This window comes from Strongylocentrotus purpuratus, unplaced genomic scaffold, assembly GCF_000002235.5.
Source record: "Strongylocentrotus purpuratus isolate Spur 01 unplaced genomic scaffold, Spur_5.0 spur5_scaffold_5, whole genome shotgun sequence".
NCBI lineage: Eukaryota > Metazoa > Echinodermata > Echinoidea > Camarodonta > Strongylocentrotidae > Strongylocentrotus > Strongylocentrotus purpuratus.
In genome coordinates this window covers 3099267-3243445 of record NW_022145611.1, presented here as the reverse complement: position 1 = coordinate 3243445, position 144179 = coordinate 3099267, and the positions used below count along the sequence as shown (strand labels likewise).

The following is a 144179-nucleotide window of genomic DNA, read 5'->3' as shown; positions in this document are numbered from 1 at the left end:
CAATACACTAGTCTTGTGCTACAACAGCATCAAACTAAACTAAGATTGGGAGATTGAACATTTGCATGCAGAGGCCCAAAACTATGGAATAACTTTAATACCATTAGAAATTAGGAAATTATCATTGTTGAGTACTTTACTTTGAACTATCATGCACACTACTGGAAACGCCCATAAAACACTGTCTGTGTTTGAGATAGCACGGGAGTGCATGAGGAGAGTCACCTCACCAAAAACCACAATAATTCACTAATATTTTGAAGTGGGATTTTAGAATCTGTTTTTTCATTGTGTTTATGGATAGTTGCTAAACAAAAAAACTCCAGCATATGTAGAAGAAAAAACCTGTCAAATTCAATTTCTATTTGCAAATAAAAACTGTTCTCTGGTCCTTGAATGGGCTGGTCTGACATCCAGACTAGTCTTCCAACCTTCCTCCTCCCACTCTATCAGACAACACATCAGCTCAATCTGTGACCATTAGATAACCCATCCATCAGCTCTCCTATCTGCAAAAGATCTCACTCATGATGTGTATCAACTCGACTCTATCTTGACATTCATTTCCCGATGACAATTAAAGATGTTTCATTTTATACCAGCCCCCTTTTTCCTTCCTCTCCGTTTCAAGTGCAGGCTTTGGTTATGATGAATGTGTCAAATTAAGAACAGTGTTTGGTGAACTTTGAAGTATTTCTCCTATTGACTCTTGCATGATATTCATTTCTCAATGACAATCAAAGATGTATCTAATTCCTTCTATTATGTAGAATTGAAGAATGACAAACCTGCCATACTGAGAGGCATGAGACATTCTAAAGTAAATTTTCAATTTTTTTTCTGATATTGGTATTCTGGTCTTATCATTAAAAGTTAAAATGAGGATGTCAGATCTACCATTTATCACCAAATTTACATTTTTTTTTATTGTTCGTCTCATGAAAAATAATGAGCCTGATGACATCACTTGACCTTGAAATGACCTCTAGACCTAATTGGCTTTAAGTTTGTTCATTGACCTTTATGATGATATATGATACATATCATACCTTTCCAAACTAACTCATCACTGGGTAGAACACTGGGTAGAAACAAAACATGCAAAATTGCCTCAAGATGCAAGTTCGAATTAGGGTTAATTTAAGCTGATATTACCCGTCAGGCCTCAATTAATTATTATGATTTTTTTTAATTAGGCAAGTCACATATCTATCACATAACTTTAAGGTTTTAGAAAACAAAGGTTCATATTCCGTGAATTTCATGAATAACAGTTTTGCTGAAGGCACTACTTCAGAAGAGCTTTTCCTAAAAGACTTTCTAATGTGAGTGCATCTTTCAATCTTTCACCTAAACAACAACTTTTCACTTACCAATTTTCAAGACCATCACTACAACTAAACTATTAATAAGATTACCAAATAAACATTTAAGTTTAATAACTGAAAAGAGAAACTGGACAAAATATGAACATTTTGACAAATATTTACTCTGACTCTCTATGGAAACAACCTTCCTAATACTACACGAGAGAGAGAGAGAGAGAGAGAGAGAGAGAGAGAGAGAGAGAGAGAGAGAGAGAGAGTGGGAGGGAGGGAGGGAGAGAGAGAGAAGCATAAGTTCACACAGAAGGAAGATTTGGAGACAGCTAGCTGAAAACCGTCTGTGGAGAGAGAAAGGGAAAAGCATGTGCCCAACAGGCTATACCCTTGAACCCTCACACACATCATCTCAAGTATTTCTGGTATAAAGGTTGGACTAAGAATATATCTGTGCCGATGGCATGTCAGATATGACTGGGGTTAGCACAATGTTGTTGATCTGCTGTAACAGGGTTTGCTTGAGGACAAAGGCTATAGGAAAGAGGATGTCTCAGGCATCCTGGGTTGGTTGACATCTGGTGACCTATGTCTGTAACGAATATCATTGCATTTGGTATGCTAGAAACAGCAGATGAGGAGGAGGAGGAGGATGTTACTCCTATTGATAATGCAGATGATGAAGATGATGAGCAAGATTATGATCATATTGAAGAAGGTGGTGGTGGTGTCGGTTATGAATAATGATGATATTAAGGATGCTCCAGATCAAAGATGATCAACAATGTTTTTGTCATAGTGATGTCTTTTCTTTAATATCTAATTCACACCAATTAGGTTTTTTTCCTTTGTTTTGATTTTATTCAATTGTTTTTTCATAAGTTTCTGTTTTTTTTTCTTTTTTCTGTATTATAATTTGTATAATTGTATTTCAGTCCACATACTCTCTGAGAAACAGGGCATTTAGGCTGAAGCAAGTTACCAAGATAAACTAAACAGAAAATGTTAATGATGACAATGATGGCATAGAGAGGAAATGATTATGATTACAGGATGCAACACAAACACTTTTGTTGGCATTGGTAGAACTAGAATTTGTAATGCCCATGCCCTGAGGACAGATGACGAATCAGGAATCTTATAAAGTTGGATTAAGAATTCAAAATACAAATGTGCTTTGAATTGAATTGAATTGAAAATGTTATTGTCCCTTTCGGGAAATTCTTTTTTCACTGGTTTTACAAGTCTTTGTACATATATATATAATACAAGAATAATACATAATACAATAATATCGAATATACATTGTTACAAACGTAGTTACATTCTGAAAAAGATTGTTGCATTGGAAACGGAATCCTGGATGGTCATAATCCAGACAACACATATTCCACTATGTTTGATGGTAAACTATGAACTTTGAGATATCCCACCACTGTTATCTAAATTGTGAAGATGCGAGTATCCTTCAAAGTCATATTGTTTGAACCATTCATTGAGTAAGTAGTTAAGGATTGTAAGACATAGGGATGATGACGTGACATATCCCTGCAAGACACAATCACAGAGCATGAGAATGCACCTGCAATCCTGTATATCAACTAAAATAACACCTGCCAAAAATAATTACCTACTTGCTAGCCTTGGTAAACACCAATTTTCTTCAATTGGGATGAACTTGAGGAGAGGTTTATTAGATTATTTTATAACCATGATTTGGTTATGACCTACCTCATGTCTTGACAAGCTACTGCAATCAACTAAAGGTCCTACAATCTTGTGTAGGGGGGGGGGGGGTAAGTATGATACTCTGATTGAAGAGTTGGTGGCATCATTAGGAAGGGTTAATAGCGGTTGAACAGGTGATGACAGAGACAGCATTGACTGACAGCACCTTCTTTATTTTGATCCATTTACCATTTGAACTTATCATATAAATTGAGCTATATAAGAAAACATGAATTCCATAAACATTCAATAGACTCATAAATTGCTTTCTAACTTAGCATCCAATCATTTTATCATTTACTTCAAAACAGAATTTGGATTACATTATAGTTGTTAGGAAACTGACTTTGTGTTCTACTTTTCAAAAGGAGATCACAATTTTTTAGGTGAAACTCAATATGGGTATAAAAGAATGATTCCATTAAACTTTCTTATGATTTGAGGGATGGTTCTGTGTTGTGTTCTGGTAATCCCAGAGAGGAGAAGACTTCTTCCGTCACTCTAAATACCACTGCTCAAAAGACTACAAGTAAAGCATAGAGATATGAAAAGAGAGTACTGCTAGGACCTTGAAGTGTTTTGTTGTTACCTGGTTGTTGGGTCGGATTCAATAAGAGAAATCAGCACAAAGTGGTAAGCACAATGTGATGAGCTGTTTGGGTGTACGCCTCATTACTTGCTTTCTGCTGGCTGCGTGGGAGAAAAGACGGGTTGAAGGGTAAGTGAGCCTCATCCAACAACCTACGTCTCTAGACAAAACACAGACAGGATTGCCATGGCTTAGGACAATGTCAAAGAGATTCAAGAGAAAAATAGCCTTTTGAAAGGATTACTTTGTAACTTATTTTGCTATAGATTTATTTTTCACTCTAGACTCCCTCAGGGTACATTGTATTGACTTAGTTTGAACTCCAAATTCAAAAGCTATTTGTTTATTCTTTTCCTTTCTTTGAATATTTCATTCTATGGCAAAGTGCAAATTTGTAGGGTCACAAGGAAACAAATGATTTGTGGGGAGGAGGGGTTGGGGGGGGGGGGGTGAGATGAGAGCATTCAGTCCTACCACACCTTCCTTGTATTGACCCGATAACTAGAGGAGATGGCACAATAAATATCAAATCAATCTAGGGTAATTATTACACTCCCAGATATAAAATTATCCTGAGGTATTTTAATGACTTTTCACATCAATAGCTTCAAGACCCATCCCATTACCATGTCTCATCATTATTTCTCTCTTTGCTTCCATTTATGTGAATAACCAAGGTCATCATTTTGAATGATAAATGGTAAAAAAAGGAATTGTAAAGAAATGTTATAGATGTGACAAGAGGCAGTGCAACCTGAAAAGAACATTAAGGACTGCTAATACAAGGTAAATAGTGTGGCCATGTAGAGGTTTTTTTCTCTCATTTTGTTTTCCCTTGGAAGAAATCCATCATGGTCAGCTGTGATGCAATGTATTGGCCTAAAAGTAATTTGTGTGTACCTAGAAATGTATGTATGTATGATTTCATCGGACTCTCTGTTACCTTTTAAAACCATTAGAACCTGAATGTATTCAAACAATCATTATCATCGTTCCAAAGATGGAAGATTTTTAAAGTAGTTCATGTAATTACACAATGAATTATGTTGCCAATACAAAAATTCTTATTCTATCTTTATGGACCTTGTGGCAGATAAGCATTGTGCTAAACAAGTTATCCAATTAAATTATCCAATACTACTCCTACCTACAATTTTTTTCTGTTCAACTACTACCCCCTCTATTTTTCTATCTCAACCCCCCCCCCCCTTTTTTTTTTTTTTTATATCTCTCTCCCTCTTCTCTCCCCCTTTCTATGTTGTTAAATTCCTTACTTTTCATTCTTTCCATTTTTCAGATTTCATGCAAGCAAAATGCATATCAAGACACTTAAAGGCATCGTTTAACAATGTTAAATCTGAGATGCATGGCCCTATCTGTGATCAGTGTTTGTGATATGGTGTAATATCAAAGCCCTAACAAAATTGCGCTTCAAAATGATCATGAAGTTCCTCAAAAAAGTAAAAATCTTTGAGTGACCGGATTTACCATACTCATTTTCCCCAATAGACTGCGTGTTGTGAAAACCGTTAGGAAAATGCAACATTTTATTTCGATTTCCAATTATAAATATCTTGATAATCGGACAGGCGATCGGCTTGTAAATGTCATGGGATTCATGTATGCCCTTAAGGTTTATAATTATGATTGCAGCATGAGCTAAATCAAGAATTTTTTTAAAGGATCTGAGACAAATTTACTGAGTCTCTTAAAAAGCTACTTAAGTCTGAAGGGTCATCTTTTGATAGGTAGTCCTAAATTGCCTATGGGCACTTAACTTTACTGACATTTTAGATGACAAATCATATATCTCTGTAGTTTACTCTAAATCATTGTGACAGCAAACTTAATAACATATTTATTTTGACAACTTTAGAGTTGGCAAAGCTTTAAAAAAAAAAATCAATTATGTCCATATGTATACTTATAGCCCCAAGAAAATAAAGCATTCAGATGGCTTTGAAAAGAAACACAAATACAAGAAATGCATGGATGAATTGGAATTGATTAGCTAGAAAATGATGAAAGCATAATTTCAATGGTTTCCTTGAGCAGTGTTTGATAATGGCAGAGTATGATTTCAATTTTCCATTCATACTTTGTTAAGGCAAAATTGATTTATGGCTTCTGGAGCACCCTATGAAGTGAGAAAGGCAGAGAAATATTTCAGTATTCTATTAAGGGTCATTTTTCATTCAGCTTGCAGGCACTAATAGTAATAATGAAGTACTTTATGTTCATTTGGTTATTGCGGGAGCTTGCAATAAAGGAGTTGACTTTGCTTAGCTTCCGTAGTTTCATATTCATAATTGGTTGGATTTGATTTAAATCAACAAAGCTAAATCCTACTACACTCAACTTGAGTCTATTCATTATTTTACCTTTGAACTTTTACTGGTCCCAAATAAATTCCTTTCTGTGAAAAGCAAGTGTTGGATTGGTTTGTTATACCACTTGGTGATAACAATACTAAAAACATCTACCGCTAAAGCAAGCCTGACTACACAAAACATCATCATTATAACACTGAAGTACATTAATATTCAGAGTTTATACTTCCTGATCAGAGTTCATTATGCCTGGTGTCAATCTTTAGTCACTTTACATTTGAGTGGCTCTACATTGACCAATGTTTCCTGCCTACTTTGTTCAAACATAATTCATTTTTATGACTAAAATGATAGCATGACATCTATGTGTAGATGGTGGAAGAGCACTCCATAATCAGTTGACAAGATTCATGTCAATCTCTTGACTCAGTCATCAGAGGCTATAACAATGCTAACTATGTCAACTTTGCAGCCAACTTGGGCAGACCAGTATTGGTTACAGACACATCACTAGGGAGCTGATCTCTATCAGACCTATGTCACATGACATACATGCTTCAGTCTGAGAAGGGTCACATGACATAAGGGTCACATGTCAAAGAAGTTTCAATCAGAAGCCTATGGTTGATCTCACTACCTGTATCATAATGCTCTCATCAATAAGGTCACTATAATATTTATTCTTGAGTTCTGGTCAGCATCTCAAACTAAACTGGCATACAGTCTTGCTGAATTCTTATTGTGCAGTACATGGGATGTATTTCGTGGACCAGAAAACTTACCAAAACGTGTCCCCGAAAATCAAGACATATTCCTACAGTAAAAATATAAATATTACATTAATCTGCAATTCTGCATTGATAATATATTAAATTGTAAGTAGTAGATCAAATGATATTGGACTAAGGAATTTATAAACTAAATGAACACTTGACAAAGGAAATATTTGACTATCAAACTATTAGACTGTATTTAAATAGACTACTATTCATATATTTCACAGTACATTACATTAAATGATTAATAGACTAATTGGACCAAATGATGAACAGGCCTTTCAGGAAAAAAAATAGACTAAGTGATATTAGATCACATGAATAATCTATAATAGTTACATTGAATTTAGCCTAAATGGCTGTAAGACGTTATTATCATTGGACACATTAAATATTAGACAAGAGTAGATTAGGGGGGGGGGGGGGAAATGGGTATAGACTAATTGGTAACAACCCGGTAGACAAAATACTTGATGGATGAACTGTTATATAGACTGATTGTTCTTTTAAAAGAATAAAGAGTATTGGACAAAATGATGTGAACCAAAAATGTGAAACCATTTTGGCATAAAACCAAATGGGAATCCATCAGATAAACCGTAACTTTACAAAGAATTAGAAAATGGAAGCTGGGGAGTGATCACTGGGGCACTGTACACAAGACCTGTATGAAATATAATATGTAGGTAAACAATCCTCAGCCCCAAATTGATTAGCACATCTTGAATTGCATGAGGGGACAAATAACCTCCAAACACAGTAATAGAGCTCTTCATGATGGGGGTCATAAGATTGCACCACTGTTGGTTTTCTCTGAAGGACTAAGGTATTTCCACTCCTCAGAAAGGCAATAAGTACATACCAGGAATTTTTCCAATCAAGTCAATGTACCAAAGAGCTCAACAATTTCTATTCCCAAATTAAATATGCTTTTGTCATTAAATCAATCAGAATTTTTGGTCCATTTTGGGGTAGGCTTCCCAGGCTTTGGCCTTACGGCTTTGTGTATTTGCCCATGCTGATGAAATCGCTGTTGGGCGTCTGGGAGAATATGATGGCTAAAATTAACTGCAAACATCAAGATGAACATGGGAGAAAAGTAAAGAAGTCTCCAACCAAGCACGATGGGACAAAACAAAGAAAAGCAAGAGAAAAACAACCATGCATGTCACATACATTTCAGTTCTGCTTTTAAAGATGAAGTTGAGTTCTGGTCATGCGATTGCATTGTGAAAGAAACGGTGTGGAACCGACCAGAAAAGGTTGATCATCTAGCATATAAGAATTTGTGTGTATTGCAAGGTTCTGGAATCATCAAAATGATAAGAAATTTGGCCAAGTCTTGGTAAAGTTACAAACACTTGCACAGAAAGATGTATATGGGACTACACGAACATGTGGCGTAAAAAGCCGGCCCCCCGATTTTTACGATGTTACATGCATATTTAGAATATGAAGGCATTTGAAGAGCCATGCTTTTCAGGGAACATGTCTTAACTGATATTCTTCCACACTTGCATAATAAGAATGAGTAATGCTCACAAATTATTGTTCACCTCTTCCCAGAACTCAACTATCTCTTTAAGCGAATAACATGTCTGCGATAAATGGTGTTTCTCTGAATTCCACTGCCTCCTTTGCTGTAATTGCTTGATATCTGAATATTGGCAAACATATTGACAGTTGAAACCCTAGCCAAACAACTCCCACTCAGGTCCCTTATTGACTTTGAAGTTGGTGTTACATAAGACAACTCAAAGGTGCTCAAAACAAGCCCAGCTTTTAAGCAGCATCTCAATGTCTAAGCTGTAAGCGATACATAGGGTCACTTAACTTCAAACTTGCAAAAGGATCCTTTCAAAGTCTGAAAAAAAAATGTTAATGTTATTTTCAAAGACAAAGCTTCGATGAAATAATTAAGTCTTTTCTGAATGTTAGATATCTTTATTTTTTAAATCTCTACATAAATGAAAAGAGTCCTTAAGGTTTAACAGAAATTTCTATTTGTTTTGGGCAACCCTGGGCATGGGTTGTTGATCTTGTTATCATTCACCAGTACCGTACTGTAAGGGGAACTTGGTTCATCAAGCCAGATACAACATCAACATTCTACTTATCCAATCACATATCAACTTCCACTCAAAATCAGAACAATCAGAATTTCAACTTTAATCAGAATTGCTTACATTGGCAAATGCTGGTGGAAAGAACATATATTTTTTGGGAGGGGGCACAAATTGACAATTGGCAGGTCTTATAAATCACATCCCACAAAAATAAAAATTACTTTGTTGACTAAACATTACCCAACAATAATTTACAGCAATTTCAATAGACATGAATTTAAAAAAATCTTCAGGGGACTTCTTTTTTTATGTGTGTGTGTGTGTGTGTGTATGTGTGTGTGCATGTACCATGAGCTAACATGAAAGATTCATAGAAAAACTGGCATTCAACTCTGTTTTGTAACAGTGATAAATAATGGCCTGAACCTTTGACACTGTAAAATCATGCAAGCTCATTTGATATATGTATGGGATCATCAATAATAAACGCCACAAGCTGAGCAAAGGAAATGACCCCATTTCTTGCCATATTTCTCCACAACAATAGTACCACCAGATCACAAGTAAATCAGCTTAGGATAGTATGAATGAAACTTTGGAATGCCATGTAAACTGTTGAGAAATTATAACGAAAAGGCCTAGGCTGCTAATATTGGCAGGCTAATCATCGGTGACTAACTAGTGAATGAAAGGGATGAATGAAATGAGCTAGGGTTCACTTCCAGTTCAATCCCTTAACGGTTCCCAACCGCAGGATAGAAAACATAAAGATGAAAGACATCATAAAGACACACAAAATATAGCCATTTAACACATTATAACTTCCTCTATGGCTGCCTGCATCTAGGGTTGGTTCACAACAAATGCCAATAAACACCAACTCTTTCTTCAAGCTCTTTGTTACCTGCTAACAAAATACAAAAATAAAACTTCTCATATTTCCCAAAAGGGTCAATACTGACACCTTCCCATTCAGGGCTTTGTGTGGCTGTAAACACCATTACGTCTGCATTGAATGCCTCCATCTGCTAACTCCACGCCCCATTCACGTCCCATTCCAAAAGTCCCCTATTTCAAACCTAGTTCAATCCTCACCTCCATTGTATAACTGTTTTCATCTTGAGAAACAACACATGTTCAACAACATAACAAGTCAAGAAGTTTGAGCCAAAATACTCTTTCTTTCCTTGTTGCCTAGCAATCTTGAGCAGTGTTAATGGGGAATTAAGTCCACCCTGATATTAAATGGGAGAGGAGCTCTCATCACAGAGTTTCCAATTTGTCTTTGATCACAATTTCAAAAAGTCATACGGTAACTATCTTATTTTTAAGCTGTTTTTGCTCATACTTTTACTGACCTATTTTTTTTTTTTTTTTTTTTTTTTTAAACCAACTTGATATTATGCTGGACTTCCCCTTTAAATAAAAAGCAAGGTCATAGGTCTGTTTGCTACTCTGTTTTGGATCCAGAAGGGGGTTAACTCATATACACAGAATTAATGCCGTTCTGCCTCTGAACAGACAATGATGATTTACTTTCCTCAAAGCCAAGGAGCCATCTTGAAGACTATAACTAATTATTCCATTCCTAAATCAAAAGGCTTGCTTTGAAGAACACTGGGTATCATCATCATCACAGTTGAGCACCGGGAGCACCAATAAATTTTGATATTCAGTTTTCTCGAAAGGAAGAAGTGTTTTAGGGGATACATTTTCCAGTGCTTATAACACATCAATAGGGGCATCCAAATATATAAAAACTGTGAAGAACCACTATCCAGCCAATTTTTAAAATTTCGCAAAACTTTGTATAACCTTTAATATCCTGCATTCCTATTGAAAGTGAAGAGTTTACATTAGCATCTCTGTCTGCCTCTAGCTGATGTGGGTCTGTATAAATGGAATTTAAATGCTGACCCCCTTGATCTTCAAGCAACAGGTGACACGGAGTAATAGGCAACCATTCAAAACAAAAAGTCACTCAGCTATACAACACAATCATAAATCATACAACCCTTTCCCACTGCTGGTAGGAGGCATCTCTTCCTGCATCATGCAGCATGTCTGGCCAATACAAGAATGAGATCAAGTCTTCAATATTTCAGCAGTGAGCATATCTCAGCTATAGATAAGATCCCTTTTTAAATTTTGATGCCAGTAAAGTATGGAATCTCAAGTATTTATGAGAAGTTCCTGGTGTTTTTTTCTCAGATCTTAGAAGGAAAGAGCAAGATCATAAAGCAAAGAATCGAAAGATATCACAGTTTAGTATTTGAATTTCTTGACAACTTATAGGTTATTCAAAAACAAACATTTTACCAACTGGGAGATTTTGATAATCTCTGAGTTATGAAAGCTATATTTGATGGTCTAGAAAATATGATAGACAAACAAAAGGCAATATGGGCTATACTTGGAGAGGGTGACATTTATGAATTTGTTATGTTTTATTTCAGTTACTTGCCTTTGTCTCTACTCAACCTTTTCTCCATCTCGTTCTCCTCTTATTTATCTTTGTATTTAGAGTTATCCATCTCTCTTTCTCTTCCTATCAGATTGCCCTTCAAAGGGATCGTTTAACAATGTTAAATCTGAGATACACGGCCCTAAGTGTTATCAGTGTCTGTGATATGGTGTAATATTGAAGCCCTAAAAAGAATTGCGCTTCAAAATGATCAAGAAGTGCCTCAAAAAAGTAAAAATCTTTTGAGTGACCAGTTTTACCATACTTGTTTTCCCCAATAGACTGTAGTGTTATGAAAACCGTCAGGCGAACGGTTTTCAAAATTTGTAATTCCAATCATAAATATCTTGATAATCAGACAGGCGATCGGCTTGTAAAAGTCATGGGGCTCCTGACTGACCTAAAGGTTTATAATTATCATTGCATCATGAGCTAAATCCAGAATTTTGTTTCAGAATCTGAGACAAAGTTACCGGATCCCTTTAACACGTATATACCGGTAAGCTAAAGTTTGCTCTTACCTCGTTCCTTCTCAACCTCTCCCACTCTAGTACATGAAGAGCTAGATCTAGGCTAAGAGTAATGGTGAGGGTTTGCTCAGGCAATCAGAGCAAACAATATCAGTTTCAAGCTCTACTCCTCGGGATTTCAACTTACTCCAATTCTCTCTACTTCTTTCAGTCACGTGACCTAACATCGCGATGTTTCAGCTGCGAGCGTTTATACTCGCCAAACACGCCAAAAAAAATCACACTTCGCTTCAGAATATGTCGGGCTTGGCATTTTTGCTGGTAAAGCGTAGTTGCCTTGGTAACATCACTGAAACATCGCGGTCAGGCTTCGGTTTGGCATTTTTGGGCATGTTTGGATACAAGTGTAAATGGCCTTAGTGTGGGAGAATCGTATTTATTTCTTCTTCATTCCATAAAAGAACTAAATATATTGAGACTTCTTTTTGTTGATATAGTATAAATAAACATTATAATCTACATCACTGAAGATATGTTGGACATAACATGTATAGTGAGTGCTGTCTGTCTGTCTGTCTGTCTGAGGCCTACAGTAGTTGTAGTTACCAATTCAAGACATGCATGCTCTAGCAATTTGATCTACATGTAATAATAGCAAGTCCTTACCTGAACACAAATGCCATACCTCAATGGTAATATTGACTCAGCAAATACACATGCTGCCCATGTTTTCATTGGGTCCTGCCTGCCTGCCTGCCTGCCTGTGTGTAGGTGGCTGGATTGGGAGAAGACGAGGGACTGGCTGGCCAACAGGCCCTATGGTATGGGGCAAGCAGTCAGGCAGGCAGGTAGATGGGAGAACTACACAGACCCAGCCAAATCACACAAAGCAATGTTGACATTTTACAGGCAAACAATTTGCTAAGTTCTACCAGGGTCTTTTCTTTGCAGTGCATTTGACTGATTTCTATAGGTCTGTGTTTGGTTCTCATCCTCCTGATTGCTCTCTCTCTCTCTCTCTCCCACACTCTCTCTCTCTCTCTCTCTCTCTCTCTCTCTCTCTCTCTCTCTCTCTTTCAATGCATTGTAATTCTTATTCATCCATGACAAGCAAGGACATGTACGATGTAGATGGAGTTTTAAATATCAAACCATTATCACCACTCTATTGAGAAATCAGATTGAAAATCCTGCCTGTTAATACTATTACATACATGTACCATTGCTGCAATTCTAACTCAACATCAGATAAGAAATTGGCTTCCAAATATTCAAAGAAGTTTCAATTGCAAAAAAATAAACCTGCATTCCTGTTTTTTTAAATGTCTTTTTACTGTATTTACAACAATAAATGTTTATTGAAAGTCGCAGCACTGTATCTTTCTTCAAATTAAACTGATTAGTACAATGAGAGAAATTACATTGGGTGACTCACTGCAATTATGTTTCAGATGGCCTTGGAGGCAAAGATAGAATCAGAGGCAACATGAAGAATGGAATATCAGGCACCTTAAAATGAACTCATGAACTTTGCAGAAAAATGTTTTTGTTGTAAAACAGCAATACACTTGAAAGAATCTTGAGAGTGTAAGATGAATGTGAGTTCTTCAGAGTAGGCTTGTATGACCACACCTTCTCAATAATAGTATTACTCATTACTCAAACATTCTCTACCATACATCTCTTAGGATTCAAATATACCAAGACTGAAACATTACAGAAGGTCATTAGCTCATATTCCTCAATATGATTTGTCCTTCTGGCTCTCAGCAATTGATACCATTGTCAATTCAGACCTTGGTTATCTATCCATCCCACAATGCACCTGTGATCTCTGTCCTCCCTTTTCTCTTACTCCTACCCTACTCAATTCTTGGTTGTCAAGGTAACAAGATTAACAGAGGAAACGTGTAGGTGATATGAGCTGTCATAGCAGTGGCTTAGCCCCATGCTCAGCCCCATGCTCAGCCAGCAGGCCAGGCCAGGGCTGGTCTTGATGACTAGGGTCTCAAGATCTATTCCAGTTGGGAATGTTAATTGAAAGCTGCACAATACCAATCAGCAAGACGGGATGATTAATTTGCAAAGTCCCCACAGAGAAGCTAGGATTAGATTCTCATTACTGACAATACCAAATACATGAATCATTGTAAATATCTGTCATATCTGTCTTCCATCATTTATCTTGACGTTGCTTTCAAATCGTAGTTCCATCTATCTCCTATACTTCCATACATATCTTTGGTTTACTAAGGACTGTCAAACTATGGAGAAACATCAATCCAAAGTTCATCTATAAACAAAAGAAATAACAGAATAGTTTCAATATTGTCCTTTCCGTTGCCTATGACCCTCTCCAACACCCTCCCTCTCCCTCCCTTTTGCCCCCCTCTCCCCATCTCTCTCTCTCCCCTCTCTCTCTTTCTCTCTCTCTCTCTCTCGCTCTCTCTCTCTCAATCTCTCTCTCCCCCTCTCTCTCTCTCTCTCTCTCTCTCTCTCTCTCTCTCTCTTCTCTCCCCCCCCCCCCCCTCTACGCTTTGCCTTATTAACTGAAAGGTTGCATGACTGCACTGGAATGAAAATGAAGGGGGGAAATGGGCCATTTAAATTAGCTCTATCACCTGGCTGTAACCTTTACCATCAATCATCCAATACCCACAACACCTGGGCTGTCACAATGACCCTTACATCCTTCGTTCTTACCTTGGTGTTCACCTTCTCTCTATATATCACTATCTTCACCATTCATTTCAAACACAAACAGAAGTCAGATTTATCACCTAACCAAATATAAATGATCACATTAAAGCTCACATGGTCAACCTTTTTTTTTATAGATATTTTATTGACAATAACAAAAACAATAACATCAACAACATATGAATAACATCAACAATAACTTCAGTATTGTGTGTAACAATCTGAGCAAATAGTGTTTTTAACTTGGTCACATACTGCCTGCCATAACATCAAATTTCTTTTTAAATATTATTTATCTGAGTAAACTTTCCTTAAAATGTTTTTAAATTCAATCACCTTCAATTCCAGTTTGCTTTAAGGTCCATTTCAATTTTAAGAGGATCAAGTAGCCTTACTCCTATTCCTTGGATTAATCTTTTCAATAGAAGGCCGTTTAATTCTGGATCAGGCTCTAACTGTCGATCAATACCTGGTCTAGTGAGAGTTAGTCAAGCAGAAAAGCAGCTCAGGGATAAGGACCAGGACAAATTCTTGCCAAGCCACTGGTATCATGGAATCTTTTTTGATGACCAAATGTACTAATTAGCATAGCTAACAGTCCGCTAATGATATCTGCACTGAGGAGCAGGAGTCTCCTACTTTAGGTTGACGGAACGTCCAGTACATGCACACACTGAAGCCCAAACAGAGTAATTTATGTGGTCTCCTCCTTGGGGAAAGGACAGTGCATACTTTAATTATGGAATTGTGATTGAAGAAAATGACCAGGGTAATGACATATTTGATAAGTAATTAAAACGAACTGTTCTTTTCCAGTGCTATATAAAAATTAAATATTATTATTATTATTGCATAATCAAATGAATAATGCGGAACTATCAAAACTTTCATGATATACTGTAACTCAAATCAGATCAGGGAATTCTATTTTTAAACAAAATCAATTTAACCTATAAAGAAAATTAACCTGCTGAAATCGCATACTTTAATTCTCGGAAATTACCCAATTTCCCAAACAACTTAACAAAGAATTGAAGGGTTTTCACAATGAATAAAAACTGTGATGAAAATCACTTGGTCTTACTAATGACTTTAACACAGGTGTCAGGTGCAGGCAAATGACCTGAAAACCAATCAGTGTATTATTAAATAATCTCAACTACTGCCTAATGTGTCAGACATGTGTAACCATGACAGTGGTTCTGTGGTTGTTCAAATGAAACTAATTCACATCTGGTCTATCCCTGCTTCAGAACAGCAACAATGTCAGTGACTTTTGAGAATCTGGTGTTCAACGTGAAAGCATGTTTGGTCAGTTATCAAGAGCAAGAAATCAATGACGTAAAGATTTGAACTCAAAAGAACAGTTGAATCGTATAAAATACAGGACACTAATATTGAAGATGAACTTGAATATGAACTTTGTTAACCTGGAAGAAAAATTGTAACTGCTCTCATAATGACATCATAATAATTGCCCTATTGTAACTTCATTGTAATAATGGCATTAAGACAAACCCTTGTAATAAAATCATTTTTTATTCAATTCCGAATGGTTTCTAAGCTTCACACCTTAATGGCTTAGAGCGCAGGGCCGGTATTCAATTCAATATTTGGCATAAGTAAGAAATTTACTAAGTAAATGGCTAAGCTAAGTAATCTACTTATCTCGTCTTCAAATCGCATTTTAGACTTATACTTAAGTACATAAGACAAAATCTAAGTAAAATACTAACTGATAGGCATTGTGACATCACACGGTCAATCAATAGTAATGCGCAAATAATGTGTTGCAATGAATGTGCGCTGATATAATTGTGCGCAGGCTATAATACTGCGTAAGAAACCCATTTGCCTGCCAATCAAGGCCTCCAAATAATTGGTTTAAGTCTGGTAGGGAGCTGTCTTAAATTTAGGGTAAAATACTTAGCCAAAAGTTTGAACTGAATACCAAAATTGGCCAAGTATTTTTTCTAAGACAAATACCAAGTAAAAATCTTAAATTTTGTATTTAAGTATTGAATTGAATACAGGCCCTGGTTCTTAAATAGTGGCCTACAAAATGAGTTTATGTGGCCAGCCAAAAATACCAAGAAAAATAAATAAAAAAGCAATTTTTTTGTTCCCTTATGATGCTATAGGCCAAATAAAATTAATTCCTAGTTTCTTGTCCCCTCCTCCCAATTTTTTCTTTTGGCCCGCATCAATAATTTAGTTTTTGTTTGTTTTTATTCTGGAATCATAAATTAAATAATCTCAGAACATCAAACAATAAGGGAAGGAAAATCAGAAATGTAATGCACTTTAATGTTTTAGAGTTTCTTAATTAGTGCATTTACAATTTATATTAAAATAATGAAAGATTACCAACAGTCCTCTTCAGGACTCCCCAATCCTCCCCCTCTCTCATGGTTGACTTCACCGTCAGACACTACTGAGTGACTAACTGGCTTCTTTTCTTTGTTAATAACGTACATAAAATGAGTTGTAACAGGTACATATTAAAGGGATCGTTTAACAATGTTAAATCTGAGATACACGGCCCTACGTGTATATCAGTGTCTGTGATATGGTGTAATATTGAAGCCCTAAAAAAAGCGGCTTCAAAATGACCAAAAAGTGCCTCAAAAAAGTAAAAATCTTTGAGTGACCGGTTTTACCATACTTGTTTTCCCCTATAGACTGTAGTGTTGTGAAAACCGTCAGGCGAACGGTTTTCAAAATTTGTAATTACAATCATAAATATCTTGATAATCAGACGGGCGATCGGCTTGTAAAAATCATGGGGTTCCTGACTGACCTAAAGGTTTGTAATTATGATTGCAGCATGAGCTAAATCCAGAATTTTGTTTCAGAATCTGAGACAAAATTACCGGATCCCTCTAAGCATTTGTCTACATCAATATCCCACTACTCGTAATGGCCAAAATTAAACTGATCAAATCTTTGTGCAGTACAAAACGTACAACCATTCAGTAAAAGGGTCTGAAAAGCAGACATCCAAAAGCAGCTCAGAAAACAGTGGTTATGGAAGGAGTTTACATACTTGTACATATTTTGTTTTTCAATTTGTTGAAATAAGAAGTGACCTGACATGACCTTTAGTGGATGAAGCCAGGAGGGCCAGATGGCAAACCCCAGCAGGGGTTCTGGCTATCCAATCTATGCTCCTCCCACCCAATACCACCTCCATAGTTACCATGGCATAAGCTAGATCCCATTACACATATGGACACAATCATACATGCTTATTACTGGCTAAGGAAGGGAATGCTTTTTGAGGATCATAATAAAAATTGTGCTACCTATTCATCTGTAATAAAATCATTTGCATGAAAGCAGAAAGGTAATAGATACCGATTACCGGTAAGCATGGCAAAAGTTTGAAACCAATAAGAGTTAGATATGTTTGAAATATAAGATCACTAAATCTGTGGGAATCTCAAATTTGCAATTTGGTAAATGGAATGTGATGTAGACACAGAATTTTCTCCTGTTTGTCATGCACAAAATATCATTGATTGCTGAACGGCACAAATCATAAAGTATGTCTTCATCAACTCGAGATTGCCAAATAGCCCGCTATTTCTGATTTGGGAAATAAGCCTGAAGTTACAAATCGCTTCTCCATCAGCTCAAGTGTATAGAGCAAGTCTTCAGGTTGGCAAACTAGCCCAAAATATCTTGGGATGATTATCTTGTCCAAATATCCCGCTAATTGCAACTGCAGGCTGATTAAGACGCAAATTAGCTGGATAATTTGCGATCAGGATAATTAAAATAGAGTGTTATTTGGCAATCTCGAGCTGATGAAGACAGGCGTATAGTGACATTACCGACTCGGCCAATTTGAGTGCCCCTATGTATACTTAAGTAATTACAACTTTCAAAACTTCATTACTTTTTTTTCTTCTTCTTCAAATTTCATTCAAACTTTCACCAGTCTGGTTCTTGGATTTTCCTGCTTTCTTAATGTAGAGTGGTTGTCTATTACAGTTGCATTTTCCTGATAAGTTTTAAATCTCACTAGTCAATACTGCATGTACCAGTGCATTTTACTTCTGTTTTTAACACTCACAGCAATCATTATTCTATTCACAATATATATCTGATCTAAATTTATCCAGGGTCTCTCCAAGAGTGCGTTTATGCTTGATTTTGAAGGTAGATTGAGCGATCTGAAACGCTAATCGTAAACGCTCATCGTAATCGCAGTTCCACGGTGTACTGTTTATGCTCATTTCTCTGGCTCCTCCAGGCAAATCTGGCTGGGTGGCCTTGCAGCTGGATTTGCAAACCTGCACTGCGCATGCTACGTAGACCCACTAGAGGTCGGTGCGTTGACCCCATTTAAACGCTTTTACAAATGATTGTGCGTTTATGCTTCCCAGAATCGCTGATTTTGCAGCATCGCTGATCATAAACGCACCTTTTTGTGAGTTTATACGATCTGCGATCGTGATCGCTGTTTTTCGGTGATTCTACAAAAATGAGAAAGGACGCAACCGTGTTTTGAACTAAAAACAGAAAAAGTTGAGCATAAACATACCCCAAGAGAGAAATGGGGTTCATGATTTGAGCAAACAGGTGAAAGGGATTAATTTGAGATTAGTCAGTCAGTGATACCTCTAGTCAAGAGGGCTTTACAGAGGAACATGGATCAAGAATGAGTTAAGGGGATTATCTTGATCTTTGAACTTGGACCTGGAATAGACCAAGACCTCCCAAAGTGTTAGATCTTTGTTTGGTCCTCCCACTGTAAGTGGGCTAGGAGAAGCCTTCAAAGACCTTGTTATTTCATTGTCTATTCCCTGAATAGAGCTATGTAACACCTTTCATCAATAGGATTGGGTTTCTAGAGTGTTGGTCACTTCAATGTAGCACCTCTCTGTCAAAAAACCTTGGTTCTTAACAAAAACCCTCATGTGACAATGCAAGTCTAGGCTTTTCAACATTGAAATATACAAAGCTAAAAAAAAAAAAAAAAATTTTAATAAAAATTTATTAGAGATTATCTATTCAATACTTTCCTTTTCCATTGTACAATTTTTCTTAAAATTATGTTATAAATGCTTTTTGTTTAAACACTACCAGTACTCTGATTTCCCTTTTATTGTAATTTGTATATTGACTTTTGGCCCTTTCAAAAAATCAAACACTGTTGCTCAATTATCTCCCACTTACCATTAACTTGTCATTTTAAAGACAATCAAGTGTTGAGTAAAAGTGAAAGGAATCTGAACAAACAGAGCCAATAGTTTCCCTTTCTCTTGACCTGAACAATACAAAGGAATGTCATTGATTGGTTACCATCCGAAAAAGCCTTTGTCTTCTTTTATTTCATTTTCTTTCTCCCTCTTTCTTTTTATCCTACAGATTTCAGAAAACTTGAATTTAAAGCTCCTTAAAATGTCAACTGGCTCATGCCAATGGATGCAATGAATGATTGCCATGAAATACTTGCCTATTCCATAATTTTTGTTATATAATCATTGTAAAGAATGACTTGGTGTCCCACAAAACCATTTTATCTTGTAAATGGGGCCTTTAAGAATGAAAAGGACCATTGTCAAAAATAGTGGGTTTGTTATGTTGACTTCTTGGTTAGTACTTTACTAAATGTTGCTTCTGAATGAATGTGCATGGCTGTTTAACAATGAGCACATACAGGTGTAAGTTATATGCAAATTAGGAGTGCTGCATACTTCAGCTCATAACATTACAACCATAAAACACCTATTTATTGCCCCTGTTCTTGTTTCACTATAATTGTACTTTCTTCTTTTTTTTTAATTGGAATTTCTATTGAAATCAATGTAAAAAACATGTCATTCATAGGAGCTTTTTAAAGATTTTCTGTAGTTCATGTAAGGTTTCCCCTTGCCTATGCTCATGTGTGTTTGAAGTTTTTTCAGAGGTTTTCAAAACTTGATAACTCATGGCTAGAGTACATGTATAGTATGTTCTTGAAAAGACTTAAGTCGATTTTAGTCTATGTGAAACACCCCCTGTTCTTCTCTCTCTTTCTCTCTCTTTCACCCTCATTTTGAACAGGTCGCCACTCTGCCTGCTACATCATCAGTTTATTGTTGCACTGCTCCTCCCATCTTGAAAATAAAATACAGATGTCCTGATGATAATGGATATCCGTAGCAACCGATGATGACAGGACCGGAGAGAAATGTCATCTCCTGAAACACAACCAAGTGTGCATATGGTCCCCAAAGCTTGAAATTATATACACACAAATAAATGAAGGAAATATCAAAAAATTATCTCTCATATTTAAGTCATAAACAATATGGATGCAACTGTTAGTGACAGGGCAGTAGTGAGCAATATATGGTGCCCTCCCCTGTGGCTTGAGTTCTTCCTTTATCAAAATGACAGAAAACCACTACAGTTGGGAAATACAGTTTAGGAAGCCGATATTTCTTATTGATGCTTACTTCTCTCTTTATTGGCAATGGCACAAAATAATGACCTAAATTTGTTCAACAATTTCCTGTCCGCAAGGATTACAGAAATATTTGTTGTGGTTTTATGGACTTTTTCCAAATAAGTGAATTAAGTTTTATGGATATGGAGTGTCAAGGGGAATGTATACCATTGAACTGTGAGCAGTCTTGTCTTTGGCCCGTCAACCTGAAAGGACCTTTTTCTGCTTTCAAGAAAGGTGGTGAAGCTATGGGTTGATTGAGCAGAACTAATGCGCGGTGTACGCTTTTCTTGCGTCTTCTTGGGCAGTTATTAATTGAGGGATTGTGTTTCATCAATGAGCCTTGTGAAGTTGTTATAGCCACAGTATACCCAACAATTGTGAAATAATGGGTGCATTCCAAGGATCTTTTCATCCACCATTGATCTTCTATTGATGTAGTCCATGAGCATGAGTGCAGCTCAATGAAAATGTATTGAGAGATAAGCATCATGGATGCATCCACTTCCTGTCAAGAGCATCCTCATTAGGCCTGTCTTCACTATCTCGAGATTGCCAAATATCCCACGATTTCCCAACTAACGGGATAGTTTGCGATCGTCTTCATTAGACCGAAGTACGGAGTCAAATATCCCGATCCCATCATGTACAACGATTTCCGGTTTTCCGTGTTTACTAGTTGTACTAGCGCGCTGAGCGGTATAGATTGCATGTGTGCCGGAAATCGTTGTGCATGATGGGATCAAGATATTTGACTCCGTACTTCGGTCTAATGAAGACAGTCGCAAACTATCCCGCTAGTTGGGAAATAGTGGGATATTTTGCAAACTAGACCGAGATATCTTGGGATATTATCCCGACCAACTATCCAGCTAATTTGCTACTTCGGTCTAATGAAGACGCAAATTAGCTGGATAGCTTTGATCGGGATAGTTCAAATAGCTGGATATTTGGCAATCTCGAGATAGTGAGGACAGGCCTAATGTGGACTGGGTATCTAATGTTAACTTAACCTCTACCTTCCCAACTCAGTTCATAACCACCTGCAATGTTCATTCAACATACAATCATTGAAGAAGATAACTGAAAGGGTTAGCACTTCGAGTACTTAAGACATGCTATACATCGCTCAAATTTGTTTACACTAATATTGCAGTGAAGCAATACCGGAAAATTGTTCCAAGCCGATTAAAAGGCTAAAAGGGGCTTTACGTCACGTTGTAAATTCTTGTCACACAGCAAACAAAAGGTCAGTACGGATAATGATTTCTGAAAGAAAATATAGTAACCAATGTAATTGTTTGCGATAATCATTTATTATGAATAGAAAAATCCTCCTGTAGTTTTGGAGAGAGTCTTTCCTCAATCTGACAAACACTCACTCTGACCTCTTGGTCTTTCTTTTTACTTTCTGTCACACTTACATGTACCCTCCCAAGAAACTATGACATTAGATAGAAATGTCTTGCAACACTATTAACTACCAGCTCACTGTTCTTTACTCATCCATACTGATGTAAACGTTTCAGAGAATGGAATAGTTGGCCGACTTGACACATTTATTGAGGATTACATTTAAATGTAGCTCTTCAGAGAATCTATAACATTCACACATCCAACGACTGGAAGAACATCTCAATTTTAAACAGGTCTATCATCTCTGTATTACAAATGAATGACAGCACCTAAATTAGCTTGTTATGTACAGCATGAATATTTTAATTTTTTCACTTCACACTTAAATACTTGACCAACATATCACCTCATCTAATAGATGTTATCAATGCTACATCATTCTAACGATCAGTATTAACAAGCTCCAGGAGTCTAGGTCTAGAGCCGGCTCACGATCAATTGGGCAAAAAGAATTTCCATTTTCAGTTTAATAAAATTTTGAGTGGACTTTAAAGGTACTATGTCCCTTTTGCAGCCAACCTCAAATTCTGTAGAACTTTGCAGGAATTATGAATATGTCATGTACATGTCATATTTGTGAAATTTAAACGTTAGCAGTGTCCTCATATTCAAATTATGCAAGGAAACCCGTTTACTTGCTAGACTTCACTGTCAGACACTATTGAGTGACTGACTGGCTTTTTTTCTTCTTTGGTAATAACATACATGAAAAGAGTTGTAAAGGGTACATGAGCATTTATCAATAACCCACTTCTTGTTATGGCCAAGATTAAACTGATTGAATCTTTGTGCAGCATAAAACGTATGACCATTCGGTACAATTGTCTTAAAATCAAGACTATTATTTTTGGGCTCTATAGCCCTAAAGTCGATTTGACAACTAATAGTTGTTATTTTCCCACTTGAAGACATTTTCAAGCCCCACCTTTTTTAGGGAAGTTCTAAATTAGTATTATCTTTCAAATGCAGTTGGAATTTAACTTTTTCATTTTTTTGGCCTGCAAATGGGACATTGTACCTTTAAAAGATTATTATTATTATTATTATTATTATTATTACATTCAACAAACATGCCGAAGTATACCAGCAAACACACACAAGACTCGTAAGCAATCATTGTCAATCAACAATTCGTCTTTGCCTACATAGTACATGTACTACCTGCATGTCTGATGTATGAGGATATATGATGATGTATGGACAGAACTATAATGCACATATACTGTACTACACAGGACATCCCACTCATAGCAAAGCACTTCACATACATTGTGTTGTTCCACTTGTTTGGCCCTCAGAATGTTCTAACCACCAGTGATCATCAGGGAAAAAATAACTTGAAAAATTTTGGGGGCTACTTTTCAAGCTTGCTTGCATGAAAATAAGACTTGTTAATTTTTTTTGCGTTGAACTCTATGCAAAATTTGGGGGCTCTTTTATGACTTTTTGGGGCTCGTTCGCCCTGAGCCCCAATGTATTTTTTCCCTGGTGATGATCAGCACAACATCCAACATTGATTCACCTGTAGACAATCACTTTAAAGTCACATTGTAGGGATTCATACATGCCCCCCCCCCCCCCAATCACAACCAAACACCTACTCACACTGACTCAAGCACTCTTGAGCAATGCCTGAATCTTACCTGCAGGAGTGATGGATCCATTCTGGACACGCACGACTTGACGACACTCATCCAGTCCGGCAAACTGGAAGGGATTGATGCAGGTTCGGACATCCTCACTGCAGGCACACTTTTCAGTGACTAAGTTGCAACCTGAGAAGGACTTGATTTCACATTCCAGGATGTAAATCGAGTCCTGACTGTCTTGAGAGGACTCAGCGAATGAGCCGATTGCATCAGAGTCTCTCTTCTCTACATCTGGATTATAAGAGATATAAACAATGAAACAAGACATCAAACCAGTGATAACATAAAAAAGACAAGAAAACCACTGATTGTGACTGTGAGTAGTGGCCCTTCATGATAAAATAAATAAGTTTAACTGTGAATGAACAGTACAGGTGGGGGGGGGGGGGTCACCATAACCACCAAAGATATAACAGTAATTTTCTTTATGTTCATAACAATTCCACTTGAAAGGAAGGTTACAATTCAATAATATATCGAAAAAGTTTTGTTGACTGACATACAAATTCAAATTTCTCCCATTTGTTGTGCACAAAGATTTATAGTCAACATTCATGTACACCTTTGTTTAATCTCATTTTCTTTTCTCATAGTGATAATGAACTAGTCTGAAAGCAGCCTCTTTGATGACACCTCTCACTAGTCTCATCTGCATCAGTGAAGCCTATTACTGTTTACACACTGGCAATATTTTGCTTAACCACGTAGTATAGGTGGGGTTAAGGGAGGGGGGGGGGTCTTAGCCCCACCTATAGTACGGGGTTAAGCCTATTCCACTTTCTGTTGAGACTGGCTTTTACCAAAGTGGGTTAAAGTTGGCTAACCCCACCTATAGTACGGGGTTAACTAACCCTGCAAAATAGCAGGGCTAACTCCGCAATTGTGGTTCTAACTCCTGCTAACCCCGCAATTGCGGTGCCAAGCAAATGAATGAGAACAGAAGCAAAAAATAGTCCGGTACTACGCAATGGAGCGTATCGCAGCTGGCCAGATGCGAAGTATGTCCAATCATAACATTCATGATTACTATTCACGATATCTGGGGTTAACGAATTGCAGTGAGAACAGCGTGAATTTTCCCATTTCAGGAATAGGCGCTAGTACGGGACTAAAAACAGCGTGTGTGAAAAGCCAAAAAAAATAGTCTGGGGTTAAGGATAGTACGGGGCTAAGCAAAGTATGGGGTTAAGCAAAACTAGTGTGAAAAGAGTATAACTCGGCCTATTCTCAATCATGCAGCTACAGGGACTGTGCAACTACATACTGTACATGTGCATGAGTACAGCTTTATTGTTATGAACCACAACTGTTTGACAGGGGGTTGTACAAGGTCTGTTATCCAATAACAGACATTGTACTGAACAAATTGTATCACTTGGGCACAACTCTACTCTGTCATCAATTTGTCAGGTTTACAAACAGGCAAATGAGCAGTCTATTGAAGATGAGGCACTCTTTATAGGAGGTAAGATCAATAGATCGCATCAATAACAACCTTTAATCAATAAATTGAAATAGATAATCAAGGTTATTTCTGTCTTTTTCAATGAATAGTTCTGCACTTAAAATTCAAGCCCCACCTCACATTCATCACATTGTGGAGAGGTTCTATTTCCATTTTCTCAGGTCTCAATACAGATCAGAACCTCCTTTAAACTAATTATTGATCCATGTGCTGAAAGAAATTCACAACCAACATGTAATAAAAGACTATGAATAAATACAAAGATAACTCAGGATACACCCTGTTAGAAGAACAGATTAACTTAAAACTATATAATCTAAAATATGTTAAAAGAACTGCATCTACATTATCTAATATCAAGACTACATGAATGTACTTTCTAAAGAACAACCTTTTCAAGAAAAATATGTAGACTCCGGGTGAGCTGAATGTACATGACATCATCATACAAAGATGGCAGGCCTACATTAAGTACATTTACATGTATGTACCGTAATTAACCGTGTATAAACCGCCCTCGTGTATTAACAGCACCACTCTTAAATGCCCGGCAGCATGCCAGGTCCATGTTAAAAAACCCACACGGGAAGGCCTTTCATTTAACTGTGAGGTGCAGCTGAATGTGTAAGATCATTAATATAAATAAAAAAAACAGTAGAGGACCTACTGTAGGATAGAACCTTATGGTACGCCGCGTAATAGAAGAAAAATTTGAGGAATTATTATTATAAACTACATATTGAGATCTATCAGAAAGATTACTTTCAAACCAAGATGACAGACAAATTTGAATGTTGTTCTAGTTTCCGAGTGGTGAGTCAACACACCGATTACTGAGCTGGGAGACATTGCCAGGCATAGCGCCAGGTGGAGGGGAATAAATAAAAACTTTAAAAAAAACTTTTAAAAATTGGTGTACCGTGTATAAGCCGCACTCCTGATTTTGAATTTTATTCGTCGGCAAAAAGGTGCGGTTAATACACCGTTAATTACAGTATGTACACCTGTATGATAGCACTGCAATTCAATGTCTCAATCTCAAGTAATCGATAGCTGAATTTCTTGCATTGTGCCTCTTTCTATCATTTACTGAAACATGCAAATGTGCCAATTGACATGTACCAATTTTGTTTCTGCTTTGTTATGTTACGACTCTAATTTACCAGGCCCATTTATCTGCTACACAATGTAAAACCTTTAGCAGTTGATGTGTATCGATCCATTCATGTGGCTCCCAGAATAACACATTCAAATGTGATTCATTGTGACCGATATATACTATGACACTTTCCCCTAATTACAGTCACAAAAATCAATACTTACGCCCCATAATTTAAACTATTTGTCTATTCATTGAGAGACAGTGTATCCCTAGGCTATAGACCCACAAGAACCAACCAAAGACTTGAAAGTCTTATGAGGCCGTGATCCTTTTCCAGTCTAACCGCTCATTATTACCTCTCTAATTGATTTATTTACTATTATTATCATTGCTATTTATTATTGTTTGAATTGTTGTAATTTGAGTTTAATTGTATCTTTTTCAACAAAGAAATAAAACCGAACAAACGAACAAACAAATAAAGTAAACAGTATTCTTAACCCTCAACGAAAACTGAGGTCTACATGTATTTGGCTGTGGATAGAATGTTTAATGTGCAATTTTGTGATGAACATAAAGAACATGTACAAATGTATAAATGTACTCTGAGTTGCATTTTCAAACCTTGCTAGGTCATACTGAGACCTGAGTCCAAACCTATCTTGTGCTGTTCAAAGAAACGTACTGGTTGTAAGAAATGCAAGATGATCATCCTCTTTGAATAACCCACACCCTGGGACTTTTCATCAAATGAATTAGAGTAAGAATTTATACATTCATACACTGTATTTCTGACAAAAGGTCTTTGGTAATTAATACATACATGTACATGTCATGTTGTACTTTAATAAATAGTAAACTACTCTTAATATTACTTTGCATAATGTAATGTGATAGTAAACAAAAATAATAATAACAAAAAAAAAATGACAATAATTAATAGTAACAATGATAATTATATTAAAGAACACTTATTTAAAAAAATAATAATAATAATTATCAACAATAATTAATAAGAGTGCTGAAACTACATGTAGTAGAAAATAACAATACTGGTGAAAATGTCATGGTTGTTATAAATCATTTACAAAATGATTGAGTATTGAAAGGCTTTTTTCTTTTAAAGATTCACAGTGTAAAACATACAGTGTGTGTTTGGTATTAGGTACATGTAACATTTCATTTCAATAACTTTTCAATATGAATGACTGATCACTACAATTGATGTGTAGAATCAATATGTCATCCAATATTGCACTGCACATATGCTGGCTTCTCATATGATCTTCGGCTTGGTTGCACAGGTGTACACAGGTGTACACAGGTATAGATTCAATATCAAATGAATGCGTATTGCATAGAAGGAGTTAGATTTGAAATGTTTGAGTTTGAACGGTTCTGATGATTTTCCTCTTATTCATCAACTTGTGTAATTGTCACAAGGAAGAAGCCACACACCCACTTTGTCAATAATTTTCTACCTTTACAACAGACTGCCCATTATGTATAGGTGTAGAGGTGTTGTGGTCTAGTGGATAAGTCGTCGGACGGTGGATTACAGGTTCCTGCCGCAGCACTTTTGGCAAGACATTAATCTACATTTGCCACTCTCCACCCAGGTGATGGGTACCGGTAGGAAGGAATTTCTTGAATGCTGTGAGCACCGAAATCAGTAGTGTAGTGTAGCCTAGCAGAGCCGTGTAATATTGGAGCGTTTTAAGCACCCAGCAGGGTGGATATGTGCACTACAGAATATAGATATACATGTAAATATCCAATATTATTATTATTATACGCAAATCAGTTTTGTAAGGTGAAGAAATAACAAGTAATTATAAAATGGGTTCTAGAATGTAGGCAATCTAATTGGTCTAATGACACCATGTGACCATGCATCATTCTTTCCTATCTTGCCAATGATGCAAAAAAATAATAGTAGTTGATTGAAACGTATGGTAGGCTATTATATTTTTTCCACTGGATACAGAGTGCTTAAAATCTGGATTTTTAAAATTGTATGCCTTTTTGAATACCACAAAGACAGCCATCATTAAACAATTTCACAATTACAGTAAAACTCCTTCATTAGATTACAATGAAACAGTTTACATGGCTTTCTTTAATAAGCCACATTAAACTTACGTGTACCAGCATGTAAACACCAATTTGTTCATGCTATAGGCCTACCGGTATACAAATATGTAGATCTTTATTTTGTACTGTACATGTACATGTACAACACATACAGTAGACCCTAATTTAAGTTTCATTTCTCATTAAGTAATATCCAGCCTAAATATATTGTACATCAAAGATTTTCCATGAGAGAGAAAAGATCCTGACATGACAAGCCTGTGACGTGATGAATAATAGATGGGGTCGACTAGACTCATTAACTCTGTCCTCGTTACCAAGGGCTTCAAACACGCTTGTCTTACACCCTTTCTGGGTCAGCTAGGCAAGGAGTTCCTTCAATTATCTTGTTTCACATCCGCTCCCAGGTTCTACCGCTGTATCCTTGTCATAATTAATAACTTCTCACCAAACTTCTTACATCTAGGAGCACAAGGTTTGTTTTAACACCTGATCTTATTAAAAAAAAGTTCTTCATGTTTTTTAATTAAAGCCACATTGTAAATGCTGCCTGATATAACAACACCACACGTGATAGGCCTTCAACGTAAAATTTGCCTTTACATGCTATAAAACAGGTCTATAATGATCTCAGTCAAACCTGTCTATTGAAAGGTACTCAACTGAAACAGAAAAAGCAACTACTGTGGAGTGTAGAAAGGTGGCCTTTCCAGAGAGGTGAAAACTAAGACAGGTTTGACTGAATTTAATAAAAATTATGGAATGCACAATGTGGCTTTTTGTCATAATTCCAGACTTGAAAATACTAAAGTTATTGATGTCCTTTGATGATAACAATCAAATTTCTAATTTCATAATCTATCATTTTGTAATGAACTGCTTCAAAGATTGCTGTCAATTCTCTTTATGACCTTGTATCCCTCTTACATGTATAAGTGTACCCAGTCAATTCCAACTAGTGTAACATTCCAAGCCCATTTCCCCACTGTGCAATATATCCACCAGCATGTTTGCAGTATCACATATTTGCATCATATTTATTAGACATACAGGTTGTACATCTGTACATGCATTTTGTTTGAACAGTGCTGTCACATCAAAAGTTATACTGCTACATGAATATAATCCATTAATTTTCGTCTGGAAATCATTATTATACTAGCAGTCTGATTTTTTAACAGATATCTACAATATCTTGAAGAAAGAAGATCAGGAACATAAATCCCTTTATTCTGTGAATATGTGTCTACTGCTTAAAGTAAAAACAGAAAATGAAGTCCCATGAACATGTATGTCTACATGTACATACAATCGAATGCATTCCTCTGGGCTTAACACGAGAAGATGTTCATTAATGCATCTTATATTCATGCACCTACATGTAGAGCTTGTGCCAATAGTCAGTCACTGGTATTACAGATTGACAATACTTCTACATACATCGTAGTGAAACCAACCAGATTGCCTAACAATTACTTTGAAGGCATTCCTCAATCTTAAATTGATTGCTAGCCTACAATGCACATGTGAGCACTCTGGCTTCACCCATGTCAAACTAAGCCAACAGGCAAGCATGTAAATGGAGTAAATGCCCTTTGCCCTGTCTGATTATCAACGTTCTATTCACAACTAGTAGGTAGTCCATGCCTCTATTCACTCACTCACTCATATTCACATCTTTGTGTTAAGTACATGCTGTGCTCCAAAGTGAATTCACCCCTCTCAAACTTCCAAGGCAAGCCAATTGAAAGGAAACATAAACCTGGAGACGCATGCATTCCAATAGATTCACAGACTACCAGCTGAAATTACTACAATCCAAGAGTATTATTGATACAAAATATTTGTGTTTTAAAGTACAGCATACCGGTACATGTACCTCAGATGCAACTTTACAATGTAAAATGCAGAAAAGAGAGATTAAATACATACTCTGTAGCATCAACATACATGTAACAAGTATCTAAATAGAAACACATATTGTGGAAGGGCCTATACCATTCCATTCACATCAAGTACACTGAATTGTAAAACATCATGTCAAATATGTCACATTTTGACCTCTAACTTCTAAAGGTTGCTATTTCCTTTGAAGTTTGAAGCCAGCCAACAGTGACAATTGATACATTTCTCCTAACACTGTTTCTAGTTTATTACCTTTCAATACCCTTGTTATCTGTAGTACATGTAGCTGGGTGAAAATGTTTGTTGTCTTCTTTATTTATTTAGATGTTAGCAGATTATCTGTACTTTTTGTATATATTTTTTTTACTTCCTTCACTCCTTTTGAAACTTGCCCAATACTAATTTACTTCTAGTTCTCATGTTCACATTTAAAGCATGCTTTATACAGAGAATATGCTAGGCCTGTATCCAATATATGTACATTCCATACCTCCGAGCAACAACTTATAAAGCCAGACTGAACCTGAGTGAGTTACTCTGTAGATTTACTGCAAGAAGAGCTAAATGTACTGCAGAAAAATTGTAATAAGTTATTTAAATCAATCAAGTACTGTTAAATGTAGATGTGAAAGCTAAAGCAAATAAAACATGGATACAATACATGCAAAAGATAACTATAATGATATCAATCAGCATATGCTACATGTACTAGTACAGGTATGTATATTATTAGGTCAAATGTAAAAAGAATATGAGGTGAAAACAAATGAAACTGAAAACAAATAGATCTACTAGATATTAACTTATTTTTTGTGATATTTATTCTACATCTAGATTGGATAATTGGACAAGATTTCATTGTTTTTACTAGTAAAGCAAAGAATTGTTTAAGTTGTCTAATTAGTCTAACTGTGAATATATACAAAAGGCATTAATGTTTGGTCACATTTTGATGGATGAAATGAAACATTACAGGATAACATTGTTGAAATTTAAATGCAAAAAAAAAGGAGGTGAAAAAAGTTTTCTTTACTAAATTACCTCGACATATTCCTTGAGCATCAGAGCTCAATGAATCTCCAACTGCTACAATGAGTTCACATACTAATCCATTATCACACTGCCCATATTTATTGAACCGTCCTCCACAAGATTGTCCATCCAGTTTGGCACATTCCTTGCAGCAAACACAGACATCATCCACTACACCACCTTGGCAGGACAGAGTCGGGCACTTCTCCCGTTCGCAGGTGCCACACGACAGGGCTGTCGCCGTCGCGACCAGAGAAAGAAATATTATTGTTTTCATCTTCACTGCTGATGGTTCATCGGAGTTATGTTGCAAAAGATATAAAACTTATCCAAAATGATTCCACAAGAATGTATGCCAGGAGTATCCAATAAGTTAGCCGTAAGTTCAGGTCCTTATTTCAAGAAGTAGGGTCTATATCGAATCCTCATCTCACTCTCATCAGCTCGTCAATATACCGTATAGCAGCACCTGCTAGCTCTAGCTCTGTATACCAGCGCGTCAGCTCAGAGGAGCTAGCCGAGGAGATCAAGAGAAGAATGCATCCCGAGCCTGACTAAAGCTACCCATCTACTCCTCTCCTCCAGCCTCCATATCCCAGTCTCGCTGAGCCTGAGCTGAGAGGTTGACATCGACTTTCTTCAGAAAGCAGACGAAAATAGTTGACGGATCTGAATAGTAAGGAGCCAAATTCGATCAGTGCGCCTATAGTAAACTGATAAACAATAGTCCTTGTTCTTGAGCTGCGTACGATCGGAGATGGTTGCAGGATGGACTATATTGATGCAAAGCTGAGAAGTGCTTTGATTCTGATTTCACGGTGTGTGCATGCAAGCTGCACGTAAGGCGCGCGCGTTCGCTATATATAAGCCTAAAGTGCATTTGCGGATTTCATCGCGCGCACCATCGCGATCCATCGCTAGTTCAAACAGGTGCAATTCGCAGAATGATGGCGCATGTATGTATTTCAAGAACCGCACGACGTAAAAATATCTGCGCCTTGTTTCACCACGGGTTTGAAGTAGTTTGAAGGAATAGGGTCAAGTTGGCTGTCCGTGCTTCTTAAAGATTAGTATTCCTTCGTGAACAAGTCTCTCGAAGAGTCTTTTACTTTTTGACAAAGTATGAATACCCGATCAGCCCGGCCCCCCACTCAGTGTTATTTGGGGTACGCATATGCTCGTACCCTCTTTTTGAAAGCACCCCCTATCTGAGGACTGCCAACATTTCCGAACCCCCCTTTCGCGGGCTTTTCGCGGGCTTTTCCTGCCTTGGAGACCCCCCTAAATCAGGTAAAATGCTCAATGTACCCCCTTAAATTCGGAATAATTTCTCAGGAATCCAAAGAGATGAGAGAAAAAAGGAAAAACACCCCCTTTTTAAAGAAATCTCCGGGTGAAAAGTCAAATACACCCCTTTTTTTACAATTCTCGGGCCGGACTTTGTAGCACGAAAAGTACCCCTTTATCGGACATTTTGGCAACACGCATGCGGTCATTCCGACCTCTGAGTGGGGGGGGGGGGGGCCGGGCCGATCAGCTGGTGATATGCTAGGCGTTTCAATTTCGGAAACTGAAAAAAATAATGTGATCCATGCCATGGTCAAGGTAAACTCATTATCCCTGATCTGACAGACCTGTGACCAGAATTTAGCAGGCCGGGGGAGGGGGGGGGGGGGGGGGGGCTGTCTTTCAAATTCAAGTGAGTGTGATCTAAAACCGGTAACTAAATCATGGGGTGCCATAAAGAATCGGTAAAGAATAAAGACGAAACTGAGGGTGCTCCATCCCCATCCTGTCCATCTCTTAGCTTCTCCCTTCATAACATTCATGTTGCATTTTCTGAGCAAACATGCTGGGTTGACGGATCTTGGAAAAGGTGTGTCACTCCAGTGGCGGATCCAGGGGGGCGGAGGGCCGGCCCCCTCCACCGGGAAAAAAGGTAAAATCACATTAATTTTACCTTTATTTGGAGACGGGCCTCCTCCTGCTCATGGGGGAGGGGGGGGGGGCGATTTTCACATGTTCAAGCAGTGGCGGATCCAGGGGGGCCGACACGGCCGCGCCCCCCCCCCCCCCCCTATTGGCGGCGCAAAAAAAAGGAAGGAAAAAAGAGGAAGAAAAGAAGAGAAAAAAGAAAGGGGAAGAGAAGAAAAAAAGGAGAAGAGAAAAGAAACAGAGAGAGAGAGATTTTTAAAAAGGGAAAAGAAAAAGAAGAACGCCCCCCCCCCCCCTCCCCTCCCTCGGAGGGACCGATTTTGTGTTCCCAAAATCCCCGATAAAGGGTTACTTTTCACTGAAAAAAGTCCGGCCCGTAATACAAAAATTCAAAAAAGGAATACGAGTCGAGAACGGTACAACGAATAGTCTTCTTTCTCTAATAATTTAATGAAACGTAAAGCGGGAGGGGGGAGGAACTGAATTCAGACAAGGATTTAGAATCGAGAATGGAACAACGAATCATCTTCTTTCTCTAATAATTTCATCAAACTATGAAAGGTCAAAGCTTCCGCGCTACGCGCGGGAGAGGGAAGCTGAGTTCAGACAAGGAATACGAGTCGAGAATGGTACAACAAATCGTCTTCTTTCTCTTATAATTTATAAAGGTCAAAGCTTCCGTGCTTCGCGCGGGAGGGGGGAGGAACTGAATTCAGACAAGGATTAAGTGTCGAGAATAGTACAACGAATCCTCTTCTTTCTCTAATAATTTCATTAAACTATGAAAGGTCAAAGCTTCCGCGCTTCGCGCGGGAGGGGGGGGGGGGGAACTGAATTCAAAGAAGGATTAAGAGTCCGGAATGGAAAAAAAAATCATCTTCTTTCTCTAATAATTTCATCAAACTATGAAAGGTCAAAGCTTCCTCGCTACGCGCGGAGGAGGGAAGCTGAATTCAGACAAGGAATACGAATCGAGAATGGTACAACAAATCGTCTTCTTTCTCTTATAGTTTATTAAGGTCAAAGCTTCCGCGCTTCGCGCGGGAGGGGGGGGGGGAGGAACTGAATTCAGACAAGGATTTAGAGTCGAGAATGGAACAACGAATCATCTTCTTTCTCTAATAATTTCATTAAACTATGAAAGGTCAAAGCTTCCGCGCTTCACGCGAGAGGGGGGGTGTGAACTGAATTCAAAAGAAGGATTAAGAGTTCAGCATGGAACAACGAATCATCTTCTTTCTCTAATAATTTCATCAAACTATGAAAGGTCAAAGCTTCCGCGCTACGCGCGGGAGAGGAAAGCTGAATTCAGACAAGGAATACGAGTCGAGAATGGTACAACAAATCGTCTTCTTTCTCTTATAATTTATTAAGGTCAAAGCTTCCGTGCTTCGCGCGGGAGGGGGGAGGAACTGAATTCAGACAAGGATTAAGTGTCGAGAATAGTACAACGAATCCTCTTCTTTCTCTAATAATTTCATTAAACTATGAGAGGTCAAAGCTTCCGCGCTTTGCGCGGGAGGGGGGGGGGAACTGAATTCAAAGAAGGATTAAGAGTCCGGAATGGAAAAACGAATCATCTTCTTTCTCTAATAATCTCATCAAACTATGAAAGGTAAAAGCTTCCGCGCTACGCGCGGGAGAGGGAAGCTGAATGCAGACAAGGAATACGTGTCGAGAATGGTACAACGAATCCTCTTCTTTCTCTAATAATTTCATGAAACATCAAAGCTTCTGCGCTTCGCGCTTGATGGGGGGGGGGGGGAGGGGACAGCGAGCTGCCCGAATGAGATTTGTTGATATCTTTTCTAGTTTATTTTGGTAATAAATAACACAAATTGCTCGCTCACTTCGCTCACTAGCCGAATTGTGAAGCCAGAAAATTACTTTTTTTTCGGTCTGCGCAATTTTCAAATTCCCGGCCCCCCCCCCCCCCCCCTATTGGAAAATCCTGGATCCGCGCCTGGTTCAAGGGCAAAAAGGGTATTTAAAAAATTACCTCCGTAATCATAATCTCCTGAATTAGATTTTTCATTTTAAATCAACACTTTCTCACAATACAAGAGGAACTCTTTTACAATAGACTTATACCATACATGCATGTGACATGACAAAATTATTCAACAGCTGAGGGAAGACATTTGAAATATATTGCTGGAGGAGGCAAAGGCGGCAAATTGGTGCGAAACACATTCACTGGAAGTATTTGAAGGGGGTCATCCCACCTGCACCTTTGAAGAAAAGAAAAAAAAATGGTATTGTAAAATGTGAATTAAGGATGTACTGATACTGAGATGGTCTGGAACAAAGGGCTTCATTTTTCAAATTGGACAATCTTCTCGCACGATCGCTCCATGCGCGCACTCTCGCATAATAAAGAAGATTGTTAAACCATTGCTATAACTATAATGCGTTAAAAAAAGATGTTGTATTACCCTTTGCACTGACGTGCTGATGGGGGGGGGGGGGGTTTGGGGTGCAGTTGATTCCCCAAATAAAATTCAAATGTGGTTTATTTGCAAGTCGATACCAATGATTTACAAATGTTCCTGAAATGACATGATTTTTCCGTTTTTTCCCTCACTTTTTCCCATTATGCCAGAGGCGGAATTCCCGGTGAGGGGGGGGGGGGGGGGGGGGGGGGAGGGGGGGGGGGGGGAGGGGGGGGGGGCTTTTTCAGGTAACCCTAAAATTTATTTTGACACGTGCCCCTTTTCCTTTCTAAAAGTACCATATGAGTGCCCCTTTTCCTTTTATTTTTATATGAGACTCTCCCCCTTTCGAAAAATGCCCCTTTTAACATCTGATAAAGGCACCTATCAAAATCTTATAGGTGCCCTTTTCCTTCAACATATTCCCCATTTCCATTCTCATAAGTGCTTTTTTTTCCATCTCTGTCGAGTGTCCTTTTTCAGGTGCACTGAAGGGCCATTTTCACCTTGATAATAACGCTTTTATTTTGACACGAGCACCTTTTCTTTTCTAACAATTGTCATTTTCCCTTTTGATAAGTGCCTATCTTTCCTTTTCCGTAACATGCACCCCTTCTTCAAGGCGACTTAGAGCCCCTTTTTATTTGATGTTTCTTAGTGCCGGTTTTTATCGGTGCAACCCCCCCCCCCCCCCCCCCCCCCATTTTGGAAGACGCTCCGCCACCCCTGCATTATGCTACTTGGCGGTGATGCGGATTTTGTTCTGACCCCAAAAAAGTTACTTCACTGGTCCTTTGCGACCGACCCAGAAATTTTGAACCCTACGGTCGGCTTTTTTACCATTTTGTAGAGAAAAAAAATGAGAAATATCAGAAGAGGGAGGACAAAAAAAAAGAAGGAAAAAAAATCCGACCTAAAGGGCAATACTAAGAGCAGGAAATGTTCCCTAGAAAGTAGAAAGTCGCCCAAAATTATTTGAAAAGTATTAAACACTACGTACCCCCTTTTATAAAAAGGAGGTGGGTACTATTCCCTACTCTGATTTACCTGTATGATCAAATATCTTCTTCAGAAAATGTAAAATTCTAGAGTAAATTTCAATGCGACATGTTTAAACAACATTGAAATGCACTCCAGTCTCCTTATTTCAGGATAGGGGCCGGGGCGGGATGTTGCACTACCCCCCCCCCCTCCACCTCCCCCGAGCCCCGCCAACAAATTGATTTATATTTAAAGGAATCCTTTTTAGCACAGCACCCTCAAAAAATTGGCTCATATTTTAGGCCTACCATTGTAAGAACATATCCCCAACATGTTCATACATCAAGCCCCTTACATTTAAAGTAACCGTCTAATTTATTGACAACAATTTTGCCAGCTAATTGACCGTTTAAAGGGAAAATCTGTATGGTTTATATACAAAAGTTTTAAGCTCCAAAAAGGTCTTCAGGATTCATAAAACGTGTCGTGGTATAGTTAGTTTTACAAAAAAGTGAGAAAAACCTTTGGAAAATTATGTCGTTTCAGCAACACTTGCAAATCACTGGTATCAAATTAGAAAGAAACCACGTATGGATTTTTATTTAGAAGGATACTACCCCCCCCCTCCAGCCCCACCATCAGTACGCCGGTGGGTACAGTGCATATGTCACTGGATTGTAAATAACATGGATAATATGACAATTTGAATAATGATAATTCTCCTTCGGAAAGATGCTTCAGGACCATCAAGCACTTTAGCCACACACTGCCCCCCCCCTCAAACAAAAATAATGAATTAGAATAAAAGAAACAAGAAACGGAATGGAAAAATAGCAAGCAGGATTCAGGTGCCCCATGTGTTAACATTTTTTTAAACAAATATTTTGCAGTATGAATTACAGGTTTGCATTTATAGTGCCAGATATATGAATACAAAATACATAGTCTATTCTTTTTTAATGAAAAAGAGCATTTTAGTATATTTTTTTACTAAATGAACCACATTTGATGACCCAATTTGGCTCTCGATTTATAAATTGTATACGATTTTCTTATTCCAGTAATAACAAAAAACGAACATCAACTTTTGAAATCACTTCTGGCAAAACCTGACAACCTTAATAAATAGTAATAATAATAATAATGATAATAATAGCCTAGGCTTCTATGGCGCATTTCATCTTCAGAGAAAATAACAATGCGCTTTACAATAATAAAACAACATAATTACACATAACTACTAATTCAACTTAAGATATATCAAAATAAGGACAAGATTAATAACCTTGTTTAGCACTTGACTCCACAACAAAACAAAGCAAACCAAATCCAACCAAATCCAACCCATCCCAACCAAACCACATCATAAATAGTTACGAAAATCAAGAGAACATCAATGTCATGTAATAATAGGAGGAATCTTAACAATAGATGGCGTACAACAGATATCACTTTTGCTGTAGTGTAGGCCTAGGTAAAGGTTACCGTACTGACAGGACCCTGGACTGGAGAATATTACCTGATCTTTGGCACTGAATTACACAGTGTAACTACAATAATTGGTAATATAGTTCTTGCTTTGTATATTATATATGTATTTAGGCTCTGTAAAGCTTAGTTTGTAGCTCTAAATTGTAGCATTTCAAGCCACAAAAAAGTTATATATTATATTCAGTCCCATATGCTCATATTCGTGTTAATCTTGGCGTCACATACTTATAATAAACATAGCCATAGGGAGGCAAATTCTCACTCGTAGCACACTGCATTACTATCCTAGCTGTGTATTAAAAGCTGTTATATTGATTCTCAACATTTCAAACATCACTGTACAAAACTCAACTAATTTCACTAAAAATCGGTACTTTAGATCTAGAGACAATTGATGACACCTTAATAAAATAGCAGTAAAGTAGAGTAAAGGAGCCGGTAATCGGCCAGCTCCAGTTTTCGGCCGATTTGTTGGATGCAAGGTAAAATCACTCTAAAATACATCGCATAATAGCACAACACATATCCCACACATACCATACCATGCCAGTGTCACTGAAGAACCACATTTGCAATGGAAAATATATCCTAAAATATCACATTTTAGCGATGTAATCGCCGGTCCCGCTACCCAAATTTGAAAAATCGAGTATCTTACGCGTGTCTGTAAGAAATATGGGTACCATAAAATGAGCTTTATTTCAAGTATTTTTCAGATTTAGAGCCCGATTTTGTGCTGGTCGCAAGCTCAAAAGTATCTCATCGCATGTATTAAATCAATGCAGCCGCACACCGCGACGCACACACGATATCTCTGTCTAATTCAGATTCCAACTTCCGATCACCGCTGTGCCTGTCTTCGGCCAGGCGAGCACTAGGGAGCTCCGGTGTGGGATACCTGCTCCGCCCGCTTGTGCTGTACTTCAGCGCGGAAACGCACGGCGCGCGCGAGCGCTTCCTATTGACTTTGTACATGCGGCCGCAAACTGAAACGCTCGGCCGATAACTGGCTCCAAAACAGTGAAAATTGAAATGAATATTGTCATGGCAATTCGTGATTTTTTTCTGGGATTCTTTTTTTGTTTAAATAATAATAATATTTGCTTCATGATTTGAACAAAAAATGATAATAAATAGGAAGTAAAGAGTCCTAAAAATAGGATTTTGTCTTAAGTGGCCGAAAACGGGCTCCTTTACTCTAGACCTAGGTCTACATTTTTTTCAACTAGATCTAGAGTAAAGGAGCCGGTAATCGGCCAGCTCCAGTTTTCGGCCGATTGGTTGGATGCAAGGTAAAATCACTCTAAAATACATCGCATAATAGCATAACACATATCCCACTCATACCATACCATGCCAGTGTCACTGAAGAACCACATTTGCAATGAAAAATATATCCTAAAATATCACATTTTAGCGATGTAATCGGCGGTCCCGCTACCCGAATCTGAAAAATCGAGTATTTTACGTGTGTCTGCAAGAAATATGGGTACCATAAAATGAGCTTTATTTCAAGTATTTTTCAGATTTAGAGTCCGATTTTGTGCTAGTCGCAAGCTCAAAAGTATCTCATCGCATGTATTAAATCAATGCAGCCGCACACCGCAACGCACACACGGTATCTCTGTCTAATTCAGATTCCAACTTCTGATCACCGCTGTGCCTGTCTTCGGCCAGGCGAGCACTCGGGAGCTCCGGCGTGGGATACCTGCTCCACCCGCTTGAGCTGTACATCAGCGCGGAAACGCACGGCGCGCGCGAGCGCTTCCTATTGACTTGTACATGCGGCCGTAAACTGAAACGCTCGGCCGATAACTGGCTCCAAAACAGTGAAAATTGAAATGAATATTGTCATGGCAATTCGTGATTTTTTTCTGGGATTCTTTTTTTGTTTAAATAATAATAATATTTGCTTCATGATTTGAACAAAAAATGATAATAAATAGGAAGTAAAGGGTCCTAAAAAAAGGATTTTGTCTTAAGTGGCCGAAAACGGGCTCCTTTACTCTAGATCTAGTCTAACTCAGTAATTTACTAGTGTAGTCTAGTCTAGTGTCAAATTTGCCTATCAGCCACATCGGTTCTATTGTGTGCAGTCTATGCAATAGTGTGTGGTGTGTGTATTTCTGTATTATACCTGCCTCTCAGCAAGTATGCAGTGCTAGAGGTCAATAGGCATTAGCATTGACTCTATGCTTCGCTGGAGTGTGTAATACAAAGTTTGCCGCTAATTCAGAATCATATCCGTACTCTGGCTTGGAGATACCCTACTATAACATACCAAAAATCAACTCAATCTTCATCAATCAGTAGGGGCGCTGCTTCGAGAATAAAGATTGTCTGCTTAAACGAGGATCGTCTTCGTAAACGCGGACAGATGCGTCCGCAAAAATAAGGATCTTCTGCATTTTCGCAGACGTTTTATATTTCCGATCGGCGCTTTGAGCGATGTGAAAAAACGGATTCCGCAATGATTTTACATGGACTTTGTACACAGACTTTCAGTTTATGAGCGATAAATCATTGGGAAAACGGACAACCCATAAAAGGAGACGGTTAACTAGGCTTATTTTCACCCGCAGAGCGCTGATGAAAAAAAAAAAGGTCTGCGAAAATGCAGAGGATCCTTATTTTTGAGGACGCATTTTGTCTGCGTTTACAAGAATATCCTCATTCATGAGGACGATCCTCATTCTCGGACCAGCCCCCTACTGTCAATTGTTCAAATAATGGTCAAGATTAAAAATTTGTTATGTTTCTTTCTTGTTTCGTGTAAATTTTCTTATCTTTTTTAGAGTATTTTTCCTTAAAAAAAGAAGACTTATGATGTTCACTTTCTCACAGGATTCACGGCAAACTGCTGCACAATACAATTGCAAACCATACCGATGGTTGGGTGCAGGCGCGCGCGCTCTATATAAAGTTAACGACCGTAATGATGAATTGCTCACATGAATTTAATGAGGATCTGAGATTACATTCGGTAACTTCAGTCCCGCCCCCCCACTCAGTGTTATTTAGGGTACGCGTATGCATGTTCCCTCCCTTTGAAAGCACTCTCCTAAGTCCGGTGTATAAGGTCAATACGGGCCAATTTTTTTTGTGTATTACGAGCCTGACTTTGTTGCATGAAAAATACCCCTTTACCAGAGATTTTGGGAACATGAATGCAGTCCCTTCGTTTCTGTAGTGGTGGGGGGGGGGTGGGCCTATAGTCCTTTACAAATTTTTAGGTTGCCAAATGACAGTTTAGGTGGTTACAGTGAATATGTGAAAAGATATCTTATGCGCGAGGACTTACGTAAGTATTATATTATTAGGTATCTACCACAATCTAAGCTTTGATTTCATACATGTACCTCCATTCACAAAATTGAAATTATACAATAGGCTTGCCGGTGCAGCATGTGTGAGAGAGAGAGAGAGAGAGGATTGAGGAGTCCTGAATAGGACTCTTGGTAATCTTCTCCTGACGACGGATAGTCAACCTGTTCAAAACGTCAAGCCACTCCCACCACTCATCATCTTCAAGCACTATAGTTCTCCTGAGAACTATAAGCTATGAAAGATAACCAACAGTCTTTTTCAAGACTACACAAACGGTCCATTTCAGGACTACACACCCTCAAGAAAGATTACAGAGAATCCTTTTCAAGACTCCTCAATCCTCTCTCTCTCTCACACATGGTGCACCCGCAAGCCTATTGTATATCTACATGTACATCACCATGCAAGTCGATACTTGCAAGCAGCATCTATATTGAAATTGCGGCAATAATGATGTAAACAGCTGGCAATTTCAAAGTTTTGTGAGGCGGCTGGATGCAAATTTCTATGGCTCTGCAGCTACCCTAGCTCAGCTACTGCATGCTGGAGTGGATTCCACTTAGAGTCAAGTCTCTTTGACTCTCTAGGTTTCGGCTGACAGCAGTGGCACTGCTAGCTAGTGCTGTGCGTTTTCTACAGGCAGTGTGCAACTAAGCTGTCACATTGATTTTCTCTGATTTTCTTGTGAAAACTTTACTTTTAAAAAAGATTATAAAAATTCAGTAAAAATGGTCAGAATTTCAAGATCTAAGCATTGATTTCACACCTCTATTCACTAAAACTGTATAAGAATTGTGGCAATCATGATGGAATTAGATTGCAATTTTGAGTTCCATGATTGCCTACAATCTAACAGTTTTACAAATCGTCTAGTTTCGACTAATGATCCATCAAAAGTCAAATGAAATCGACCACCAAAAATTTGGTCCCTATGCTCCGTTTTGCATCTGCTTTTACATATGCATAACATGGTAAAGTATGGATCAAGTTTTATTATTTAGAACCAAATTTGTGTACCCAGTATACAATATTAAGCGGTTTATGATTTATATAGGTGTTTTTTTTTTTTTGAGGGGGGGGGGGGGGGGTGGCAGGTTGCCACCTGGGCACCCAAGACTGGACTTTGAGGTTGCCCGGTGGCGTTTTAGGTGTTCAATGGAACCTGGGCAATTGCTAATTTTGAGCCTTGATATATGCCATCCTACAACTTAAACAAATTCAACTACAATATTCAATGGTCATTGTCGCGGTTGAAATTGAGTCTAAAGAGTAATTTAAAGTGATGAAATTGTGAAAAATAAACGCTTATCATTTTTATGTTGTATAGATCTAGCTCCTTCTCAAGATTGATATTACTGTAGTTTCAAAACAATGTTTCTTGCCTCAAACCAACTGATTTTCTTTTCCTGTTTGGAAATTTTATATCAAAAGTGCATATTCAGAGATTTTCATGGTCGTAGCTACCATTGTATGGCTGTACATGTGTAGGTACTATTTGAAATTTATCAGGAGCACCAATGAATTATATATTTTTCAATTTCTCAAAATTCCTAGGGCTTTAGAGCCAAATTTTTCAAATTTGCTTATTCTAATGAAACAGGACTTTACCATTGAGAGGGCTGGTGGCCGCTGGTCGCCTCGCCCCAGGCTCGCCCCAAGAAGATGCAAACGATGAATGAAGATTCAGACAAAACAAAAATGGCAGCAACTAAAACTGTCAATTGAAGAACTGCAAAAAAAGAACTGCTGACCAGTACAAGACCCTATCATTTTTATACCTTCCAAACAAAGAAACCCACGTGGCCAAAAGCCCCGTCTCTCAAAAAGCTCTCCCTGGCTCGGATAAGCGTTGGCCTAGACAGTGCCAGGTGACCAGGAATTTTTTTTTTTGTGGCCGAATATTCGAGTACGAGAAATTGTACTTGAGTAGTTGTCAACAGTGCGGGTACTCGAGCATTCGACTACTCGTCGCAGCCCTACTCTTTATCACCATTTCTCTCTCTCTGCTGATCTAATACCTCAACCTCCTCCCTCGCAACCCAAACTACTCCCTCGCATAACTCACACTCTCACCTGCTCTAGCTCTTTCAAAACAACAATATCTGGTTTTGTATGAATACAAAATAGATCCCCTACTTAAATATGAGCATGACAGAACTAGAATGCTGTAAATACATGTATGCTCAAAAGTATTCATTTTACTTCTACCGGTAATTAACATTCAGTGTGTATTATTACAAGAAATGTCTTTTTGATTTCTTTGATCAGATCCAGTTTGATGAGATGAAGATAGCAGCATGAATTGGCTACAAAGGAACGTGACTGTTGAGCCAGTCTTATTCTTCTATATGCTGGGATCCTTCATGCAATACCTGGCCTTGCAACAGCTCCTCATAGAAAAGGTGTGCTTCCAAGAAATCAATGACACTGTCATCTGTGCCAACTTATCAGCATACACAGATGAGAACAAGATTGTTCAGACAAGGACGTCCTACTGGCTGATAGTGCTCAATTTGGCTTTAACTGTGCCTTCTGTGCTTTCCACTCTAGTGATTGGAGCCTGGACGGACAAAGTCGGAAGGAGAGTAGCCATGGTGTTACCTTCTTTTGGAGCAGCTTTGAATGGTGTTTGCTTGATTTTGAGTACCATCTACCTGGAGCTTTCCATAGGAATCATGGTCTTAGGGTCAGTGCTACTGGGTCTACTTGGAGCGTATGCAACGGTCCTAGCAGCAGTGTTTAGTTACCTAGGTGATATTACCAAAGAGAGAACACGCACTAGAAGGTTTGGATTCCTAGAGGCAATGACCTTCGCAGGTAGTTTTGTTGGATTGCTGACATGTGGCCTAATCATTGACAACCTTGGCTATGTGGCAGTATTCATCGTCTACATCTCCTGCAACGCTGTGGTAGTCCTCTATGTGCTGCTGTGGTTAATAGAATCTAGCAGTTATGTCGCAAGCCAGGGTTCCTATACCACCCCCAAGGCAACCAATGATGCGCTCCGATCAGGAGAAACAGAACCTAGTGGAACCGATGAAGTTGTTCCCAAGTTAGAAGAGGAAAGAAGATGGTCCTGCAAGAGATCATGTGTACAGCTATGTCAGTTACAAAGTATAGGCAAGTCTTTTCTGACTGTGGGTAGACAGCGACCAAACAAACAAAGAGTACAGCTCCTCCTACTGCTCTGCTGCCTATTCACTTTCCAGCTTGTCGGCACAGGTAGGAAACATCAAGAGTTTTCTTTAATGTTGTGTTATGTGTGAATATATTGTAGACTACTCTATACATGTACATGTAGGTGATTGAAAATGTGGCGCATTATCTGTATAGTGTCGAGCATTATATCACCTGTATCTCCATTTGCATTTAAATGACGCAACACCCTTTGTTATTTGCCAAGCTCAAAGTCAAAATATATATGATTTTTTTTTATTATTAGGAACTCACATAAAAAGTGGTGAGAAATCGGTGAGAAATTTCATTCTGTCAGGTTAACAGCATTATTGTTTATTGGATTGTGTGCAATACTAGATTCAAGGAAAATAAAATAAAAACATGTCTTGATTTGTCAGGCTGTGTAAGAGGTCACTTGCTAAGTTTGTATCCTGTCTTGAAACACACTGTGCCACTAATTGACCACTGACCAGCCATATCTCCCTGGCTTCAAACAGACTTCTTGAATGTCATCTTGTTTATGGCCTTGAAACGGTCAAGTTAAGAGTTGTTTTTAGCAGAGGTCAGTTCTTGAAACAGAATACTCCGGTCTCTCTCTACCCTCTGTGACACTCCTTTTCTTTTATCATTTTAATGCTGACCAAAGCATTGACTAGTGGGTGTCCGATTATGAAACGTGATCATCCTACAATAATAATTTTAGACAATTGTTATGCACCTTTATGCAGGTTGTTCACACACAGAGCAAGGCATTGTTATTGTTTTAACACAGATCCACACAAAGGAATAATAGTCCATAGAAATCTTCATTTCCTCCAACACTTTACATTATTTATTTCAGAATTCAAAGTTGAAATAATTTAGAGATGTTATCCTTTTAGCCGTCCCCGCTCCCTCATTGCATCATATTTTTGTAATGTTCCTGAGAGACCTATATCTTAGAAGTAGTGACTGCTTTATTTTAGCTCCTACTTTACTTTAATAATATACAAACAAACATGTAATACTTCATGAATGTTATGATTAATACCAGTATTATCAGATTCTAATATTTAGGGTTTCCTTGATCCATATATATGGATTCTAATCAAAATGTGTGAGATGACATGGGACATCGTCTGCTTGTGCAAATCATGCCCCAACCTGTGATGTCACACATCTTAGCAGTGTTCAGAGAGCTCTTCAGGTGCTATTCCGGGGCTGTATTTAAGCATTTTGTAATTGATAATAATCATTACTTCATATGTTTCCAAGTATTCAATTTTGATAAAATTGTCAATTCAAAGTTTTACCTGCACAATAATGACAATAAGGTTAGTTTTTAATATCTTCGCACAGCTCTCCTAGGGACTTGGTAATGAGGATTATTGCCTTCTCAAAGGGCACTAAGCACATTGATTTGGTTTTGAACCTGGGACCTCCAGGTTTCCAGGCCACTGAGCCATTGTGCCTCCGGCAAAATGAGACAAAAGAATTTATAAAAACTATAATTTACTGTTCATCTGAAATGTTGAAAGTCGCAATCACTGATGGTATCTCTTGCCAATGCTAGCTGCCATGATGGCTGATGAACTAATGGAAAAACACAACTCAAATAAGACTTTTTTCACAATTATTATGGTGGAAAAGATGGTGGACAAGTAAAAGTATTATTTACCACTCCTAATTCATTGAAAATATTCTGTTGAATTACTAAAATGGGAAAAAGGAGATACTTGTATTTTTTAATACTTGGTGTAGAATTTCGCATTTTAAAGCACGCTACTGTACTATAACTTCGCAGAATTTCTTTTCATCATTTTGGAGTAGAAGAATGTGGCTATTTTAGCAACAAGATGAGACTTGTAATAGTTTGAATATTGCCATATCTGCCACGAAATAAAACATCAAAAATATAGAATAGCTCACACATGCATAGAATGTATATTGGTGGAGGTTTTGAGAAGAACATTTGAGAGCAATGAACCTTGTATGATCACACATGAGGTCAAAGCTGTCATTGTTTTCTTATGCTACTTAGTTTTGATTACCATCCATTTCACCATTTCACCCAGACTCTCTCTCTCCCTCTCTCTCTCTCTGTGGCTTTCTTTCAACAGGTGAAAACGATACAACAGTCCTGTATCTGAAGAAAGCTCCGCTATCATTTACATCTTCCCAAATCTGTGAGTATTACACCAAATCAAAAGTGAAATATAATCCTGGCATGCAATGGCAAGGACCCAGGCTTTGTAACTATTTGTTTTGCGAGCTAAATCAAGAGGTCATGATCAAGTTGAATGAATGAATGAAAGAGGAATGAAAGAGGAATGAGTGCAGGAGACAGCTCTTCTCATTTACTTTGCTCAAGTTCACAAGTTATTTTGGAACAGCTGCTCAGTGAAAAGAAGATATCCTTGAGTTGAGGGTCTAGTTGCATTCTGATGTGCAGGCCGGGAGCATGCATACACTCTATGATAAATCATCCCAGCCATATGCATTACCTGGTTTTCTTTGAATGTTATTTGATTACGGTAAAACGTTCATGTAGTTTGACCTTGCATGACTATTACTTCCATGTTAAATGCTTTAAAAAGAAAGTTATTACCAGAATTTTGACTTTGATGTAATCAGTGCTACCAGGTTTTGTGGATTAATGGCTCTTTAACTTAGTGAGTGGATATAATGTACATGTACATGTATCGGTATGCAAAAAATAATTGGAAATCATGATTTTTCACACAAAAAATATAATGGATAATTTTTTAAGGCACCATCATTTTGATACAAGTGAACTATTATGTCACGACTTCATGTTCTTGCATAAACTCATGGCCAAAGAAGTTGTTTTTCTCGGAATGCCTGCAATAGAAATATTGCGTTTTGTGACGAAACTCTTCAAATGATCTTGTAAATTGAAGTTCTAAGAACGTTAAATGCATGCATGCAGGCACTATATGTATGGAGGAAATTTAATATTAAACAATATTTTGGACGATCCGTCATCAAGTAGCAAAAGTCTGAAATGTTTTTCTTGGATATTCAGTTGTTATACTGAGGACTTATAGATTTGCACGTTCATTAGTAGACTGCTACGTATGCGGCCATTTTTTAAGCAGAGTTGATGATGCATGCTGACTGTTGTTTGTTACCTTTTTCATTTCACACAATGACGACGATCAGTGACGTCATGCATATGTTCGCGCTCGCACGATATTTGATCGAAAAGCTAAAGATCTAACACCAAATTCGGTGCACGGGACTGTACTTGATAATTGTGCTGCAGCAACTTGGTGATGCATAAATAAAATGTGTTCATTTTATGGATTAATCTGCAACGCATTTAATTTGAGGAAAATTACAGACAAGAGAATGCGTTTTTAGAGAATGTTAGAGAGCTTACTGTTCCGCAATTCTCCGTTTGCAGAATTAGGTCAATTTGGTCCATTTTGTGACTTCAATGTGCTGTTTCATATCTACAGAATATTGCTTACGAACTGTACCGTCACAGATTTAGAACGACGGCAAAACAAGGGTGAACGCTTTCGAGAATTCTGCTACGAACGATGAGCTCATCGATGCGCAGGCCCACTGCTTAAAAAATGACCGCATACATCGCAGTCCACTAGTGAACGTGCAAATTGAAAAGTGCCGAATGTTTGGTTTGGGCAGGTGTTGATTTCATCATTGTGGTTGTGGTAGAAGGCTCGGTGATACCTTCATTGAGATGAGGTCAAGATGTTGAAATGATGAGGTTATGTTCATTAATAAGTATAGGACGAGCATCCGTAGCAAAGTAAGCATACTATGCCAAAGCTAGGGTAATAGTTTCCAAACTTCCTTTAAAGGACTTTATCACTGTCTGACAGGGAACAAAATACTTAACAAATTTCGGGGGCTACTTTTCAAGCTTGCATGAAAAATTGAAAATAACACTCTTTAATTTGTTTTGCATTGAACTCTATGCAAATTTTGGGGCGCTCTTTAATGACTTTTAGGGGCTCTTTTTGGCATTTCGGGGGCTAATTCGCCCTGAGCCCCATGTATTTTTTTCACACTGTTTTCACATAATGTGATCAGTGCTATGAACGGTTTATTACTTTTATTGTTATTTGCTAGCTCTCATATTTTTAGATGCAAAACCTGTAATACCGGTAGTGTAGTGTGATAATATGATAGTATTACGTACAAGTACATGTATGTAACAACTTTGGCTGACATTCTAATTCAAAGTAGTTAATTGCATAAATTGTGATTTTGCCTGTCTTTCCTTTGTAGCATACTACTCTGGTTGTAAGAGTGGTCTTCAGAGTCTGATGCTGTTGACAGCCATGCCTCTCCTGCATCTATGCGGTGTCCATGATTGCTTCATAGCATTAGGTGCCCTGTGCTTCAGGATGAGTGGTTATGTGGTCTTTGGTCTTGCAAGGACACTCTGGCAAGTTTTTACAGGTAAGCTAATGCACCTCAATCAATAGGCACGTCTTCATCATCTCGAGATTGCCAAATAGCCCGCTATTTCTGATTTGGGAAATAATCCTGAAGTTACAAATCACGCCTTCATCAGCTCAAGATTCAACCTCGAAACTCGACCTTGAGAAATTAGCTCGAGATATTTTGCTCAGCGTTCGCGCATAGTGCGAGTCTTTGGTCTGGTGAGGATGCACCGGACAAATAGCTGGATATTTTGCAAACTATCCCAAGATATCTTGGGATGACAATCCCGACCAAATATCCCGCTAATTGCAACCTTGGGCTAATGAAGACGCAAATTAACTGGATAGTTTGCGATCGGGATAGTTCAAATAGCGGGATATTTGGCAAAAGTGAAGACAGGCCTATTGTTACCTCTGTTAGTTTGTTTGGGGGCCATTATCTTGTATAATTGTCTCTTCTCAGAAGGTAGGTTAATAATTTCCTTTGAAGAATTGCTGGGCCTGATTATGTGTGTTGAAAGAGACTTCATAGAGTACACAGTGTTCTTCTGTTTATGATGTTGTTTGATATAAAAAAATTAAAGATATTGCTAGTCCTCATTGGTAAGGAAACATACTAGACAGTGCCATTTGAATGATGGTATTGTGATATTTAAAAGGCCTTTTTTGTTGGTATGGATAGGATAAGAACATGAATAAACTCAACCATTATTATTTCAACATTTTCAGGTTAAAACGAAAGTTAAAAAACGAAAGTTAAAAAAGGAAAGTAAAGCTATCAGGTATGAGGTTTGATTTTGTCAATGTCCTCTTAATCATAGAATTGTTTCAAAATGAGATTAGCCTGATTAATAATTTTTTGTGAATCAACTAATATTGGTGGAGAATAGAGACCACCTAGTCAGAAAGCAGGCCTCACCCATGGCGCATCACTATCAAGCTTTCTCTACCAGTGAATACCTGCTGTAATTAGGATGATAACATAAGCCAAACATTGGTCTCTATTACACCTTGGTGTCATAGAGTGCGTGGCAAGGAGGTCAAAGGTCAACCAACACATATTTATTCAGGTTTTTCATGATGTTGATGCCACACCTACCGGTATGTTGCTATGTTATGATTGGCATTCTTGTTTCCTCCTGAGGAATAGAATCTACGAAGAACATGTATTCAGGAGGAGAAGGGGTAATAAAGGATTAAAACATTGGGAGGGAGATGTATTGAGGGCAAGAAGGGATAATAAAGGATTAAAACATTAGGAGCAAGATTTATTCAGGAGGAGAAGGGGTAATAAAGGATTAAAACATTAGGAGCAAGATTTATTCAGGAGGAGAAGGGGTAATAAAGGATTAAAACATTAGGAGCAAGATTTATTCAGGAGGAGAAGGGGTAATAAAGGATTAAAACATTAGGAGCGAGATTTATTCAGGAGGAGAAGGGGTAATAAAGGATTAAAACATTAGGAGCAAGATTTATTCAGGAGGAGAAGGGGTAATAAAGGATTAAAACATTAGGAGCAAGATTTATTCAGGAGGAGAAGGGGTAATAAAGGATTAAAACATTAGGAGCAAGATTTATTCAGGAGGAGAAGGGGTAATAAAGGATTAAAACATTAGGAGCAAGATTTATTCAGGAGGAAAAGGGGTAATAAAGGATTAAAACATTAGGAGCGAGATTTATTCAGGAGGAGAAGGGGTAATAAAGGATTAAAACATTAGGAGCAAGATTTATTCAGGAGGAGAAGGGGTAATAAAGGATTAAAACATTAGGAGCAAGATTTATTCAGGAGGAGAAGGGGTAATAAAGGATTAAAACATTAGGAGCAAGATTTATTCAGGAGGAGAAGGGGTAATAAAGGATTAAAACATTAGGAGCAAGATTTATTCAGGAGGAGAAGGGGTAATAAAGGATTAAAACATTAGGAGCAAGATTTATTCAGGAGGAAAAGGGGTAATAAAGGATTAAAACATTAGGAGCGAGATTTATTCAGGAGGAGAAGGGGTAATAAAGGATTAAAACATTAGGAGCAAGATTTATTCAGGAGGAGAAGGGGTAATAAAGGATTAAAACATTAGGAGCAAGATTTATTCAGGAGGAGAAGGGGTAATAAAGGATTAAAACATTAGGAGCAAGATTTATTCAGGAGGAGAAGGGGTAATAAAGGATTAAAACATTAGGAGCAAGATTTATTCAGGAGGAGAAGGGGGTAATAAAGGATTAAAACATTAGGAGCAAGATTTATTCAGGAGGAGAAGGGGTAATAAAGGATTAAAACATTAGGAGCAAGATTTATTCAGGAGGAGAAGGGGTAATAAAGGATTAAAACATTGGGAGGGAGATGTGAATAGAGGAGGTCAATGCCTAGAGTAAGTCTAATGTGCGCAGATGAAGATTTTTTTTGTCAAGGAAAAAAAAAATCACAAACTGTAAATATGAGGATATACATGTACACGTACTACTGCAGCCTTAACAGGCATAGTCAAAGGAGGAAGAATTATCAATTCTAAAGGAGAGGAGCCAAACAGAGAGAGAGAGAGAGAGAGAGAGAGAGAGAGAGAGGGAGATGGAGCGAGGGAGGTTGATTCACACAAATAATGTTTATTTCTTTTTTTTAAATAGTTGGTCAAAATCATTTTTCCATAAGTTTGATATATTCTTTTGTGTTTGTCTACCTTATTTAATTAATCCTAATTATTTATTTATTATCTTAATTATTGATTCAATACTTTTTCCTCTTTGAAGGTTATTGCACCTTAAATAAGTTCCACATTTATTGCATCATGTACATGTACAGTGTAGGTGTATTTTCATAGCAAGGGTATTCACAAAATGATGTGGTTGTGTAATCATCTACTGAATGGTACTTATGGCATGATTATACAATAAAGGAAATATTAGAGTGCATATACTCGATTGTACAAACTGTACGTGGAATGCTGGTAACAAACCAGACAAATTTTGCTACAATTACACCTGGGAGATGTTTCACAAAGACTAAGATTGACTTTGAGTTGGACTTAACTATGACAGGCCATTCATGCCACTGGTTGCTCTCACCATTGTTATCTTTAGAAAATATTTTTCCTTCAATAATGAATCATCAAAAAATGTAAATTCTGCAGATTTGTGACCATCATTGTACATTGTACGTCCCTTAAGAGACCATGGTGGGAGCAAACAGTGGCATGAATGGCCTACCATAGTTAAGTCCAACTTAAAGTCAATCTTAGTCTGTGTGAAACACCCTCAGTAATGCTATACATGATACATGAATAAGGATCTTTGTAAAATTTTCTAAAATAGGATGATTAATTTTTCAGTGCCACTAATTTTTGCTGATGTTATTTTGCAGAACAAACTACCTTCTTTTTACCACTTTCCATTTACTGTTGGTGAACCCACACGTGACTTATTTTGTAGACTTTAGTACTGCCTTTAATTTGTTGTGAAACTATTTTATTTTTGTTTTAGTTGCATTTCTGTTGTCTCCATCTGGTATGCCTGCTGCTACTACCCGCTCTATGATGTCAAAGATAGTGGTCCCATCTGAACAAGGTAAGAAGCTCTATTCCCACCAACAACAAAAAATATTCTCTCTTGAAAAGAATATAAGATAGAACCTCGTAGCAAATTATTAACAAATCATAAGCTATAACTACAATTACAGTTACCTTATTTCTTTATTGTCTTAGGGTTTAATTTCCTTTTACAAACAGTATTGGAGAAAAGTATTGGGTAGGGGGGGGGGGAAGTATTGGGGAATAGTATTGGAGAGGGGGGGGGGGATAGTATTTGGGAGGGGGTGGGTAGTATTGGGGAATAGTTTTGGGGAGGGGTAGGTAGTATTGGGAATAGTTTTGGGGAGGGGGTGGGTAGTATTGAGGAATAGTTTTTTGGGAGGGGGTGGGTAGTATTGGGGAATAGTTTTTGGGAGGGGGTGGGTAGTATTGGGGAATAGTTTTTGGGAGGGGGTGGGTAGTATTGGGGAATAGTTTTTGGGAGGGGGTGGGTAGTATTATAGTATTAATGACTGCTTTGAGAGAAATGGTTGTTTTTATACGCTCAAGGGAAGGTTAGCCGAGGGCAATAGCCCAATTGTAACCTTCCCGAGAGCGTATAAAAACAACTATTTCTCGAATATTAAAGCAGTCATTAATACTTTTATATGCCGAAAACAAAAGAGTCAACTAATGACACCACCTTGGCCTTTCTCTAGTTTATCTGCACGGTTGTTTTTTATGAGTGTATCTTTGAGAGTAGACTAGATCTAGATTCTAGTCTAAGCAAGATATTTTTACAATTTTGGGGGTGGGCCGGCCCTGTGGGGAATATGGAGAAGAACCTGCGCTTTCATATGACACCTCACTTATTGAGTATCACCTTCAGGATCACAACAGATAAAGGTTTGAATCTCGAATTGAAAAAAAAAACTTGACTTTTTTTGCATGGTCGCGCAATGCACGTAGACTGCATAGAGACTGCATTGCGTGCAATCTCTATGGGAAGAATTTTTGTACACAACATCGGGTGCGCGATCAGACACCCTGACTACTAGATCTATTTTCGTCTACGTCTATGCTGGTACTCCATTTTCAGCAACTAAACGAACATGTTTATGGATAATTTCACGTACCCTTTTTGTTGTTCTTGCTGTCAGTGAGTCTTGCAGTTGAAATCTTGGGAGAGTTTCTTTAGTCATTTTTGTCTTGTTTTGAATTGTCTTGTCTTGTATGAAAATACCGACCAATTCTTCGCACACGTACGGTATCCTCGATCGCTCAAACCATTTTTTAACACGTAAAACTTTGGGTAACCATGGTTACTGGGATTTTAGAACTATTTTTACATGGGTTTGGAATTTTACCGGGAATTTTACAGGAATAGTTAAAGTTTATGAATGCAATTTCGACCAATCAGATGGCTAGATTTCTTAAGTGAGGTATATAATGGGGAATAGTTTTTGGGAGGGGGTGGGTAGTATTGGGGAATAGTTTTGGGGAGGGGGTAGGTAGTATTGGGGAATAGTTTTGGGGAGGGGGTGGGTAGTATTGGGGAATAGTTTTGGGGAGGGGGTGGTTAGTATTGGGGAATAGTTTTGGGGAGGGGGTGGGTAGTATTGGGGAATAGTTTTTGGGGAGGAGGTGGGTAGTATTGGGGAATAGTTTTTGGGAGGGGGTGGGTAGTATTGGGGAATAGTTTTTGGGAGGGGGTGGGTAGTATTGGGGAATACTTTTGGGGAGGGGGTGGGTAGTATTGGGGAATAGTTTTGGGGAGGGGGTGGGTAGTATTGGGGAATAGTTTTTGGGGAGGGGGTGGGTAGTATTGGGGAATAGTTTTTGGGAGGGGGTGGGTAGTATTGGGGAATAGTTTTTGGGAGGGGGTGGGTAGGATTGGGGAATAGTTTTTGGGAGGGGGTGGGTAGTATTGGGGAATAGTTTTTGGGAGGGAGGGGGTGGGTAGTATTGGGGAATAGTTTTTGGGGAGGGGGTGGGTAGTATTGGGGAATAGTTTTTGGGAGGGGGTGGGTAGTATTGGGGAATAGTTTTTGGGAGGGGGTGGGTAGTATTGGGGAATAGTTTTTGGGAGGGGGTGGGTAGTATTGGGGAATAGTTTTTGGGAAAAGTATTATGGAAGATTAGGGTCAATGTGAACACTGCCATCAGATGATCTCTGATGTTCAGTCAATGTCCTAGCCTCTTATCATAACCTACACATATTGTGACATCTGTACAGTTCTGTTTTGACATAAAACATTCCCAGCAGTGGGGGTAGTACCTTGGTAGTACCCATTGAAAGTGAAAATAAACACTTTTATGAGATGACAAACACCTGAATAGCTCTAATACATTAACCATGGTCATTGATGACGGTCTTGATGAATGGGTATGGTCAGGAGGACAATGAGATTGTTTTCTTGTATCTTCTGCCCACACATTGTGATGTATTTTATTGCACAATCTGGTGAGAACTGTCATGTTTGTGGTGATAGATGAAACACTACCAAACATTCAAACTGCCATCACCAGTAAATCACTTTATGTCTAAAAATATAGTGAACAAGAATGCTTTTCTTTTACTTTTATTTTTTCTTTCTCTCTTTGCATTCCAAGGGGGGGGGGGCGGGCAAAGAAATTGATATGTAGAAAGTATTTGTTGAAAAAAAGAATAAAAGTCTGATTACCTAACAGCATTGCTCAGAGTGAATTTAACACCTCTATATTGCAATAATTTTGATTAGTATGAAACTTGAATTACCTAAAAAGAATATGACAAAGGATGTATGATGAGCCATTCAATTTATTAGATCACACATGTATTCCTTGCTGAATGAAAAGATTTAAGAGTGTACTATAGTAGTGTACCAGAATGAAATAAACCTTTTTAACTTCCAAAGAGTAAGAGAGTGCCCTTTTTTCATTTTGAAGACAATAATTATGCAATGTTATGTATGTTAGGTGTACATTGAAGTATCAAACATCTTAAGCAGTACGTGTACTCATCTTGATTTGTAGAAGGATATTACTTTGTGTTCAGAGCTTTTGGTATTTATAAGATTCATAATGTTTGAGATAATTAGCGTATTTCACCATTAACCAAGCTTTATGTCTTAATTTGTTTTAATGACAGGAAGTTTGTTTGCCCTGACTGCAGCCCTTGAAACGATCACTGGAGTATTAGCATCTCTTATCTTCAATGCCCTCTATCCAGCTACTCTAGATATTATGGGAGGTGGACTCGTCTTTATTATCATGGCAGCTTGTCTCATTCTACCTGCCTTGCTACTCATGTAAGTCTATCACATTTATTTGATGAATCTTTGTAGTCCTATGCCCTCTTGCACAGATATTGTGTGCATTTTGATATTTGAATAGAAAAATTATTAGGAGTTAATAATCTAAGCACAATGCCACATACAATGAGTCAGTTTCTGTAGGTTTCAACTTATGATTTTTGATTTCTTTCATTTGCTTTTGAGCTTTATGCAGTGGTTTGAAATTCAGGTAAAGGTTACCTTTATTACACTTTATTATTTTGTGTGTGCACAATTTCAAATGTAAAAAAATGATTTAATTTGTGGAGTGCCAAGGGTCATACTCCTCATCCAGTAAAAATTATCTTAGTTATGTGACTCAATGAACAAACATAAATCATGTCAACATGAAATCAATTTCTCATTTTATGTTATAAATAGATTCATTTTTCTTCATTCTTCATTAAAAGAACTTGACCCTTGGCACTCCATAGATTTCTTGACTAAGTTTAAAAAAGTTTTTGCGTGTGTGGGCTTCTGTGTGTGTGCGTATGTGTGTGTGGGTGGGTGTCTGTGGGTGTGCGTGTGTGCTTGACATTGATGGGATGGTGGATACCAGATGATGACTAGTATCGCATTCCAAAGAAAAGATGATGGTGGTGGAGCGAGCCTTGAGGGATGACATGTGTGTTGGTAGAGAGCAGATAGAAGTGACAGGATGAATGCAGAGAGCCTCTGGCTACATCTCCAATACTCTTCCTAGATGAAGATGACAAAGGGAATGACATGGGAGTGAAGGTCTAGTTTGAAGTGACGATGGGAGATGAAGGCTTTGTTGAGTAATTTAGATGACATTTAGCCAAGTGCAGTAACCTTTAAGCAGGTTCCTATTCTATCCTGGATGAAGAATGACAAATGTAGATTAATGCCTTGATAAAAGACATGGCTGGTATTCAAACTCTAGAACCATCAGGTGATCCACCACACTCGGTCTGTTGACTTGTTCACTAAATCACACCCTTTGAAATTGCAATGTTTAGAATGCTGCTCAGTGGCTGCCGGGCTCACGATCAATTGGGCAAAAAGAATTTCCGTTTCGGTTTAATAAAATTTGGAGTGGACTATTAGGCTATTATTATTATTATTATTATTGTTAGTTATTTGTATTATTCTTTTGAGCCCAGCATCTTGTATAGTGAACTCCTTTATACATGTACATCCTTCTACCTGGTGGTTACAAAGTACATGTTATAATTGTGTTTTGTCATATTCTTGTTTGCTTCTTTGCTTTTCTTGTGTTGTTATTTTGTCATACTCAATTTGAAATATTTATCATTTATCTTAATTTAACATTTTTTAAATAAAGGGTTGTTATTGCTGTTGTTTATTTATTTTTGCTCAAAATGAAAGAGCAAATACCTGTACCTATTTCAATTAATTCTTCTGTCAAATTGAAACCTTTAAAATTTTAGATTTCTTTTTCCCCACAAAGATCATGATAAATTTCATATCATGTTCAGATACTCTCCCTTCCACTTTACACGTAGGTATGAATTTTTTCTCTTTCTTTTCTCACTCTTTTTTAATATACTTGAAACTCACTGGTATAGAGAAAATATTTGGGTCTATCTCTATTGCTCTCTGTGTCTTTCTGTGTGTGACTCTTTGTTACTATCTACATGTAGAGTTCTAGACCTGTTTCATGTGTGTATCTTAATCTACATGTATCTCGGGGGGGGGGGGGGGGGGGGAATACATGGGGGCTCGGGGCAAAGTAGCCCCCGAAATGCCCAAAAGAGCCTGAAAGTCATAAAAGAGCCCCCCCCCCCCCACCCCCAATTTTGCATAGAGTGTTCAATGCAAAACAAATCAAAGAGTGTTATTTCATGCAAGCAAGCTTGAAAAGTAGCTCCTGTAATTTTATAAATATTTATTTCCCTGATGTATTTTAGATGACTTTAACTTAAGCATTTACCTTGATCTTGTTTGATCATATTTATTTTTCATCACAATTTTCCTTTCACATTCCAATAACTGAATTGATCCTTATCACTTTCAAATTCTCCACATTGTCTCCTCTCAGTCTGTAGGAAGCATAAGTCCATGTCTGCATGAAGGTTCCATACTTCTCCTTCCCTCCAGCGTTCTTGGAGTTATTCATAACATTTGTTTGTGGAATGTTGTTCTTTCTTTCACAGACCCAACTTCAAAGTTTTTACACCTACATGTATGAAGGGGGAACAAACCGGACTGCTTTTCCCTTCGTCAATGAATACCCCAAAGCTGAATTTACCTACTTAGTAGGTCCATGATTTAACCATTGCAACACATACAAGCTATTAAACACCCCATCTCCAGTCTCCTATGTCCATTCAAGCTTCATCTGTTTTCTTTCTTTCACTCTGTTTCTCAGTAGTCGGAAGGGTTAGATTAATATCCGTTTTCTAAGTACATGTATGCTGGCGGCGGAGGATGAATTCTTCTGGTGGCAAATTGAGTCCTTGTTGAGTGGGGGCTGGTATCAGACACAGAGCGCTCTAAAATTACATTTTCATGATGATAGAAACCCGGTAAAGTTAACCATCTCAGCTTATTCAGCAGACTGACTCTCTCTTCTCTTCTCTCTTAATTTCTCTCTTTCTATGTCTCTCTTTCTATGTCTCTTCTCTCTTTCTGTCTCTCTCTGTCTCTCTCCCTGTCTCTCTCTCTGTCTCTCTGTCTCTATGTCTCTCTCTTTCTCTCTGTCTCTCTCTGTCTCTCTCTTTCCTGAGTAGGATCCTTGTTAGGTTTTCTCTTTGAAAGTAAAGTATAACAAGGCCAATAGAGTTGACTGTAATGCTGCCATTTTAATAGCAGGGACTATATTAAACGGAAAAGAGTGACTGGATTACGATGCATTTAAAGGTTAATAATGATAGACTAACAGCATGAGTATCAAGAAAGTATTTGTAAAGATTTGAACAGATTTTGAAAGAATCAGCAATGACTTGCAATGTTTACCTCAAATTTATGTTATAACAAATAATGGACATTAACCACAGTCTTGTTAGTTTATGATTACTTATTAGAAAAATTGATTTCTTGTTGTGTTGATTCTAAGGTGGAGCCAAAATTTGAATTTGAAGTGAATACAAATCAAATATACTTTATCAAACACGCTGAAAATTTGTTCCTCATACACAAGAGATGCAGGTGTAAAGAACCACACAACAATATGGTTCTTGATCATTTTGATAATGATGATAATGAAGTCATATACACCTGTCATGCATTCAGGTTCCTGAAGAATAATTAAAGACATACAGTAAACAACTAGATTATTTATACCCGGGTAAATGTGATGCTTATTGTGTTTTCGGTAACACAAGAAGGAAAGGTGGACTGGGTGTATTAAAGCTTTAACATGCCACATTCTCGACAAACATATTTCGGGACAAATCATCGTTTCACATACTTTCAAAATTACAACACTTGGTAAGGGTATGAATAATTTAGGTGTTAAAGGTACTATGTCCCATTTGCAGGCCAAAAAAAATGAAAAAGTTAACTTCCAACTGCATTTGAAAGATAATACTAATTTAGAACTTCCCTAAAAAAGATAGGGCTTGAAAATGTGTTCAAGTGGGAAAATAATGACTATTAGTTGTCAAATCGACTTTAGGGCTATAGAGCCCAAAAGTAATAGTCTTGATTTTCAGACAATTGTACCTAATGGTCATACGTTTTATGCTGCGCAAAGATTCAATCAGTTTAATCTTGGCCATCACAAGAAGTGGGTTATTGATGTAGACAAATGCTCATGTACCCTTTACAACTTTTTTCATGTATGTTATTACCAAAGAAGAAAAAAGGCCAGTCAGTCACTCAATAGTGTATGACAGTGAAGTCTAGCAAGTAAACGGGTTTCCTTGCATAATTTGAATATGAGGACACTGCTAACGTTTAAATTTCACAGATAGGACATACATGACATATTCATAATTCCTGCAAAGTTCTACAGCATTTGTGGTTGGCTGCAAAAGGGAATAGTACCTTTAACTGTAGGTAAAAATGTTTCAGTGTCGTAGTCGAGTGGTTTAAGCACTTGACTTGAAATTCAAAGGTTGTGGTTCGATCCCCGATATGGCACTAATGACATTTGGCAAGGCATTAATCTTCATTTGCCACACTCGACCCAGGTGAGGTACGTGGTAACCTGGCAGGAATTAATTCCTTGAAATGCTGGAGTGCTGTAATGGCAGCTAGGCTAGCTAAAGCCGGGGTAATAATTAATGCACCTCAGAATAGAATTTCTAAATAGATGGCGCTGTAGAAATGCCTATAATTATTATTTTTTATTAAGCTTCAATTTTGGCTTCGTTTTTTCTAGAGTAGAATTGTGAAATATGAAAACATGAATTCTCCTTCAAAATGTATGTAGAGAGCATAGTCTTATATGGATCTTCCTTATTCATGTTTGACACATGGAAGCTATTTTCAAAATGTTGCTGTGGGGCTGACAGGTCAAAGGTCATTGTCACGGTTAATGTCATTGGCATCTATTGGGGATGGAGTCCCGATGCCCCCTAGGTACCCCATCTCATCATCAGCAGCACTCCCCCCCCCCTACCCCTAGGGTCTGATCCCTCCCCAATCATACCACAGTAACAAATTGAAGGTACACGCACCCCTAGGGGTTAACGAAGAGCACCCCAGTGGAACATGGGGTTAAAAGTTCATGACCAGCATTAGGTCTGTTTAAAGTTCAAGTGGAATGGTCCTTCTTATGATGTAGGATGTAGAAGGATGTACGTGAGGAGGAAATATTCAAGAGTGTTTAGATACATGTATGAATAAATTCCCAGCAATAATGCGATTTCTAGAGATCTGTGCAGGTCTTTTCTAGCATTCAAAATGACAAAGTAGGTTCATAGCATTATATACATCACCCCCTCTTGAAAATATTGATCTAGTGACATACTCCACCAAACTCAGTCTATGTTATTTAGGATTTTAGATGAGTTAGATACATTACACACAGAAGATCAAATCATCATGATTGAGAATGACAGTATGAGGAACTCATAAATATCGTCGCTGTTTTCACGAAGTGACGGTAGTGAAAAAAAATTGCATTCACTTTGCGTTATGATTTTCCTCACTACCGTCACTTCGTGAAAACAAGGACGATATTGTTATTATTTGGAGAGTATGGAATGCTTTCTAATTTAGAAGCATGTTGGAGGGGTATACACAATTGTGATCTTGTTATTTGTGTTTCTCAAACAAATTTGTTTGTTTTGATAGTAGAGGATTGATTGACTAGGTCCCCTGGATAGGATAATTGGATGGGTCCCCTCTGTTATATTGGTCTGAAAGTCATAGCCTCCCTCCTGGAAGATCAAATTTGATGTGTCAGGTGGGACTATCTGGGAGTCCATTGCCAGAGGTACCCTGCTGTGCAGTGAGACCGACCCAAGACCAAGCAATTGATTAATCTCCAAAGACAAAGTCAGTCTCTCTTTGTCAGCTAATATATTATTCATGGACACATTGTTGTTGTAATGTTTAAGTTTCTAATTTGTTATCTTATGATGTAATGTTAATATTTGAAGTTATGTTATTAATATAATATTATAGTACCATATCTTTTTATTCATTTTATATAGGAATTAATCTGTAGACATTTGTAAGCATGAAATTGTATTTTGTTTTAGATGTATTGTTAAGTGTGTTAAAGGACCTCCCTGTCTATTTTGTGCTTTTAAAGTCCAACTTTAGTGTCATTATTATTAGTAGTAGTATTATCAAACTACCTGCAAATTAGTACCATAATACTTTAGTTCCGTTAGAATTTGCTTATCCGATTAAATAAAACAAATTGTTGATATACATGTATTCTTTAATATGTAATTGCTGTTTTCTAAATGCTGCAAATTAAACTGTCACTGTCAAAGAATTTGTGTCACATGCATGTACAGTCTTTATCAAATGTTGTCTTTATTGGAGGAAGAGTAAAAGTCTAGCCATTTCATTGTCTCATTTCTGTATTTACAGTAAATCATTGTACGTGTGTAAAACAGTAAATAATGACATCTGTTGTAAGTATATCATCTGCCGGGAGCCATTGATTCACACTCGTTATCACAGAGTTAATGCCCTTCTGGATCTCATTTGTATGATGTGGGTTTGTTGTCCTTCATGTGATATTACTTAGAAGACAAAGAATTAGATAAAAGTGAAATTTATCTATCAAACAATTACCTTTCAGTGAATTCAGGCAAATCTTCCAATGTTTTAGAAAATGTAGATCTGTGCCGGATTTCCAACTATTTAATCTCTAAGTGAAACAAGTTAAGTGGAAGGTCTTCACTATATTTAAAGGCAGGATATTTTACCGACATCTCTACCACTGCTGTAATGTATTTTCAAGCAATTTCCAGTTCCTGTACCCAAGCTTCATCACATTGGCGTCATGCAGTTGGTGATGCATTGTGGGACATTGCTGTCAACATATCAGGACATTGTGAGCAGCAGATGGCAGTATACAACAATATAAAATGGTGTCAGTAGAATAACTGCCTTTAAAAGTACTGTTTGAGGAAGTTGAGAGTTTAAGCTTGAAATCTTGATATGAATAGGATATTGCTTGTTTGTCTAAGGTTGACCATTGCAGGGGATCAACACTGTTGTAAAGGAGTGATTAGTAAAGATTGTGTGATAATGAGATTGGCCTGAAACTGATTTGTTGAGGACTAAATCAAGCTGGCATTTGGACCAATCTGGGAGTCCACTCCCTGCTGATTCCTGGTCTATCGATGAGAACAGAGAGGTGAACCAAGGGAAATTAGATTACAGTAAAAACACTTTCCATACACCATCTTTCAACTTACCTAGGAAATGGGGGTGATGACCTTCAAAAGATGTTTAATTCCCTTTTTTCTTTGTGTTTTGTTTTCACGTTTTTTAAATTTTCACCTTAAAATATCCATTTAATGCCACACAGCCAGCAAATTTTAGACTTTCTGCTTTCAGCTTTTTGTCAACTTGGGGAGGAGGTCGAGTTCTGGGAAAGATGATTAATAATTTGTGAGCTATTTCATTCTTTTGATGTTAAAGTGGAAGAGTATCATAGAACAGTGTTTCCTAGAAAGGATAGCTCTTCAAATGCCCTCACATTAAAATGTATGAAACATAAGAGCTAATGGCTATGGACCACATTTTCACATTGACACATGTTTGTGCAGTCTGTTATACACATACACCAGTTAGTTATTTCCTCTCATTTGTGTGACATTCCACTTGAGGAGAAAAGCATCTTACTATTGGTTGTATATTGTTATTTATTCTTTAAAAGCAGATAAAAATGGCAAAGATATGTGGCAAAATGTTTTTGAGAGCTTACTGAAACTGCACATGACTTTAAAGAGAGACAACTGCAAATTAAATGTTGTCTCGAGACACACATCATTGGTAGGTAGAGGTGTTGTGGTTGAGTGGTTACGTCCCCGAACTGGCAATCAGTAGGTGAGCGGTTTGAGTCCCGCCGCGGCACTTACGTCTTTTGGCAAGACATTGATCTACATTTGCCACACTCAACCCAGGTGATGTAAATGGGTACCTGGCAGGAATTAATTCCTTGAAATGCTAGAGCGCCGTAATGGCAGCACAGCTAAAGCCGGGGTAATAATCTCCAAGTTTGGAAGCGCTTAGAGACTTAATTGTAATTCATGCTATATAAAAGCTGAGTATTATTATTAATTATTATTAGGTATGTCAAACCCTAAGCTTTGAACTCAAGGTATCACATCAGCCTCTAAACCACTGCAGTGCTAGCTCCCACATATAAGGTTGAATGGTATATGATTATAAATTCAATAATTCACTTTCATATCTTTTGTTTTTTCTGCAGAGTGATTTGGCGCATTCAGAAGCTGACGATAGCTTATGTGGAATACACTGAAGGTAACCCAACCAGCCTTTATGGAGACACATAAATCAACCCTTTAAATCAATCTCATCCATAATGTGAGTTCCTAATTTGCAGAATGCACCCTCCTTGTTGAATGTATAAATACATTTCATCTCTTCCTATATTTCACTATTCGTAATTTTGTCAGTCCTTTTTCTCTGTTCCTCATAAATAGCCATCTTTCATCGCTTTTAAATCAAAACATAACATTTTTAAAAATCTAATAAATGTGTAAAATATTACCCAGTTGTTATAATCTTATGTATTTCTAACTATCTCACTCACAATCTCTTGTTTGTTTGTGTGCATCTTTCATCTCACTCTTTCTCAATGATATCATCTTCAACATCTACTCTCAATCAGCTATCAACATTTCTCAAAACATGTTTTATTCTACCTCTTCTCTTTGTCTGAATTTGTTTGCCCCTATTTGAGACCCTCTCTCTTCACCCTTCACTGTGCTAAGTTTCAGGTATGTAATACTAAATGATTGATGCATTGAGCTCTACTAATAAACATTAATACTCATCCCTCAGGAAATGACTCCGACTGCTTTTATGCTGGAAACAAAGCAAAACTGACTTATTTTTATGGAAAGAACATATGATTTTCAGACTTCCTGAATGTTTGTTATTATATTTGTGTTTTGTTAGACATGGTGAAAACTTTTTATTTATTTTCCTTTTGCATGAGAAGTATGATTCCATTCATTACAAGTTGAGATATCTTCCTAAATAATACATTCTTTAAAAGTATACTTGAAAATGCAATGATTTTATTCCCCTTTGTTTTGCTGATAGTTTCCCAAGATCAAATAAATGTAGTCAATTTGATGGATAGTTTATTAATATGTTTTTTAAAATTAATATTTTTAGCCAATGCACACTGTTTCTGTCACTTTTGTTTTAATTGATGTTATGCTTTTAATCCATGCTTTTTCAAACCAATTGACATTTTGGTATAGTACTGATAATTCATTCATCCATTACAAACTACAGTTCATACTTCAAGCGTGTTTTCATAAATCAAACTTGTTATCATAAATCATTATCATTTTTACAATTGCACCAACGTAGTATAATATGAGCAAAGCCAAGCTACATTTATTTTTAAACCAAAGCAAACATTTTCACATTTGCAATGTATTTCTGAAATGTAATATGGTTTCTAGCTTACAGAATGCAAAGAAGCCAATTATGCTGTGATAAATTCTATTCAATTAATTGAATTTCACCAGCATACCATAGTGTAATAAAATCCATCTCATATTTTAACATTGGATTTCTAATGTTAATAACATGCATGTTAGTCGTTCATTTTCTGCAAAGTGCAGTCACTTAGCCTAGTCTGAATACAAACATGTACATATTGCAATTTACAGATCTAGTAAAATAGAAACTGTTATTCTTTCCTGATGTTGCAATATTCTTTTGTAATGTATCTACACTCTACAGTTATCTAAAAAAGATTGTTTGTCATATAAGATAAAGAGCCCAAATAGACATAGAAGAGTTCTTGGATTTCTTTCAAATGAGTTCAAAGTGTATGTGGAAACGAGGCATAAAAAGAACCCTGCTCTGGAGTGAGACTAGGTCAGCTAGTAGACTGTGATGGTAATTGGTCTTGTCATAGACGACCAATTTTATGGCAAATTAACATCAGTTTGTCCACTCACATTAACACATCTCATGGGCTAAACTCCTCCTAACTGCCAGTAAGCTTTATCAAAATTGATTTCAAATGTTGATAGAAATATACCCTTGCCCATAACCAGTTAGAGGCATGGTATTAATTTTCTTGACAAATGCCCCTGAAAGTCAGTTAGAGGTCACTTTTATCCTCAAGCTTTTCATTTTTCAAATACTTGTTTTCCCTTCCTAGATGCAAAGTTTAATTGAGAACAGATGATGTGTCCGTAGCCTGTAGCAGCATTAAATGCCGTTTGCAAGCAACTGATAATAAAGCAGCATGGGCAGGGAACTTTCCTTGATATGTAGCCTTCACTTTCAAAGGCATTTTTCAAAATTATTTTCTCTCTTATTGATTTTTGGGTATTTTGTACTTACCGTGTAGTTCTTAATTTATATTTCTTTCTTCATGCATTTATGTTTCTAAAATTGCTAAAATTCATATGTATTTACTGAGTTGTACTTATACTTTCTTTTAAAAGTTTATTTGTATTTTGTTCATGTATTTACATTTATTGCCTTTAAATGGGTTCATATGTATTAGTGTTTTTACTTTCATTTCATTGAAAATATGTTTTCTATTATATGCATTTGATCTTTGCCGATGCTGAGTATGATTAATTCGCATGTACTTGATCTTTTGTGATACCAACATTCGTAAAGTATAGGATTTCTGTAATTTATTCTAGATCTGAAACAACACAACACCCTTTGTTTGAATATGTTGAGATTTATTCATACCTACTACCATCTTTATCTCCTTATGACTTGCGTCCATCACTTCCAATCCAAGAGCCACCTGCCTTTGCCCATCTTTTCAAAACTTTAACAAAATATCAACAATTCCATCTCAATTATCCATTTTCTTTCCTTTCTTGTCCCCAATAAACTGAAACCTGAAGAGTTTCTAGTGGATGACCCTGTGAACATTGGACCTGGACAGCTTCGACTCAGTGAAACAGACTGTTGATGAGAAGTGCTTGTTGATATCACCTGAGACCTTTTGAGGGTTGAGGAAACTCTGGAGAATGTGAGATATATTTCACCCTCACTCCAGGAAATGATAGTCCTTAGACGAAGATACTCTTTCAGAGGATAATGACCACCTGTCTACAAAGACCAATTTTTCTGTTTCCCTTGAAAATGGTTTCTCATTGAAACATGTACTAAAGGAATCTGTACATAAAGACCACCTGCCTATAAAGACCACTTTTCCTGTCTCCCTTGGGTGGTCTTTATAGACAGGTTTCACTGTATATATGTATTAACTTTCAAGGTTTGGGAGAGAGCTGTTAAGGAATTATGAAAAGATCTTAAATGTGAATTGGATATGAACAACTGTGGCAATGAAGTCTTTGATTTGTTATCTTTACTTGCTTCATTAATGTGTCATATAGTAAATTCATATTAAAAATATCATACTCCTTTTGGTGAAATCAGTTGCAAGGTTTGAGAAAGGACAGATCAATGAATGAATGAAAGAACACTTGGCAAACTACCACAGTATTAGATTACTTGAAGAGTTTAAAAAATGACTGTCAATGGATGATAACTTTTAAGACAGCTTTCTCTGTTTATTCAAAAAAATGAATAAAGGACTAGCACCTAAAAAATGGTAAAATCTAACAGTTTTAGTTTAACTTTAAGTTGCGATGCGAGGTTTATGAAATAATGTCTTTGCATAAAATGCTGATGTAGACTGATTGGGAAGAGAACTGCTTCATTCTTATCCAATATCATCATCATAATTTTTATTTTATTTATTTATTTTATTTATTTATTTATTTATTTTTTTTCTGGGGGGGGGGGGGGGGTGGTTGTTGTCGTCTTCCAGTCGATATAACAGATTTATATTCTATGAAAAGATGAAACTTTAAAACTATTTAGTTCAACTTTATACACAATGCATGTACATGATCAAATTTTGTTCATGAATTTATCTCATTTGTTAGCATAGTCAAACAGTAAATAACATTTAACTTTGAAGATGGATACATGCATTTAGATATTTTCATTCGTATTTGATCAGTACTTTTTCATTGTTTGGTCCGTCATCGCAAAATCCATGTCATTTCTTGCATTTATGAATTCTTCTTCTTCCTTTTGAGTACAGACCTCTTTACAGAGTATTATCGTACTATACTGGGGTGTGTGCAGGTGGACCACTACACCCTACTCTTATACGAATAGTGCAGTGGGTTCTTAACGTGCAAAGGTAGTGACTCTTCTCTACACGGGGCCTCCATTTAACGTCCTATCCAAGGGATGGAGTGTTTTCCACTTAACATAGCCTGCGTCTATGAACAAGGGAAGGGGCACATTAACACACAACGCAGGCTTCAGTCATCCGTCTGGGTGGGAGTCGAACCCGGGATCTTTGGTTCGACAGACGGACGCTTTACCGACTGAGCCAACTCGCCTCCTTCTGAATTGTGTGCTAGTCTACACTACCAGTATATATGGCACTTAGAGAGAGAGAAAGGTGTCTTAGATGAGTGGCATGTCACTAATGTCCCTCACTGACCCAGGCGTTGCTCCTCTCCACCCAGGTGTTGAATGGGAGCATTACTGTGTTGGATAAACATGTGCGCACCCGTAAAAAGACGACTTTCTGGAATGCTCCCTAGGGAGTGGAGAACGTGCACTGTAATGTGCAGAACAGTAATTGAATCCAGTGACTGGGATAATTATAAATACTGCAAGTGCTTTGATCAGTTAATGGTAAAGTGCTATAAGTGCTTTATAAGAAACCACTATTAGTATTATTCTTATCTTGATTCTTTGATTTACCTCTATACTTTCAAGTTTTGAATTATATATATATATATATGTGTGTGTGTGTGTTTTTTGTATTTGAATTGTCACATTTTATGTAAATCAATTATATTATACACTGTTATTGTTAATTGAATATTTTGTATATGATTTTCACTAAATGCAGAAACATTTGCTAAAAAAATAGGTAGGAATAATAGTAATAATACCACTTTCATAATAGAACCTTTACCTACAGTCACTATTGTTTAAGCAGTCTTTAATCAACGGGTTACTAGACTTGTGTGTAACATGAGTCATTCTGATTTTTTGTAATGAAAATATACATCATCCTAAATTGAGAACAAAATAATTGGGGAAAAAGCACTTTGTTATGTGGTTGTTACACAAACCACTAGCTCAATGTATGTGTATAGCTAATAGAAACTACCTGATTGTGTTATATAGAACAAGATTTATCAAATATGTGCATCTCATTTTATATTCAATAAAAAAGGGCTACTTTGAGTCTTTTTGTACTAATGGAAATAATGGAACCTATTTAGTCAAATCTACATGGACTTTGGTTGTGCTGTTTTGTGTTGTATTGTCCTGTGTTGTACCGTGTTCTGTATAAATCCATTTACTTTATTGATATGTTATTACTGTATGCGATGTTGTTGAGTTTTATTTTCAATTATTAAAAAAATATAAAAAAATATAAAAAATTGTACTTTGGTTTTTCATAATACCGTACTGAAATGTGAGAATTAATGAAGTAAGAAGAGGTTCTAATGTTAAGTTCAGACTAAAATTAGTAGAAAATAATGAAGAAATGTCAATTTGATAAGAACTTTTTAAAACAAATCTACTTATCTTGATCGCTGCCATGAGAAGTTTAATTAAATTGAAATGAATTTCATTATACATGCTTGTATGCCTGTCCTGTTAATATCTTTGAGAAAGAAAACTGATGTGGTGTGTTTAGAGGTGACATTGAGAGAGAAACATAGTAGAGACATAGATTATTGGGGAGGAGGAGGGGGGGGGGGGGGTGGATAAAGAGATGTAGAAATTAAGTGAGTAGGTAGATTGAAAGATGGGATTTAGAGACATGGGGAAAGGGAGGGGGAAAGGAAAATGCAGAGAGAATGACAGAGGATTGAGAGGCGGAAAGAAAAGCAAATGAGCAATGGTGCACAAAAAAAATGAGGGAAGGATTTGAGAATGGTAGGCAATAGTTTGTATCATGAATTAAATGCAGAGAAATAGTACAAATTCAACCAAAGAGTCAAAATTGGGGGTGAAATAAAACCTTCCTCTCCCAACATTTGTATAGATTGTTTTGAGACGGTGAGATGTCTTCAGAATTTGCCCCAAACATACCCTTTCAACATTTCTGATATTCCTTAATAGAGGTTATTTTCTCCAATTATTACTTTGCCTGTAGGATATAACCTGTTAATATAGCAAGGTTGTAATTATTAAACTTACATGGTTTTGGGGGCATGTCAAGAAAACAAAATATAGCTGGAGCCAGCTCTGTTTTTCATCACTCAATTTCTAATTAGCCATTAACATTTTATGGAGACTTTTGAATAACAAGTCCACATCAATAGATTGAAGTGATTTTGACTTCTCCTCTGGGGCCATTATGCTGCAGATATTGTGCATGTTGGCCTGGTGTTCATCAAACATCTAATTACTTTACAAATTACCTCCATTTCAGCTGCTTTTTTATAAATCAATTTGCTGTTGGCTGTTTGGTGATAATGTATTGAGGAATAAGAAGAAAAATAGAGCTTATAAACATTTTCAGCTCATTCCAGATTAATTGTAATTGACATGAAGAATTTTAAGGAAATTGAAATAATTGTTGAAGAATAACATTTATTTTAAGTTTTCTTTTGTACAGGATCCCTTTCTAATTTGTATCAAGTTCTCTCTTTCCGTATTACTAATGTTTGAAATACATGTATAGGGTGTTCTTGAAAAGAAAACAGAATTTCAAAGTTCAACAACATAATTTCATATCTAAAATGTTAAAGATAAACTTTAGTACTGGTAATGCGATTGCATTGTGAAAGAAAAGGTGTGGAAAGGATCAGAAACAGGATCATGTAGCATGTAAGTATTGGTGTGCACTGCAAGGTTCTGGAGTCATCAAAATCATAATAAATTTGACCGACTCTTGGTAAAGTAACAAGCACTGTACACAGAAAGCTATATATGGGACAACACACATGGTGTCGGGGCTAGTACTAACTTGACTTCCTTATCTTTCTATGCTCATTACTCCGCCAGTATACATTTTCTTCCAAAATTGTTTGACACATGTCATTTATTTGTAATCTTGAACATTCAGTGTAAGTTTTGTTTGATTCTGTGAGAATTAGTTTTCTTTTTTTTTTACCAGAACTGGAGTTTATCTTTAAACTGAGGTGAAGAGCAACTCTTGAGTTTTTATTGACACCTGGTTTGCATTATCAGTGCCATGCATCACTGTGTAGAGTGCTCTTCATGCAAAATAACAATAACTCAATTTTCTCAAGCTTTTGGAAAATCAAAAGTTGGGGCCCAATCTAACTTGGCCTAATTATGGTTCATCATCATCACCATTATTACTACCATCATCACCATGATTATTAATTTATTTATTCATTTCCAATATTTAGACAGGGTGACTCATTATCATCAATAATGGTGGTCTTCCATGAGGCCCTGTTGAACATAATAAGAAACCATAGTTTCAACAAAACAAAAAATAATAACAAAAGCATTAACATAAAGTAAGAACATGTACACTGTATAAAGTATTTGGTGTCCTCATAATGAAACAATGGTTTGTTTTGGTTTGCTTTGCTTTTTTGTTCAAGAAAACATTGTTGCATATTTATAATTTCTTAATATAACGTAGTATAGAAGGTAATTAGTTACCTTCATCTAATATTACCAACATCATCATCATCACTATCACCATCATCATCACTATCACCATCATGATCACCATTAGCACCAACATCACCACCACCACCACCATCACCATCACCAACACCAACACCACCACCTCCATCACCATTACCACCATCACCACCACCATCACCACCACCATCATCATCACCACCACCATCACCATCACCAACACCAACACCACCACCTCCATCACCATTACCACCATCACCACCACCATCACCACCCACTTTCATCATCACCCACTATCATCACCACCCACTATCATCACCACCATCATGATCATCATCAACAGCATAGCCATTGAATGCTGATCCAATGTATACTCCTGGGCCCTGGTTCATAAAACTTGTTATCAATAATATATGCTTGTTTTATGCTATCTTTTGTTTGCTATCAGCCAATCAAATACCAAACTTACATTACCTTATAATAGTTATAGTAACATGTTATATGAGACAGGGCCCTAGAGTCATTTCATCCAAGATATAGTTTGGTGTGCACTTGGGTTTTAGTTAAAGATGAAGTTAAGTTCTGGTCATGCGATTGCATTGTGAAAGAAACGGTGTGGAATCGACCAGATAAGGTTGATCATCTAGTATATAAGAATTTGTGTGTATTGCAAGGTTCTGGAATCATCAAAATGATAAGAAATTTGGCAAAGCCTTGGTAAAGTTACAAACACTGTACACAGAAAGATGTATATGGGACTACACGAACACGTGGCGTAAAAATCCTACCTGGATTTTTACGATGTTACATGACATATTTAGAATATGAAGGCATTTGAAGAGCCATGCTTTTCAGGGAACTTGTCTTATTTGATGCTCTTCCACACTTGCATAATAAGAATGATAACGCTCACAAATTATTTTTCACCTCTTCCCAGAACTCAACTTTCTCTTTAAGATATATATTTATACATATAAGGGTTGGTTGGGTATGGTATTATGGTTCAGGGTAAAAAAAAATAAAATTGTTTAGTGTTAGAAATAGACCACTTCCACTTAGAGTGAGGAATGCCCTGTCACTGCAATAATCATTCACATACACAATCAGACACTGTTGTATCACAATCTTGCATTTTATTCATATTAACGTATACTGTAATGGATAAAGATATTGGTTTAAATCATTACCCTAATACAACATTATAGAAAAGGAAATTATTATTTTCATACCATCTGATGTTAACACAATTCTGTTTGCATCAAACTTCATCATTTTAATAGTTTAAACATATTTGTGGCTTACACCCAGTAAATAAGATCGACTGATTGATCTGTAATTGAAAAACAAGTCGGAAAAAATCTTGGAACCGGCGGGATTTGATCATTTTAGCAAAGAAAAATGATACATATCTCTCAGTTCATATCTGTATTATTGCTCACAGCTCACAGTCAAAATGTGTTACCGGTAATGACCCCCAAAAAAATCAATTTGAAGAAAGAAAAAAGATGATTTAGGTCAATACTCAATACAACTCTATAAATGATAAAACCCTGGGCCCCGTTTTATAAAAACTTACCATCAATAACAACTGTCTTATTACAAATTTGATCTCAGCCAATCAAATGCAATGATTTGAGTATGAGTAGCTTATAACAGTTTTTGTAACTTGTTCTTGATAACAAGTTTAATGAAACAGGGCCCTGACCTGTTTGCATTGGAAGAAGACCTTAGACACATCTGTAGGTGGATGGATGCATGGAACCTTGTATCCTTGACTGTATTTGTACATCAGTTAAATGAGGAAGCCACCATGACAACCAATATCTCTATCGAAGCAATGCCAATAATGTACATGACGCACATGTATTTATCACTGTACTTAAGATGAACTATACATCATATTAGATGCACAGGGACTTACATGTATAACTGCATTGAATACATGTAGTGCTTACAACCTTTTTGTAATTGAACATCCCATGTAGAGAGACCACCTTAGATCCCTATGAATGTGGTTATCATTCATCTATCAAGAACACTGCACTCTAGCAAGTAGGTGCAATTCGCAGCATTCAAACGATGTCATCAAAATTACCAAGTCTAAATAGCTTTTTTCTTTCTTTCCTGGACAAAATCACTGCAGCTAAATAACATCTTAAAGTACAGCTATACAGTGTTGGTAAAAAAACACTCTGATAATGGAAGTGACCATAGACCTGACCAGCAAACATACAACCTCTTTTATACATGGTATTTCAACCTACTTCAATCATAGGACTAAACTTGATTCTCCTCTTCTGTGAATAGTCAATGGTAATAGCCCTGGGACTCGACCAAGCTGGGTGTTAATGATCGGTAGATTTCAGGGTGTTGACAAGAATCAAACTTCAGTCTCCCGTGTCCTGAAGAGCCTTTCTTGATGGTAAGGATCTAGACCTAGCCTGGTTTTCATGATTGGTAGGTTCTTAGTATTAGCTTGGATGTACTGTCAAGGGCTAAACTTCTGTCTCCTGAGTCCTGAAGAGCCTTTCTTGATGGTAAGGATCTAGACCTAGCTGGGTTTTCATGATTGGTAGGTTCTTGGTAAGCTTGGGTGTGCTGTAGCTGTACAGGTAATGTAGCAACCTCTGCTCTAGAAGATTGACCGCATCGAGGGTGAGTACCAGTGTCTTGTGCTTCAACATACTGTAAACATTCAGACCTATAAACAAAGAAGAAATGAGAACACAATAAAACCTTCATTACATTGTCCAAGTGTCTCAAAAGACAAATCAGTCAGCAATTGATATTGAGGACTTCTGTTCTTCATGGATGAAGTACTGTCATCTACATAGGATGAAGATTTTCCTATTATATAATCCTCAAAGTTTGGCTAGGAATTTTTAAAACAAATGCACTTCTTAAAATGGGAGTTACTATAACTGTAATAAATAAATGATTTGGTTCTTTCTTATCTATCTCATTCCTTCATCAATAGTTTCCATACTTTGTTGAAGATAACAGTGAGACAATCGGCACATTCCAAAGTGTTTTATGTGAGATAAGTCCACTTCCCCGTAGAGTGATAAGGAAATCATTTATTCTCTTGATGTCACATGCTTGGAAAGCCTCTATCACCGATTGATGGATTGTTTGGTGTTAAGATTCCCTCATGCAGGGTTGATAGCCTAGTATGTGCCCCCTTCAGACCAAAGCAAATATAAATGGAACTCAAACAAAGAAACTTATAAAGAATCATGTAGCCAAAACAGACTAACAAACAACATTATATAAAGAAATGTATCAAGAAACAATTTTTTTTTTAAAGAGAGCAATTGACCTGACAGCTGGCCAATCATTAATGTGTGGTCAAGATAAATCCCAACCAGTTCGGTGGTCAAGATAAGTCCCGCCCAGTTCGGTGGTCAAGATAAGTCCCGCCCAGTACGAAGATTTTTTTTATAAAATACAACGTTCAGCTTACATGTAGAGCGGAATCCTTATCAAGTTTTCATTCAAAATGATGCTCAAACATGCATTTTGCTATCCAACATTTGTTAATCAACATTTCTATAAATGACGTTCAATTACTTATCATATTCTACTACAGTCAAACCTGCTTAGTGACCACCTGTCTACAAAGTCAAAGACCACTTTTTGTGCTTTCTTTGGGCGGTCACTATAGACAGGTTTGACTGTATAGCTATACATGAATTCTTGTATTCTGAATGAGTGGTTAGTGCCAGCAGTATGAGCAGGCCTTCTAACAATGATAATCCTTGAGCAGTGGTTTAAAGGCATAATGCAGCATCTGGGTCTGCCCTCATGCATCATTTTCTTTTATCAATTACAACTAACACAGATATCTGATAAATCTACTCAGAGCCAATCAAATGCAAGGATCTCAGTACCTTATTCATATCATACCTTGTTATTGATAACATGTTTTATGTAACAGAGCCATTACTTTTTAAATTTCAGAGTGTATTTTTTTGTTGATGATGGAAAGGATTCTTAATAATCAGACTTATTTTAGGAACGATGAAAAATAATGCTTTAATAAAATGTACATGTAATATTTAATTTTTCACAGATCTTTAAGAAAAAGTCTCAATACGAAAATACCTGAATTACTTCAGACACAGCTGATCAAGCTGATATTTCTCCTGTACAAAATTTTATTTTTCTACAAATTGTTTCAGCACGGAATACTGATATACATACCATAACCCGGAAATAAGAATAAACATTGGGGATTCCAGCTGTTTTAAACTGTTTCATTCAAAGATCATTCATACAAAATTGAAAGTAGGTACAGCAGAGGGTCATGCAAACTTTGAGTTGACATCAGATATTTTTTTATCTATTACAGAATTAGTATTTCATGTAATCTCTCAAACAACATAGAATGCCTTTGGAATACCTTTCCTCTTCAGTGTGATAGATAGCGCCACATAGCACTAATACATTGCTAGAACATCATACAGATAAAGAAATCTTAATAAACACTCATGCCAGTTATCATTTTGAAGAATTGATGAGGGTTCCATTACCTATATTCTACAGATAATGCTAATTGATCATGGAAGTTTATGTCTATTCTATGACATTCTGTATATTGTCAGATTCAAATATATGTGACACGCTACGGCTAAAACGATGCTTTTCGGCAATCCCATTGTGTTGTAGGAGTCTCCAAATATGAAATTTTGTCTTCAGAGACCAACATAACAAAATTTATTAGTTGAATAGTGAAAACTAGTAGTACATTTATTCAAAATTGTTTTGGAGAAGAAATCAAGTCAAAAGATGATCTAAAAATCTTTTTGTATCATTTTTTAAAACTATGATAATTCCTGAATTCCTTTGAATAAGGTATCATATTAAAGGTAATTTCTTACTTTTTCCAGTGATATCATGGACTCAATTTTCATTTTCACCATGAAGTGTTGGGATTTGCCATAGCAGGTCACATATAGTTTCCCATATAATCTTTCCTTAAATTATCAAGTAACACAGTGTAAACTGCCTCGTTAAAAAGTGTACCGATAGCGTGAATTCACGTTTGGAACAGAAACCAACTGTTGAGTGGCGTCTTACTCTCCAATGACCAATTCTGATAGTCTGTTCACACTGAAAGTCGTATGAAGAAACGTTGTATAAAAAATGTTTATCTTCTGATTCTTTCAAAACTCATCTCTAAACATTCCTTTTCAAGTCTTGATCGTTTTTCCTGTTTACACGCGCCTTGAGCACTCCACAGAGTGGATTTGGCGCGATATAAGTTACATTATTATTATTATTATTATTAATCATCAAAATATAAGTAGTGGAAGTAGCTGTACAGACTAGACACAGCATTGTATAAAGAAACAACTGTTGTCATGAAAGCTGGCCGATCATCAATGTGTTCATAAGCCCTGTCTACTTTGTATATCAGACTAGCTCAGATTCTAAATCCAGTTTTCAATCGAAACGATGCTCAAACATGCGTTTCGTTATACATTTTCTTTATATTAAGTTCAGACTAGAAAAATAAAATTACAATGAAATTCAATAGTCTGAATGCAGGAATATTCCCTGATGATCAATTCTAAGTAATACTTCTTCTACTAATCCTCATTTTGTCACGTTTTCTAAGCAGCAGCTTAGTGTTGATGGATGTCTCTCTATACACAGTAGGATAATCAGATTTATTGATGGGTGCTTTGAAAGAAACCATCTGCTCAAAACACTCAAATCTTCGCTAACGACTTCATTTTTTTAAAAACTGCCGCTGGTTTTTAAACTTCTTTTCTGCTTCAATTTTTTTCTTTCTTCTTTTTAATGTGCTAAATATCTAAAAAAAATAATGCCTTAAATTGCATTTAATATTTGTGAAGCAGATTCAGAAGTAATCATTGAATTAGGAATAATGGTTTAAACAGATTTGGAGGGCAAACAACCCTAAAATATTTCAACAGTTATAGGAGGATCTCTGTTTACTATTTATAATCATTTGTCTTTCGTTTTTGTTAAAGGGGAGGAGGGTGTCAAAATCTGTAAAATCAGTGTAATATATCGCATTAATATGACTGCATACAGCCCTAATATTATTCAAACTAACTTTAGATGTATGTGATTCATCATCCCGCCCCCCCCCCCCCCCCCACAATAGAAAAGGAATGAAATGCTCACAGGTACATTTCTTGGGGATTAAAAGAAAAAAAAGTCAATAGATGTATGTGTATGACTTTGAAATTATTTCTAGGAATAAGGTACACGTGCTGGGACCTCATGCTCAACTGGAATGCCATTACTCAACAGATTGAGAGGAAATCTGGAAAACAATGATTTGCGCACATCTGTAGCTCCTGGAATTCCTTGGAGTAAAATGCTTCTATCATTATGGACATCACTACTCACTCCTCTTAAAACATTCTGATATGACATTCATTTCAATTATATTATGTATTCTTAAAATTCATCAAAATATAACTTTGATGACTATTTCTGAAGGCTATTTCAATAAAAGTATCAAATTTAACACATTCGCTTCCTTCCGCCAGATGGAGGTGCAATAAACAGGGAAACTAGAGCCACATGTTTATAAGATGCAACCCAAGCGATGATTGGATGATGAGTGCTTAGAAAGTGGCATAAAACCAGGCCCAGCTGATAAGCAAGGACATCATTTTGTGTGAAAGGGACCAAGACCAGCATGACTACCTTTAAAAGTCTATGATGACAGACACAATGATATTTCCTATGAATATGAACCTTTTTCTGAGTTCATATCGTAGGATGGGAACAGGGAAGAGTGTCCCAACATGAGACAGGATGAGATGCTCTTCAGCTGTGATGGAAAGCATCTCATATCCCAAGTACAAGAATGAGATGAAGAAACTATGCAAGGAATACTCCTGGGTCTGGGAGAGTCAAGATGGTACACACTTGATCACAGGCAGGATTGAAATCCAGAGACCAGGGTAACATTGTAAAGTGCCTTCATGTATTCATGTACTGTAATATTTCAATGCAAATTATTACTACCAGTGTGATTTCATTGTTTAGAACACCATTTCACAACTTTTTCTAGTCACGCCACCCTTTTAATAAATAAAAAGCAGATGATTTCATCAACGTGTTCTCTGACTCTGAATCCTATATACTGGATTGTATAACTGCACCTGAGCACTGTACAGCAGAGGTAAATTTCCATTTTGCTTTAAAATGACTCAAAATTGCAGTCTATAAGAGCTCTATATTAATATTTCTGTGGAGATGAAATCAAATAAAAGTCAATTGAATGTCAACATGCAGCCAGCAATATCTAAATCCCCAATTTTTCAACATCTTTACTTAATTCTTACAATTTTCAAATAGTCAAATTATGAAATTTTATGAGCTAAAAATCCCACCATCAAAAAGAATAAAAAATTAACTATGTAGACCCTAGTGATTTTTCAATCTCCAAACACCACAATTTGTTCCCATAGATTTTCAAACGTTCCGACATTCCGCAATGTTCCCTAAGTTGTGATTCTTACAAATTGTAGTTGATGCAATTTACTACTGCCATGACACTGGAGAATCTGGGTTAATTTAACAGAGGGAGACTCTAACTTGGGGGTTGCACAAAAACTGATTTACTCCATACTCAGGGGAAATAATATGCAATTGGGAAAGGATAACTTGATTTGTGTGGGCACATGTACAGAGCTTCAATATCTTAAAGGCAGCGTCAAGTACCGATCCATGTAAATTATAATTTGTGAGCTATCTTGTACTTCCATGTGAAAGATTATCACAGTAACAATGTAACATGTGTTTTGCTCTACAATAACTCACCTTCTTCTAATATAACAGCAAATATTAAGTCATTTCTAGACTCTAGGGACATATTAATTAGTAATCTTGTGTACGATTAAGTGCTTCTGTTGAAGCTTAAATATTTTAAACAGTAAACATGTAACGATGAACAAATTTTCTTATTTCCTGGATAACCCACCTTCCATCATTTCTTTGAGAGGGTTGATTACAAAGTATGATTTTAACAAGAACAGAACATAACCTTTAAAGTGGACAAGGCTGTTATTGAATTAGAAACATCAAGTTCATCCATTTGGACAATATTTCCATATGGGAACATGTGATGATATTGGTATACCGTGTATTATGATCCATTATGTTTGCAAGTAAAATATGGTGCAACTTTATTGGTGACAACATCATGGCAAAATATTTTGATCCCTCTAGTTACATACCTTGGTAAATATTACCCGATTACGGTTTCGCAATCATGATGCAAGTGATATGGGGTTTCTTTAAGAATGAGTATGTGTAGTCTTTGAATCTGGGCATATTTTAGACCTAAATATTGTTTTTTTTAAAGGAAGATAAAACACTTTCTAAAACTTAATATCCATATACTTGGTGAATTAATTGCATTGTTTTTATATAACTTTCAACAATGAAACAATCATGTAATCTTTGTTTGTATCAGTGTTTGGACTGTTTTTACAAGGATTTTTTTCTTCAATAAACCCAAATGATTTTGTTTCTAGTCAAAAAGTGTAATAGTTATTTAATAACTTAAAATAATTTCTAAACGATTTTTAATATGGACTGAAATTCTTTTACAAAGTAACTAAATAATACAAGGTTAAATTTATAACACCCTTAAGTCAAAAAATGATCATTGTTTTCTCTTGATAATCACAGTGAAACAAATACCTAATAAGTTAAAGCAATTACAAAGGATTTAATTGTCATCTAAACAAATAGGATAATTGTGTTTACCTTCAGCTGATAGCACATTAAAAGTCTTGATTCCATTCACCGCTTCTAAAAAGTTGAGCGGCATCTCTTCAACATCTTGGCTGTGAAATTAAACAAAATATATAAATGTAATAAGAAATATATAAATGTAATAAGAAAAGTTAAAGTCAAGTCTGTTTTGTCTTAAGTGAAAATAAGGGTTTTTATAGAGATTTTGCCAAATCAGATCATCAAATGATCATGAGTTTTTTCATATAATTCTTGTAAATTCCCATTCATATGCAAGAGATCCGTTCCTTTAAACATAATAATTATTTCTTACTGCTCACTCATACGGTTTAAAATTGTACATACACTTCAGTGATTCTTACCAAAAAAATAAAAACATGACATTATTCACAACTGAATGATACATGCCATTAAAAATAAAACAACAACATCAACAACAAAAACCTATCATATGCTAAGAGAGAAAGAGAGAGAGAGAGAGAGAGAGAATAGGCCTGTCTTCATCAGCTCGAGATGGCCAAATAGCCTGCTATTTCGGATTCGAGAAATTGGCCCGATCATTAAATAGCGGGCTATTTGGCAGGTGAAGCTCGCGAAACTTTCCCGAAATAACTAGGGCTAGTTTGCAAAATAGCCAGAAGACTCGCACTAAAAAAATAAATAAAATAAATAAATAAATAAATTAAATAATAAATTAAATATTATTATTTATGAGTGAACACTGAGCAAATTTCTCGAGCTCGAGTTTCGAACTGATGAAAACATGATTTTTAACTTTGGGCTAATTTCCCAAATCAGAAATAAAGCGGGCTATTTGGCCAACCCGAGCTGATGAAGACAGGCCTAATGAGAGAGAGAAAGAGAGAAAGAGAGAAAGAGAGAGAGAGAGAGAGAGAGAGAGAGAGAGAGACTGCCTCCTCTCCTCCTGTATAATAGGTGTCATATGATATGAAAGATAATGTCTATAGCTAGCAGCACATCAAGCTATGGTTGCGTTTATCTAGCAAATTTTTGGCTAGAATCAGGTTTCTCAAACGTCTTTCAGGCAAATTTAGAAGTAGATAAACGCAAAGCCTTTTTCAAACGTCTTTAGATATGGGCATATCTAAAGACGCAAAAAGGTGCGTTTTGAATGTGACATACAGCCAGAATCACGTTTCTGAGAGATCGATAAACGCAAAGCTGTTTTGAACCTCACATACAAATATGACCACCCAGGTGTTGTGTACAAGCATACGTGTGAAGTTGACCTCCGAGAAACTGTCTGCTTCCCGGGTCAAAACAGCTGGGCAGACACAAGGCCTTTATTTTGAATCGTGAAGGGTCGATAAACGCGACATCCCGCAAATCACGATCGTATAGTGGGGTACGATAGTGGGGTACGATAGTGGGGTTCGATAGTGGGGTACGATATGTACATATCTAGTGGCAAGCCTAGATAAAGGGGCTCTTACTCTCATACTAAGGACAATGAGAGTAGAGCTTGTTTATCCAGTCATAGTAACTCATCATCACTCAATATACCATGACACATTTAGGCAAAGGCAATTTACCACTTACAGAGAGAGGAATTTTTCTGCTTTTCATCAAATAGGCATACTGGCTCTCTTCTGTTGAGAGATGAGGTAACCAAAGTACCAAACACATTTGATTTTCATGAAGAAAACAACTCTTTGTATGGCAAATCTGCTTTCAAGGGCAATACTCTATAAAATGCAAGTAATATAACACATACTGGTTATAGTTTTTAAAGAATACTGTAAATACTCCCAAGTTTCTGAACATCTAAACTATTTGTTGACACAATGATAATGACATATTGCCTATTTCATTATGTAATACAATATTGTATCATAAAACTGCAGTTATCAAGACCACTGTGATAATTAGCAATAAATATATTTCTTGACTACTTGGCAGATATTGTATGCTGGGACCAAAAATGGATGTAATAACAATGTAAAAAAAAGGGGTCTACGAGTTTGGCCTAAACAGACAATATGACACTGTAGTACAGGTACAGCATCTAAATCACAAGAATACTATAAATACTCTCTTGAGAGAGTTTGAAATGAGAGTTCATGTCAATATCGATTAACAAGAAAGGTATATACATACTGCACTGTGCTTCAAAACCTTAGATGCAGTAAACAACCACAACAGAAAACAAAATAAACAAACAACAATAAAAACACAAAACTCAAAACTAACAAAATTCTCTAAAATAAACTGTATTTAAATGTGAAATCAGAGTGCACTGATGCCTAGTTTCTTCCTCATATTCAATTACTGCAATTCACAATAAAAAGAGTCCTTGAAGTTATTGAATTTGAAATACATTTATATGTTTCCATTATCTTCTAGTGAGAGATTTTTTTTTCTTAAAGTCAATTTTTCTCAAACTGCAAAAAATTGTGATATCTTGTGGTATCTTAACATTATTAAGTCATGCTTGCAGATATGTCAAGTTCTGTTGTTGGAATCTTGGCTGCAAAGATGCCTTCTTTATCCCTCTCCCATATTACTGAACAATAATAGATGTATCTGCTTCATCAGATTTCAATCATACAGAAAGTTGCCAGTTCCAGAATCTGTCTTGCCTATATTTGGCATAATGGAAACACACCTACTTGTTCTGTCATAAACATCATCTACAGAAAGTGAAACCAAAATATATTTAACCTTCCAATCGAAGATAGACCAAAATTATTGCATTTTTGGACAAAAATTGATTTTTATTATTAATCTTTTTCTTGAAATACAATACTGTAGTGACAATTGGTAAAGTCTCCGGGGACACTTCTAAAAATAAGTCCGCCCTTTTTGCATCCCCTTTTCCAGAAATTTGCTCCTAAACTGCAGAACTTTTGAACTGAGCAAAGTTAAGTGTGAACTGAAAGTCCTATTTTTCAAGGTGGTTCATGTCAAAATGGGAGCAAACATTAATGGACCAAATATTGGCCAGACACAGTTTGTTATTGACTGGTAGACATACAGGCACAGTCAGTAGACATTTCAAAAGTAATAAAAAGGACAAATAAAACCATCTTTGAGGAAGGAACCATTCTTATTCAATCCCATTTTTGTTACTATTTAATTGAAACACTCAGACCAGTTTAGATTGAGTTGAACTTAAGTCCTGTGACCTATGATATCTGAAACAGTAAAGTGTAAGGATATCACAGGGCATGCATTATTGCTTTAGGTCATTCTTCACATGTGAATGTAATATCTAAAAAAAAAGGGGGGGGGGGGGGCATGTTGGTAAATTAAATACAAAACACCCCTGCATGAGAAACTGAAAAATAGAAATAACGTTAAATGAAAGAAGGGCCCCAATGTAAATTAGTATTTATCTGCTGATTGGGCTACCCTTCTTTTTAAAGATATGTAATCAATAATTGAATTAAAAAAAGCTACACAAGAATATTGATAAGAATGTACTGTCATTATCAAAAGAAGAATTACTTTCAGATCTATTAACTATGTCATGAAGATTTGATGTGTTTTTGTTAAAATAATAAAAAGGAGATGTATAAGATGGGGAGGCCTGGCCAATGTGATGGTGTCTCAAGAGGTCTGTAGCTCTTTCTTTCTGATCTCACTATGGGGTCCCTAGCTACACGTCCCCATTGCACCTGACTCTAGACATCAACCCAAACATTGCCCGCCCTCCAATGGATACAATCAATCCTAGTAGTGTCCCTCATGACATGGGATAATTGCTTGCTACACACAAGGATATACCTGACATCAAGGATCAATCAGGATCTTCATCATCAAAAAGATTTGATATTGGCCCTAAACTTATCCTTTAAACTGATCCATATCAAACATATGTTCGAATAATAAGGGGGGATGGGGTTCTACATAAAAATTCATTTCTAAATAATTTGATATTGATAAATTATGATTTTCGTAGAAAAATAGGGTTTCAAAGTTGTTTATATGTGCATTACAATACTTTCTGTACAACATACTTTAAGTTGACTACAGAGGTGTCTTGGTCTAGTGGTTATGTCACAAGACTATGGATCACAAGGTTTGCGGTTCAAGTCTAGCAGCATCACTAATGTCCTTTAGCAAGACATTTCAAATCTACATTTACCGCTCTTCATCCATGTGTTAAATAGGTACACGGTAGTTTGCTCAGCTTTGTGAGCATCTTTTATTGAAATGGATCCTGGATGAAATGCTCCCCAGGGAGTGGATAACGTGCATACATTGTATGCGGCAAGCCTGAATCCAATGACCAGGGTCAAAATATTTCTGTAAAGTGCTTAGAGACATCGGCATTGTATAAGCACTCTAAAAACCAAGAATATTATTACCATTAATTACATAAGTGAGTTGCAATAAGTCTAGTTGCAATTACTCCCATTGCCTGCACAACGGAGCTTAAGGGGTTTGGGCAACACAATTTAGCAATTGGGATATGTAATATTACTCTATAAATCCTTAAAAATAATTTCAGAAGCTTAAGCCAGCTTGAAGTCACGTTCAAAATGCATTTCCAATTCTGAAAGAAAAATCATTACCGTTAACATTTTAGCCTCATCAATCTTTCACTATTATTTTGAAGTGATTGTTTGAGTTGAATTGCAGTTCATTTGAACTTGTAGACTAAGAGTAGACAGCTCTATTACCCCTCCTGTATAAGGTCTGTCTATACCTCCTACGTGTAAACATTTGGCAGACCTTTCATTCAGTCAGTCAGTCAGAGGGGTTGGTCTGATGATATTTGTTCATGTTCTACCATTCTCTTGTTTCTTTCATATTCCAGAAGGCCAGCTGGCAGGCAGGCAGGGCAAAGCTGAGGAAGGAAACGTGATTCTGAGCATTGTTAAGGATACCAAACACCGATCCTATTAAGAGACTCCGAGACTTTGTTTGATTGGATCCTGCCCTCACACTGATCATTGTTAGACTGGGTATGCTTAGCAAGTGCAATTTCCAAGTGGCATTCCATGGTTTTACATACAATGCATGCAAAGAGATTTGGGATTAAACGAGGCCATACTACTCCATGTAAATATGTATACTATGGACTTGAGTTAAAGGTAAAGACCAGTATTGGAAACGCCCCAATTTCAAAAAATGAAATGGAAGCTCTTATTACCAATCATGTGAAAGAATATGTTTTGACTAATACATGATGATAAAAATTTTGCCGGGAAACCGCCTACTAATTGATATATTTGGTAAATTAGTTTATCTATTGGTGTGTGAGAGATAAACGCACATGTCGCGCATGTGTGCGTAGTCCCATATACATCTTTCCGTGTACAGTGCTCGTAACTTTACGAAGACTGGGCCAAATTTCTTATCATTTTGATGATTCCAGAACCTTGCAGTACACACTAATACTTATATGCTAGATGATCAACCTTTTCTGATCGATTCCACAACGTTTCTTTTAACAATGCAATCGCATGACCATAACTGGTCTTTATCTTTAAACTTATCAGTCCTGTAAATGCTGCTCCCCCACCTCTTTTCTCTCTCTCTCTCTCTTTCTACTTTTTTTTTTATTAACATCTTTTCAAGGACAAGTTCTAAATTTGTACTTTTTTCTTTCAGAGCTACTTCTCTAAACATGTAGTAAACTCCTGTGAAACCAATTCTCTCTCATCGTTCTCTATTCTGATATTTCTTCAGGTATTCAACATATAAATAAATGTGTTTCTTACTTTCTGTCCACTTATCTTTCTTAGTTTAAAAAAAAAAAAAATTCCTCCGTCTGTGTGTTTCAGCAAGTTGCTTTATCTGCCCTCTCTCTCTCTCTTCCTCACTCTGTATAGTCATTATATTATATTATATTTTCAACCATCTCTCCTAGCATCACCCCCTGCCCTTACTGATACCCCTTCCTCTTTCAACTCATACTTCTGCATTTTGATTTGCTCTCTCTCTTTAACAAAACATATTCTTGTAATATTTTATCTACCCTGAAAAAAAATCAATTTATTTCTTTGTTTCTTGCAAAAGCATCAAAGGAAAAAAGGAAAAGAAAAAAACTAAAATCACAAGTCAATCCTTCAGAAGTTTATATTCTCTTTTGCACAGGCAGCAAGCAATAATCATGTTTCCCTTCTTACACATTTTTGCAGAATTCCTTTAAACGCATGCACTGCTACCACCACAACCACTAATAATTCATAGTAAAAAGAATCTCAATACTATTTGTCTTCTTGCTTAAAACTACAAACAATGATTCTTGTGCATAGGAGTTACTTTAGCAACCATTTGACCTTGATGCTGACCTTGACAGCAAACATTCTCTGAATGTAAGTCAAGGGCACATAGATCAAGGTAAAGCCATCCAAAATGACAAGAAATATGAGATTTTCTCGTGAAACAGGTTCTCCGGGAACTGGGTTAAACCTGCTGTTCACTATTATTCTCATTTGAAAAGCCTTCAATTCAAACCCTCTAAAACATGTGGCCTATTTTTTTTTTCTCTCTCTGTCTCTCTTATTTCTGATAACCACGCAAAATCATTCAAATTTCCTTGAGAATTATTGAAGTCTCAAGGGTTTTTATTAAACTGTTTAAATGTTTATTATTATTTACACACACACACACACATACACACACATATACATATATATATATATATATATATAGAGAGAGAGAGAGAGAGAGAGAGAGAGAGAGAGAGAGAGAGAGAGAGAGATCAATGTAAACAGATTTGGATGAACAGTACAAGTATGACAGTGACAAAAAAAAAAGATGGAGAAGAGGAGACTGGAACATATATATCTCACATTCAAAGATTTATATTAGGATAACATCTTGAAACACAAACGTCATTTCCACCGAAAAGAAATAAATCATGGTTATTTTGGAGAGCCAATCACAATAAATCGAGAGTGTGAGAGGGAGCCATTGTAGGAGTTATAGGCTGTACTCTCTGTCATCCATAGCTATGCTTCATTGCAAGTCAAATAAATTCTTAATCCTTGGAATGTTATTTTCTCTATTCCTGTTGTTGCTCACTTTTCTTGATTTATTTTCATTGCTAAGACCTAGCGATGAGAAACATCTCTTGCCAAATATGGACAGGTGTTGCCAAAAACATGAAGCAAAATATTGGAAGCGTAGAGTAGCGATAAAGTGCAAACACATTTTGGTATTGACTTGAACAAAACAATATGATATGATATGAAGAAATTGTTTGAGAGGGTAATTCACATTTCACAGCTAACATGATTATAAATTTCTGATATGGGCATTAGTTCTTAAGCAATAGTTGACCCTACTTTAATGTTTTGTTAGTCATATTTTATTGTCTAAAAGCTTCAAGTACTGCATATACTGTGTGAGTCAAAAAAAGTTTACACCTAGAAAATTGCTAATTATTTTAAAAATCATCTATGAACAGTAAATTATTATACATCTTATAAAAGAGTGTTTTATCCCAAATCATTTGGTATCATTTTTGTGTGGTATGTGTTCACGCTTGGATGAACAAGAGGCATTGTTTGCGAGAGTGCAAAAATCGACTTGCGCCAAAGTGATGCCCACAGCATGTTCTATTTTGGGATTAGCGGAGTGAGAAAATGAATTGAATGTATCAAATGAAATGCATTGCATATACTTTTTGCAGAAGCAAAGTCACACACGCACACACATGCGCGCACAAATTTCATTGATATTTGATATATGTGGCATGATTAATATTGTTACGGATGTTATTTGGATCTGCAAAAGACGATTTAATACCCAAATCCCAATTGTTTTATTTAAACATCAGATAAGCAACTTTGGCGCAAGTCGATTTTGCACTCTCGCAAACAATGCCTCCTGTTCATTCAAGCGTGAACACATACCACACAAAAATGATACCAAATGATTTGGGATAAAACACTCTTTCACAAGATGTATAATAATTTACTGTTCATAGATGATTTTTAAAATAATTAGCACTTTTCTAGGTGTAAACTTTTTTTTGCCTTACACTGTATACTGTATGTACTTTTTTTCTTTGTCTTTTTTTTTTTGGGGGGGGGGGGGAGGGGGGATCAATTAATGAAGCTTCTTAATTGCATAAGTCATATTGGCTGTTCGTAGAGGCAAGATAGACTAATGTGATATCAGTAGTACATGTATACATGTGCACAGCTTGAATACCTAATGAATCCTGAAAGAAAAAACCTTATAGTACATGAATGTAGATTTATTTTGCCATTTGTTAAAGGTAAAGACCAGTATTGGAAACGCCCCAATTTCAAAAAATGAAATGGAAGCTCTTATTACCAATCATGTGAAAGAATATGTTTTGACTGTTTTGATTGTGTCGCGCACGTGTGCGTAGTCCCATATAAATCTTTCTGTGTACAGTGCTTGAAACTTTACGAAGACTGGGCCATATTTCTTATCATTTTGATGATTCCAGAACCTTGTAGTACACACCAATACTTATATGCTAGATGATCAACCTTTTCTGATCAATTCCACAACGTTTCTTTCACAATGCAATCGCATGACCACAACTGGTCTTTATAATAACTCAACAAATTATATCAAACAATCTAAGACAAACAAATGAACATAACTCAACAGCCTGCCATTTGGTTCTGTAGAAAAAAATGAATTGTTATTAAAATGAAGACAAAAGCTTATTCATTATCACCATACTATTCAATACTATGACATGAATACCAATCGGATACATACTCCAAACAACACAAACATTCTTATCATCATCACTTCCTCCTCTGTCACCATGGCAATGATAACAAGACCCTTCAGCATCCATGGCAGCTTGAAAGGTTCTGTCTTATCAATAATTCTGGAGGTGGATCATGACAAATTACAAGATTAAATGAAATCCAGGTCTGAGATACGCATGATACTAGTCACATCAATAATCCATGGATGATGAGAAACAGACATAGGTTGCCTTTAGAGATTGGTCTGGGGAGTGGATGTCATGAACATGAGGTAGGTAGCAGGCACATACCCTTATCAGTTATAATGTTTAACAGTGGGTTTGAACAAGGAGACTATACAGAGACCACAGTCAATAGGACTTGTACTGAAGCTGCTACAGAGACCACAGTCAATAGGACTAGTACTGAAGCTGCCACAGAGACCACAGTCAATAGGACTTGTACTGAAGCTGGCCAAGAGACCACAGTCAATAGGACTTGAACTGAAGCTGCCACAGAGACCACAGTCAATAGGACTTGTACTGAAGCTGCCACAGAGACCACAGTCAATAGGACTTGAACTGAAGCTGCCACAGAGACCACAGTCAATAGGACTTGAACTGAAGCTGCCACAGAGACCACAGTCAATAGGACTTGTACTGAAGCTGCCACAGAGACCACAGTCAATAGGACTTGTACTGAAGCTGCCACAGAGACCACAGTCAATATGACTTGAACTGAAGCTGCCACAGAGACCACAGTCAATATGACTTGTACTGAAGCTGCCACAGAGACCACAGTCAATAGGACTTGTACTGAAGCTGCTACAGAGACCACAGTCAATAGGACTAGTACTGAAGCTGCCACAGAGACCACAGTCAATAGGACTTGTACTGAAGCTGGCCAAGAGACCACAGTCAATATGACTTGAACTGAAGCTGGCCAAGAGACCACAGTCAATAGGACTTGAACTGAAGCTGCCACAGAGACCACAGTCAATAGGACTTGAACTGAAGCTGCCACAGAGATCACAGTCAATAGGACTTGAACTGAAGCTGCCACAGAGACCACAGTCAATAGGACTTGAACTGAAGCTGCCACAGAGACCACAGTCAATAGGACTTGTACTGAAGCTGCCACAGAGACCACAGTCAATAGGACTTGTATTGAAGCTGCCCCAGAAACCACAGTCAATAGGACTTGTACTGAAGCTGCCACAGAGACCACAGTCAATAGGACTTGTACTGAAGCTGCCACAGAGACCAGTCAATAGGACTTGTACCGAAGCTGCCCAAGAGACCACAGTCAAAAGGACTTGTACTGAAGCCGTCCCAGAGACAGACAAAGTTAGGCTCTGCTCAGTGCTCAAGACTGTATGGAAGTGCCTTGAAATATCCAATTAGAGACTGTACCTGCAGACTTTAATAGCATGAGGCAAGATATTGAAGGTACACTTATTAAGATATTTGAAAGGGGGTACTTAGTCCATAATCTGGACAATTAACTTTTAAAAACTTGTCACTATATTAAGTACTTTACATTGAAGAAAGTTCTTAAAAGTAAACTGCTTGATCCTCTATTTGAGAGGGTTAATTGATTTCTGACATTAAATCCTCTGAAAATTGAATTGGAAGTAACAATCACAAACTGGCATTTTCTTTACTAACAATAACCTAAAATAATAAGAACAAGTTTTTTTCAAAAAAGACAAGGGTGCTGTAAGGTATTAACTAATTGATTAATCATTTCATGAAAGATTTAAACACAGTCACACGATTTTATAAAAATTAGATTTTCACAGGAACTTGAAATCTATCTTCAGAGACATTTGGTATTTAAAAGAGGGGGGGGGGGGGGACATGAGAATGGAATACATCTATAGATTCTCCATGAAAATTGACACGATACTAAATTTTGAAGTTGAATGTGATGTGTAGCAGGTGGAGTGAAATGATGACTTACGAGAGTCATTCTCCCTCGCCAAACTCCGCTAATCCTCTCAATGAGTGATGCCTCATACCAATGCTTCTTCATTTCAAGGCATGGAAACATCCTCTACAAAATATTTACCAGTATTTATAGCTACACCAACTTGTACATGCTACTCATCTCATCGTCACATAACTTTTAGAAGAATAGAGAGAAAAAGAGAAGACCACGCCCCCCCCTCCCCCCTGGGAGATAGAAAGAGAGAGAGAGAGAGAGAGAGGGAGAGAGAGAGGGAGAGAGAGGGAGAGAGAGGGGGAGGAAGAGAGAGAGAGAGAGAGGAGAGAGAGAGAGAGAGAGAGAGGGAGAGAGAGAGAGAGAGGGAGAGAGAGAGGGAGAGAGAGGGAGAGAGAGGGGGAGGAAGAGAGAGAGAGAGAGGGAGAGAGAGAGAGAGAGAGAGAGAGAAAGAGAGTCAGAGAGCTCTAGACCCAGAAATAGTCTAGAGTCTCTGATTAATAGCTATTCAATTAGAATTCTTTAGCTAAGATGGTAAAAGGGATGTTGGTCATTCATCTGTCAATTTAACATCATTATAATATTTGTTATCTATCAGTCAATAACTTTTAACCTATAGCCTTTAAATTGGCTATACACAAATTGTTTAGCATGCTTTTTGTATATATTGTTGAAATTTATTTAATATTTATTCTCAATTTCTCATTTGGCAAAAGTATAGTGGTATTTCTTATATTTTGTTTCAGTAACAGAGTAACATAAGAAAAATATATTGGAAAGACTGCTCACTTTAAAATGCAAAACTGAGAGCAAAAATAGCCTGTTTACTTTAATACCTATTATAATCAAATATCTCTCCTTATGTTTGCCTATGTCGCTTCTTTGCTATGGGATTTTGATATATTAAAAATAAATTCGAAATGGATTAGACACTATAATATTTAGCTTTATATAGTGCTTAACAAATATGCTATTACCCCGGTCATTGGATTCAGTGCTTGCCCGCACACATTGTGTGCACAATCTCCACTCCCTGGGGAGCATTCCAACCAGGCGTTACTTGTTTGACCAACAATGATGGTCGCATCCTACTGGGTACCCATTTAACACATGGGTGGAGAGTAGCAAGTGCAGGTTAATATCTTGTCAAAGGATATTCGTACCGTGTCGGGATTCGAACCCTATCAATGAGTATCATGCCACCATAGTGTAATTGAAATTCTCAGGGCCGAGTTATTGACATCATTTATTCCTAATATTTGGGTTCTCTCACATTACTAATACGAACTTAATGACATTGATATATCTATATGGTAAATAGTATTAAATACTTTGCACATTTCCAATATTATGGATTCAAAAATGAATTATTTCCAACTGATTATTAAATTGAATTTTCAAAATGTTTTCATTGTAACATATACATTAAACATACACCTGCAATCTTCTCTTTTCTTTAATTTCAAATTCTCTTTTCAATTTCAACTCCATATATTTCTTATTCTTATTTATTCTTCTTCTCCTACCTATCATCCCCCTTCTGTTCCTTATCTTTCTCCATCAAGACTCTTCCTCCCCAAAATCCCTACGTAACTAGTTATTATTTCACTCATCTGCCGTTTCCTCCTGCTCCAACTTCATGGTATCCATCTTATTTTTGTTCCATCCCTTTTCCCACCATACCCTCTCCAAGCCCTCCATTTCCTGACAAGCATCGTGATGTTGACAGAGCGAGACATGATTTGAGTCAATATTAGTTTAGGTGAGAATGGTTGGAGATAGGGATGGATGGACTGATTTATCATCCACACACATACCAAGGGGAGGATACTGATGATGTATTTGTGGAGGACTTCCTGTAGCATCATCATATCATGTCAAGTTGAAAGTCAATGAGAATATTAACCCTAATCATGCAGACAAGCTTCCTAGCTCCCATCAATGCACACTAAACGTCTTCTGCCGGCCGGGCCCCTCCTATCTGCCATCTGTCTGCATCTACAATAGCTCCAAATATTGGTGCTATTTTAGGGTTATTCCATCAATAGCAGCAGATATAAACGGTTGCCACCAAGCGATGATTGTTTCATAGTTTTTTCCCATATCTCCAAGGCTCTGCTAGATATAAAAATTAAAATAATTCTTGTGGAATATTAACCGACTCTGATCATATCAAGCTACATAGTTGCTAGTAAAATAGATGTTTGCTGAATTATAGTGAAGTATTCCTACTTTAACATAGTTTTGATCAAACTCACATTTGAACTCTATTGCTCATTGTATTACCCTATCCCCCCAAAAAAAATTGTCAGGGAAAATACTCTTCCAAATTTTTTTATTATAAAACAGGAGAATGACCCCCCCCCCCCCTCCCATTACTTCATGATAGGAAGAAGGAAAAAAGAAGAACAAAACAAAAAGAACCTGGCTCCTTCTCTAGTTAATTCAAAAACACATTTAGAACTGAAATACAAAACTGTTGTATGGCCAATTTTACAATACATCCGCTCTGACCTAGTAACTCCATCTCCATTTTACAAATATGAACATATTATATATGTTAAACACCCACACAGATTCTCTTCTCTTCTTCATGATATAAATCATAGCCATAAAGATAAGAATGAAGGGTGATGGAACAGTTAACATAGTCTGGATATTTCATGAATCATTTCCAGTTTAAGACATGATTCTTGGTAGTAAAGTCAAGTCCTGCCATAGACGTCTCTCTAGGATAACTAGAAGCCAGGTTCATGACCCCTGAATGCCTACATGATGCTCAGATCTCAGGGCTGGAGTCCACCTGCCGCTTGAAACTTTCCAGACTGGCAGAAAGAATATCACAATCTGGTATCTATCCATCAACAGAGGGGGCTATTCTCACTTTGGCTATGCGTTAACAAGTTCTATAATTTATTAGTTTTACAATTTTCAGAGCTCTAGGCAACTCTAGTAGAGAATCAATATTGACTGTAAGTAAAGTTCCTAGAGAAAAAGGTTATGATGTGGAGGTCTTTATTTTACCTGACTGCTAAGAAAGCATAAATGCTTGTAAGTAAGCAACCAGATGGTCGACGGCTTTAGGTTCTCTCCGAGGGACCTGGTGGTGAGGATTAATGCCTTACCAAAGGGCACTAGCGCATTGACTTGGTTTCGAACCCGGGTCATCAGATTATGAGACAACTGCTCTACCAACTGAGCTATCGCGCCTCCTCATTATCATTGCTAGCTGCTCTCCCATACTGGTCTTTGTACAATGTAGTTGTACAAGGATTATTCTTATCAACAGATATTTTAAAGCTAATTTAAAGTCAGATTATTTTCTTTTCAAAGCTATATCATGAAGATCCTAAATGTGTATTTCAAAGATTTAATATAAGCAGGAACTCCAACCTTGATTTCAATTTGCTCTATTCGGAGGAATCAGATTGGTTCAAATTGTAACCAATTGGAAAAAAGGTAAGAAAGTTATGAATTTTTGACAGTTGACTAGCAATCGCTATACACATTTAATATTGGCAAATTAGTAATGACACTGAAATGAAGTGTCAGAAAAAAATTCTATGTTTTACAACATAAAAAATGAAATTTAAAAAATGACTAGATGTAGAACTTTTTGTTTTTGAAGGACCCATACTAACAATCCATTTTAGTGCATGTATAGCTCTCCAGCAAAAGGAAACACAACGAAACATGAGAAGTATATTACAGATGTAAGAATTCTTCCCACAGATAACTTATCTGCCAATTTGAAATCCCCATTAGGTATAGTAATTTCAACTTTTAAACATTCCCAATTTTCTTATTGTTTGTCAGATTTTGTAATAAATTGCACCAATTCATTTTTTAATTTTCCTTTATTCATTCCATTCCTCTTGTTCATCTTGATGTGTAGGATTGCCTCTTAATAACATGTATGTGTGTGTTATGCACACAGTGATGAATAATGCAAAAGCAAAATAAGTTATCTTTTACTATCAACACTTCAACAATTTTCAAATTTATCTAGAAAATATTTCCAGTAATTTATATACATGTATATGTCATTTAATGGGCCAAGATACCGGTAATGGTAATTTTTTTTATAATTCATTTCATATCCATATTTCCATTTATTTAATCATCCCTGGACCTTTCCATAATTGCTATAGTTATAATGATCTGAATGTAGATGTAAAAGGTATATGTAAGACCAGACTAGACATTCAATAATGCTCCTCTACAATACAACCTATCTCATTGTACTCTGCATAATAAATATATATCGACTAACACTAGTGGGAGCTCTTCTTCATGTATATGGTGTTAGGCTGCAGACAGGTAATTCATCAACCCAAAATGCATTCTAGGATGACAGAACAAACTTGATAGGAAATTACTTGATTAAATAAATTCATATAAAATCAAGCAACTGTTCTCTGTCAATTTTAATTTTTCACACAATGTTAAATAGTCAGAGGCTTCTTAATTTTACCTAGGGGCTGCAGTTAAAGCCCCTCAAAATTGTCGGGAGCCCAAATTCGCCAACAAATTTGATGGCAAAATTTCACTTAAATAATGTGAAAGAGAATGTAATTTAGAGCCCCACTGCATTTGTTTGGCCAGGAGGAATTAGACATCCCAGCATGGTCACTGACAGATGGTTATCTCATCAAATCAGCTCTCAATTAACATAAGAAAAAGAGGATCATGGGGGAACAATGGTCACCAATTAAGAAAAGTTTGCTATAGGGAGGGCGCAAGTAGCTATTCTGGTAATGTATAGTATTGCAGTGGGGGCATTAAGACATATTTCTGCAAGGATTTTTTTTTTTTAAATTGCGTTTGAAATCGAAAATTGATAAAAGTATATAAAATGTATGTAGGACAACAGAAAATGCAAATTATGTATTCTCTTATATTAGCAGCAGTGTGTCTTAAATGACATTATGGTACAATTTAGTGAAATTTTGCCTTAATTTTTTTGGGTGAATTTGAGCCTCACAAAACTTTAGAGGGGCTTTAATTAGCCTGTTTTTGCGTACTTTAAAGATGCATGGTAGTGGGCTCTATTGGGGAATTTGACACCATTTGAGTGTTTATCCAGTAACAATCAACAGGTTTAGCCTTCAGTTATATGATCAGCAGGCCTTACCGTAAATCTCCGTGTATAAGGCGCACTTTTTTGCCGCCGAAAAAATTTGAAAGTCGGGGGTGCGCCTTATACACAGGTACAGAAAAAAAGTTTTTTTTTTTTTTTTTTTTTTTTTTAGTTTCGATTTATGGCGCTATGCCTGGCAATGTCACCCAGCTCAGTAATCAGTGTGTTGACTCACCACTCGGAAACTACAACAACACTCAAATTTGTCTGTCATCTTGGTTTGAAAGTAATCTTTCTAATAGATCTCAATATGTAGTTTATAATAATAATTCCTCAAATATTTTTTTCTATAACAAATGGTGTACCACAAGGTGCACCACTGGTACCATATGTACTCTTTTGTTTTTAATTTACATTAATGATCTTACACATTCTTCTAAAAATGACATTGTTACTATTATTTGTGACATGTTCACAAGCACAAATCAGCGCCTTCAACTGCACCTCGATGTAAAATGAAGGACCTTCCCCGCGTGGGTTTTCTGCAACAAAACAACAACAACAACAAAAAACTTTTTTTTTTTTTCTTTTTTCTTCTTCCCCAAAATAGGGGTGCGCCTTATACACAGGTGCGCCTTATACACGGAGATTTACGGTATGTAATGTTCTGCATTTTCCACCAATCGATAGAAAGGGGGTATTTCTTGATGGGACCACGGGTATGCTGTGTGCAGACTTGTACACACTCATTAATGGTATTTCCACGAAGTCAGGTGTCAGTGAGTTATGACCTACCGCACACGGAAACTGACTATCATCTCCCTTTTAAATACTTTATCTCTGTTTATTTCCACTGTTTCAGTCTGTGGTTTGACGATAGTTGTGTTTAGCAGTGTTTCAGCCTTCCAAAATTTACTTTGGGGCAGAAAAATTGCCCAGTCTGGCACATCTTTCAGGAGATATTTGTATTTTGTCTTTACTCTGATCCACTGATAGATTCCTACTATCACAGCAACACAGCTTGAGATTGCTCAAGTGTCCCCCAAACCAAACATTGCATACCTTCACAAATTTAGACCCAAACAGACACCTAAATAATGTGATAACTTTTCTTATTTTGTTTGTCTGAGTATTCCTGTCCCACTGCCGCCTCCCGGCCAGTAGGCAGGTAATCTTGGACCTGCCACTACCCCCTCCCTCCCTCTTTCAGAGTTTTCATTTTTTATAGTTTTTCAGTCTCTAGATATTGGCGATTTATAAATTCTTGGATTGGATTGGATATAGGATTGGATTGGAATATGATTTACATTAATTTCCATTCTTTGAATAGGTGTTTCACTTTGAAACTTTAAAGTGGTTATTTTTATTGAATTTATTTTCACACTTTTTCCTCTCTCATAACCTTTATTTTGAGCTTGGAACTTGATAAAAACAACAGTGAAGATTGCATTTCTGTGACCACTGTATTAATCTTCGCTGATTTTCTTCCCAATGAGTAAATCCCTGCTTCGCTGTCTCTTTGGTTTCTTTAATCCTTTTCTCCATCTCTCTCACTCTCTCTTTCTCTCTCATTCTCTGTCTGTTTGTCTCTCCCACCCCCCCCCTCTCTCTCTCTCTTTCTCTCTCTATCTGTCTCTCTGTCTGTTTCTCTTCCCTTTGCTCTTTATTTATTTCTCTCTCTCTCTCTCTCTGTTTTAAACAAGTACATGCATTGCTCTATTTTGCTTTGTGTCTTTTGATTTCAATCACTCTCCTGCTCAAGCATCTTTAGCTATGAGTTTAGCTACTGGTGCTACTATACAGAAGGCCAAACACATTTCAAGAATGTTATGAAATTGCATGAACAGTGACAAAGATAAAATATATTTAAAGGTAGTGTATCCCTTTTGCAGCCAACATAAAATTCTGTGGAACTTTGCAGGAATTATGAACATGTCATGTTTGTCCTATCTGTAAAATTTAAACGTTGGCAGTGTCCTTTTATTCAAATGATGCAAGGAAGGCTGTTTACTTTCTAGACTTCACTGTCAGACACTATTGAGTGACTGACTGACTTTTTTTCTTCTTTGGTAACAACATACATAAAATGAGCTGTAAAGGGTACATGGGCATTTGCCTACATCAATAACCCACTTCTTGTAATTGCCAAAATGAAACTGATTGAATGTTTGCACAGCACAAAACATACGACCATTCAGCACAAGGGTCTTAAAATCAGACTATTTAATTAAACGAGCCCTCTCGCTGAATCCGATTCGACAACTAACTATTTTACCACAAAAAACATTTTCAAGCCCTTTTATTTTGAGGGAAGTTCATAATTAGTATTATCTTTCAAATGCTGTTGGAATTTAACCTGCAGGCCTGTAAATGGGACATAGTACCTTTTAACTAGTAAATGATTTTGCTCTAGATTTACAACTGAGTTTAAATGACTGTTCAGAACCCCCGTCAGGTAGATACATGCTAAAGGACCAGACGGACCCCACTGATAATGATAACTCTAATGATTAAACATTCCCAACCCGCTCACCTCTAAATTACATGTAAAAGGCAATGAATATCATTGTAGGTGAGACGAATGCTAACGAGCCTCCCATAACGATTCTTCAGACAGACCTCACACTTTCAATGAGATAACAATTAACAAAAAATGATGTGGGTATTGTTCCTCGTTATTGGACAGCACCCAAACTATTTTATCAGTCAGTTGTGACCACTTTTGTCATTATCAGTACATTACATAAGCACACACAATGTAGATTATTGTAATTGGTGAAGACTGACCAACCCTCTCCATTGTCAAATACCAATGCGAACTATAATAAATAATTGCCCATGACAGACACTAAGTGAAGAGATTTAACCTGTTTATAGTGATGGATGCGAATGGGTTCATTATACAATCTATCTGCACTCCAGTTGAGGGTTCATGTATCTATAATTGAGGCCGAGTGATAGGTCCATAAACAGCCTCAACAAGAGTGGATAGATCCTGTACTGAACAAATTTAAACATGCATCATCTGTTTTATAAAATGAAACTCCAAGAACCTTATCAATTAATCTAAGGAGAATTCATTTCAAGATAATTTTTGTGTCATTATCAAAGACAAATTTATCAGCCCGAAGTTTAATAGGCTTACTTTAGCACGCACACAGAGATAAGCACACTTACCTCTATTCACATCAATGCGCAGTGACTGCTATGCATGTATTAACCCACACACAGCATGAGCGCATTAACATCTACTGTACACACAGTGCTGCGCATCGCATGCTTACAAATCGTCGGGAAGTACTGAAAACTATCGCACACTTTTTAAGGAAAAAGTGTGTGCTAGTCTCAGTAAATGCGTCACACATGACCGCATTTGACCAATCATTTGATTAGGACCAATAGGATCTAGGTGTGCGTTGTAGAAATATATATACCCTTTAACACCTTACACTTTAAAAATAAAAAAAAATGAATTGAAAACTTACACATCTACAAATAGCACAGATTCTCCCCAATAACGCTCCTTGCATAGATCCTGCAGGTACTGTAAATGAAACGATAGAGAAACACAGATGAACATCAAGGTACAGGTGAAGGATAATCACTTCTCTTTCCTAAACGGTAAATATTTAGTATAATTTATCAACTTAGACCTCTGCAGTCTCTACATCAAAAATCCATCAACTAGACATTTAAACTTATCACTCTACTTCTGCACTGAAGACATAGAAAGTGTTTTTGTTGGTAGACCGCTATATTGATATTGTTGATGTTTTTTACTTGAGGCAATAATTGCCTAGCTGTGTGTAGTGACCCAATTTGCTGCTGTTGCTGGTCGCTACACGACTGGCCCTGGCGGTCATTGTGTGGGCATTTTCGGTGGCTTGAGGAAGCAAAATGAGTGGTCGCTGGTTGCATTAGGCAGGTGGTCATTGTGAACGGGTTCTTAACTACATGAAATCTTACGGGGGAATTTTTAAGTGGTTGTTATAGATAGGTGGTCGCTAAGACAGGTTTGACTGTATTTCAATATATCTGACTTTTAGTCAAGCTAGCAAATGTGTCCTAAATTGTGAAACTACACAAAAATACCTATCCATGAAAAACCACTCTATGCATAATATGAAGGCCTATGATTTGGGCTGGTTGATGCCATATTAAGTGCTTGTGAGGGGTCAAGTTTGTCAAACTTTGTGAAAGAATTAGTCAGAGAATAATGGCATGTATACAGTCGTTTTTCCTTAGTGCATTTAGAACTTCTTAGAGGTATTTCAAATATTCCTCATGAATAATATCAGTCCAAGAAAATCATCCTTATGTCTATATATATATTTTTTGGGGGGGGGGGGATGGGGGATAGGGGGTTATTTTATTTTTTTAATGGAAAAAGCAATTCTACATAAGAAAAAAAAAATGATAAAGAACACAACAAATATTTATATAATCCATATCAGAACTTTGTTTGATCTGTCTTTGAACTAATAGTACTCAAACAGTACTAGTACCCAAAGTGGGATGTGTCCAAGATTAGTTTTTGTCAGAGAGCGTACACGTGACCGGTCATTGGTAAAATCATGTTATAAAACATCATTTTATATCAAAAATTAATAAAACATCATCTTATAAAACAAATAATACACATCATTTTGTTCGGGCATTAGTAAAATTACCCACACTCAGTACCTTTGAAACAGTCCAAACACCATTGGCTATCGCTTCAGGCATGTTAGACTGTTCGGAAGGTACCTTGTGTGGGTAATTCTTACTTATGCCCTCACTGATGTGTATTATTTGTATACTCACACGCTTTGTTCGTTGATACTCACAGTGGATAGTCATTCCACTATATAAATAGTAACTGTAATAAATGAAGTGCAACGCACCAGCCCTTAAGATGTTGATAAGCAGCTTTTGTAACGTATCTGGTATTGCGTTCACCTCAAGATGTAGATCGTTAAAGGGTTTTATTTAATGAAAGCTTGTGACAATATCATAAGCTATTCATGCCTTTGAAACACAGTTTCATTAAATTTGGACATGCATCTGCCGCATCAGTGATCGCATGCTAGATCTACATACCTAGCATGTACCACTATGAGTTGTTTTACTTGTATCGTGACAGTATTGTACTGGCATTCAAAGACAGGTTTGACTGTATACATGTATATATATATATATATATATATATATATGTGTGTGTGTAGCTTAATACAAACGTCTCCAGTATAGCAGATTTCTTAGCTTCTACACGATACAGGTATAACTCCTTATTACTAGCATTGAGAGGGTTAACAAACTCTTACCCCTGGGTCAGCTGATGGTATGTCCAGAGAGTCTACTATATGAAGATCATCTTGAGTGTATTTGATACAGGTATAACTCCTTATTGATAGCATTGAGAGGGTTAACTAACTCTTACCCCTGGGTCAGCTGATGGTATGTCCAGAGAGTCTACTATATGAAGATCATCTTGAGTGTATTTGACAGTCAGTGCTACCCTCAAACCATGAGCTCTAATCTTCTCAGGTAAAACGTACCAGTAGCTTCTGGGACCCCTGGGTCCTAATGCTTTACCCCCTGCAATTTAATCAGGTACAAAAAAGGGTTATAGTTTAGTATTAACAAAATACTGTCTAAGCAGTTATTTTTGCTTGGGTTTTATTTTTCGTGAATTTTGCGAATCACTTGTTGATCCTGAATTTAACAACCCATGAAAATATTTATTATGACTGTGGTACACATGAATGAATTGATGATCCACAAATTAGAAAGACAATTATTGAATAAAAGTTTACAATTGGTAGTGGTTGTGGCTTCATGCAAATTTAACAACTCACAAATTTGATCATGAACTCTTGATCTGCACAAACATCTCTACACAAAAATATTGGCTTATACAGTAACTTGTAAGATTTCCTTTTTGTAATGAAGAGTTTCATCATGAATATACGAAAATGAAACAATACCTCTTGAAATGTCTATAAATGTCATAATAGAGAACATACCAATAACATAGAGAATAGTCAACATGAACTTAGATAATAAGTTATAAGATGCAGATCTGAAATGAGATATTTATATATATGCCTGGTACATGGAATATAATAACAGAAGATCAAATAATTACTTTCATACTGATTACAGGTACAAATATCATTTTATTCACATGTGTGTAAACATATTTTTAATGAATTGGTATTACACAATGAAAGAAACACAGAGGGTACATGTAAGCATACTTGAGCTAACAGTTAGGGATGGTTCATTGAAGAAAACACAGCAACTTATGTTGTTTAGTGTTTTCTTGTTAGTGCTAGTGAGCAACATCAAATTGTCTGGTGGTCCAGATGCAGTGTATATGCCACAGTTTAGGAACTCGGGATTGAGATGAGTTCCTTTCATATATACCAGTTTACTGACCTCCAATCCAGATAGGTGATCTTGTACTGCCATGTCGTGCTCGTCCAGTACCCTTCTGTCGCCATGGTTTCTTCCCGCCTCCTCTCACCTCTGCCCTACTTTTAGCCTTGGCCATACTCTAAAGCAAGTACAAAAACAAGGTGTGAATTAAACAATCTAGTTTACCTTAGCACATTTTATTAGCAGACAAATTTTGAGTTCATTTTTCATCGATAGCTTGTAAGAAATGTCATAAGATTGAGTTACCTAACAGCCTAATGAATTAATGTACGCTTATTTTCTATCTCACATTTGAATAGAATGTGACGAACTTAGATTTCTACCAGTTTCTTGCAATGGGCCAGAGTGGACAAAAGTTTCTGGCTCTCAGCTTGGATTTGTGATTGTGTGGAACAAGAGAAAGATTAGAAAACATGGCGATTTTACAGGATTGTATATGGTAATGTTACTCAATGCCTCCAAGAAAATCATAAAAAGGATTTTATTTTTGCGATTTCTACAAATCATTACTTTACATAAACGGTGCATGCCCCTAAGTTCAAACCATGCATACTGGTTCACATGAAACATTTATTTAAACAAACATTCACCTCCAAATTCAGAACTATATTTGGTATATAAAAGATATATGGACTGCTTTAATATTCGAAGCATAGCTGTTTCTGTACTGGCTCTCGGGGACGTTACATCCTGTATAACGTCTCCTTGAGCCTATAGAAACAGCGATGCCTCTCATAGCAATCAATATATCTATAATATCAAACACCAAACCATGCATTATTTGTACAATGTATTAATCTCAATGGATACATACTATTCTCTTGTAATTTCTCTGCCACAGTACATTCCTATGCAAGATGTCTAACCTGTGAATATACAAACAGAATCACATTAAAATACATGTATGGGACCAAGCAGCAGAAAAAAGAAGAAAGTGGGAAATGAAACAGAAAAGGCTTTATCTATAAAGTCTAGAGATACAAACTGGGTTCAAATCCTGCTTGAGGCAGTTTAAACAACTTTTGCAGCCACAGTCAAACCTGCTTTCGTGACCACCTGTCTACAAAAAACACATTTTTTGTTTCCCTAAAAAAAAGGTTTCTCATTGAAACATGTACTAAAGGAACCTGTCTACACAGACCTCTTGTTGTGTTTCCCTTGGGTGGTCACTAGAGACAGGTTTGACTGTATTTCCACAATATGGAATAACAATGAATTCATAGCTGCACTAAATTATTTCTTGCATCAAATTAATTTCTGGCATTAGATTAATTTACCAATGGGAGTTGCCGATACTTAATTACTACTGTATTAAATTCTAATATTTATTTCTTACATGAATTTATGAGCTTGAATACAACTTTACCTTTTATTAAAGGTACTATAGTCCCATTTGCAGACCAAAAAAATAAAAAAGTTTAATTCCAACAGCATTTTAAAGATAATATTAATTTAGAACTTCCATCAAAACGAAAGGGCTTGAAAATATATTTTAGTGTGGGAATAAACGAGCATTACTGGTCAAAATTGACTTTAGTGATTGCAATCATTTTAGTAATAGTCTGATTTTCAGACCTTTGTACCAAATTGTTGTACGCTTTGTGCTGAGTGAAGATTCAATCAGTTTAATTTTGGCCAATACAAGAAGTGGGTTATTGATGTAGACAAATGCTCATATACCTTTACAGCTCATTTCATGTATGTTATTACCAAAGAAGAAAAAAAGTCAGTCAGTCACTCAATAGTGTCTGACAGTGAAGTCTAAAAAGTAAACTTAAATTTCACAGACAGGACATACCCGACATATTCATAATTCCTGCAAAGTTCTACAGAATTTGATGTTGGCTGCAAATGAAACAAAGTACCTTTAAAGCATTTTACTTTCAGGGCTCCACAATACAAACGTTTTGGAAGGGGGTCCTGGTTGAACATTTTACAATCTCTATCCATGATTCTTAAGTAAAAAAAACTTTAAAAATCTAGGAGAGTCCAGACTTGAAATGTCCCTTTCTACCTATCCTTTAATACCCTGAGGAGGATGCATACCTTGGAAATGTAGCAAAGACATGTGGATGAAGATCCAGCAGACCAAGCTTGTTATCTTCTAGTGAATTTATGGTCTCTAGCCATGCCTGAATAGGTTCTACCGTGGGATCAGGGTGAAGTAAGTCTCTGCTGGTAATCATGGGTAGGCCTGATGCCTGCTCACTAGAGTAAGCTGCAAAATTTGAAAAACAGACCTCTAAAAAGTTAAATGTGACACCATACTATATGGAAGAATATGAAATCTTCATGCAGGTTCGGTTTACCTTGTAATGATTACAAACTGACCTTGAGCAAAAACATAAGATGATAAGGATGTCACAGTCAATGGTGAATGGTTGTGGCAATTTTATATTTAGCTTAAATCCCCTCTATAAAGTGTTGGGAGCCCCAAAACTATGATGGCAAAATTTCACTTCAATTGTTTCATAATATGAAAGAGAATGTCTTTTGAGACACATTTCTGCAACAATTTCCAAAACAAATGGCTTTGAAGTTGAATATTGATGAAAGAATACAAAATTTAGATTTTCGGCGTACAACAGAAAACCCAAATTATCTATTCTTATATCAATATTTGTCTTCAAACACATTTGGGGGAAATCTTTGCAGAAGTGTGTCTTAAATGACACCCTCTTCCACATTATGATACAAAATTAAGTGAAATATGCCTTCAAATTTTTGGCGAATTTGGGGCTCCAAACACTTTAGGGTCTTTAAAGGGAAATAGACTTTAAACAAATTTAAAGTACTTTAGAGGAAAGCAGAAAAATCAGAGAAGCAAAATGATGAAAGGTTCATCTAAATCTGACCCAAAATAGGAAAGTTATGAATTTTTGAAAGTTGTAATCACTATACGTATGGGCACTTCAAATTGGCTGAAGCGGTAATGTCAATGTTATGCAATGCCGGACTACTTTCCTGTTTGTTCCAACATATCAAATGACTAAAATTTAATTCTTCAAAAGTTTATGGCTCAGGAGGGTCTACTCTATGTAAAGGACCTACATTGTATATACCGGTATGCTAGCTATATATATATTTTGAGTAGTGCCCCAAGAGAGATGAAATTTATGAGAAAAACAGAAATTAGTGATATTTTTGTACACAGCAAATGGGAGGGTTATCCACATCCTACGTCACAATCCACTAACCAAACTACCAATTTGAGATTCCCATAGACTTAGTGATCTCATATTTCAAACATTCATAACTTCCTTACTATTGGTTCGAATCATTTCAACCTTTTGCCATTCTGTTTCTGTTATTTTTCTGCTTTCATACAAATCAACTTATTACAAGGGTTGGATTGCCCTTTAACAAGAGCAATTAATCCCACAGATATATTTTAAAAAAGAGAAGTGATATATAACATTGTTGGTCAGAATCTAAATAATAATAATAATAATAATAATAATAGTACATTTATAAAGCGCAGAAACTATCCAACATTAGGTATATATTCTACTGCGCTACAAGAGCTCCTGATATGCTTAGATTTACGGTACAGTTGTTTAAAAAAAAGTGTTTTCAGTTTTCAGTTTTTCAATCCATTGCAAAGTCACAATTGTCTACCCCTTTATAGTGACTGATCCCATCAATCTAAAATTGAGTCAGTTGAGTTGCTCTGGAATTGCTTCAATGCTGGACCGAAGGTATGACAGTTTTTCATCATTTGAATTTCATAATGAAGTAATCACATGAAAAGATTAATGGCAATGCTCTCATGAAAATAGCCGAAGTCCTTACTTGGCTGCACAGATAATACAAAAGAAAATGACAACTTACATCTATTTGAAGTGTTTTTATTCCACTGGATAAGGCATGGGCAGGCTGGTGAAGCTTTCAAATGACATGACCATGAAGACAGGGGACGACCTCTACATGCTGAATTTAGGACAGTCTGGAGAAAAAAAGGTATTCAAAAGATTACAAAGAAATGTTTAATTCCGAGTCCTATCTGATTTCACATGGAGATAATTGTAAGAACACAAGCAAGTATATATTTCAAAAGAAAAAAAAATGCAGTAATGAAAAGAAATATCACAATTCTGCGTCGATATTAACTATCAAAGCCACTGTCCAATATTGGTCGGGTGCGGGAAAGTGTGATTTTGGACACATTTTAGATGTTGTTTACCTACCTCTCCATGGGACCCTATGGGAGCAAATTAAGGCTCCCTCGAATAATATCATAAAAAACATTTCAAGGGAGCCCTTGAGGCTAGGCGCGCGTGTGTTGTGTTCAGTTGGCGACCGTAGACTAAGATAACGCGCCCGCAATCGACCGTCGGGACATAGACTATGTAAATGTAATAGGGAGGCCAATGCCCAAATCTAACTTTTTAATTACTAATTTGTTTATAATAAAACAAACATTAAAAGAAAGGATTTTCTTTCACTAAGACAACTCACCCATCTGCCAACTCCAGAATTTCCATAAAATAGGAGATATCCAGCTCTTTCGTAGGCCTTTCCTTCTACGCCTGGCCGTACGTAAGAGCCTTGAAACATTTCATGGTCCCCAAAATTACGTTGAGAATTAGACAGGCCCGAGGGAAGAGGCGTGTCATTGTCCTGACAACAAGTTCAAAACTTCGCGCGAAAGTACATTCGTCAACACCAGCTAGCCTTGAATCGATCGCACACACCGAACCAGGCATGCAAGCCGCAATACACGCTGAAATTGAAATCGATGTACGTACGAGAACTAGATCCACGAGAAAAAAAAGGAAGGAAAGAACTAGATCTAAATGTAAATAGCATTGCACCATGCACCTTGCTCTCGTAAGCACACACACACTCATCAGTCTGCAAGAATCTTCAACTGTGAAGGAGGTAGACTTAACCCAAAGAAGAAGAAGAAGAAGAAGAAGAAGAAGATCTAATTCATTAATATTTACCTTAGATTGTTATTCCAATATTCCAATGACTTGATTTCCTCATGAGTATTATGATTTCAGTTTACTGTAGTGTACAAATCAACTAGAACGACCTCCAAAATCCAAGTCACAGCGAGATCGACACATTAATCCGGAATGATACTATGTACATATATGCATATCGCATAGCATGCGTACTTAACTTAGATCTCTCTCTCTCTCCATGGCTATACGTACATGTAATACTATGTATCATCCACTACATCATGACTTTTCATCCACTTCTCAATCGGAGTATAGACTGCTCACGTAGACATTTTTTACTGAAATATCTTTTTTAACATTTTTCACGCATTTTGTAAAAATCTGTGTTTAAAAAGATATAATCTTTTTTCTTTATATTTTCTAGTTGTCAAAAGTGACATTTGTGCACATGTGATATGTTAATCTCTATCAAAAGTTCTTTGATATTATATTGATTCCCTATTTTTAGGCTCTACCTTCAGTCATTGAGAAAGATTTAAGTGAGCTAACCTCCGCGCCCTCTAAGACCCCTCTGTGCGCGTTATGTTTCGTCTGCTAGTACAATTATTGGATTCAAATATGTCAAAATATGCAAGATCGTCAACAAATGGTGAAAGACCGTTGAAGATCTGTGTTCATAGGTACATGTAGATCCTATGTTGTGGAGTGTACAATTGTATTTTTGTTATAATTATTCCATAGATTTTTTTTTCTTTATTTTTTTCTTCTGGTAATTTTCTGACTTGGACGACGAGCGCACAAATCGTAGGCATAGAAGCCTTATGCCCGGGCATTGGCCTCCCTAATTCCTTGTGCTTCACATCTTTTTTAACTGATAAGAAAATTCACACAAAACATAGAGTAAAGGAGCCGGTTTTCGGCCACTTAAGACAAAATCCTATTTTTTGGACCCTTTATTTCCTATTTATTATCATTTTTTGTTCAAATCATGAAGCAAATATTATTATTATTTAAACAAAACAAGAATCCCAGAAAAAAATCACGAATTGCCATGACAATATTCATTTCAATTTTCACTGTTTCGGAGTCAGTTTTCGGCCGCATGTACAAAGTCAATAGGAAGCGCGCGCACGCGCCGTGCATTTCCGCGCTGATCTATAGCACTAGCGGGCGGAGCAGATATCCTACGCCGGAGCACGCCGGAGCTCGCCAGGCCGAAAACTAGTACTGCGGTGATCGGATATTGGAATCTGAATTAGACAGAGATATCGTGTGTGTGTTGCTGTGTGCAGCTGCATTGATTTAATACATGCGATGAGATACTTTTGAGCTTGCGACTAGCACAAAATCTGGCTCTAAATCTGAAAAATACTTGAAATAAAGCTCATTTTATGGTACCCATATTTCTTACAGACACGCGTAAGATACTCGATTTTTCAGATTCGGGTAGCGGGACCGCCGATTACATCGCTAAAATGTGATATTTTACTTTTAGGATATATTTTTCATTGCAAATGGTTCTTCAGTGACACTGCACTGGCATGGTATGGTATGTGTGGGATATGTGTTATGCTATTATGCGATGTATTTTAGAGGGATTTTACCTTGCATCCAACCAATCGGCCGAAAACTGGAGCTGGCCGATTACCGGCTCCTTTTGCTTTACCGTATTTTCCGGCGTAAAGGCCGCAGTATTTTCGGGTAAGAAAAAATCAAAAAGTCGGGGTGCGGCGTATACGCAACAACAACAAAATTCAGCGGTCAAAACATCACGTCCATTTGCACGTATGGGACTATAGGAACGGTAGCATGACTAGACAACGGTACAGGACAATTCTAGAATAACTCCACACAACTTACCGACAAGTTTATGTTGCATAGTTGACATGAAGACGAAAAAACTTGTTTTTCTAATAAAATCTGCCGATAGATCTAGATCTAAGTCCATACCATTGCATCGCCAAAAAGTAAACAAAGGGACAGGCCGTTACTTACGGAGCTAGCTGCCGCGCAACGCAACTGCGCAGGTCGAAAAATGCTATTTCGGATTACACCGCACATCGAGGAAGGGGTATTGTAGGATACCAAATCTGCGTACGATACAGTACTAGCTTAAAAGTCGATAAAGATCTGCTAAATTATGATCATTTTTGAGGTTAACTTCTTGTTGATTTATAAGAATATTGATGAATTTGGTATAGTTTGTAAAAAAAAGAGTGTTCTACAAGAAAATTACGATCATTTTGTTTGGTCCGTTTTTTTTTTCTCTTTTTTTTTTTTTCCTCTTTTTTTTTTTTTTTTTTTTGCGGTGCGGCCTTTACGCCGGCAAATACGGTACTCAAACTAGATTGTCTAGATAGTGCAGCGGCTTAGCAAGAAAATTGTGCACTTTTTGATAAAAGCATGAAACTTCTAGCATAGTTTGCTTTCACCATAAGATTTATTTTCAGATGTGGAGGGAAGTCAGATTTGACCTCTGATGACCCTGAGAGGTCAAATTCAAAATGGCCGCCAGGCCGCATGGTCTAATGTACAAACATGCTTAACTTTTGAACCAAATAGTCCAGAGAAACGTTTAAGGTGTCATTTCCAACTAAGTTGGGGATGCCAATTCATTCGGTAATACTTTTGAGATCGCCTGAACTCAGGGTTTTGCATTTAGGTCAAGGTCAAGGTCAAAATTGACTAAAAATAGCAAGTTTTGAATGGTTACAAATGGTTAAATCTCATTTATTTGTCATTTGTTCTCAAATTTCTTTAGGAATGGTTCCCCTGAATAGTCCTTTTTCAATTCAATTCAATTTTTTTTTTTTTTTTTTTTTTTCAATTCAAGGTATTTTATTCACTCATTGTAGCCAAAGGCTAAATTACAAATGAATTTACAAAATTCAAAACGTTAAAAACATCATACAAATTAAAAGGAATCATACACAATATTGTAAAAATAAATATTAAAGCAAATGAAAGTAACTATACATGTATAATGCTAACATTATAAAAATATTGCTTACAAACAAAGACAATTTTGGAATTTAAAATTTAAATATAAATATTATTATCCACTTTCCATCAAAATTTAAAGCTTTGTGTAAAGTGACTTGAGTGGTATCTGATGGTAAAAAAGATAAAAAAAAAATGATTATTTTTCATTAAGTTTAATTAAAGGAGTTATGAGTTTTCTATTAAATATACAAGTAAAGGTATAATCATAAGGAACAAACATGAAAAATCAATACAAATTCACAAGTGATTAAATAGCTATAAGTTCTGAATTGTAAGAAGTAGACTGGCAAGTGGTCAATAAAGTATGCTTGGGTTGTATCAAATAATTAATTGATTAAAAAGGGTATTATTAAACTTAAAAAACACTAAATTAAATGAGTGTAAACAAATGTTCGGCGTTTCTATGGAAAATATAATAAATGTTTAATATACAGTCATAGCTAGTGAAATTTAATATGTACGAATGTAAATTATACTATTAATCTAATGTAAGCCAGATTCATGAATAGGGTAAAAACAAGTTTGTGATAATCAATGATCATTTCTGGTTTAAAAGTCTCACAAGAAATGGGAGAGCACTTTTCCGATAGCGCTCTGTTCTACATTTCACAGGCCTGTACTGGTCACTGAAACGTAGTGCACGGAGTTCAGATTGCTTAGGGGGCAACCATTGGGGAAAGTTTTTCTCAAGTGATTTGGCAAACTTGACACACAGTTTGACACGTCTTTCCGACAAAGTGGTAAGTTTTGTAGTTATTAGTGCATTCTCATACGTTTGGTACTCTCTGCCTAGAATGATGCGAAGGGCCCTTTTCTGTATACTTTCTATCTGGTTGGAGTCCGCTAAGGTCAGGGAAGAATGCCAAACTGGGGCGCAATATTCGGTAATGGGTCTGATGTACGACTGGAACACGGTAAGTAAATCTTCTGCGGGAAGTCCAAACTTTTTGAGGGTTCTGAGCATGTACAGTTTTTTACTTGACCTTGAAACAACGTCGCAGACATGCTTGTTCCATTTCAGGTCATTCTGGATGGTAACGCCTAGCAATTTTACATGGACGCACTCTGGGATTGGTTGATTTGAAATGGTGATGGGTTCGGGATTAGGGGGTCGTCTGCTAAATGATATCTGAAAGAACTGACATTTAGCTGGGTTTAGCTTCATGCGCGTGGATTCACACCATATTTCCAACTCCTGGACAGCTTGCGATATGTTACTTCTTGTTGTAGATTTTCGGCTTTCAGCTATCGTCAAGTCATCAACGTATTTCCACCTGGAGGTTGTTGATTCGTCTAATGCATCATTTACTAGGGCAAGGAAAAGTACTGGTCCCAAGCGTGTTCCCTGTGGAACACCTGCATTTGTCACCACTGGTTCCGAAAGTTTGCCACGGTATCTCACTTGCTGCGTCCGCTCCGAGAGGAAGCTGGACAACCATGGTATCAGTTGTGGTCTGGCACCCAGTGTGTAGATCTTCTCAATGGCAATATTGTGGTCAACCAAGTCAAACGCCTTGGAAAAATCTGTCATCACTACTGTTGATGTGTATCCCGTCTTGTCAGCATGTGAATACAGATATTCCAGGAGATCTACTAGGTAATGAGAGGTTGACATGCCCGGCCGATTTCCATACTGATGGGGATCAATGTTCCCACTGATATCAGCGAGCAGCATCTTGCAAACAAAGAGTTCGGCAAGTTTCGCGAAATGACTGGTGAGTGCAATGGGTCTCAGCTTGTCAATTGAAGGCGGTGTTGTTTTAGGTAATGGAACTATGGTGGACATTTTCCATTGATGAGGAACGATTCCTTGGTCAAGAGAAGCATTGATTATATCACAAATTGGAGACGTAAGTTCAAGTGCGAATTCACGAACCAAGCGACTGGAAATGCCATCAGGCCCGCAGCTCTTGCCAACTTTGGTCTTCCGAAGTTCCTGGTAGACCTGCCAAAGATGCACCTTCGGAGCACTGGTTTCTTTTAGTGGTAAGTATGCAGGGAGACTTGACTGGCTCAGAGGTGGTATATCTTCCGCCACCTTCACAAGATGAGTGTTGATCGCATTGGCAACTTCGATGTGGTCATCCTCATCAACCCCTGGGACATCTATGAGCAATTCGTTGGATTTGTTTGAGGTCATTAGTTTGATATACCGGTACCATGAACTTGGATTCTCTTGTTTTAATCGATGGACGCGATTGTGATAAAAGTCAATTTTGGCCTTTTGAATGTCTCTTTGGATCTGATTTCGGATATTTGTCCAATCTGGAGATCTCGAGTTAAACAGTTGTTGGCGTTGGCGAATCAAGCATTTTATTTTGGTGGTCATCCATGGTTTGTCATCTTCGTGGAGTCGAACCGACTTAATCGGGAAATGGCTGTCAATCGCTGGGTTCAACTCGCTATAGAAACGGTCACATTTCTCGTTGACATCATGCACATTTGATACTGAAGACCAGTCATGGTGCGTGATCCAGTTGCCGAAGCTGCGTATGCTAGATTCTCTCATGGGTCTAGCCTGCTTCATCTTGGTCTTGTTCTGGCGGGGCGGTAGGATCTTTGGTTTCAGGAGGATGCCATTGTGGTCGCTTTGCCCGATCGGAGCTATCATTTCGACCGGATGGTAAAACTGTTTTAAATTGGTAACAATTTTATCCAGAATGATGTTGTGTCGTGTAGGCTTGTCCACCACCTGTTTCATGCTGTGGGCAATAATAAGTGATAACAAGTTCAAACGGTTCATATCACCACTGATGATGACTCCTGCCCCTGGATGATTTCTGAAGATGTCGTCAGCAGCTTCAGTCAGGTAGGTTACGAGAGTATTGTCATTGTTCATGTTTGGTGGTGAGTATACAGTTGCTACGAATATAGAGGACACTGTTCGTGGCAGTCGCTTTGGTCGAATCTGCACCCAAACAACTTCAAGGTCGCGTGGTACTGGGATCTCAAAAGACTTTGGGTTCATGGCGTATTTTACGTATGTCGCAACCCCTCCCCCACGTCTGCCTTCCCGTCCCTTGGAAAAGACTTGGTACTCTGGAATATGGTAGGTGTGTACAGGATCTGAACCTTGGAACCAGGTTTCACTGACAGAGATGATGTCTGGCTGGAGTTCATGAGATACTGCGTAGAATTCGTCGAATTTGTTGTTGAGGGATTGCGGGTTGACAACATATACTGAGGGGAGTAAGTTGGCCACTTTCTCAACTGATGAAAGGACCAATTTCACAGGTAAAAGATTTTGCCTGCAGAGGGTTCGTGTTTGTTCTGTTGTCTTTTTTCTTTGTTTGATGATAACTGGAATCGGTAAGACTTGCCTGTCTCGCCTTAGTCGCCCACATCCTTTAGTTCCTCGATGTGTTTTACGTTTCCTAGATATGCCCAGCTGATGAATTTTGTTCCAAACATCATTATTCAGCCGGGGGGTATTCAGGCCCAGGTTATTCAGTTTTGCAGCACCGATGGTTCTCGTAAAATTGTCAGTCAGTCTTATTTGAGGATCATTTTTAATATTATGGTACTGCTTTTCACATTCAGAATGGGGTCCGGGGTTAGGACTGACATCTTCGCAAATGGTGAGAGATATCTGGAACGTTGATGTAGAGTTACTATAGTATAACACACGGTTACCAAGAAACTTTAGAGTTTTGGTTCTGTGCATAGCATGGGGTCCATGTAGTTTGGAACTAGTGTAGCACACAGGGGTATTGCAGCTACTTTTTTTCCATTCATTGCAGAAAAGAAGGATAAGTAGATTAATGGAGATTATCCTGATCCAATCCATTGTGAGGTTCAAGTTTTGAGTCTTTGACAATATAGACTGCTCGTGGATGAATAGGACTCCTTCTATTCACTCTGAAGAGTAATACACTGCAGTAGCTAGACACTGATGGCATGTGGAGTCAATATGGTTGCTGTATATACTTCACTTACTGGGACTGCCAGAAAAATATATCGTCCAAAGTTCTTGAAAATCACGATAATAATAGAACACAAAATCATTCAAGTTGTTCCTTGGTGTCCACTATAATATCTGGTGCAAACTAAAATGAAGTGCAGTGCGATGAAAACTGAAATAATGTTCACTTTTACAGAGCTAGTCAGAGGGGCAACCTTCATAGGTGCACACACAATATCAAAAGTGAAAGTCCTCCACCTTAATCCTTTTCAGGTAGTCTATTTCAGTTTGATTTGACCTCTGATGACCCTGAGAGGTCAAATCCAAAATGGCCGCCAGTCCGCAAGGGCTAATGTATAAACGCAGTAACTTTTGAACCAAATAATCCAGAAAAACATTTAAGGTGTCATTTCCAACTAAATTGGGGATGCCAGTTAATCTGGTAGTACATTTGAGATCGCCAATACTCAGGGTGTGGCATTTATGTCAAGGTCGAGGTCAAAATTGACTAAAAATAGCAAGTTTTGAATGGTTACAGAAGGTTAAATCCCCATTATTTGTCATTTGTTCTCCCTAGCTATGTTCTTAAATTTATTAAGGAATGGTTCCCCTGCAGAGTTCTCCACCTTAATCCTTTTCAACAGTTTGATGTGACCTCTGATGACCCTAAGAGGTCAAATCCAAAATAGCCGCCATTCCGCATGGTCTAATGTACAAACGTGGTAACTTTTGAACCAAAAAGTGTAGAAAAACGTTTGAGGTGTCATTTCCAACTAACTTGGGGATGCCAATTCATTACGTAATACATTGAGATCGCCAGAACTCAGGGATTTGCAATAAGGTCAAGTTAAAGGTCATATTAGGCTAAAAAAAGTGCTGTTTTCTTTTGACACTTCAGGTTTCATTATTTTAAAAATTAATAAAAAGACCTGTGTACCACCACTTTGACTATCCAGGGCCAAATTTCATAGAGCGGCTTATCGGCTGGTTCTGTGCTTACGTATTAGTTTCTACTTCAAATCACTGCTAACCGTAAGCACACGAAAATGCATTAACCTTACGCTGCTTACTGGACGAAAATGAATTTTGTAACAATGCAACTCATTGTGAACGTACAAGGTACAAATTTGTCTGCTACAGTTATAGCACGAACATTTGCTTACCGGTTAGCAGCTTTATGAAATTGGGCCCAGAAGACAAAAAAAGCTATTCCAAATACGACCTAAAACCTGTTCATAACCACAGCTATAGATATCTACATGAATTTAGCACTGTCCACAACTTATGCATATCCTAATGATGGTAACGATCAAAATCTAACAGTCTCCAGAACAAGATCACAGTTCAGTGCATCCTTTCTTGCAGCGACAGTGGATTATTCATGCCACAATTTTTATGCTTCCGGGAGAGTGGTCCAAAGAGGCTGCCACCCAGTTGTTTCGTTTGTCCAGCCCAAGTCAGATGGCTCTGCATCTCTGGATTCTTGGCCAATATCTGGTTTCAACAGTTGGCCTGGTAGCAAGTGCGCTTGAGGTGCTGCTTGAGTGCTGCCTGGGATGGAGGAAAGTTCTCCAGGTTTCTAGACTTCTGTGCGAAGAGCTGTTTCCTGGCATCATTCACTATCATGCTCTCACTGGTTTGGTCATATTAGCACCACAAATCGCTCTGGCAGTAACATTGATCCTTCACTGACCTCCCTAGGCATGCACAGGAGTTCATTGAAGGAATCATTCACCTCTGGGAAAGACTTCTAAGTTTTTCCTGTGAATGTAGAAACAGTGTGACACCCGGTGAACGCATGAAAGATTGGAAGAGTCATACATTGTGTCAGACTCATGGTGGCAACTATCATGATTTTATGAAAAGCCTTGTACCGTAAGCTTGATCTGAAACCAAAAGCGATCCCCAGCATCAGGAGCTGTCTTGCTGAATGAAGCCACGGCCAGTTCAACCGCATCAGTACCAACACTACGTATGGGTACCCTTTTACACCCATGGGACAAGGCCTGCCAAGTGTGACTCAGCAGGAGAGCAGAGTACTCCACTTCCATCTGTTGCATATTATACAGTTCCTTGCCCTGTGGTAGAGGAAGGTAAACGGCTTCGCATGACATGAAATCAAACAATTCGGTTTTGTTCTCATTGAATCGAAGGAAGTCCTTCCAGCATTCTGGCAGCAAAATAGAAGGAGCCACCCTTTTCCTGGTGCCCTTTCCCTTTTCCTGCCCTATTGAGGCTTTCAGGCTAGCAGGTAAGTATACACCATAGCCAAGGTCGATGCGGATGCTTTTCTCGAGTTGAGCAAAGATGTGTGGGGCAAACACTTTTCCTCCATACTCTTGAAATGTTCTTGATGTTCCAGGGTTGAGCATTTGAACCACAGCTTCACCATCAATAATTATTGCTTGGGCCACAGGTGCACTATTGTTTTCGAGCAGATTTGATTCCAGGCAGCGAAGTAGATCTGCTTTAACTCCAAACCGCATTTACCTCCAGTTAACAAAGCTGGCGGGACTGCCTGGTTTTCATGAGAGAAGAAATTGTCCATATTTCCATCCCTTGACTGACACGAGATGTAAATCCTCAAAAAGAGACCACAGTCACTCTTAAGTGCTCCAAGCTGTGCCTTTTGTTTTAACATATATATATATATAACCTTCGCCGGCTGCCAACTGAAAAATGGCAACTTGTTCGTATGAAGTGTTTGTGTGACAGCTAGGTGTCGTACACTGCTCTAGCCTTTCTGTCACAAACTTTGTGTACTGCTAACCTAGGGTCTCAATCCTTCTCCCCGTTTCAGCCAATTGGATGTCCATGATATGTCGCTTGTGCCAATGACTAGTATGTCTTGACTTTGTTCTAGAGATGGATTTCCCATCTCTTTCAGAAGTTCCCATCCCTCAAGAATGCTGCCTGCACTCCAGGTTGCTGGTCAAGGTGATGTTTGTATAGTGTTAGCGGAAACGTTAGTTTGCTTTATGGCATGTTCCTCAAACTCTGTAGCGATTATTTAAATTAATTAAACCAAATAAAACACAAAGTAACTTAAAGAACATCTTACCAGTATTATTGAGCAGTAACGGAAAGGAGCAGTTTCCCTGACTTGAATTGAGGTTTGTACCGTATACTGTCTAGCTGCCCACTGACCATGCTATATGCATATGGTCAGTTACAAGACAACTACTGGTTTGGTGCTATAATTAGTGAAATAAACTAACTGACAGGGATTACGATGGAGACTATGCAGGGGAACCACTCCTAAAGAAATGTGAGAACATAGGGGGACAAATAAATGGGAAAACTTTTTGTAAACATTCAAAACTTGCTATTTTTTCAGTCAATTTTGACCTTGACCTTGACTTCATGCAAAGCCCAGAGTTCTGGCGTACCCAAAAGTATTACCAAATGAATTGGTATCCCCAACTTAGTTGGAAATGACACCTTAAACATTTTTCTGGACTATTTAGTTCAAGAGTTAAGCGTGTTTGGACAATTATTAGACTATGCGGCGGACTGGCAGCCATTTTTGATTTGACCTCTCAGGGTCATCAGAGGTCAAATCTGATTTCGCTCTACATTCTGAAAATGAATCTTATGGTCTGCAGGGGAACCACTCTTAAAGAAATTTGAGAACATAGAAGCGAACAAATGACAAATAAATGGGATTTGTTTCGTTGTAAACATTGAAAACTTGCTATTTTTAGTCAATTTTTACCTTAACCTTGACCTAAATGCCAAACCCCGAAATCTGGCGATCTCAAAAGTATTACCAAATGCATTGGCATCCTCAATTTAGTTGGAAACGACACCTTAAATGTTTTTCTGGACTATTTGGTTCAAAAGTTAAGCGTGTTTGTACATTAGACCATGCGGACTGGCGGCCATTTTGAATTTGACCTCTCAGGGTCATCAGAGGTCAAATCTGACTTCCCTCCACATCTAAAAATGAATCTTATGGTCTAAACTAACTATGCTAGAAGTTTCATGCTTTTATCAAAAAGTGCACAATTCTCGTTATGTGGGGAGCTAATCCGCTGTACTAAGATACCAATGTGTATATGTTTGTGCTCTTTGTGACTTAACAATGCCCTTTCCAACCTAAATCTTTAATGGAATTGTGTTAAATGATACTAATGAAGACAATCTATAACTTATCTTTAGGTAAAATGACAAAAAAATGACATTTCGGACAATTTACTCACAGCTCGCAATCCGCATTGCCACACGTACATTAAATGTGCGTTGTATCTACTCGGACCACTGAAGTTCGAGCAGTGTTTTTGTCTGTAAATCACTGCAAAAATATCATTTTTATCTCGTATGAAGGTCTATTTTTTATTCCTGACACAGATTTCATTATTGAGAAGTCGAATATAGTACATTTTAGACGAGATGGTTGATGTTTTTTCACATTCTTTCGTCCTGGCCGTAAATTAGCAGACTACTGCCTAGTGCTACCGCAGCAGCTCAGCTCAGTGTGCAGCTAGCCGTACAGCGCCGCCGGCCGGGTCGGCAGGGGAATTCACTGACTCGTACCGGGCCGCTGCACTGCATTGCATGATTGTACTGCCCAATTTGATCGAGTGATGTGAGTATAACTAATCAAACTAGATCTATATCTACTGTATTATCATTATTCATTCCGAGTAGAATATCCAATTTGATTTAGTGAGTTAACTAGACCTAGATCTATATCTACTGTAGCTACGTCATTATCATATTCTAGATTAGTCATTCAGAGTAGAATATCCGATTAATGAAGGAATGGAATTTTTCTTTTTTCATAATCAGATAATCATATTTTACTCCTAAAAGTTAGAGACTTGATAAATAGCTAGATCTCTCGTAAGGGCCTAGCCTAGTACTGTAAGAGAAGTGAGCTGAAGAATCGCCTCCTTTTTTTTTTGGAGGGGGCTGCTTCAAAAAAATTCTACGAAAGGAAGGTATTGGCTTCAAGTTTTTTGTATAAATAATGCAGCCCCCACCACCCCCCCCCCCAAACAAACCAAAAAATCTCCTTTTTGTTCCCTTTTTCTGGGAATCAAAGAGATATATACAAAGCAAAGCAATTAAGACATGATATTGCAATGGCGTGCCGGTGCATGGAGGGGCAGGGGCAGAGGCGGCCCTCCCGGGGGTGGGGGGGGGGCACAGTGCCCCCCCACTTTTTCAGATACCCCAAAAGTGCCCCTTTTTACATAGAAAAAGTGCCCCTTTAATTTTGTAAGAAGTACCCCTTTTCCTTTGACAAGTGCCCCTATTAGTAAAAGTGCCCCTTCCCCCTTTTCACCACTGACGAGTGCCCTTTTTTATTTTTGACACGTACCCCTTTTCCTTCAGCATGTTCCCATTTTCCTTTGTAATAAGTGTCCATTTTCCATTCTCATAAATCTTGAAATAATCTTGAATAAGTGCCCTTTTTAATCTTTTTTTCAAACATGTCCTCATTTTTATTTAATTGTTCTAACTTTGTTTATTTATTTAGGTTTTTTTTTGCCTTGTAACTTGCATATATGAAATAATACGTACCAATACCACAACACAAGGAATGGTGTGGCGTGTCATCTGTACTGGTTTCTGCATGTTACAATTTTTTTTTTTTTTGGGGGGGGGGGGGGGGGTTAACAGATTTATAACTGATATCTGTGTACCTGTATAAATATGTATACTATAAATAAATAATAAATAAAAAAACAAAATTGCATTACCACCACGTGGCATAAAATTAATACACGATTACACCTGCTTATCAATTGTTATTTTGAGTCAGCTTGACGCCATATTGTTGGAATTTGTATCTTGGAGTCGTAAACAAATGATGTTTATTGCTATTATGTGTGTTTTTCAAACATGTCCTCATTTTTATTTAATTGTTTTAACTTTATTTATTTAGATTTGTTTTTGCCTTGTAAATTGCATATGAAATAATACGTACCAATACTACAACACAAGGAATGGTGTGGCGTGTCATCTGCACGTTACAATTTTTTTGGGGGGGGGGCTGGGGGTTAACAAATTTATATCTGATCCTGTGTCCCTGTAAATAGGTACATACTATAAATAAATAATGAATACAAAAAAAAAATTGCATTTCCACAACGTGGCATATTACATAATGGAGACAATGTTGATGATGTAAGGGATGGAGATGATGAGAGGAATGGAGACGATATTGATAATGAAAGGGATGGAGACAATGTAAGGGATGGAGGTGATGAGAGGGATGGAGACAATGTGAGGGATGGAGATGATGAGAGGGATGGAGACGATGTGAGGGCTGGAGAATTGGAGATGATGAGAGGGATGGAGACAATTTTGATGATGTAAGGGATGAAGAAGATATTGATGATTAGAGGGATGGAGATGTCTCCATCCCTCCCGTCTCCATCCCTCTCACCATCTTGTCACCATCTCCATCCCTCCCATCATCTTCATCCCTCTAATTGTCTCCATCCCTCTCATCATCTCTATCCCTCACCAATCCCTCTCATCATCTCCATCTCTCACATTGTCTCCATCCCTCTCATCATCTCCATCCCTCTCATCATCTCCATCCCTCTCGTCATCTCCATCCCTCTCATCATCTCCATCCCTCTCATAATCTCCATCCCTCTCATCATCTTCATCCCTCTCATCTCCATCCCTCTCCATCCCTCTCATCATCTCCATCCCTCTCATCATCTCCACCCCATGTCATGTAAATTGAAATTGAATTATGAAATTGAATTCTTTGAACAGAATATCATTTTAATTTGATTCAATTTAGGTTATATTATTTTTGTATGTTCTTTTTGGTTACTAAATAGTAATCAATTAAACTGCTTTATTGCTGATTTTTTTTGGTTTGGTTTTTTTTTTTTTTTTTGGGGGGGGGGGGGGGAGTGGAAATTCATTTTGACCCCCACCCCCCCCCCCACACACACACACACTTTTTATATGGGAGGAGGGTGAGTCCCCTGCCCCCACTTCTGGCGCCTATGATTGCAAGAATGGCTGAATTTCTGAAAAAGGGGCACCTACAAAGGGACAAATCAACAATAAAAACCATTTTTAGATATTTGTATAAAGGCCTACGCCTTCGTCAAGATTGTGAATACATTACCACGAATGACATCAATATTTGTTTATTTCTTTACGTGGAACAACATTATTGTTTAAGCAACATACTTCGCGATTTGGTGTGATGGACTGAATATCGATTTTTGAGCAAGCGAGCTAAAAGTATAAGGTCCCATTTGAAAAATTACATGATGAATATTAAAGACAATTTAATGAAGAAAGACTGAAAAGTTCTTTTAAGTAATTATGAGTAACATTATAATTTAAACATCTGAGAAAGAAAAGTAGGCACTTATCAGAAGGGAAAAGGACATGTACAAAATGATAAGGGGGCACTTTAGGGGAACCTGAAAAAGTGGAGGCACAGTGCCTCCCCCCCCCCCAACCAAGAATGCCGCCTCTGACTGTGGGCAAAAGTGCGAAACTAACCCAGAAAATCTAGAAATAAACCAAATTTTAATTTTATTTCGCAGTTTAACTGCCCCCTTCCCCGTCAGTATGCCAGTGCTTCCAGTAGGCCTATCCTTCCATGAATTCCTACCATTAAAAATTATCAGAAGGGAAAAGGACATGTACAAAGGATAAGGGGGCACTTTAGGGGAACCTGGAAAAGTGGGGGCACAGTGTCCCCCCCCCCCCCAACCAAGAATGCCGCCTCGGACAAAACCCAGAAAATCTAGAAATAAACCACATTCCAATTTTATTTCGCGGGTCAACTGCCCACCCCCCCCCCCCCCCCATCAGTACGCCAGTGCTTCCAGTATCCTACCATTAAAAAAATTCTGGGACAGAAAAATGCAGCTGTCATAGACCTCTAGATCAAAAGTATATTATTGTTACAAGGGAAATCAACTTTATTCTTTGTAATGACTATGTTTTTAAAAGCACGAAAATCATGAAAAATGACAATTTCATTTCAATATATATTATTGTTACAAGGGAAATCAACTTTATTCTTTGTAATGACTGTGTTTATAAAAGCACGAAAATCATGAAAAATGACAATTTCATTTTAATATATATTATTGTTACAAGGGAAATCAACTTTATTCTTTGTAATGACTGTGTTTATAAAAGCACAAAAATCATGAAAAATTACAATTTCATTTCATTTTAGATCTAGAAATCATGATGGGAAAAAAGTGTGGTGAGTTGTTCGAAAAGGCTGTGGCGAGTTGTCCAGGGTATTGTGGCGGATTGTCCAGGGTATTGTGGCGGGATGTCCAGGGTATTGTGGCGGGTTGTCTTGGGGCGTGTTGTCTTTGTGGCGAGTTGTCTGGACCCCGATTCGTTGTACCGTTCTCGACTCTTTATCCTTATCTGAATTCAGTTCCGTCCCCCCTTCCCGCGCGGAAGCTTTGATGTTTCATTAAATAATTAGAGAAAGAAGACGATTCGTTGTACCGTTCTCGACTCTTAATCCTTTTTCTTCCTACGTCCTCTTACTTTTTCTTTTTTCTTTTTTTTCTTTTTTTTTGGGGGGGGGGCGACCGCCCCCCAATGCCCCCCACTGCCCCCCCCCCTACCTGGCTACGCGCCTGCCCCTCCAAAATAAAAAAAAAGAAGGCGATTCTTCAGCTCACTTCTCTTACAGTACTAGGCTAGGCCCTTACGAGAGATCTAGCTATTTATCAAGTCTCTAACTTTTAGGAGTAAAATATGATTATCTGATTATGAAAAAGAAAAATTCCATTCCTTCATTAATCGGATATTCTACTCTGAATGACTAATCTAGAATATGATAATGATGTAGCTACAGTAGATATAGATCTAGGTCTAGTTTACTCACTAAATCAAATTGGATACTCTACTCGGAATGAATAATGATAATAAAGTAGATATAGATCTAGTTTGATTAGTTATACTCACACATCACTCGATCAAATTGGGCAGTACAATCATGCAATGCAGTGCAGCAGCCCGGTACGAGTCAGTGAATTCCCCCGCCGACCCGGCCGGCGGCGCTGTACGGCTAGCTGCACACTGAGCTGAGCTGCTGCGGTAGCACTAGGCAGTAGTCTGCTAATTTACGGCCAGGACGAAAGAATGTGAAAAAACATCAACCATCTCGTCTAAAATGTACTATATTCGACTTCTCAATAATGAAATCTGTGTCAGGAATAAAAAATAGACCTTCATACGAGATAAAAATGATATTTTTGCAGTGATTTACCGAACAAAAACACTGCTCGAACTTCAGTGGTCCGAGAAGATACAACGCACATTTAATGTACGTGCGGCAATGCGGATTGCGAGCTGTGAGTAAATTGTCCGAAATGTCATTTTTTTTGTCATTTTACCTAGAGTAAAGGAGCCCGTAATCGGCCAGCTCCAGTTTTCGGCCGATTGGTTGGATGCAAGGTAAAATCACTCTAAAATACATCGCATAATAGCATAACACATATCACACACATACCATACCATGCCAGTGTCACTGAAGAACCACATTTGCAATGGAAAATATATCCTAAAATATCACATTTTAGCGATGTAATCGCCGGTCCCGCTACCCAAATCTGAAAAATCGAGTATCTTACGCGTGTCTGTAAGAAATATGGGTACCATAAAATGAGCTTTATTTCAGATTTAAAGCCCGATTTTGTGCTGGTCGCAAGCTCAAAAGTATCTCATCGCATGTATTAAATCAATGCAGCCGCACACCGCGACGCACACACGATATCTCTGTCTAATTCAGATTCCAACTTCCGATCACCGCTGTGCCCGTCTTCGGCCAAGCGAGCACCAGGGAGCTCCGGCGTGGGATACCTGCTCCGCCCGCTTGTGCTGTACATCAGCGCGGAAACGCACGGCGCGCGCGAGCGCTTCCTATTGACTTTGTACATGCGGCCGTAAACTGAAACGCTCGGCCGATAACGGGCTCCAAAACAGTGAAAATTGAAATGAATATTGTCATGGCAATTCGTGATTTTTTTCTGGGATTCTTTTTTTGTTTAAATAATAATAATATTTGCTTCATGATTTGAACAAGAAATGATAATAAATAGGAAGTAAAGAGTCCTAAAAATAGGATTTTGTCTTAAGTGGCCGAAAACGGGCTCCTTTACTCTAAAGATAAGTTATAGATTGTCTTCATTGGTATCATTTAACACAATTCCATTAAATATTTTGGTTGGAAAGGGCATTGTTAAGTCACAAAGAGCACAAACATATACACATTGGTATCTCTCGATCGATTAATCAGGTCGGGACATCTCGACCCAGTTTTTCCAGCTGGGCCGAGTAGTCCCGTGGGCCAAGTTAGCCCGACTCCGACCCTACTAGATCTAGAGTAGAGTCTCCGGTTTGCGGCATAGCCCGGTTTGCGGCCAGGGGTATCACTTTTCAAAATAAAATCAAAATGACTCGATAATAATCATTGAAACCTACCGTGGATTCCCCGGTAAGTTCTGCGCTGCCGAAAACGTCCGTAGCAGATGCTCTTGTCGGTACGGAGTATCCGTCAGCGATGTCGGAAATCTACGGCACCAGTCGGCGATGAAAATTCCAGCAGGTGCTTACTTTTAAGTTAACAGATCGAGGCATGACTAGATCAATATTGTAGCTCTATTTGTCCGATATTTGTCCGATTGGAGGTGAAATTTGATGTTTTTGTGGAAGTATGATGACTGTGGTCTGTCTCCTATCGCAGATATTTTGATTGTGCCACCGCATGGCCAGTTGCATGGGGTGGCCGCAAACCGGCACGTAATTACGTGATTTTCTGGTTTGCGGCGGGGGGTGTTAATACACACATAACATGCGGGATCGTGTATGATGGTATGTGTGCTGATGTGTGTACCCGCTGTGACCCGATAGTTTCTAGTAGTACGTACCCCCGTATGGGATGATCCATTCAGTAAAAAGGTGAAATTGTTTAAAACTTGTAAAATTTACCGTAGCAACAGATAAACATGAGAATTTGGGTTACCCGTAGTAATTTGGTATATGCTTTGATCGTGACGTAGCGCATAAAGCTTTGTGACGTACGCGTGCCGCAAACCGGGTTACGCACGGCCGCAAACCGGGCAACTTTTACGTCTTCTAAAGTGGACAGTACTGACCACGCTGTGGGTCAGTTACGTTATTTGTGCCTTCTATTTAATAACTAAATATATGAACTCTCTATTGACGGTATTGAAGTATTCTGTGAGTAATTGCATCAAAAATAAAATCGGCAATTCCCACTGGACGGCCGCACACCGGAGCCGCTACTCTAGTAGGAGACTTTCAAATCATGACCTTTATTTTCTTTATTTTATTTTGACATTTGATGAATATTTACTTCATTTTGGGTATGTTTTAGTAGGGTATCTCCACGCCGGAGAAACGGGTCAAATTTTTGATAGACTTCTGAACTAGCGCCAAAAATGGATACGAAAGTACACTAGCGCTAGAGCCACCTCAAACATGCGCTCGTCTGGTGCTATGCCATCCCGCCAGCGCCCGCGCACGACGACGTCCGAGCTCCGTTGTGCAGTGTGTGAGAGACCGGAGTCAAAGCCAAGACTAGTACTAGACTAGATCACTAGCCTCTACATTACACTCACCTTATTTCCATGGGTGGTTAAACAAGAAAAGGCTCTGGTAGATATGCCTGTGATTCTGGAAAGAACAGGAAACATTTTACACAATTTGATCTTGATTTCCGTCAAATTTTATAACGTTGAATCGGAAGGAAAACTTTTCTACATGGTACGGTATTGGTAAAAATTAAGAAGGAAAGGAAAAAAAGTGACGGTACGGTAGCTACATACGTAACTAGGCGTTGTGGCGTGCGCCTGTAATCCAGCTAACAGTGGAAGTTACAAACTGATTCAGCCGAGGACGCAGGTTCGAAACTGAGTCACGTCTTTCGGATGGTGACGTTAAAAGTCGGTCCCCAGACGTAAATAATCATATCTGATTGATACACGTCTGTAAAAACCCAATTACACACACACACACATACGTATGAAGGGGTGACCAAAGTTCGCGCAGATTTTAGAACAAATTAGAAAATGTGATATTCGATCCATGTTTTCTCATATTCTACACAAATTTATTTATTTTAATTACTACCAAATGGACGGCAAAGTATTTTACTACCAATTGGTTCAACTACAACATTTATCGTCGAAGGATTTCGGAGATATCGCGATCTAAAAATTCGATGTCCGATCGTGCATGCGCGCTGCATCTAAAAAAGTCATAAAAACAACGAGACCTAAGTTCACGCACGGGGGTTTACAGCTGATTTATACAAAAATACGATCCATCAAAAATAAGGTAATTTCATAATTTGCAAGGCAAAATATCATACAACCAGACGGTACCACTTATTACTTACAATTTTGAGGATATCTGCTCTCAAAATGAAGATTTCCAGACCCTTATCGGTAAGTTGGTAATTTTTCGGAACGGACGCAAATAACTGCAAAATGTGCCGATCTTTTGTCAATATTTTCACAATTTCGCGCCCAATTCCAAAGAAAATTTCGTTTCTGGGTAATTTTATGATCCTCTTTCCATTGGTGATATCAGATTTTCGAAATCTTACCGATTTTTTGAGAAAGCGAACTTTGGTCACGCGCGAACTTTGGTCACACAGCCATACACAATCATGTACTAGACGTGGGTCAATGTCGCTATTCATAAGGACCGCTATTCACAAGGTTCGCTATTCATAAGGTCCGCTATTCATAAGGACCGCTATTCATAAGGTCTGCTTTTCATAATTGGAGAAAAGGGTCATTATTCATAAGAGTCATTATTCATAAGGACCGCTATTCATAATCAAAGAAGAGGGTCGGTATTCATAATATTAGAAGAGGGTCGCTTTAAATCGGGGTCGTTATTCGTAAGGGTCCCTATTCAAAATACTACACAAGGGTCGGTATTCGTAATAGGAGTAGAGGGTCGCTATACATAATACAAAATGAGGATCGCTATTCATAAACAGAAATGAGGGTCGTTATTCATAATAGGACTAGAGGGTTGCTATTCATGATACAAAATGAGGGTCGCTATTCATGATAAGAAACGAGGGTCGCTATTCATAATAGGACTAGAGGGTTGCTATTCATAATACGAAATGAGGGTCGCTATTCATAACAAGAAATGAGGGTCGCTATTCATAATACGAAACGAGGGTCGATATTCATAATACAAAAAGAGGGTCGCTATTCATAATAGGAGTAGGGGGTCGCCATTCATAATACGAAACGGGGGTCGCTATTCATAATGCAAAATGAGGGTCGCTATTCATAAGAGTAATTATTCATCATGGTCATTTTTCATAGGAGAAGAGGGTCGCTATTCATAATAGGAGTAGAGGGTCGCTATTCATAATAGAAGAAGAGGGTCGCTATTCATAATAGTGAGTGGGGGTCGCTATTCATAATAGTAGAAGAGGATCGCTATTCAAAATAGGAGTAGGGGGTCGCCATTCATCATACGAAATGAGGGTCAGCATTCATAATACAAAAAGAGGGTCGCTATTCATAATAGGAGTAGGGGGTCGCCATTCATAATACGAAACGGGGGTCGCTATTCATAATGGAAAATGAGGGTCGCTATTCATAAGGGTAATTATTCATTATGGTCATTTTTCATAGGAGAAGAGGGTCGCTATATATTCATAATAGGAGTAGAGGGTCGCTATTCATAATAGAAGAAGAGGGTCGCTATTCATAATAGTGAGTGGGGGTCGCTATTCATAATAGTAGAAGAGGATCGCTATTCAAAATAGGAGTAGGGGGTCGCCATTCATCATACGAAATGAGGATCGCTATTCATAAAAAGAAATGAGGGTTGCTATTCATATAAGGACTAGAGGGTTGCTATTCATAATAAGAAATGAGGGTCGCTATTCATAATACAAAATGAGGGTCGCTATTCATAATACAGAATGAGGGTCGCTATTCATAATACAAAACGAGGGTCGCTATTCATAATACGAAAATGAGGGTCGCCATTCATAATACGAAACGGGGGTCGCTATTCATAATGCAAAATGAGGGTCGCTATTCATAAGGGTCATTATTCATAAGGGTCATTATTAACAGGAGAAGAGGGTCGCTATTCATAATAGGAGTAGAAGGTTGCTATTCATAATAGAAGAAGAGGGTCGCTATTCATAATAGGAGTAGGGGGCCGCTAATCATAATACGAAATAAAGGTCGATATTCATAATACGAAATGAGGGATCGCTATTCATAATACAAAATGAGGGACGCTATTCATATAGGAGTAGGGGGTCGCTATTCATAATACGAAATGAGGGTCACTATTCATGATACCACGAGAGAGTCGCTATTCATAATACGAAATGAGGGTCGCTATTCATAATAGGAGTACAGATTCGCTATACATAATAAGAAATGAGGGTCGCTATTCATAATATAGAGTTAGGGTCGCTATTCATAATACGGAATGAGGGTCGTTATTTATAAAACGAAACAGGCCTTGAAACAGCAATATCCAAAATGCTCATAACAAAGAGAAATGTTGGACGGAGGACACCCCTAAGGCGACACATGGCCCTGAATATTTGTCTTGTTTTTAAGTAGGTATATTTCACCTTTTATCTTTGATAATTATATAGAAACATCTCCCGCCCTTATGGTGACGCAAAAAAAAGGTAAACATGAACATATATATCGAAATTTGACTTTCTTGTGGAAAATGTTGCCCCACCACCCTGCCCTCGACTGATCTTATCCAGGCTATGACAATGCGACATTAAGTAGACCAAGCAGGCCCATATTCATAGTTATTCAAGGACCGAGTTTGCTATTTCAGAAATTGTCATTGTTTATACGACAATTATGTTTTTGTAGAAAATAGCTTTTAGTAGGAATTATGGACCTACAATAATTATGGACCTACAATTATGGACCTATAATTATATAGCGGGGTTGGGCCGGACCACGAGCCTACTTACTGAACGGAGAGGGGTGTGAGGGTGGGGGGGGGGGGGCACTTTAGAATAATGGCTTGTTTGAGACTTTGAGGGATAGGGGGCTTGAACACTTTCGGACCTTCACGGTTTTCGCGTCATGTATCGTACAAATAGGTAAAGCAATCCGAATATGAATCAAACATTCATTGTCTTTTTTTGTTGGGGTGATGGTGATGGGAAAGGAGGTCTGATAAGGTCTTTTTAGTGCAACACATTTAAAGTAAAAAATGCCGTGAGAAATATGTCTTCGTTTGTATTTTGTGGTGGGATGTCTAGCCCTCGTAGCAACAATGGGCCTGATATAATGATAAATACAGAACAAACACAGGAAAAATACGGAATGTAAACATAAATATGAATGCAGGTTCAATACAAAATAAACATTAATTAATTAATTCGAGACATGATAAATTCAAAGCAAACACAGCAAATACATGTAATAGTTATACGAGTCGATATATACATGCTTAAAGGTTCAAACACGAAATATAGATAATCAATTACTTTAAATAACAAAACCATAATAAAAAAGAAAATACAATAAAGGGAACAAATAGAACGAAGATATGCAAGTTGCCATGAAACAAGATAGATAATTACAGAACAAACACATCATACATACCACCTGTCAATTCATCATACACATTGAGAACAGGAAAATATTGTTGTTTTTTGTTTTGTTTTTGTTAACCATATTAATCTTTATTGAATTTATTATTGTGGAAAAGCATATATTATATTGTCATCCTATATGCTCACTGTCTCCCACGAGTTTGAAATAGTGTCTTATTGTCGGGGTCATCTCGTAGGAGAGGTTGGTAATCATCAACCATATACATTTTGTCTTACTGTCACGTTCTAAATCTTTCTTCTTTTTTCTTTTATTCCTGGCCGAGGTGGATTTCTTGTAAAGTATATCGTCTTGTCACCAAAGTTTGACTATCAGTTGAGGGGGAGGGAGGGGGGAGATTTCGCACAAGGGGGACAAATTACGATAGGATTATGTGTGTGTTATGTTTCCCTTTTTTGTCACCACTGGATCGGGGGAAATATATTAGCTAGATTATGGGGATGTATTTATATAATTATCAAAGCTAAAAAGAAAATATAGGCCTACTTTTAAAAAGACATTATACAGAGCTAGGACGCCACCGTTTGCATAATGCCTTACGATTACAAATCGTATCTTATTTGACTTAAAATCTTGAAAATATTACTTCCTTACATAATGAGGAGGAAGAAAAAAAAATCGTGCAATATTGACGAAAATTAAGCTTGAATATTGTATATAATTAACTCCCTGCAACCAGGGGCGTCCCAAATGGGGTGTGGGGTGCGACACCCCCGCCTGTCAGGATATTGTCGGTAAAATTGCGCTGCTGTCGGGAAAAATGAGAAAAGGGGGAGGACAAAAAAGGAGAGGAAATGGGAAAGAAAAGAAAAGGAAAAGAAAGGAAAGAAAGGAAGAGAAGAGGAGAAAGAAAGAGAAAAAGTGGAAGAGAGGAAAGAAAGAAAAAGAAAGAAAAGGAAGAAAAGGAGCAAAAGAAGGAAAAAAACAAAAAACAAAACAAAAGAAACGGGGGATGAAAGATAGAGAGAGAGGGGGGGGGGGGTAATTAAGAGCCCGAGAGAAGAGGGGTGAGTTATACCCCATTCACAGTGGCCTCAAACACCGCGACAGCAGCGGGACTGTCCCGCTGCTGTCTTCAGTGTGAAGGCTCGTACCCGTTATAAACTATCGCGGGATAACACCGCCTCGCGATAACGCCGCGACAAACTATCGCTAGGTTCGCCTAGCTACAGCAGCGGGACAGTCCCGCTGCTGTCGCGGTGTTTACTCAGTGTGAAGGCTCTCCGCTATAACACCGCGACAAACACGTGTGATTTGTTTACTGTAACCTATCACTGACCTCTTTTCTCCAGCAATGGGGAACATATAGTGAAATAGAAATGAAGTAACCAGTGGATTCAAATTGATTTTATTATTATGTAGATATTATAATTATCCAAATAAAAATATTTCACACTTCAAAAAATTAAAATATTGCGATTCGTTCTCTGCAATTCCAGTAGAATGAAAGCGACAGCAATACGTAAAAGTATAGATAGATCCATAGCTAAATCGAGCTAGCTACATGAGGAAGAGTGTGTAAAGTACAGCTAGCGCGCGCAATTTCAAGCAATCGAAAACCCCGCGCTGAAGTATTTCCGGTCATATCGGGGTCACTCGCGGGTCATGAGCCATGCATACACGTGTTTGTTACGGAGGTAATAAAAATCACCCGCTGCAGCGTGAATGGGTACATGATATTTATCCCGCTGCTGCAGCGGGATAACTTTTCTACTGTGAATGCATTTGTAGCGGTGTTATGGCGGTGTCGCCGCTCCGCTACAACGCCGCTACAAATTTCAAAACCACTGTGAATGGGGTATAAGAGAGAGGGCATATGTTTGGTCGAGGGAGCAAGAAAGATACGCATAGATAACTTTTGTTGCTGTGTCGGGTCCGCTGTGTCGGTATTCTTGCTCGATCCTCGTATACCATATTTATGCAGAAGTTTGAAGCCCGCCCCCCCCCCCCACTCCGAGAACGGACGGACCCCATGCGTGTTACCAAAATGTCCTTTTCGTAACCAAAGAAAAAGGTCGACCCGTATTGACTTTACACACCAGACTTTTGATGAAAAGGGGGCGGGGGTGCTGAAAAAGGCTCGTAAAACCAAAGAAAAAGGTCGGCTCGTATTGACTTTACACACCGGACTTTTGCTGAAAAGGGGGCGGGGGTGCTGAAAAAGGCTCGTATAACAAAAGAAAAAGGTCGAATCGTATTGACTTTACACACCGGACTTTTGCTGAAAAGGGGGGGGGGGGGTGGCTTGGAACACACATATGCATGTTCCCTAAATACCCTGTATAACACTGAGTGGGGGGGGGGGGGGTTGAAGTCGGTGTATTATGTCGGTCAGCCGGCAACTTTTTTCCCTTACGAAGTGTGCAACTTTTCATCGGATAAAGAAACATACTTGAAAATTCAGACAATGATCAAGAGTCGGTCCGACGTATCGTCTTCTTTGTCTAGTAAATTAATAACACGTCAAAGCTTACACGCTTCGCGCGGGGAGAAAGGGGGGGGGGACTGAAAAAAAATTTAGCTCCTGGTCCCGGATTTATAGGGTTAAATTTGTAGACATTGGGACATTGGCATTAATATATTTGTTGGTATTCGGTGGCCTCCCCCCACCCCCACAGAAAAATGTCTAGCGACGCCCCTGCCTACAACCCCCTTTTTGTCGCTTCTTTTCTTTGCTGAAGGTAAGGGACATGATATATCAACCCCTTGAAGGCAACACGGATACAACCCCATCGCCCCCACCCTTAAACACACATAGGCTACGCCATCTATGAACTACTTGGATGAGAATTGTTGCCAATATGTACATGTACCCAGGGAAAACTGCCGGTAGGGTGGGCCGAATGGCCTAGCATGATCGGGCTTACTGGGGGGGGGGCTGGTGACTGGAAAGATGGGACACTAAACTCATTATTGGGGCACGCCTTTTTTCCATTAGAAATGTGAGTTTTCAATAAATATTTTTATTCAAATGTTTGGGACCATGTGGCCTACCCCCCCCCCCCCCCCCCCCCCGGCCTTAGTTTATTGCTTCTGTCATTTTTCGGTATTATGAATAGCGACCCTCTCATCACATTATGAATAGCGAACCTCGTTTCGTATTACAAATAGCTACCCCCTAATCCTATTATGAAAAGCGACCCTCATTTCGTATTATGAATAGCGACCCCCTACTCCTATTATAAATAGCGACCCTCATTTCGTATTATGAATAGCGACCACCTACTCCTATTATGAATAGCGAACCTCATTTACTATTATGAATAGTGACCCCCTACTCTTTTTATGAATAGCGAACATCATTTCGTATTATGAATAGCGACCCTCATTTTGTATTATGAATAGCGACCCTCTTGTGGTATTATGAATAGCGACCCTCTTCTCCTATTATGACTAGCCACCCTCATTTCGTTTTATGAATAGCGAACCTCATTTCGTATTATGAATAGCGACACCCTACTCCTTTTGTGAATAGCGAACCTCTTTTCATATTATGAATAGCGACCCTAATTTTGTATTATGAATAGCAACCCTCTTCTCCTATTTTGAATAGCGACCCTCTTCTCCTATTATGAATAGCGACCCTCTTCCCCTATTATGAATAGCGACCCACTTCTCCTATTATGAATAGCGACCTTCTTCTCCTATTATAAATAGCAACCCTCTTCTCCTATTATAAATAGCGACCCTCATTACATATTATGAATAGAGACCCTCTTCTCGTGTTATGAATAGCGACCCTTATGAGTAATGAACCTCGTTTTGTATTATGAATAGCGACCCTTATGGGTAATGAACCTCATTTCATTTTATGAATAGCGACCCTCATCTCACGTTATGAATAGTGGTCCTTATGATTAACAAACCTTATTTCTTTATGAATGGTAACCCTCTTTTACCATTATGAATAGCGGACATGCAGGTATGGGAAGTACCACATTATGAATAGCGGTCCTTATGAATAGAGGTCCTTATGAATAGCAAATAGACCCCGACGTAGGATGGGGGTAGACGTAGGATGGAAGAAAGGCTAGGATGGTAGTACACGAAGGATGTTAATACAGGTAGGATAGAAGACAGGGTAGGATGATAGTAGAGGTAGGATTGAAGAATGGGTAGGGAGGGGGTAGGGTTGGGGAGACGTAGGATGGAAGAATGGGTAGGATGGTAGTACACGAAGGATGGTAGTACAGGTAGGATAGAAGAAAGGGTAGGATGATAGTAGAGGTAGGATTGAAGAATGGGTAGGGAGGGGGTAGGGTTGGGGAGACGTAGGATGGGGGTAGACGTAGGATGGACGAATGGGTAGGGTTGTAGTTGACGAAGGATGGTAGTAGAGGTAGGATAGAAAAAAGGGTAGGGTGGTGGTAGGCGTAGGATGGTAGTAGAGGTAGGATTAAAGAAAGGGTAGGATGGGGGTAGACGTAGGATGAAAGAAAGGGTAGGGTGGTGGTAGGCCTAGGATGGTAGTAGAGGTAGGATTGAAGAATGGGTAGGGTGGTGGTAGGCGTAGGATGGTAGTAGAGGATGGTAGTAGAGGAAGGATTAAAGAATGGGTAGGGTGGTGGTAGGCATAGGAGGGAAGAAAGGGTAGGGTGGTAGTAGACGAAGGATGGTAGTATAGGTAGGATAGAAGAAAGGGTGGGGTGGTGGTAGGCGTGGGGTGGTGGTAGGCGTAGGATGGTAGTAGAGGTAGGATTAAAGAAAGGGTAGGATGGGGGTAGACGTAGGATGAAAGAAAGGGTAGGGTGGTGGTAGGCCTAGGATGGTAGTAGAGGTAGGATTGAAGAATGGGTAGGGTGGTGGTAGGCCTAGGATGGTAGTAGAGGTAGGATTGAAGAATGGGTAGGGTGGAGGTAGGCGAAGGATGGAAGAATGGGTAGGGTTGTAGTTGACGAAGGATCGTAGTAGAGGTAGGATAGAAGAATGGGTAATGTTGGGGTTGACGAGGGATGGTAGTAGAGATAGGATAGAAGAAAGGGTAGGGTGGTGGTAGGCGTAGGATAGTAGTAGAGGTAGGATTGAAGAATGGGTAGGGTGGGGTAGTCATAGGGTGGGGGTAGGGTGGGAAAGGCGTAGGATTAGGGTAGAACCGTTTGGCATAGGATGGAAGAACAGGTAGGGTGGGGCGGACGTTGGATGGTACGTAGAGATAGGATTGAAAAATGGGTAGAGTGGGGTAGACGTAGGTTGGGGGTAGGGTGGGAAGGCGTAGGATTGGGGTAGAACCGTTTGGCATAGGATGGAAGAACAGGTAGGGTGGGGCGGACGTTGGATGGTATGTAGAGATAGGATTGAAGAATGGGTAGGGTGGGGTAGACATAGGTTGGGGGTAGACGTAGGATGGAAGAAAGGGTAGGGTGGTAGTACACGAAGGATGGTAGTAGAGGTAGGATAGAAGAAAGGGTAGGGTGGTGGTAGGCGTAGGATGGTAGTAGAGGTAAGATTGAAGAATGGATAGGGAGGGGGGTAGGGTTTGGTAGACGTAGGATGGGGGCAGACGTAGGATGGGAGAATGGGTAGGGTTTTAGTCGACGAAGGATGGTAGTAGAGGTCGGATAGAAGAAAGGGTAGGGTGGTGGTAGGCATAGGATGGAAGAATGGGTAGGGTTGTAGTTGAAGATGGATGGTAGTAGAGGTAGGATAGAAGAAAGGGAAGGGTGGTGGTAGGCGTAGGATGGAAGAAAGGGTAGGGTGGTAGTAGACGAAGGATGGTAGTAGAGGTAGGATAGAAGAAAGGGTGGGGTGGTGGTAGGCGTAGGAGGTAAAAAAGGGTAGGGTGGTAGTAGACGAAGGATGGTAGTATAGGTAGGATAGAAGAAAGGGTGGGGTGGTGGTAGGCGTGGGGTGGTGGTAGGCGTAGGATGGTAGTAGAGGTAGGATAGAAGAAAGGGTAGGGTGGTGGTAGGCGTAGGATGGTAGTAGAGGTAGGAGCGAAGAAAGGGTAGGATGGGGGTAGTAGAGGTAGGATTGAAGAAAGAGTAAGATTGGGCTAGACGTAGGATGAAAGAAAGGGTAGGGTGGTAGTAGACGAAGGATGGTAGTAGAGGTAGAATAGAAGAAAGGGTAGGGTGGTGGTAGGCATAAGATAGAAGAATGGGTAGGGTAGGGTTGTAGTTGACGAAGGAGGGTAGTAGAGGTAGGATTGAAGAAAGGGTAGGATGGGGGTAGTAGAGGTAGGATTGAAGAAAAGGTAGGATGGGGGTAGACGTAGGATGAAAGAAAGGGTAGGGTGGTAGTAGACGAAGGATGGTAGTAGAGGTAGGATAGAAGAAAGGGTAGGATGGTGGTAGGCCTAGGATGGTAGTAGAGGAAGGATTAAAGAATGGGTAGGGTGGTGGTAGGCGTAGGAGGGAAGAAAGGGTAGGGTGGTAGTAGACGAAGGATGGTAGTATAGGTAGGATAGATGAAAGGGTGGGGTGGTGGTAGGCGTGGAATGAAGGTAGGCGCAGGATGGTAGTAGAGGTAGGATAGAAGAAAGGGTAGGGTGGTGGTAGGCGTAGGATGGTAGTAGAGGTAGGATAGAAGAAAGGGTAGGGTGGTGGTAGGCGTAGAATGGTAGTAGAGGTAGGATTGAAGAAAGGGTAAGATGGGGGTACACGTAGGATGAAAGAAAGGGTAGGGTGGTAGTAGACGAAGGATGGTAGTAGAGGTAGGATAGAAGAAAGGGTGGGGTGGTGGTAGGCGTAGGATGGTAGGAGAGGTAGGATAGAAGAAAGGGTAGGGTGGTGGTAGGCGTAGGATGGTAGTAGAGGTAGGATTGAAGAAAGGATGGGATGGGGGTAGACGTAGGATGAAAGAAAGGGTAGGGTGGTAGTAGACGAAGGATGGTAGTAGAGGTAGGATAGAAGAAAGGGTAAGATATAAGAAAGGGTAGGGTGGTGGTAGGCGTAGGATGGTAGTAGAGGTAGGAGCGAAGAAAGGGTAGGATGGGGGTAGTAGAGGTAGGATTGAAGAAAGGGTAGGATGGAGGTAGACGCATGGAAGAATGGGTAGGGTAGGGTTGTAGTTGACGAAAGATGGTAGTAGAGGTAGGATAGAAGAAAGGGTAGGGTGGTGGTAGGCATAGGATGGAAGAATGGGTAGGGTAGGGTTGTAGTTGACGAAGGATGGTAGTAGAGGTAGGATAGTAGAAATGGTAGGATGGTGGTAGGCGTAGGATGGTAGTAGAGGAAGGATTAAAGAATGGGTAGGGTGGTGGTAGGCGTGGGGTGGTGGTAGGCGTAGGATGGTAGTAGAGGTAGGATAGAAGAAAGGGTAGGGTGGTGGTAGGCGTAGGATGGTAGTAGAGGTAGGAGCGAAGAAAGGGTAGGATGGGGGTAGTAGAGGTAGGATTGAAGAAAGGGTAAGATGGGGCTAGACGTAGGATGAAAGAAAGGGTAGGGTGGTAGTAGACGAAGGATGGTAGTAGAGGTAGAATAGAAGAAAGGGTAGGGTGGTGGTAGGCATAAGATAGAAGAATGGGTAGGGTAGGGTTGTAGTTGACGAAGGAGGGTAGTAGAGGTAGGATTGAAGAAAGGGTAGGATGGGGGTAGTAGAGGTAGGATTGAAGAAAAGGTAGGATGGGGGTAGACGTAGGATGAAAGAAAGGGTAGGGTGGTAGTAGACGAAGGATGGTAGTAGAGGTAGGATTGGAGAAAGGGTAGGATGGTGGTAGGCCTAGGATGGTAGTAGAGGAAGGATTAAAGAATGGGTAGGGTGGTGGTAGGCGTAGGAGGGAAGAAAGGGTAGGGTGGTAGTAGACGAAGGATGGTAGTATAGGTAGGATAAATGAAAGGGTGGGGTGGTGGTAAGCGTGGAATGGTGGTAGGCGCAGGATGGTAGTAGAGGTAGGATAGAAGAAAGGGTAGGGTGGTGGTAGGCGTAGGATGGTAGTAGAGGTAGGATAGAAGAAAGGGTAGGGTGGTGGTAGGCGTAGAATGGAAGTAGAGGTAGGATTGAAGAAAGGGTAAGATGGGGGTACATGTAGGATGAAAGAAAGGGTAGGGTGGTAGTAGACGAAGGATGGTAGTAGAGGTAGGATAGAAGAAAGGGTGGGGTGGTGGTAGGCGTAGGATGGTAGTAGAGGTAGGATAGAAGAAAGGGTAGGGTGGTGGTAGGCGTAGAATGGTAGTAGAGGTAGGATTGAAGAAAGGGTAAGATGGGGGTACACGTAGGATGAAAGAAAGGGTAGGGTGGTAGTAGACGAAGGATGGTAGTAGAGGTAGGATAGAAGAAAGGGTAGGGTGGTGGTAGGCATAGGATGGAAGAATGGGTAGGGTTGTAGTTGAAGATGGATGGTAGTAGAGGTAGGATAGAAGAAAGGGAAGGGTGGTGGTAGGCGTAGGATGGAAGAAGGGTAGAGTGGTAGTAGACGAAGGATGGTAGTAGAGGTAGGATAGAAGAAAGGGTGGGGTGGTGGTAGGCGTAGGAGATAAAAAAGGGTAGGGTGGTAGTAGACGAAGGATGGTAGTATAGGTAGGATAGAAGAAAGGGTGGGGTGGTGGTAGGCGTGGGGTGGTGGTAGGCGTAGGATGGTAGTAGAGGTAGGATAGAAGAAAGGGTAGGGTGGTGGTAGGCGTAGGATGGTAGTAGAGGTAGGAGCGAAGAAAGGGTAGGATGGGGGTTGTAGAGGTAGGATTGAAGAAAGGGTAAGATTGGGCTAGACGTAGGATGAAAGAAAGGGTAGGGTGGTAGTAGACGAAGGATGGTAGTAGAGGTAGAATAGAAGAAAGGGTAGGGTGGTGGTAGGCATAAGATAGAAGAATGGGTAGGGTAGGGTTGTAGTTGACGAAGGAGGGTAGTAGAGGTAGGATTGAAGAAAGGGTAGGATGGGGGTAGTAGAGGTAGGATTGAAGAAAAGGTAGGATGGGGGTAGACGTAGGATGAAAGAAAGGGTAGGGTGGTAGTAGACGAAGGATGGTAGTAGAGGTAGGATAGAAGAAAGGGTAGGATGGTGGTAGGCCTAGGATGGTAGTAGAGGAAGGATTAAAGAATGGGTAGGGTGGTGGTAGGCGTAGGAGGGAAGAAAGGGTAGGGTGGTATTAGACGAAGGATGGTAGTATAGGTAGGATAGATGAAAGGGTGGGGTGGTGGTAGGCGTGGAATGGTGGTAGGCGCAGGATGGTAGTAGAGGTAGGATAGAAGAAAGGGTAGGGTGGTGGTAGGCGTAGGATGGTAGTAGAGGTAGGATAGAAGAAAGGGTAGGGTGGTGGTAGGCGTAGAATGGTAGTAGAGGTAGGATTGAAGAAAGGGTAAGATGGGGGTACACGTAGGATGAAAGAAAGGGTAGGGTGGTAGTAGACGAAGGATGGTAGTAGAGGTAGGATAGAAGAAAGGGTGGGGTGGTGGTAGGCGTAGGATGGTAGGAGAGGTAGGATAGAAGAAAGGGTAGGGTGGTGGTAGGCGTAGGATGGTAGTAGACGTAGGATTGAAAAAAGGATGGGATGGGGGTAGACGTAGGATGAAAGAAAGGGTAGGGTGGTAGTAGACGAAGGATGGTAGTAGAGGTAGGATAGAAGAAAGGGTAGGATATAAGAAAGGGTAGGGTGGTGGTAGGCGTAGGATGGTAGTAGAGGTAGGAGCGAAGAAAGGGTAGGATGGGGGTAGTAGAGGTAGGATTGAAGAAAGGGTAGGATGGAGGTAGACGCATGGAAGAATGGGTAGGGTAGGGTTGTAGTTGACGAAAGATGGTAGTAGAGGTAGGATAGAAGAAAGGGTAGGGTGGTGGTAGGCATAGGATGGAAGAATGGGTAGGGTAGGGTTGTAGTTGACGAAGGATGGTAGTAGAGGTAGGATAGAAGAAAGGGTAGGATGGTGGTAGGCGTAGGATGGTAGTAGAGGAAGGATTAAATAATGGGTAGGGTGGTGGTAGGCGTGGGGTGGTGGTAGGCGTAGGATGGTAGTAGAGGTAGGATAGAAGAAAGGGTAGGGTGGTGGTAGGCGTAGGATGGTAGTAGAGGTAGGAGCGAAGAAAGGGTAGGATGGGGGTAGTAGAGGTAGGATTGAAGAAAGGGTAAGATGGGGCTAGACGTAGGATGAAAGAAAGGGTAGGGTGGTAGTAGACGAAGGATGGTAGTAGAGGTAGAATAGAAGAAAGGGTAGGGTGGTGGTAGGCATAAGATAGAAGAATGGGTAGGGTAGGGTTGTAGTTGACGAAGGAGGGTAGTAGAGGTAGGATTGAAGAAAGGGTAGGATGGGGGTAGTAGAGGTAGGATTGAAGAAAAGGTAGGATGGGGGTAGACGTAGGATGAAAGAAAGGGTAGGGTGGTAGTAGACGAAGGATGGTAGTAGAGGTAGGATAGGAGAAAGGGTAGGATGGTGGTAGGCCTAGGATGGTAGTAGAGGAAGGATTAAAGAATGGGTAGGGTGGTGGTAGGCGTAGGAGGGAAGAAAGGGTAGGGTGGTAGTAGACGAAGGATGGTAGTATAGGTAGGATAGATGAAAGGGTGGGGTGGTGGTAGGCGTGGAATGGTGGTAGGCGCAGGATGGTAGTAGAGGTAGGATAGAAGAAAGGGTAGGGTGGTGGTAGGCGTAGGATGGTAGTAGAGGTAGGATAGAAGAAAGGGTAGGGTGGTGGTAGGCGTAGAATGGTAGTAGAGGTAGGATAGAAGAAAGGGTAGGATGGTGGTAGGCCAAGGATGGTAGTAGAGGAAGGATTGAAGAATGGGTAGGGTGGTGGTAGGCGTAGGAGGGAAGAAAGGGTAGGGTAGTAGTAGACGAAGGATGGTAGTATAGGTAGGATAGAAGAAAGGGTGGGGTGGTGGTAGGCGTGGGGTGGTGGTAGGCGTAGGATGGTAGTAGAGGTAGGATGGAAGAAAGGGTAGGGTGGTGGTAGGCGTAGGATGGTAGTAGAGGTAGGAGCGAAGAAAGGGTAGGATGGGGGTAGTAGAGGTAGGATTGAAGAAAGGGTAAGATGGGGCTAGACGTAGGATGAAAGAAAGGGTAGGGTGGTAGTAGACGAAGGATGGTAGTAGAGGTAGGATAGAAGAAATGGTAGGGTGGTGGTAGGCGTAGGATGGTAGTAGAGGTAGGATAGAAGAAAGGGTAGGGTGGTGGTAGGCGTAGGATGGTAGTAGAGGTAGGATAGAAGAAAGGGTAGGGTGGTGGTAGGCGTAGAATGGTAGTAGAGGTAGAATAGAAGAAAGGGTAGGATGGTGGTAGGCCTAGGATGGTAGTAGAGGAAGGATTGAAGAATGGGTAGGGTGGTGGTAGGCGTAGGAGGGAAGAAAGGGTAGGGTGGTAGTAGACGAAGGATGGTAGTATAGGTAGGATAGAAGAAAGGGTGGGGTGGTGGTAGGCGTGGGATGGTGGTAGGCGTAGGATGGTAGTAGAGGTAGGATGGAAGAAAGGGTAGGGTGGTGGTAGGCGTAGGATGGTAGTAGAGGTAGGAGCGAAGAAAGGGTAGGATGGGGGTAGTAGAGGTAGGATTGAAGAAAGGGTAAGATGGGGCTAGACGTAGGATGAAAGAAAGGGTAGGGTGGTAGTAGACGAAGGATGGTAGTAGAGGTAGAATAGAAGAAAGGGTAGGGTGGTGGTAGGCATAAGATAGAAGAATGGGTAGGGTAGGGTTGTAGTTGACGAAGGAGGGTAGTAGAGGTAGGATTTAAGAAAGGGTAGGATGGGGGTAGTAGAGGTAGTATTGAAGAAAGGGTAGGATGGGGGTAGTAGAGGTAGGATTGAAGAAAAGGTAGGATGGGGGTAGACGTAGGATGAAAGAAAGGGTAGGGTGGTAGTAGACGAAGGATGGTAGTAGAGGTAGGATAGGAGAAAGGGTAGGATGGTGGTAGGCCTAGGATGGTAGTAGAGGAAGGATTAAAGAATGGGTAGGATGGTGGTAGGCGTAGGAGGGAAGAAAGGGTAGGGTGGTAGTAGACGAAGGATGGTAGTATAGGTAGGATAGATGAAAGGGTGGGGTGGTGGTAGTCGTGGAATGGTGGTAGGCGCAGGATGGTAGTAGAGGTAGGATAGAAGAAAGGGTAGGGTGGTGGTAGGCGTAGGATGGTAGTAGAGGTAGGATAGAAGAAAGGGTAGGGTGGTGGTAGGCGTAGAATGGTAGTAGAGGTAGGATTGAAGAAAGGGTAAGATGGGGGTTCACGTAGGATGAAAGAAAGGGTAGGGTGGTAGTAGACGAAGGATGGTAGTAGAGGTAGGATAGAAGAAAGGGTGGGGTGGTGGTAGGCGTAGGATGGTAGTAGAGGTAGGATAGAAGAAAGGGTAGGGTGGTGGTAGGCGTAGAATGGTAGTAGAGGTAGGATTGAAGAAAGGGTAAGATGGGGGTACACGTAGGATGAAAGAAAGGGTAGGGTGGTAGTAGACGAAGGATGGTAGTAGAGGTAGGATAGAAGAAAGGGTAGGGTGGTGGTAGGCATAGGATGGAAGAATGGGTAGGGTTGTAGTTGAAGATGGATGGTAGTAGAGGTAGGATAGAAGAAAGGGTAGGATGGTGGTAGGCCTAGGATGGTAGTAGAGGAAGGATTAAAGAATGGGTAGGGTGGTGGTAGGCGTAGGAGGGAAGAAAGGGTAGGGTGGTAGTAGACGAAGGATGGTAGTATAGGTAGGATAGATGAAAGGGTGGGGTGGTGGTAGGCGTGGAATGGTGGTAGGCGCAGGATGGTAGTAGAGGTAGGATAGAAGAAAGGGTAGGGTGGTGGTAGGCGTAGGATGGTAGTAGAGGTAGGATAGAAGAAAGGGTAGGGTGGTGGTAGGTGTAGAATGGTAGTAGAGGTAGGATTGAAGAAAGGGTAAGATGGGGGTACACGTAGGATGAAAGAAAGGGTAGGGTGGTAGTAGACGAAGGATGGTAGTAGAGGTAGGATAGAAGAAAGGGTGGGGTGGTGGTAGGCGTAGGATGGTAGGAGAGGTAGGATAGAAGAAAGGGTAGGGTGGTGGTAGGCGTAGGATGGTAGTAGAGGTAGGATTGAAGAAAGGATGGGATGGGGGTAGACGTAGGATGAAAGAAAGGGTAGGGTGGTAGTAGACGAAGGATGGTAGTAGAGGTAGGATAGAAGAAAGGGTAGGATATAAGAAAGGGTAGGGTGGTGGTAGGCGTAGGATGGTAGTAGAGGTAGGAGCGAAGAAAGGGTAGGATGGGGGTAGTAGAGGTAGGATTGAAGAAAGGGTAGGATGGAGGTAGACGCATGGAAGAATGGGTAGGGTAGGGTTGTAGTTGACGAAAGATGGTAGTAGAGGTAGGATAGAAGAAAGGGTAGGGTGGTGGTAGGCATAGGATGGAAGAATGGGTAGGGTAGGGTTGTAGTTGACGAAGGATGGTAGTAGAGGTAGGATAGAAGAAAGGGTAGGATGGTGGTAGGCGTAGGATGGTAGTAGAGGAAGGATTAAAAAATGGGTAGGGTGGTGGTAGGCGTGGGGTGGTGGTAGGCGTAGGATGGTAGTAGAGGTAGGATAGAAGAAAGGGTAGGGTGGTGGTAGGCGTAGGATGGTAGTAGAGGTAGGAGCGAAGAAAGGGTAGGATGGGGGTAGTAGAGGTAGGATTGAAGAAAGGGTAAGATGGGGCTAGACGTAGGATGAAAGAAAGGGTAGGGTGGTAGTAGACGAAGGATGGTAGTAGAGGTAGAATAGAAGAAAGGGTAGGGTGGTGGTAGGCATAAGATAGAAGAATGGGTAGGGTAGGGTTGTAGTTGACGAAGGAGGGTAGTAGAGGTAGGATTGAAGAAAGGGTAGGATGGGGGTAGTAGAGGTAGGATTGAAGAAAAGGTAGGATGGGGGTAGACGTAGGATGAAAGAAAGGGTAGGGTGGTAGTAGACGAAGGATGGTAGTAGAGGTAGGATAGGAGAAAGGGTAGGATGGTGGTAGGCCTAGGATGGTAGTAGAGGAAGGATTAAAGAATGGGTAGGGTGGTGGTAGGCGTAGGAGGGAAGAAAGGGTAGGGTGGTAGTAGACGAAGGATGGTAGTATAGGTAGGATAGATGAAAGGGTGGGGTGGTGGTAGGCGTGGAATGGTGGTAGGCGCAGGATGGTAGTAGAGGTAGGATAGAAGAAAGGGTAGGGTGGTGGTAGGCGTAGGATGGTAGTAGAGGTAGGATAGAAGAAAGGGTAGGGTGGTGGTAGGCGTAGAATGGTAGTAGAGGTAGGATAGAAGAAAGGGTAGGATGGTGGTAGGCCTAGGATGGTAGTAGAGGAAGGATTGAAGAATGGGTAGGGTGGTGGTAGGCGTAGGAGGGAAGAAAGGGTAGGGTGGTAGTAGACGAAGGATGGTAGTATAGGTAGGATAGATGAAAGGGTGGGGTGGTAGTAGAGGTAGGATTGAAGAAAGGGTAAGATTGGGGTACACGTAGGATGAAAGAAAGGGTAGGGTGGTAGTAGACGAAGGATGGTAGTAGAGGTAGGATAGAAGAAAGGGTGGGGTGGTGGTAGGCGTAGGATGGTAGTAGAGGTAGGATAGAAGAAAGGGTAGGGTGGTGGTAGGCGTAGAATGGTAGTAGAGGTAGGATTGAAGAAAGGGTAAGATGGGGGTACACGTAGGATGAAAGAAAGGGTAGGGTGGTAGTAGACAAAGGATGGTAGTAGAGGTAGGATAGAAGAA

At 38.4% G+C, this 144179-nt stretch overlaps 3 protein-coding genes across 6 annotated transcripts; 1 reads left to right on the top strand and 2 right to left on the bottom strand.

Moving 5' to 3' along the window:
* Positions 1-23542: 23542 nt before the first annotated feature.
* Positions 23543-32363, bottom strand: LOC115929738 (cysteine-rich motor neuron 1 protein-like). The gene is made up of 2 exons (XM_030999671.1): positions 31554-32363; positions 23543-24177 (listed from the first exon to the last, which is right to left on the bottom strand). Exons 1-2 carry the CDS (start codon positions 31819-31821, stop codon positions 23909-23911), a joined length of 537 nt encoding a protein of 178 aa, XP_030855531.1. The 5' UTR covers positions 31822-32363; the 3' UTR covers positions 23543-23908.
* A 5998-nt stretch (positions 32364-38361) lies between these two features.
* On the top strand, positions 38362-67027 carry LOC753373 (proton-coupled folate transporter). 2 transcript variants are annotated; one of them, XM_011670039.2, is made up of 8 exons: positions 38362-38454; positions 43979-44932; positions 46987-47052; positions 49145-49318; positions 52774-52857; positions 55930-56089; positions 63945-63997; positions 66595-67027. In XM_011670039.2, the coding sequence occupies exons 2-8, from the start codon at positions 44008-44010 to the stop codon at positions 66660-66662; spliced, it is 1530 nt and encodes a 509-aa protein (XP_011668341.2). In that variant the 5' UTR covers positions 38362-38454; positions 43979-44007; the 3' UTR covers positions 66663-67027. The 2 variants fall into 2 exon arrangements, with proteins under 2 accessions (XP_011668341.2, XP_001182051.3); XM_001182051.4 differs by having other exon boundaries at positions 63945-64060; positions 66595-66665.
* A 5449-nt stretch (positions 67028-72476) lies between these two features.
* Positions 72477-125807, bottom strand: LOC588169 (39S ribosomal protein L4, mitochondrial). Of its 3 annotated transcripts, none has more exons than XM_030998536.1 (10): positions 125632-125805; positions 106043-106157; positions 104258-104429; positions 103026-103077; positions 102212-102329; positions 101261-101368; positions 101095-101144; positions 99277-99335; positions 80129-80208; positions 72477-74069 (listed from the first exon to the last, which is right to left on the bottom strand). In XM_030998536.1, exons 1-10 carry the CDS (start codon positions 125704-125706, stop codon positions 73864-73866), a joined length of 1035 nt encoding a protein of 344 aa, XP_030854396.1. In that variant the 5' UTR covers positions 125707-125805; the 3' UTR covers positions 72477-73863. The 3 variants fall into 3 exon arrangements, with proteins under 3 accessions (XP_030854396.1, XP_030854395.1, XP_030854397.1); XM_030998537.1 differs by lacking the exon at positions 101095-101144 and adding an exon at positions 81677-81726 and having other exon boundaries at positions 73958-74069; positions 101211-101368; positions 125632-125807; XM_030998535.1 differs by lacking the exon at positions 101095-101144 and having other exon boundaries at positions 101211-101368.
* Between the last annotated feature and the right edge of the window lie 18372 nt (positions 125808-144179).

What these genes read in the sequence shown, in the direction of transcription:
- LOC753373 (XM_011670039.2), top strand. Translation starts at nt 44,008, where the DNA reads ATGAATTGGCTACAAAGGAACGTGACTGTTGAGCCAGTCTTATTCTTC. An exon ending in ACTCTGGCAAGTTTTTACAG is followed by an intron (nt 49,319 to 52,773) that starts GTAAGCTAATGC and finishes TTTTTGTTTTAG; the next exon opens with TTGCATTTCTGTTGTCTCCA. An exon ending in TTATGTGGAATACACTGAAG is followed by an intron (nt 63,998 to 66,594) that starts GTAACCCAACCA and finishes TGAAACCTGAAG; the next exon opens with AGTTTCTAGTGGATGACCCT.
- LOC115929738 (XM_030999671.1), bottom strand. Translation starts at nt 31,821, where the DNA reads ATGAAAACAATAATATTTCTTTCTCTGGTCGCGACGGCGACAGCCCTG. An exon ending in TGCTCAAGGAATATGTCGAG is followed by an intron (nt 24,178 to 31,553) that starts GTAATTTAGTAA and finishes CTTATAATCCAG; the next exon opens with ATGTAGAGAAGAGAGACTCT.
- LOC588169 (XM_030998535.1), bottom strand. Translation starts at nt 125,706, where the DNA reads ATGTTTCCTGTTCTTTCCAGAATCACAGGCATATCTACCAGAGCCTTT. An exon ending in AGAGAAATTACAAGAGAATA is followed by an intron (nt 102,330 to 103,025) that starts GTATGTATCCAT and finishes TACTTGCTTTAG; the next exon opens with AGTATGGCCAAGGCTAAAAG. An exon ending in ATCACCTATCTGGATTGGAG is followed by an intron (nt 101,369 to 102,211) that starts GTCAGTAAACTG and finishes ATTAAATTGCAG; the next exon opens with GGGGTAAAGCATTAGGACCC.